Source organism: Anomaloglossus baeobatrachus (genome assembly GCF_048569485.1).
Source record: "Anomaloglossus baeobatrachus isolate aAnoBae1 chromosome 5 unlocalized genomic scaffold, aAnoBae1.hap1 SUPER_5_unloc_1, whole genome shotgun sequence".
Lineage (NCBI taxonomy): Eukaryota > Metazoa > Chordata > Amphibia > Anura > Aromobatidae > Anomaloglossus > Anomaloglossus baeobatrachus.
Window position 1 is genome coordinate 1,050,278 of NW_027441784.1, and position 144,179 is coordinate 1,194,456.

A 144,179-nucleotide genomic window follows, 5' to 3' on the forward strand; every position below is an offset into this window, starting at 1 on the left:
GATGATGGCTGTCTCATTATTAGGCTGCTGTGATGGGATGATAGCAGCCTCACTTTCTGGTTGCTGGGATAAGATGACGGCAGTCTCACTTTCTGGCTGCTGTGATGGAATGACGACAGTCTCTCTTTCTGGCTGCTGTGATGGGATGACGACATCCTCACTTTCTGGTTGCTGTGATGAGATAACGGCAGTATTACTTTCTGGCTGCTGTGATGGGATAATGGCAGTCTCACTTTATGGCTGCTGTGATGGTATGACGGCAATCTGACTTTCTGGCTCCTGTGATGGGATGACAGCAGTCTCACTTTCTGGCTGCTGTGATGGGCTGCCGGCAGTCTCACTTTCTGGCTGCTGTGATGGGATGACGGCAGTATCTTTTTCTGGATGCTGTGATGGGATGACGGCAGTCTCACTTTCTGGCTGCTTTAATGGAATGATGACAGTCTCACTTTCTGGCTGCTGTGATTGAATGACGACAGTCTCATTTTCTGGCTGATTTGATGAGGATAATGGCAGTCTCTATGATGGGATGACGGCAGTTTCACTTTCTGGCTGATGAGATGGGATTACCGCAGTCTCATTTTCTGGATGTTGTGATGGGCTGTTGGCAGTCTCACGTTTTGGCTGCTGTGATGGAATGATGGCTGTCTCATTTTTTGGCTGCTGTGATGGGATGACGGCAGTCTCACTTTCTGGCTGCTGTGATGGAGTGACGACAGTCTCTCTTTCTGGTTGCTGTGATGGGATGACGACAGCTTCACTTTCTGGTTGCTGTGATGGTATAACGGCAGTATTACTTTCTGGCTGCTGTGATGGGATAACGGCAGTCTCACTTTTTGGCTGCTGTGATGGTATGACGGCAATCTGACTTTCTGGCTCCTGTGTTGGGATGACAGCAGTCTCACTTTCTGGCTGCTGTGATGGGCTGACGGCAGTCTCACTTTCTGGCTGCTGTGATGGGATGACGGCAGTCTCATTTTCTTGCTGCTGCGATGGGATGATTGCAGTCTCACTTTCTGCCTGCTGTGATGGGATGACGGCAGTCTCATTTTCTGGCTGCTGTGATAGGATGACGGCAGTCTCACATTCTGGCTGCCGTGATGGGCTGACGGCAGTCTCACTTTCTGGGTGCTGTGATGAGATGTGGGCAGTCTCTGTGATGGGATGACGGCAGTTTCACTTTCTGGCTGATGTCATGGGATAACGGCAGTCTCATTTTCTGGATGCTTTGATGAGATATGGGCAGTCTCTGTGATGGGATGACGGCAGTTTCACTTTCTGGCTAATGTGATGGGATGACTGCAGACTTATTTTCTGGATGCTGTGATGTGCGGTTGGCAGTCTCACTTTCTGGCTGCTGTGATGGGATGATGGCTGCCTCACTTTGTGGCTGCTGTGATGGGAAGACGGCAGTCTCACTTTCTGCTGCTGTGATTAGCTGAAGGCAGTTTCACTTTCTGTCTGCTGTGATGGGATGATGGCTGTCTTACTTTCTGGCTGCTGTGATGAGATGACTGCAGTCTCAATTTCTGGCTGCTGTGATGGGATGAGGGCAGTCTCACTTTCTGGCTGCTGGAATGGAATGATGATATGCTCACTTTCTGGCTGCTGTGATGGGATGACGGCAGTCTCACTTTCTGGCTGCTGTGATGGGATGACTGCAGTCTCACTTTCTGGGTGCTGTGATGAAATGACGGCAGTTTCAGTTTCTGGCTGCTGTGATGGGCTGACGGCAGTCTCACTTTCTGGCTGCTGTGATGGGATGACGGCAGTCTCTTTTTCTGGATGCTGTGATGGGATGACAGCAGTCTCACTTTCTGGCTGCTGTGATGGAATGACGACAGTCTCATTTTCTGGCTGATTTGATGAGGATAATAGAGAACAGTAGAGAAGGGTTTCACACCGCGCCAATGACCGACAACTCCTGAAGTGTCAGATTAATGCTTCTTTATTTCACGCACAGGTCAAGTCAACGTGTTTCAAGAGTCTCAGCTCTCTTCATCAGGACAAGCTGGCAAAGAACATCAAATCTGCTGTAAGGCGCCCTATACAGCATTAAATACCTTAGTGGTGAAGTCCTGATCCACCCCTTTTTGAAAAAAATCGGCGGGAATCTATACATTTAAAAACAACATGACATCAACTGTGATGAGATGACGGCAGTCTCACTTTCTGGCTGCTGTGATAAGATGACGGCAGTCTCCCTTTCTGGCTGCTGTGATGGGATGATGGCTGTCTCACTTTCTGGCTGCTGTGATGGGATGATGGCAGTCTCTTTTTCTGGCTACTGTAATGGGATGACGGCAGTCTCACTTTCTGGCTGCTGTGATGGAATGACGACAGGCTCACTTTCTGGCTGCTGTGATGGAATGATGACAGTCTCATTTTCTGGCTGCTGTGATGGGATGATGGCTGTCTCATTTTTTGGCTGCTGTGATGGGATGACAGCAGCCTCACTTTCTGGCTGCTGTGATAGGATGACGGCAGTCTCACTTTCTGGCTGCTGTGATGGAATGACGACAGTCTCACTTTCTGGCTGCTGTGATGGGATGACTACAGTCTTACTTTCTGGCTGCTGTGATGGGATAATGGCAGTATCACTTTCGGACTGCTGTGATGGGATAACAGAAGTCTTACTTTCTGGCTGCTGTGATGGTATGATGGCAATCTCACTTTCTGGCTCCTGTGATGGGATGACAGCAGTCTCACTCTCTGGCTGCTGTGATGGGATGACGGCAGTCTCCTTTTCTGGCTGCTGCGATGGGATGATTGCAGTCTCACTTTCTGCCTGCTGTGATGGGATGACGGCAGTATCACTTTCTGACTGCTGTGATGAGATGTGGGCAGTCTCTGTGATGGGATGATGGCAGTTTCACTTTCTGGCTGATGTGATGGGATGACGGCAGTCTCATTTTCTGGATGCTGCGATGGGATGATGGGTGTCTCACTTTCTGGCTGCTGTGATGGGATGACTGCAGTCTCAGTTTCTGGCTGCTGTGATGGGATGACTGCAGTCTCAGTTTCTGGCTGCTGTGATGGGATGACGACAGTCTCACTTTCTGGCTGCTGTGATGGGATGACTGCAGTCTCACTTTCTGGCTGCTGTGATCGGCTGTTGGCAGTCTCACGTTCTGGCTGCTGTGATGGGATGAGGGCAGTCTCACTTTCTGGCTGCTGTGATGGAATGACGACAGGCTCACTTTCTGGCTGCTGTGATGGGATGACGGCACTCTCGCTTTCTGGCTGCTGTGATGGGATGACTGCAGTCTCACTTTCTGGGAGCTGTGATGAGATGACGGCAGTTTCACTTTCTGGCTGCTGTGATGGGATGACGGCAGTCTCACTTTCTGGCTGCTGTGATAAGATGACGGCAGTTTCACTTTGTGGCTGCTGTGATGAGATGACGGCAGTTTCACTTTCTGCTGCTGGGATGAGCTGAAGGCAGTCTCACTTTCTGGCTGCTGTGATGGGATGATGGCTGTCTCACTTTCTGGCTGCTTTGATGGGATGACTGCAGTCTCACTTTCTGGCTGCTGTGATGGGATGACGGCAGTCTCTTTTTTGTGGCTGCTGTAATGGGATGATGGCAGTCTCACTTTCTGGCTGCTGTGATGGAATGACGACAGGCTCACTTTCTGGCTGCTGTGATGGAATGATAACAGTCTCATTTTCTGGCTGATTTGATGGGATAATGGCAGTCTCACTTTCTGGCTGCTGTAATGGGCTGACGGCAGTCTCACTTTCTGGCTGCTGTGATGAGATGTGGGCAGTGTCTGTAATGGGATGACGGCAGTTTCACTTTCTGGCTGATGTGATGGGATGATGGCTGCCTCACTTTGTGGCTGCTGTGATGGGAAGACGTCAGTCTCACTTTCTGCTGCTGTGATTAGCTGAAGGCAGTTTCACTTTCTGGCTGCTGTGATGAGATGATGGCTGTCTTACTTTCTGGCTGCTGTGATGAGATGACTGCAGTCTCAATTTCTGGCTGCTGTGATGGGATGAGGGCAGTCTCACTTTCTGGCTGCTGTGATGGAATTACAACAGGCTCACTTTCTGGCTGCTGTGATGGGATGACGGCAGTCTCACTTTCTGGCTGCTGTGATGGGATGACTGCAGTCTCACTTTCTGGGTGCTGTGATGAGATGACGGCAGTTTCAATTTCTGGCTGCAGTGATGGGATGACGGCAGTCTCACTTTCTGGCTGCTGTGATAAGATGACGTCAGTTTCACTTTGTGGCTGCTGTGATGGGATGATGGCAGTCTCACTTTCTGCTGCTGTGATGAGCTGAATTCAGTCTCACTTTCTGGCTGCTGTGATGGGATGATGGCTGTCTCACTTTCTGGCTGCTGTGATGGGATGACTGCAGTCTCACTTTCTGGCTGCTGTGATGGGATAACGGCAGTCTCTTTTTCTGGCTGCTGTAATGGGACGACGGCAGTCTCACTTTCTGGCTGCTGTGATGGAATGACGACAGGCTCACTTTCTGGCTGCTGTGATGGAATGATGACAGTCTCATTTTCTGGCTGCTGTGATGGGATGATGGCTGTCTCATTTTTTGGCTGCTGTGATGGGATGACAGCAGCCTCACTTTCTGGCTGCTGTGATAGGATGACGGCAGTCTCACTTTCTGGCTGCTGTGATGGAATGACGACAGTCTCACTTTCTGGCTGCTGTGATGGGATGACTACAGTCTTACTTTCTGGCTGCTGTGATGGGATAATTGCAGTATCACTTTCGGGCTGCTGTGATGGGATAACGGCAGTCTCACTTTCTGGCTGCTGTGATGGTATGATGGCAATCTCACTTTCTGGCTCCTGTGATGGGATGACAGCAGTCTCACTCTCTGGCTGCTGTGATGGGATGATGGCAGTCTCCTTTTCTGGCTGCTGCGATGGGATGATTGCAGTCTCACTTTCTGCCTGCTGTGATGGAATGACGGCAGTATCACTTTCTGACTGCTGTGATGAGATGTGGGCAGTCTCTGTGATGGGATGATGGCAGTTTCACTTTCTGGCTGATGTGATGGGATGGCGGCAGTCTCATTTTCTGGATGCTGCGATGGGATGATGGCTGTCTCACTTTCTGGCTGCTGTGATGGGATGACTGCAGTCTCAGTTTCTGGCTGCTGTGATGGGATGACTGCAGTCTCAGTTTCTGGCTGCTGTGATGGGATGACGACAGTCTCACTTTCTGGCTGCTGTGATGGGATGACTGCAGTCTCACTTTCTGGCTGCTGTGATCGGCTGTTGGCAGTCTCACGTTCTGGCTGCTGTGATGGGATGAGGGCAGTCTCACTTTCTGGCTGCTGTGATGGAATGACGACAGGCTCACTTTCTGGCTGCTGTGATGGGATGACGGCACTCTCACTTTCTGGCTGCTGTGATGGGATGACTGCAGTCTCACTTTCTGGGTGCTGTGATGAGATGACGGCAGTTTCACTTTCTGGCTGCTGTGATGGGATGACGGCAGTCTCACTTTCTGGCTGCTGTGATAAGATGACGGCAGTTTCACTTTGTGGCTGCTGTGATGGGATGACGGCAGTCTCACTTTCTGCTGCTGTGATGAGCTGAAGGCAGTCTCACTTTCTGGCTGCTGTGATGGGATGATGGCTGTCTCACTTTCTGGCTGCTTTGATGGGATGACTGCAGTCTCACTTTCTGGCTGCTGTGATGGGATGACGGCAGTCTCTTTTTTGTGGCTGCTGTAATGGGATGACGGCAGTCTCACTTTCTGGCTGCTGTGATGGAATGACGACAGGCTCACTTTCTGGCTGCTGTGATGGAATGATAACAGTCTCATTTTCTGGCTGATTTGATGGGATAATGGCAGTCTCACTTTCTGGCTGCTGTAATGGGCTGACGGCAGTCTCACTTTCTGGCTGCTGTGATGAGATGTGGGCAGTGTCTGTAATGGGATGACGGCAGTTTCACTTTCTGGCTGATGTGATGGGATGATGGCTGCCTCACTTTGTGGCTGCTGTGATGGGAAGACGTCAGTCTCACTTTCTGCTGCTGTGATTAGCTGAAGGCAGTTTCACTTTCTGGCTGCTGTGATGAGATGATGGCTGTCTTACTTTCTGGCTGCTGTGATGAGATGACTGCAGTCTCAATTTCTGGCTGCTGTGATGGGATGAGGGCAGTCTCACTTTCTGGCTGCTGTGATGGAATTACGACAGGCTCACTTTCTGGCTGCTGTGATGGGATGACGGCAGTCTCACTTTCTGGCTGCTGTGATGGGATGACTGCAGTCTCACTTTCTGGCTGCTGTGATAAGATGACGTCAGTTTCACTTTGTGGCTGCTGTGATGGGATGATGGCAGTCTCACTTTCTGCTGCTGTGATGAGCTGAATTCAGTCTCACTTTCTGGCTGCTGTGATGGGATGATGGCTGTCTCACTTTCTGGCTGCTGTGATGGGATGACTGCAGTCTCACTTTCTGGCTGCTGTGATGGGATAACGGCAGTCTCTTTTTTTGGCTGCTGTAATGGGATGACGGCAGTCTCACTTTCTGGCTGCTGTGATGGAATGACGACAGGCTCACTTTCTGGCTGCTGTGATGGAATGATGACAGTCTCATTTTCTGGCTGCTGTGATGGGATGATGGCTGTCTCATTTTTTGGCTGCTGTGATGGGATGACAGCAGCCTCACTTTCTGGCTGCTGTGATAGGATGACGGCAGTCTCACTTTCTGGCTGCTGTGATGGAATGACGACAGTCTCACTTTCTGGCTGCTGTGATGGGATGACTACAGTCTTACTTTCTGGCTGCTGTGATGGGATAATTGCAGTATCACTTTCGGGCTGCTGTGATGGGATAACGGCAGTCTCACTTTCTGGCTGCTGTGATGGTATGATGGCAATCTCACTTTCTGGCTCCTGTGATGGGATGACAGCAGTCTCACTCTCTGGCTGCTGTGATGGGATGATGGCAGTCTCCTTTTCTGGCTGCTGCGATGGGATGATTGCAGTCTCACTTTCTGCCTGCTGTGATGGAATGACGGCAGTATCACTTTCTGACTGCTGTGATGAGATGTGGGCAGTCTCTGTGATGGGATGATGGCAGTTTCACTTTCTGGCTGATGTGATGGGATGGCGGCAGTCTCATTTTCTGGATGCTGTGATGGGATGATGGCTGTCTCACTTTCTGGCTGCTGTGATGGGATGACTGCAGTCTCAGTTTCTGGCTGCTGTGATGGGATGACTGCAGTCTCAGTTTCTGGCTGCTGTGATGGGATGACGACAGTCTCACTTTCTGGCTGCTGTGATGGGATGACTGCAGTCTCACTTTCTGGCTGCTGTGATCGGCTGTTGGCAGTCTCACGTTCTGGCTGCTGTGATGGGATGAGGGCAGTCTCACTTTCTGGCTGCTGTGATGGAATGACGACAGGCTCACTTTCTGGCTGCTGTGATGGGATGACGGCACTCTCACTTTCTGGCTGCTGTGATGGGATGACTGCAGTCTCACTTTCTGGGTGCTGTGATGAGATGACGGCAGTTTCACTTTCTGGCTGCTGTGATGGGATGACGGCAGTCTCACTTTCTGGCTGCTGTGATAAGATGACGGCAGTTTCACTTTGTGGCTGCTGTGATGGGATGACGGCAGTCTCACTTTCTGCTGCTGTGATGAGCTGAAGGCAGTCTCACTTTCTGGCTGCTGTGATGGGATGATGGCTGTCTCACTTTCTGGCTGCTTTGATGGGATGACTGCAGTCTCACTTTCTGGCTGCTGTGATGGGATGACGTCAGTCTCTTTTTTGTGGCTGCTGTAATGGGATGACGGCAGTCTCACTTTCTGGCTGCTGTGATGGAATGACGACAGGCTCACTTTCTGGCTGCTGTGATGGAATGACAACAGTCTCATTTTCTGGCTGATTTGATGGGATAATGGCAGTCTCACTTTCTGGCTGCTGTAATGGGCTGACGGCAGTCTCACTTTCTGGCTGCTGTAATGAGATGTGGGCAGTGTCTGTAATGGGATGACGGCAGTTTCACTTTCTGGCTGATGGGATGGGATGACTGCAGACTTATTTTCTGGATGCTGTGATGTGCGGTTGGCAGTCTCACTTTCTGGCTGCTGTGATGGGATGATGGCTGCCTCACTTTGTGGCTGCTGTGATGGGAAGACGTCAGTCTCACTTTCTGCTGCTGTGATTAGCTGAAGGCAGTTTCACTTTCTGGCTGCTGTGATGAGATGATGGCTGTCGTACTTTCTGGCTGCTGTGATGAGATGACTGCAGTCTCAATTTCTGGCTGCTGTGATGGGATGAGGGCAGTCTCACTTTCTGGCTGCTGTGATGGAATGACGACAGGCTCACTTTCTGGCTGCTGTGTTGGGATGACGGCAGTCTCACTTTCTGGCTGCTGTGATGGGATGACTGCAGTCTCACTTTCTGGGTGCTGTGATGAGATGACGGCAGTTTCACTTTCTGGCTGCAGTGATGGGATGACGGCAGTCTCACTTTCTGGCTGCTGTGATAAGATGACGGCAGTTTCACTTTGTGGCTGCTGTGATGGGATGACGGCAGTCTCACTTTCTGCTGCTGTGATGAGCTGAATTCAGTCTCACTTTCTGGCTGCTGTGATGGGATGATGGCTGTCTCACTTTCTGGCTGCTGTGATGGGATGACTGCAGTCTCACTTTCTGGCTGCTGTGATGGGATGACGGCAGTCTCTTTTTCTGGCTGCTGTAATGGGATGACGGCAGTCTCACTTTCTGGCTGCTGTGATGGAATGACGACAGGCTCACTTTCTGGCTGCTGTGATGGAATGATGACAGTCTCATTTTCTGGCTGCTGTGATGGGATGATGGCTGTCTCATTTTTTGGCTGCTGTGATAGGATGACAGCAGCTTCACTTTCTGGCTGCTGTGATAGGATGACGGCAGTCTCACTTTCTGGCTGCTGTGATGGAATGACGACAGTCTCACTTTCTGGCTGCTGTGATGGGATGACTACAGTCTTACTTTCTGGCTGCTGTGATGGGATAATTGCAGTATCACTTTCGGGCTGCTGTGATGGGATAACGGCAGTCTCACTTTCTGGCTGCTGTGATGGTGTGACGGCAATCTCACTTTCTGGCTCCTGTGATGGGATGACAGCAGTCTCACTTTCTGGCTGCTGTGATGGGATGACGGCAGTCTCATTCTCTGGCTGCTGCGATGGGATGATTGCAGTCTCACTTTCTGCCTGCTGTGATGGGATGACGGCAGTATCACTTTCTGACTGCTGTGATGAGATGTGGGCAGTCTCTGTGATGAGATGACGGCAGTTTCACTTTCTGGCTGATGTGATGGGATGACGGCAGTCTCACGTTCTTGCTGCTGTGATGAGATGATGGCTGTCTCATTATTAGGCTGCTGTGATGGGATGATAGCAGTCTCACTTTCTGGCTGCTGTGATAGGATGACCGCAGTCACACTTTCTGGCTGCTGTGATGGAATGACGACAGTCTCACTTTCTGGCTGCTGTGATGGGATGACGACAGTCTCACTTTCTGGCTGCTGTGATGGCATAACGGCAGTATCACTTTCTGGCTGCTGTGATGGGATAACGGCAGTCTCACTTTCTGGCTGCTGTGATGGTATGACGGCAATCTCACTTTCTGGCTCCTCTTATGGGATGACAGCAGTCTCACTTTCTGGCTGCTGTGATGGGATGACGGCAGTCTCATTTTCTGGCTGCTGCGATGGGATGATTGCAGTCTTACTTTCTGCCTGCTGTGATGGGATGACGGCAGTCTCACTTTCAGGCGGCTGTGATTGGATGACGGCAGTCTCACTTTCTGGCTGCTGTTATGGGCTGACTGCAGTCTCACTTTCTGGGTGCTGTGATGAGATGACGGCAGTCTCACTTTCTGGCTGCTGTGATGGGATGACGGCAGTCTCACTTTTTGGCTGCTGTGACGGGATGACGGCAGTCTCACTTTGTGGCTGCTGTGATAAGATGACGGCAGTCTCACTTTGTGACTCCTGTGATGGGATGACGGCAGTCTCACTTTCTGCTGCTGTGATGAGCTGAAGGCAGTCTAACTTTCTGGCTGCTGTGATGGGATGATAGCTGTCTCACTTTCTGGCTGCTGTGATGGGATGACTGCAGTCTCACTTTCTGGCTGCTGTGATGGGATGACGGCAGTCTCACTTTCTGGCTGCTGTGATGGGATGACGGCAGTCTCACTTTCTGGCTGCTGTGATGGAATGACGACAGGCTCACTTTCTGGCTGCTGTGATGGAATGACGGCAGTCTCACTTTCTGGCTGCTGTGATGAGATGTGGGCAATCTCTGTGATCGGATGACAGCAGTTTCACTTTCTGGCTGCTGTGATGGGATGACGGCAGTCTCACTTTCTGGATGCTGTGATGGGCTGTTAGCAGTTTCACTTTCTGGCTGCTGTGATGGGATGACGGCAGTCTCATTTTTTGGCTTCTGTGATAGAATGACGACAGTCTCTCTTTCTGGCTGCTGTGATGGAATGACGACAGTCTCATTATCTGGCTGATTTGATGGGATAACGGCAGTCTCACTTTCTGGCTGCTGTGATGGAATGACGGCAGTCTTTCTTTCTGGCTGCTGTGATGAGATGTGGGCAGTCTCTGTGATGGGATGACGGCAGTTTCACTTTCTGGCTGATGTGATGGGATGATGGCAGTCTCACGTTCTGGCTGCTGTGATGGGATGATGGCTGTCTCATTATTAGGCTGCTGTGATGGGATGATAGCAGCCTCACTTTCTGGCTGCTGTGATAGGATGACCGCAGTCACACTTTCTGGCTGCTGTGATGGAATGACGACAGTCTCACTTTCTGGCTGCTGTAATGGGATGACGACAGTCTCACTTTCTGGCTGCTGTGATGGCATAACGGCAGTATCACTTTCTGGCTGCTGTGATGGGATAACGGCAGTCTCACTTTCTGGCTGCTGTGATGGTATGACGGCAATCTCACTTTCTGGCTCCTCTTATGGGATGACAGCAGTCTCACTTTCTGGCTGCTGTGATGGGATGACGGCAGTCTCATTTTCTGGCTGCTGCGATGGGATGATTGCAGTCTTACTTTCTGCCTGCTGTGATGGGATGACGGCAGTCTCACTTTCAGGCGGCTGTGATTGGATGACGGCAGTCTCACTTTCTGGCTGCTGTTATGGGCTGACTGCAGTCTCACTTTCTGGGTGCTGTGATGAGATGACGGCAGTCTCACTTTCTGGCTGCTGTGATGGGATGACGGCAGTCTCACTTTTTGGCTGCTGTGACGGGATGACGGCAGTCTCACTTTGTGGCTGCTGTGATAAGATGACGGCAGTCTCACTTTGTGGCTCCTGTGATGGGATGACGGCAGTCTCACTTTCTGCTGCTGTGATGAGCTGAAGGCAGTCTCACTTTCTGGCTGCTGTGATGGGATGATGGCTGTCTCACTTTCTGGCTGCTGTGATGGGATGACTGCAGTCTCACTTTCTGGCTGCTGTGATGGGATGACGGCAGTCTCACTTTCTGGCTGCTGTGATGGGATGACGGCAGTCTCACTTTCTGGCTCCTGTGATGGAATGACGGCAGTCTCACTTTCTGGCTGCTGTGATGAGATGTGGGCAATCTCTGTGATCGGATGACGGCAGTTTCACTTTCTGGCTGCTGTGATGGGATAACGGCAGTCTCTCTTTCTGGATGCTGTGATGGGCTGTTAGCAGTTTCACTTTCTGGCTGCTGTGATGGGATGACGGCAGTCTCATTTTTTGGCTTCTGTGATAGAATGACGACAGTCTCTCTTTCTGGCTGCTGTGATGGAATGACGACAGTCTCATTATCTGGCTGATTTGATGGGATAACGGCAGTCTCACTTTCTGGCTGCTGTGATGGAATGACGGCAGTCTCACTTTCTGGCTGCTGTGATGAGATGTGGGCAGTCTCTGTGATGGGATGACGGCAGTTTCACTTTCTGCATGATGAGATGGGATGACCGCAGTCTCATTTTCTGGATGCTGTGATCAGCTGTTGGCAGTCTCACGTTCTGGCTGCTGTGATGGGATGATGGCTGTCTCATTATTAGGCTGCTGTGATGGGATGATAGCAGCCTAACTTTCTGGCTGCTGTGATAGGATGACCGCAGTCTCACTTTCTGGCTGCTGTGATGGGATGACGGCAGTCTCATTTTCTGGCTGCTGCGATGGGATGATTGCAGTCTTACTTTCTGCCTGCTGTGATGGGATGACGGCAGTCTCACTTTGTGGCTGCTGTTATAGGATGACGGCAGTCTCACTTTCTGGCTGCTGTGATGGGATGACTGCAGTTTCACTTTCTGATTGCTGTGATGAGATGACGGCAGTCTTACTTTCTGACTGCTGTGATGGGATGACGGCAGTCTCACTTTCTGGCTGCTGTGATGGAATGACGGCAGTCTCACTTTCTGCTGCTGTAATGAGCTGAAGTTAGTCTCACTTTCTGGCTGCTGTGATGGGATGATGGCTGTCTCACTTTCTGGCTCCTGTGATGGGATGACAGCAGTCTCACTTTCTGGCTGCTGTGATGGGCAGATGGCAGTCTCACTTTCTGGCTGCTGTGATGGGATGACGGCAGTCTCATTTTCTGGCTGCTGCGATGGGATGATTCCAGTCTCACTTTCTGCCTGCTGTGATGGGATGATGGCAGTATCACTTTCTGGCTGCTGTGATAGGATGACGATAGTCTCACTTTCTGGCTGCTGTGATGGGATGACTGCAGTCTCACTTTCTGGCTGCTGTGATAGGATGACGGCAGTCTCACTTTCTGGCTGCTGTGATGTGATGACGGCAGTCTCACTTTCTGCTGCTGTGATGAGCTGAAGGCAGTCTCCCTTTCTGGCTGCTGTGATGGGATGATAGCTGTCTCACTTTTTGGCTGCTGTGATGGGATGACTGCAGTCTCACTTTCTGGCTGCTGTGATGGGATGTCGGCAGTCTCACTTTCTAGCTGCTGTGATGGGATGACTGCAGTCTCACTTTCTGGCTGCTGTGATGGAATGACGGCAGTCTCACTTTCTGGCTGCTGTGATGAGATGTGGGTAGTCTCTGTGATAGGATGACAGCAGTTTCACTTTCTGGCTGCTGTGATGGGATGACGGCAGTCTCACTTTCTGGATGCTGTGATGGGCTGTTAGCAGTCTCACTTTCTGGCTGCTGTAATGGAATGATGGCTGTCTCACTTTCTGACTGCTGTGATGAGTTTACTGCAGTCTCACTTTCTGGCTGCTGTAATGGAATGTCGACAGTCTCATTTTCTGGCTGATTTGATGGGATAACGGCAGTCTCACTTTCTGGCGGCTGTAATGGGCTGACGGCAGTCTCACTATCTGGCTGCTGTGATGAGATGTGGGCAGTCTCTGTGATGGGATGACGGCAGTTTCACTTTCTGGCTGATGTGATGGGATGACGGCAGTCTCATTTTCTGGATGCTGTGATGGGCGGTTGGCAGTCTCACTTTCTGGCTGCTGTAATGGGATGATGGCTGTCTCACTTTCTGGCTGCTGTGATGGGATGACTGCAGTCTCACTTTCTGGCTGCTGTGATGGGATGACGGCAGTCTCACTTTCTGGCTCCTGTGATGGAATGACGGCAGTCTCACTTTCTGGCTGCTGTGATGAGATGTGGGCAATCTCTGTGATCGGATGACGGCAGTTTCACTTTCTGGCTGCTGTGATGGGATAACGGCAGTCTCTCTTTCTGGATGCTGTGATGGGCTGTTAGCAGTTTCACTTTCTGGCTGCTGTGATGGGATGACGGCAGTCTCATTTTTTGGCTTCTGTGATAGAATGACGACAGTCTCTCTTTCTGGCTGCTGTGATGGAATGACGACAGTCTCATTATCTGGCTGATTTGATGGGATAACGGCAGTCTCACTTTCTGGCTGCTGTGATGGAATGACGGCAGTCTCACTTTCTGGCTGCTGTGATGAGATGTGGGCAGTCTCTGTGATGGGATGACGGCAGTTTCACTTTCTGCATGATGAGATGGGATGACCGCAGTCTCATTTTCTGGATGCTGTGATCAGCTGTTGGCAGTCTCACGTTCTGGCTGCTGTGATGGGATGATGGCTGTCTCATTATTAGGCTGCTGTGATGGGATGATAGCAGCCTAACTTTCTGGCTGCTGTGATAGGATGACCGCAGTCTCACTTTCTGGCTGCTGTGATGGGATGACGGCAGTCTCATTTTCTGGCTGCTGCGATGGGATGATTGCAGTCTTACTTTCTGCCTGCTGTGATGGGATGACGGCAGTCTCACTTTGTGGCTGCTGTGATAGGATGACGGCAGTCTCACTTTCTGGCTGCTGTGATGGGATGACTGCAGTTTCACTTTCTGATTGCTGTGATGAGATGACGGCAGTCTTACTTTCTGACTGCTGTGATGGGATGACGGCAGTCTCACTTTCTGGCTGCTGTGATGGAATGACGGCAGTCTCACTTTCTGCTGCTGTAATGAGCTGAAGTTAGTCTCACTTTCTGGCTGCTGTGATGGAATGATGGCTGTCTCACTTTCTGGCTCCTGTGATGGGATGACAGCAGTCTCACTTTCTGGCTGCTGGGATGGGCAGATGGCAGTCTCACTTTCTGGCTGCTGTGATGGGATGACGGCAGTCTCATTTTCTGGCTGCTGCGATGGGATGATTCCAGTCTCACTTTCTGCCTGCTGTGATGGGATGATGGCAGTATCACTTTCTGGCTGCTGTGATAGGATGACGATAGTCTCACTTTCTGGCTGCTGTGATGGGATGACTGCAGTCTCACTTTCTGGCTGCTGTGATAGGATGACGGCAGTCTCACTTTCTGGCTGCTGTGATGTGATGACGGCAGTCTCACTTTCTGCTGCTGTGATGAGCTGAAGGCAGTCTCCCTTTCTGGCTGCTGTGATGGGATGATAGCTGTCTCACTTTTTGGCTGCTGTGATGGGATGACTGCAGTCTCACTTTCTGGCTGCTGTGATGGGATGTCGGCAGTCTCACTTTCTAGCTGCTGTGATGGGATGACTGCAGTCTCACTTTCTGGCTGCTGTGATGGAATGACGGCAGTCTCACTTTCTGGCTGCTGTGATGAGATGTGGGTAGTCTCTGTGATAGGATGACGGCAGTTTCACTTTCTGGCTGCTGTGATGGGATGACGGCAGTCTCACTTTCTGGATGCTGTGATGGGCTGTTAGCAGTCTCACTTTCTGGCTGCTGTAATGGAATGATGGCTGTCTCACTTTCTGACTGCTGTGATGAGTTTACTGCAGTCTCACTTTCTGGCTGCTGTAATGGAATGTCGACAGTCTCATTTTCTGGCTGATTTGATGGGATAACGGCAGTCTCACTTTCTGGCGGCTGTAATGGGCTGACCGCAGTCTCACTATCTGGCTGCTGTGATGAGATGTGGGCAGTCTCTGTGATGGGATGACGGCAGTTTCACTTTCTGGCTGATGTGATGGGATGACGGCAGTCTCATTTTCTGGATGCTGTGATGGGCGGTTGGCAGTCTCACTTTCTGGCTGCTGTAATGGGATGATGGCTGTCTCACTTTCTGGCTGCTGTGATGGGATGACTGCAGTCTCACTTTCTGGCTGCTGTGATGGGATGACGACAGTCTTACTTTCTGGCTGCTGTGGTGGGATGACTGCAGTCTCACTTTCTGGCTTCTGTGATAGGATGACGGCAGTCTCACTTTCTGGCTGCTGTGATAAGATGACGCAGTCTCACTTTCTGCTGCTAATAAGGAATAACGTTTGGAACACCATTCTAAGTCTGAACTGGGTGCAAAAACCTAAAAAAACATCACTATGGGGAGATAAGGTATGCACACCAGTGACTATGTAAGGGGAATACATGGAATAGCAGAAACTGCTGTGTGAATACTGACTTGAAAAATCCAATAGCTATATGTAAGAGTGAAAATGTGAAAAATGGAATCTGCATTACTGCCATGAACATATGAATCAAGAGAAATTTAGCTACTGAATTGATCAATGCAATAGAGCCCCAACACTACGCCAAAGTATTTCTCTACGTTGGGGTCCCTAGCTTGTGTGTGTCCTCTCATGCAGTTAATAAACATACCGTGTATGGGAAGCTGAGACCCAGGCTATATATGCGTATGATATGGATTGGCAATAGGTGTGGTTGGGGAGGGTTCACAAACGAAAAACAACTAACAAATAAGGAATAACGTTTGGAACACCATTCTAAGTCTGAACTGGGTGCAAAAACCTAAAAAAACATCACTATGGGGAGATAAGGTATGCACACCAGTGACTATGTAAGGGGAATACATGAAATAGCAGAAACTGCTGTGTGACTACTGACTTGAAAAATCCAATAGCTATATGTAAGAGTGAAAATGTGAAAAATGGAACCTGCATTACTGCCATGAACATATGAATCAAGAGAAATTTAGCTACTGAATTGATCAATGCAATATAGCCCCAACACTACTCCAAAGTATTTCTCTACGTTGGGGTCCCTAGCTTGTGTGTGTCCTCTCATGCAGTTAAAAAACATACCGTGTATGGGAAGCTGAGACCCAGGCTATATATGCGTATGATATGGATTGGCAATAGGTGTGGTTGGGGAGGGTTCACAAACGAAAAAATACTAACAAATAGGAATAACGTTTGGAACACCATTCTAAGTCCGAACTGGGTGCAAAAACCTAAAAAAACATCACTATGGGGAGATAAGGTATGTTTTTTTTTCGTATTTTCGTATTTTTTCGTTTGTGAACCCCCAACCACACCTATTGCCAATACATATCATACGCATAAATAGCCTGGGTCTCAGCTTCCCATACACGGTAGGTTTTTTAACTGCATGAGAGGACACACACAAGCTAGGGACCCCAACGTAGAGAAATACTTTGGCGTAGTGTTGGGGCTCTATTGCATTGATCAATTCAGTAGCTAAATTTCTCTTGATTCATATGTTCATGGCAGTAATGCAGATTCCATTTTTCACATATTCACTCTTGCATATAGCTATTGGATTTTTCAAGTCAGTATTCACACAGCAGTTTCTGCTATTTCATGTATTCCCCTTACATAGTCACTGGTGTGCATACCTTATCTCCCCATAGTGATGTTTTTTTAGGTTTTTGCACCCAGTTCGGACTTAGAATGGTGTTCCAAACGTTATTCCTATTTTTTAAACTTAATAAAGACCTATTTTTGTATGTGATATAGGTGTATCCCTCTTTTTGCACACCTTCTCGCCCCCTCTCTTAAACATGTATAATTGGGTATGCTGAGGTGATTCCTCCTTTATTTCATTTATGGGTTTATTGGTTCCCATAGGTGGTGCCCTCCTACAGCTTGTTTCTATTTCTTTGGTTCCTGTGAAGCACCTAAAGGGTTAATAAACTTCTTGGATGTGGTTTTGAGCAGCGTGAGGGGTGCAGATTTTATAATGGGGTCACTTTTGGGCATTTTTTGCCACCTCGGCCTCTCAAAGTCACTCCAAATGTGATGTGGTCCCTAAAAAAATGATTTTGTAAATTTTGTTGGAAAAATGAGAAATTGCTGATGAACTTTGACCTCTTCTAACTTCCTAACAAAAAAAAAAAGTTTGTTTCGAAAATTGCGCTGATGTAAAGTAGAGATGTGGGAAATTTTATTTAGTAACTATTTTGTGTGACATATCTCTCAGATTTATAGGCATAAATTTTCAAAATTTGAAAATTGCGAAATTTTCAAAATTTTCGCAAAATTTCTGAAAATTTTTCCAAATAAACGCAAAAAATATCTGCCTAAATTTACCACTGACATGAAGTACAATATGTCACGAAAAAACAATGTCAGAATCGCCAGGATCCATTGAAGCGTTCCAGAGTTATAACCTGTCAAAGTGACGCTGGTCAGACTTTCAAAAAATGGCCCGGTCATTAGGGTGTTTTAGTGGCCGGAGGTGGAGGGGTTATTATGCACAGGCCCGGACTGACAGGCGGGAGGGGCGGGACTTCTCCCGGTGGGCTGGCCGGCGGAGGGGTGGGGGGGGCCGCCCCCCGCCTCTCCCGCACTGCCTGCTGTTTAAAATTATTTTGTGGCTGCCGCCACCCGCCGGCCGCCACTATAGTGGCGGGGTCCGGTGAGCGGCCCCCGCCGCCAATTTTCAATGCTGCTGGCCGCTGTGCCCCGCTGTACCCCGCCCACGACGTGCAGCAACGTGATGACATCAGCACCTTGCTGACGTCATCACAGTGCTGCGGGGCCGGGCGCCACAGTGGATGCATCAGGCAGTGGTAAGTACTCCATGGAGGAGCCGAAGAGACAGGTTTAATTAATGGGGATGAGTGGGGAGGGGCTGAGGACACATAACGGGGAACATATGTGAAGGAACACCGCTTTCTGACAGGCAGGGGTGGTTACTGTATTCCGAGGGGGGGAGGCAGGAGTGTGTAGTGATGGGGTAGTGTAATTTGTGTGTGTAGGGGGTGATGGGGGGGGGAGGTGTGCATTTTATTATGTCTGGGGAGGGGTGATGGAGGGTGTATTGTATTGTGTGTGTGTGGGGAGGGGTAATGGAGGGTGCATTGTATTGCGGGTGTGTGGGGAGGGGTAATGGATGGTGCATTGTGTGTGTGTGTTTGTGGGGGTGATGGAGGGTGCATTGTATTGTGTGTGTGTTTGTGGGGGGAGGGGTAATGGAGGGTACATTGTGTGTGTGTGTGTGTGTGGAGGGGTAATGGGGTGCATTGTATTGTGTGTGTGGGGGGGAGGGGTAATGGAGGGTGCATTATATTGTGTGGAGGGTATTACAAAAGTGCAGTTTGGGGGAATATATAACTAAATAATAATAAAAATGAATGTGCAATATGTGGGGATAGTATGGAGAGAGGCAGCGTGGGGGTATATTATAAAGAGCAGTGTGGAGGGGACATTATGGGGAGAAGCTGTGTATGGCGACATTATGGAAAGAGGCAGTGTGGGGGTATATTAAGGAGAGAGGCAGTGTGGGAGGTATTTTGGATAAGGGCAGTGTGTGGGGGATATTTTGTGAAGGAAGCACAGCAATTATTTATTCAGGGACACAGCATGGGAGATATTTATATTTATGGGGCAGTATATTAATACTTTTATTTTTAAAGGTGCTGTGTGGGGAAGTGCTGCTGAAGAATAAAGAGGGAGGGCTGCAGAGACGAGTAGCGGGCAAGAAACCTCATCACGGCGTCCGTATTGCGTGGAGACAAAAGGGATGGGACCGACTTAGAAGATGTCACCTATAAAGGTACCTGGATGTAAATGATTGTGATATTGCCTGCGTCTTATCAGTAATGTGGTTCCTGTATGGTCCGCAGTCTGATAACAACAACTCCCAGCATCTCCTCACCATTGTTAAGGACAAGCTGGGAGTTGTAGATTCCGGCATCTTCCGAGCCTTCCTATTGATTTGCAATGTAAAATACAGATCGTTTTCCGAGTGGAAAACACCAGAAGAATGGAGCGGTCACTTCTTTTAATCGCTTGGTGGTTTTAGAAACCTGAAGTGGGTAAAAGATGCTCAAAGCCTGAACCTGTGCACAGCGAGGAGATGCATGTGGTCATTCCAGGATTTTTCATAGTAGTTTCCATGGTGGGATCTGCCCCCAAAAAATGTCATTGCACATTCCCTAAGTGGTATGTGTCCAAAATTGTCACCAGTGAAAACGACAGATTCCCTGTTCACCTATCTGTAGAATAGGTCATCAGTGTTTGTTTTAGGGGATCTGATTTTGTATCCCTGCCCATCAGCTATATGACGAGACCGCAGCATTATATGGAGAGCAGCATCCTCTTCATTATCTGCGAGACCCAGCTTTGTAGGGAAAATAGCGGCTTCACCAGGTCCTGCTACTTAGAGCAATAAATAGGCCTGAGCTGTAATACTGGACGCAGCTGTTGCTGCACGTTATATGGTCGTGTTACACAACCTACAAATGCACAAAGATATTACACATTCACCAAGTGGGCCTGTGTACCCCCAAATGCCAGGGCTGAATTTTAGTCCCAGTCCGTCCCTGATTATGCAGCTACCGGTGGACAATCCGGGACAGAGAGTGATAGCTTCGTTAGATGCCCATAAGGCATTTGACAGTGTGGAATGGGGGTATCTGTGGGAAGTGCTGAGACATATGGGATTTGGCCCTAGCTTTATATCTTGGATACAGCTGTTATATGCTAGACCAGTGGCTAAAGTGAGAATTAATAGAATGTTGTCACATACAGTGGACTTACAAAGGGGTACTCGTCAGGGTTGTCCGCTCTCGCCTCTCCTTTTTTGCTTTAGCGGTTGAACCATTGGCGGCCGCTATACGACAGAACAGTAGATGTAAAGAATCCGGCACACTAATAAAATGATTACAAAATTGCTTTTCTGAGAGTGTTTTTATTGTGTTCTTGTGAGAATATCAAGAAATGCGAATAAGACAAGTCCGACGTTTCGACCAACACCTTTGGTCTTTTACAAGGACTGTAAGAATGTAAAACAATATAAAAACAAAGAATTACAGAAAATAAATGAATACAGTGAGCATTGTTCAGTCACAATAAAAAATAACAAAAAATTAGAAAAACCAAAACTAGAACCACTAAATAGTGGAAAGAGAAAACAGGGATTACAATAAGTTTTTTTCTCACAAGAGAACACAGCATGCGTAAAACAATGATAAATGGATGCATTGTTACATTCAAAGGTATACGTGCATCATATTAGGGTAAAGGAGAAGGAAAAGGAGGAAAGAATTAATGGAAGCTACTAAGTGGCAAGGCGAAAAAAACAAACCTCAAGGGGTTGTGGTGTAGTGCGTATCGCATGGAATGGTCAATCGCATATGTCTAGTATTCATCACTCTTACAGAGCCTAAGATCAAAGAGGGAAAGGGTAAGAGAGTGGCATGTAAGGTATAGGTCGAGGAACAGAGATACAACCATATAAATCATTAGGGAAAGGAGGGTAATATCATCCTAGGACATAAATGTAAATACCTTAATACCCTCATATAGATGATAGAATGACAGTCGTCCTCTTATCACCTTTGTTTTGAAAGCTGTATGACAAATGACACACATATTGTACATTTGATATGGTTCAGTGCATGGAGCAAGTAATGATAGAATAAATGTATTGTGGAGATACATACATATATGGCAATGGGCACCTGACCATCCAAGTGGGAAGAGAAAATAACACCTCTTACGTCTCTATAGGACATGGGATTGTAGGCAAAAGGAACGCCAGGCACTGAATAGGTCCATAAGTTTAAATGTATGCGTCTTACGATCTAAAACAAATATGTAAGAAAAAACAAGTGGTGGCTCGGTGTCATATTACCAACTGACATATCTGAATAATTATAAATTGCTATAGATTGTATATAAGGAGAGGATCACCTGTAGGGGAGATAGCCTATTCTGTTGTAGGCAAGGAGCCTAAGATAAGTATAAGATGGCACCTGGATATAAGTAGAATAAAGGACTATGTCATTTAGACAGCCAAGGAAACAATAAACAATGGACTACTCTAAGGTATCGCTTACCCAAAGGGTGAGACTAATAGGGTATGGTCCTGAGATTGGTCAGTGAGGCCTGTATATAAACAAAGGCGATTAGGGGTCAAGGTCTAAATGACATAGTCCTTTATTCTACTTATATCCAGGTGCCATCTTATACTTATCTTAGGCTCCTTGCCTACAACAGAATAGGCTATCTCCCCTACAGGTGATCCTCTCTCCTTATATACAATCTATAGCAATTTATAATTATTCAGATATGTCAGTTGGTAATATGACACCTAGCCACCACTTGTTTTTTCTTACATATTTGTTTTAGATCGTAAGACGCATACATTTAAACTTATGGACCTATTCAGTGCCTGGCGTTCCTTTTGCCTACAATCCCATGTCCTATAGAGACGTAAGAGGTGTTATTTTCTCTTCCCACTTGGATGGTCAGGTGACCATTACCATATATGTATGTATCTCCACAATACATTTATTCTATCACTAGAAGGTGGCCCGATTCTACGCATCGGGTATTCTAGAATTTACGTATTGTGTAGTTCATGTATGATTTTTGTTATATATATATATAGATGTTGTTGTGTGTAGTTACCAAGTGTTTGTGTAGGGCGCTGTACATGTTCTGGGTGTGGCGGGGGGTGAGAGCGGTGTTGTATGTGTGTTGCGTGTGTTGCGTTGTTTGTGGAGCGCTGTGTGTCTGTAGCGTTGTGTGTGTGTGTGTGTTGTGCGGTTTGTGTGTGTGTGGTGTGTTTTGGGGGGAGGTATGTTTTGAGCAATGTGTGTGTTGTGCGGTATGTGCGTATATTTGTGTGTGCTGCGGTGTTTGTGTGTTGGGTGTTGTGTGTGTGCAGCGTTGTCTGTGTGTGTGGGTGTCTGTGTAGGGCGTTGTTTGTGGTTCCCAGTGTGTGTGTGTTGTGCAGTGCGCGTGTGTGTGTGTGTTGGGGGGAGGTGTGCACCTTCCATCGTGCTCCATCCTCCATGCTGCGCACCCCCTATCGTGCTCTATCCCCCATGCAGCGCACTCCCCATCGTGCTGCATCCCCCATGCTGCGCACTCCGAAACGTGCTCCATCTGCCATGCTGCGCACTCCCAAACGTGGTCCATCCGCCATGCTGCGCACTCCCAAACGTGCTCCATCCGCCATACTGCGCACTCCCAAACGTGCTCCATCCGCCATACTGCGCACTCCCCATCGTGCTGCATCCCCCATGCTGCGCACTCCCAAACGTGCTCCATCCGCCATGCTGCGCACTCCCCATCGTGCTCTATCCGCCATGCTGCGCACTCCCAAACGTGCTCCATCCCCCATGCTGCGCACCCTCCATCGTGCTCCATCCCCCATGCAGCGCACTCCCCATCGTGCTGCATCCCCCATGCTGCGCATTCTCAAACGTGCTGCATCCGCCATGCTGCGCACTCCCAAACGTGGTCCATCCGCTATGCTGCGCACTCCCAAACGTGCTCCATCCGCCATACTGCGCACTCCCCATCGTGCTGCATCCCCCATGCTGCGCACTCCCAAACGTGCTCCATCCGCCATGCTGCGCACTCCCCATCGTGCTCTATCCGCCATGCTGCACACTCCCAAACGTGCTCCATCCGCCATGCTGCGCACTCCCAAACGTGCTCCATCCGCCATGCTGCGCACCCCCCATCATGCTCCATCCGCCATGCTGCGCACTCCCAAACGTGCTCCACCCGCCATGCTGCGCACTCCCAAACGTGCTCCTTCCGCCATGCTGCGCACTCCCAAACGTGCTCCATCCGCCATGCTGCGCACTCCCAAACGTGGTCCATCCGTTAAGCTGCACACTCCCAAACGTGCTCCATCCGCCATGCTGCGCACTCCTAAACGTGCTCCATCCGCCATACTGCGCACTCCTAAACGTGCTCCATCCGCTATACTGCGCACTCCCCATCGTGCACCATCCGGCATGCTGCGCATTCCCAAACGTGCTCCATCCGCCATGCTGCGCACTCCCAAACGTGCTCCATCCGTCATGCTGCGCACTCCCAAACGTGGTCCATCCGCTATGCTGCACACTCCCAAACATGGTCCATCCACCATGCTGCGCACTCCCAAACGTGCTCCATCCGCCATGCTGCGCACTCCCAAACGTGCTCCATCCGCCATGCTGCGTACTCCCAAACGTGCTCCATCCGCCATGCTGCTCACTCCCAAACGTGGTCCATCCGCCATGCTGCGCACTGCCAAACGTGCTCCATCCTCCATGCTGCGCACTCCCAAACGTGGTCCATCCGCCATGCTGCGCACTCCCAAACGTGCTCCATCCCCCATGCTGCGCACTCCCCATCGTGCTCCATCCCCCATGCTGCGCACCCCCCATCGTGCTCCATTCCCCATGCTGCACCAGCATCAGCCTCTCTGCCCGCAGCATCAGCCTCTCTGCCCGCAGCATCAGCCTCTCTCCTTCTAGCCTCCCCCAGCATCAGCCTCTCTCCTTCTAGCCTCCCCCAGCATCAGCCTCTCTCCTTCCAGCCTCCTCCAGCATCAGCCTCCCTCTCCCAGCCTTCCCTAGGATCAGCCTCTCTCCTCCCAGCCTCCATCCTCCTAGCCTTCCCCAGCATCAGCCTCCCCCAGCATCAGCCTCTCTCCTTCCAGCCTCTCCCAGCATCACCCTCTGTCCTTCCAGCCTCCCCTAGCATCAGCCTCCCTCTCCCAGCCTTCCCCAGGATCAGCCTCTCTCCTCCCAGCCTCCGTCCTCCCAGCCTTCCCCAGCATCAGCTTTCCCCTCCCAGCCTCCCTCAGCATCAGCCTTCCCCATCATCAGCCTCTCTCCTTCCAGCCTCCCTCAGCATCAGCCTCCCTCTCCCAGCCTTCCCCAGGATCAGCGTCTCTCTTCCCAGCCTCCGTCTTCCCAGCCTTCCCTAGCATCAGCTCAGCCTTCCCCAGGATCAGCCTCTCTCCTCCCAGCCTCCGTCTTCCCAGCCTTCCCCAGCATCAGCTCAGCCTTCCCCAGGTTCAGCCTCTCTCCTCCCAGCCTCCGTCCTCCCAGCCTTCCCCAGCATCAGCTCAGCCTTCCCCAGGTTCAGCCTCTCTCCTCCCAGCCTCCGTCCTCCCAGCCTTCCCCAGCATCAGCTCAGCCTTCCTCTCCCAGTCTCCCCCAGCATCAGCGTCCCCCTCCTAGCCTTCCCCAAGATCAGTCTCTCTGCTCCGTGCCTCCTCCAGCACGCCGTGCTCCTCTGCCGACACTCACACACCCGATCCCGACACTCACACACACCCGACCGATCGCATACACTCACACACACCCGACCGATCGCATACACTCACACACACCCGACCGATCGCATACACTCACACACACAGACACTGACGATAACGCACATACGCGCTCACAGTCACAACATCCGGAGATACCACATGCTTCTGGCCATGTGATCCTCCGTCAGGTCCTGGAAGCTCACAGCACAGTATCGCCGCCGAGAAGCAAGCGATATCACCGGATGCTGTGAGTATGTGGATGCGATGTGTGTGTGAGGTGTGTGTGAGGTGTTTGTGAGAGTGAGTGTGATCTGATGTGTGTGTATGTGTGTGTGTGTGCTGTTATGTGTTTGCGTGAGGATCTCCGGCCGCTGCAGGACCTTGATGTGCTGGTAACTAATAGTTACCAACGTATCCCGTCCCCCGCTCGCACGGGAGCCCACAGCAGCATACGGCGGTGGCGCACGCTGATGTGGGCTCCCGGGGGGGCCCTGGGGGGGGGTGCTTGGGGGGGCTTGGGGGGGGTGTACAGTACTCACCTAGGGTTCGTGGCTCCGTGACCGTGTCAGTGGGGGGGCGCAGCCTGGGCGAGCGGCCAATCCGTGTGGGGGGGCGGGGCCATGGCGAGGCCAGCGGCCAATCAGCTTTGTGTCACTGTAACGACACAATGTCACCGGAAGGACACAATTTTGAAGCATGACAGACAGACAGACAGACAGAATAAGGCAATTATATATATAGATTACTTGCTCCATGCACTGAACCATATCAAATGTACAATATGTGTGTCATTTGTCATACAGCTTTCAAAACAAAGGTGATAAGAGGACGACTGTCATTCTATCATCTATATGAGGGTATTAAGGTATTTACATTTATGTCCTAGGATGATATTACCCTCCTTTCCCTAATGATTTATATGGTTGTATCTCTGTTCATCGACCTATACCTTACATGCCACTCTCTTACCCTTTCCCTCTTTGATCTTAAGGGGGCTTTACACGCTGCAACATCGCTAATGCGGAGTCGTTGGGGTCACGGAATTTGTGACGCACATCCGGCCGCATTAGCGATGTTGCTGCGTGTGACACCAATGAGCGATTTTGCATCGTTGCAAAAACGTGCACAATCCCTCATCGGTGACATGGGGGTCCATTCTCGATTATCGTTACTGCAGCAGTAACGATGTAGTTCGTCGCTCCTGCGGCAGCACACATCGCTATGTGTGACGCCGCAGGAACGAGGAACCTCTCCTTACCTGCCTTACGGCCGCTATGAGGAAGGAAGGAGGTGGGCGGGATGTTACGTCCCGCTCATCTCTGCCCCTCCGCTGCTATTGGTCGGCCGCTCAGTGACGTCGCTGTGACGCCGCACGGACCGTCCCCTTAGAAAGGAGGCGATTCGCTGGTCACAGCGACGTCGCTGGGCAGGTAAGTATGTGTGACGCGTCTGCGCGATGTTGTGCGGCACGGGCAGCGATTTGCCCGTGTTGCATAACAGATGGGGGCGGGTACCCACGCTAGCGATATCGGTACCGATATTGCAGCGTGTAAAGTAGCCTTTAGGCTCTGTAAGAGTGAGGAATACTAGACATATGCGATTGACCATTCCATGCGATACGCACTATACCACAACCCCTTGAGGTTTGTTTTTTTCGCCTTGCCACTTAGTAGCTTCCATTAATTCTTTCCTCCTTTTCCTTCTCCTTTACCCTAATATGATGCACGTATACCTTTGAATGTACCAATGCATCCATTTATCATTGTTTTACGCATGCTGTGTTCTCTTGTGAGAAAAAACTTATTGTAATCCCTGTTTTCTCTTTCCACTATTTAGTGGTTCTAGTTTTGTTTTTTCTAAATTTTTTGTTATTTTTTATTGTGACTGAACAATGCTCACTGTATTCATTTATTTTCTGTAATTCTTTGTTTTTATATTGTTTTACATTCTTACAGTCCTTGTAAAAGACCAAAGGTGTTGGTCGAAACGTCGGATTTGTCTTATTCGCATTTCTTGATATTCTCACAAGAACACAATAAAAACACTCTCAGAAAAGCAATTTTGTAATCATTTTATTAGTGTGCCAGATTCTTTACATCTACTGGACTTATATTTTTCCGAGCACCTTAAAAAAAACCCCTTTATAGTTGAGCCAGGCTTTTCTAATTTATACGACAGAACAGTGACATAAAAGGATTTGTATATGGCCCTCTAGAAGAAAAGATAGCCCTCTATGCAGACAATATTTTGCTATTTTTGGTAGACCCGGGAGCATCATTGAGCCATGCCATGCAGGTGATCAAACTGTTCGGAAAGATCTCTGGACTGTCTATAAATTGGACCAAATCAAACTTATTCCAGGTGGATGCGGGAATAGACTGGTCGGCTTCAGGTGATGAGGTTAACAGACTTGCAGTAGTGGATCGGTTTAGATATCTGGGCATACAGGTATCCCTACCAATTGTTAATTGCTTCACTATTAATCTAGTTCCTTTACTGAAGCAACTGCATAGTAAGATAACTGCATGGAATAAGCTTTATTTATCAGTGATAGGACGGATTAACCTTATTAAAATGGTACTTATGTCCAAGATACTTTATGTGATACACAGTACTCCTATCTGGATCACTCAGAGTCACTTTAAAGAGGTTGTTTTAGAAGGGGGCCACGGGGCTTGGATCCCCTCTGTGTGAACTGAGGTGAAGATGTTAGGAAAGACCATGCTTAGCAAGCACCTATATACCATAGCTGTGGGACACTGTAGTCTCTGGGTAGCCCTCACGGAATATGAAGACATATAATCTTATTAAGAGGGGACTGTGAAGGCCTAGGCTAGGAATCGTTTGTCCACTATAATAATATTATAATATAATAAGATTAACCTGTATTTCGAATGTTTTATGTATTGCTTTCTACATATATCTGACTGAAATGTTGCAAGGATTGTATATGTAAACAAACTACGCTTAGGGCTAACTAATGAGTTTGTAGTCTCATAAATAAGTAAACTGACATTCTTCAATAGAACAGGTTCTTGGAAAACTGCTTAGACTCATGAATAAGCAATATTCTTGAGTAGACTTTCATCTGTTCCCAAACACACCAGAATGACTTAAAGGAATGTTGTTTTACAGGACTGTCCAAAAAGCTGTATAAAATGTTATGCTTTTTGAATACACGGGCAGAAGGCCTCCACTTCTCCCAAATAGAGACACGTTTCTCTGTGTGGTCATTTTCCTGATTCATATACATCTTGTTACGGGGGGTTGTCTGATAATAAAACCCAAAGGAATATCAGACAGTCAGGGTCCACCGTGCAAAGACTCTGCTGCAGACTATGGCAGAGGATAAGAGGTATATAAGTGTGCCACTGTAAATAGTAATAGCACAAGTGCAGAGTGCAATACCTCTGTTAAACTCACAGAGGAATATAATTAGGAAATAAAGCAATTCCTCCCTTACTTGGAGGGTGTGTGGTATGGTCTCTCTTAATGGTCACAGAGTCAAAAGCAGTGAGTGTGAAATGGCACCTACCTAGGTCCGTTCCTCTAGCGGTGCCAGGAGACGGACAGCAGCGTAAGCCGCACAAAGCTCCTACCTGCGTTCGCTCCACTAGTGTGCGAGGACATGAACCACTAGATATGGCACCTGCCTAAGTCTGCTCCACTAGTTGTGCAAAAGAGACGGACAGCAGCATAAGCCACACAAAGCTCCTACCTATCTTCGCTCCCATAGTGTGCGAGGATACGAACAACTGCCAGACGCAGTATAAGGAACGTTACCCTAGCGGCAACGTCCACCTACGAGTAGAATCACAAGGCCCAGCCGGACCATGTGCCTCAGGCACCTGCCTATGTCCGCTCCACTAAGATGTAAGGATGCGGACCGCAGCCGAAGCTGTAAGGTACAAGAACGCTACCCTGCCGGTAGCGCTCACCTAGCATAGACAGAGAGATGCCTAGAAGGACGTGCACAGGGCGTCTACTCTCATGCATGAACCAAGAGAACTGAGCGCCGGGCGGCGTGCGTCAGGGTCTTATATAGACTCTGTGCCTCATCCAAGATGGAGGACACCAGAGCCAATCCGCTGCCAGAACGACAGCAATGACGTCATGCTGGCCTATCACCGAGTAAAGCGTCACAAGCACATGACCAGCGACCAATCGGCATAGAAGGTGTCAGAGACATGTGACCACGTGTCACAAGCACATAACCAGCGGCCAATCAGTTTAGAAGGTGTCAGAGACATGTGACCTCGTGTCAGCGATGATGTCACCCGCACATGTGCAATGGCTCCAAGATTGGACTTAGTCTCCAGCGCTTGCACATGTGCAGTAGCAAGAAATCCGAACATAGTCTCCAGTGCTCGCACATGTGCAGTAGCAAGAAATCAAAGCAAGAAAGAGTTTGTTACTTACTTTGCCCAGGAAGATATGTTGGTTTATTGCATCGATGTCGAAGGTTCGATGGGTCAATTCAAAATCCAATATGATTCAGCGCAATGGCATCTTTTAATAGATTCTTCAAAAAGAAGTGTCAAAGCAGTTTTACTCCACAACGGCGGTTTTCATGCTTCCATCCCTGTAGGTCATTCCGTACACTTCAAGGAAACCTACGAGAACTTGGAATTGGTTCTTCGTAAACTTAAATATGAAGACCACGGTTGGCAAGTGTGTGGGGATTTGAAAGTCTTGTGCATGCTGCTCGGGCAACAAGTTGGGTATACCAAATACCCTTGTTTTCTGAGTCTATGGGACAGTCGAGACCGACAAAATCACTGGACCAAGAAGAATTGGCAGCCGAGGGTGCTCACAGTTGGTGAAAAAAATGTCCTCCGAGAAACTTTGGTTCCTCCCCATAAAGTTCTTCTACCACCTCTCCACACCACCTCTCCAGATCAAATTGGGATTGATGAAGCAATTCTTAAAATCACTTCCAAAAGATGGAGAATGCTTCAAATACTTGTTCGCCAAGTTTCCAGGCCTCTCGAAGGCAAAATTGAAGGAAGGTGTGTTCGTCGGACCAGACATTAGAAGGCTTATAGCTGATCAAGAGTTTATCAATACCATGACGCATCCTCAAAAAGAAGGGTGGATTGCATTTAAAGAGGTCGTAGAGAAATTTTTAGGCAATAACAAAGACCCTGACTACAAACAAATCGTCGGACTAATGCTGAAAGCATTTCAAGTTTTAGGTTGCCTGATGGGTTTGAAAGTGCATTTCCTCCATTCCCACCTTGACAACTTTCCTGAAAATTTGGGAGCTGTGAGTAAAGAGCAAGGTGAACGATTCCACCAAGACATTAAACAGATGGAAAGAAGATACCAGGGAAGATGGAGCATTACAATGATGGCATACTACTTTTGGACGCTTCAGAGAGACATTACAGATGCTACTCACAAGTGTAAATGTACCAAGAGAACCCTCATAGGGAAGAAGAATCGATTTAATGTGTGTTAGTGAGCTCATTGCAGTTAAAAAAATGATTTTCATGAAACATTTGTAATAAAAAATTAATTTTATGAGTCTATTTTCATTTATTTTAAGGTATTGTCTTATTTAACATAGTTACTTAAATTGTCATAAAACATGATGTCCTATAACAAAACGGAGGTCATTTTCGGATTCAGTGCACTCAAAAACAAAGATTACGTGGAATAACCAAAACAGCTCTCGAAAAAAAAATTTTTACAGACCTGTGTAAAGTTCTCAACATGTTGAAGGGAATTAAATTAGGTGATGTCCTCTTGGTGGGAGATTTTAATTTGGTCCCAGATTGTGTTTTAGATTCCACAGCTCAAGCCAGAAATTGTACCTTCTCACTTAAACATTGGTTGTTGAATAATTAATGTTTGGACACTTTTAGAAGCCTGAACTCCCAATCGTACGAATATACCTACTATTCGGATATTTACAACACAATTTCCAGAACTGACTTAATTTTAACCACCTCCCTATCGATTTCTAAATTTAAAAAAGTTACTATTCCACAAAGGACCTTTTCAGATCATTCACCAGTTTTAGGCGAAATCATCTTAAATTCTTAAGCATATAAAGCATATAAGAATTTTTTATGGAAATGTAGTCCCTTACGGATCAGATTCCTCTACCTACAAACCACAATTAGAACAAACGATAAAAAAACGACTTAATTAAAAACAACAGAGATACGATCTGTGCCACCACGGTTTGGAATGCCCATAAGGCAGTGGTGAGTAGAGAGTTAATGGGGATTTCAGCTCATTACATCAAGACAAAAAGAGAAAAAATTGAAAGTATTCAAAATAAAATTAATAGCACTGAGAAAAAACAACAGTCTTCCTATTCCATCAATTGATATTCACAAGGAACTATTAGACCTTAGGGAACAATTGAGATTGATCATACTCAAAGAGATTATGACAGATTTAACTTTTACTGGAAAATAATTTTTTACGCTTCTATTAATAAACCCACTAAGTTAATGGCCCAAAAAGTAAAACATTTAAGAATTCGAAAAAGAATTATCTCAATTAAAACTGCAATTGGCAATATTGCATATCACCCTAAAGACATATTTGATACTTTTGCCAAATATTATGAAAACTCTATAATCTTAAAAATGACCCACTTATTCCCCAGCCAACCTTGATTAATGAATTTTTGTCCAGTTTAAATCTACCAATTATTTTCAGACAATTTAACTAATTTCAATGCTCCTTTTACTGAAGAAGAAGTTAGCAAAACAATTAACTCTATTAAATTAGGTAAATCCCCGGGTCCAGTTGGGTATACAAATGAATATTATAAATTATTTAGTCCTCTTCTTGTCCCTCATTTAACTAAAACACTTAATGAAAACTCCTCCAAAGGTTCCTTCTCCCCGGAGATGCTTCAAGCTGCGATATCCCTAATCCCAAAATCTGGTGGAGATAATGAATTAGTTGAGAACTACAGACCCATTTCCTTGATCAATACGGACACAAAAATTTATTCCAAATTAATAGCCAACAGATTGAAAAAGATTATCTCACATATTATAAATGAAGGTCAACTTGGTTTTGTTGAAGGGGCGTCAAACATCTGATGGAACAAGGAGGACAATCAACCTTGTCCATCAGATGGGTAAAAGTAGAACACCATCTATATTGCTAGCACTGGATGCCGAAAAGGCTTTTGATCGCGTAAACTGGCAATATCTGAGGGCGACTGTCGAAATTCAGCTATGACGGCAGTTTTATTAAGACGATTATGGCATTATACTTTATGCCAACGGCGAGAGTGTATGCTAATAATCATTTATCATCTCCCTTCAGCATAACCAACGGTACAAGACAGGGTTGACCTCTTTTTAATCTAACCATTGAGCCTTTAGAAGAATATATCAGAACTAATATTAATATTAAAGGAATCCCCACAAAAACAATACAACATAAAATAAGTTTGTATGCTGATGACATACTACTCTCCCTTCAGATGCCTTGTCCTCTATCCCTGAATTAATTATGACCCTTGAGAAATTTACTAACATATATTATAAACTAAATTCCTGCAAATCTACGTTTTTGCATTTCCATCTCGACAATGATTCTATAAGAAAAATTAAAGTCATTACATCCTTTACAGAGGAAACAAATAATATATCCTATCTGGGTATCTCGCTAACAAAAAAATCTTCACAAAATGTTAGAGTTCAATATAGAGCAACTAATTAATAAAATTAAAAAATATATACTACAATACTCCAAAATAGAGATATCTTGGCTGGGGAGGATAACAATCTTTAACATGATGATTTTACCTAAGATCATTTATCTTTTTAGAACTATACCATTATTTATTCCATTATACCATTTGTTAAAGCTTCAAATATTAATGAATGAATATATCTGGGACAACAAGCGAGGTAGAATTTCTAAATCTATATTAATAAAACACAAGAAAAAGGGAGGATTGGGAGTTCCAGACTTTGTCAAATATTACATGACCTTTCTCGATCAAAAACAGCCAAAAGTGGATACAAAATTCTCATCATTTCCCTTGGATGGATTTAGAACTTTTTTCCAATAATTTTAGACCCCTCAAAAGTCTCCTTCTTTCACATTTTAATAATCCTTCCCTTCCTCTTCCAGAATGTCCCACATTACTAGCCACCATTAACGCTTGGAAATTTTTGTTAAAACAAACCCCCCAAAGTAAGTAAATATTTGCAAATTAAAAATTTCTCACTCAACTTTTTGGCATTAATGGTAAACATAGAAATTTCCAGCACATGGCATTCCCTGAATTGAAAAAGGTAAGTTACATTCATGATGGTAAGGATTTTATTTCTTATTTTGACATCAGAATAAAGCATATGATTTCTGACTCTGAATTCAAGATTCTCATGTCCTTAAGAGTCATCGTTAGGAAAATCCTTTTAAATAGAAGTCCTCTTCATGAATCTTCTGACCCATTACTCTGCAATTCTGGTAACGCATTGATTTGGAGCACAAGAAATATTTATCATTATTTAGTAAGAGACATACATTTTGTAAAACTAAAATATATGACAGATTGGAAGAAAGGTTATTCAGCAACAATTTCCACAGGATAATTGGCAATTTTCACTGCAGGCAACTAATTTCTCTTCTATTTGCGCTTCTCTTCTGGAAACCCATTATAAATCACTCTCTCGTTGGTATTATACCACATTAAGATTACATCAATTCAATACTACCAACTCTTCATTATGCTGGAGGAATTGCGGAGGGGTCGGAAATTTATTTAAGATTTTTTGGGAATGTCCAATATTAAAAATCTTATGGAAGGAAGTTTCTAGTCTAATAAATAGAATTATGAATTTCAATATAGTTTTGACTCCACAATTGGCTCTCCTTTCATTAGATTTAGACCTATTAGATCTATCCTTTTATTCATTTTTTCCTTACCACTAAATCATTAATTGCAGGCCAATGGAAGAATCCCCTCCCTCCAAACATTTCCCAAATAATTAATTTGATGGCCCAACATAATGAGTTTGAAAAATATCACGCAACTCTAAACAATTTTTTCCCCAAGTATTATAGGCAATAGAATCTCTGGAACGATTTTCACCAAAGTACAACATAATACATCAAATACTTATTTGCTCTCTAGTTTGAATTGAATCTCCTCCAATTACTTTCTTTTAAAAATATAATTTCCTCATCTTTCATGGTCTTCTTTATATCAAATATAATTATCGGTTTGTTATTCATAGTATTATATGTATTAGTCTAGAGTTGTTTTAGGCTTAGAAGTTTATTTATTAAGGTTCTTCTATACCCTATACCCTCCCTATTCCCTTTCCCCACCTTCCAGACACCCCTAATAAATTCATTCAACTCTCCCACACACCTACTTTTCTTATATTTTCCTACCCCCTTATCCTTCGACACTTGTTTGATACCGAATCTAGATCGCAAATGAAATATTTCTATAATACTTTGTTCTACTTGTTTGACATCTTACTTTTATTCCCTTCCCTCATATATTATATAACCCTGTGAATAAAAATATTTTAATCATAACAGTGCATCATAACCACATTTTTTGCTTCAATCTTTTTCCTTATTTTCCTCCTACAAAACCTAGGTGTGTCTTATGGTCCGAAAAATACGATAGGTTTAAAAAGAAAGAAAAAGGGGGCTTTACACGCTGCGATCTCGCTAGCGAGATTGTAAGCGATTGTATCCGCCACCGTCGGTTGAGCGACACAGGCATATCGCTGCCTGTGTCGCACAAACTCGCTTGCCCCCGTCACACGTACTTACCTGCCCTGCGACGTCACACGGCAGGCGGCCAATAGAAGCGGAGGGGCGGAGATGAGCGGGACGTAAACATCCCGCCCACCTCCTTCCTTCCGCATAGCTGGTGGAGGCAGGTAAGGGATGTTCCTCACTCCTGCGGTGTCACACATAGCGATATGTGCTGCCACAGGAACGAGGAACAACATCGCTAAGGAGAGGTAAACGATTTTTTTGTTTTAGGACGACCTCTCCGCGGCAAACAATTTTTGCTGCTTTTGCGATCGTTTTAGGTCGCACATAACTATTACACGCTACGATATCGTTAATGACGCCGGATGTGCGTCACAAACAACGTGACCCCGACGATAAAACATTAACGATATCGTAGCGTGTAAAGCCCCCTTCACTTGAGCATTTTCTGATGGGTGGCAAGACTTGATTTACCAGTTAAACATTTCACTTATTCATAATATGAATAAGGTTCCTTCCCCGTGTGGCTTCTTCACATGTTTAATAAGATCTGATTTATGAGAATAACATTTTCCACATTCAGAACATAAAAATGGTTTATCCCCTGTGTGAATTTTTCCATGGTCAATAAGAGTTGATTTCCTAGTAAAACATGAGAATGGCTTCTCCCCTGTGTGAGATCTTTGATGCCTAACAAGATGTGATTTCTGAATAAAACACTTACCACATTCTGAACATGAAAATGGCCTCTCCCCTGTGTGAATTCTTTGATGCTCAACAAGATCTGATTTCCGAATAAAACATTTCCCACACTCTGAACATGAGAATGGCTTCTCCCCTGTGTGAATTTTCTGATGATTAACAAAAAGTGATCTATGAGTAAAACATTTCCCACACTCTGAACATGAGAATGGCTTCTCCCCTGTGTGAATTTTCTGATGTCTAACAAGGTTTGATTTCTGAATAAAACATTTTCCACACTCTGAACATGAAAATGGCTTCTCCCCTGTGTGAATTTTCAGATGTCTAACAAGTTCTGATTTCCGAATAAAAAATTTCCCACACTGAACACAAATATGGCTTCTCCCTTTTGTGAATTTTGTTATGTATAACAAGATCTGATTTCTGAGTAAAACATTTACTGCATTCTGAGCATGTAAATGGCTTCTCCCTGATGTGAGTTTTTTGATGATCGGAATTTTGGACTAGTTTGAAAAGATGAGACGATAGAGCTTTCCGAGGAAGGACTGGAGGTATATCTGGGACAACAGCATGCTCTTCATATGTATCATGTGTGATACTTTGATCATCTGTTTTAAATTCTGAAGATATTAGAGGTTCATCCGAACTCCTGATACAGTCATCTGCTAAAAATAAACACAATGTTATTATTTTATAATGATATTATCTTGAAAGTACATTTATTTTTTTAAACCATAACATCAGAAATTAAATTAGGAAAAAATGTATTCTGAATCTGTTTTCCAATTTCGACATCTAAAGGCCCCGTTACACGCAACGACGTATCTAACGATATATCGCCGGGGTCACGGATTCTGTGACGCACATCTGGCATCGTTAGTGAAGTGGTTGCGTGTGACACCAACGAGCGGCCATTAACGATGGAATATACTCACCAAATCGTCCATCGTTGACACGTAGTTCATTTTCAAGAAATCGTTGATTGTTGAGGACACAGGTTGTTCGTCGGTCCCGAGGCAGCACACATCGCTATGTGTGACACCTCGGAAAAGACGTACTACAGCTGACCTGCGGCCGCTGGCAATGAGGAAGGAAGTAGGTGGGCGGGATGTTACGGCCGCTCATCTCCGCCCCTCCGCTTCTATTGGGTGGTCGCTTAGTGACGCTGCATGAACCGCCCCCTTAGAAAGGAGGCGGTTCGCCAACCACAGCGACGTCGCTCGGCAGGTAAGTCCGTGTGACGGCTCCTAACGATATTGTGCGGCCATGGGCAGCAATTTGCCCGTGACGCACAAACGACAGGGGCGGGTACGCTCGCTAGCGATATCTCTAGCGATATCGCTGCGTGTAAAGCCCCCTTTAGAGTTACATCTTCGTTAATTCGCATCTCCCATTCCTAGCACCAGTTCTCTGGAATGTGCTGCAGTAAATAATCTGATTGAGTTTCACAATGTGACTGCAGGATAGTGAGGGACAGGGGGCTCCTATACTGTCCCTGATGCTAGGGGACCCTAAGCTATTCCTAACCTCTAGATTACCCCTAAAGGAGGAGATGCCAGAGTCCTGTGCCTTACTATTCTCCTGACCAAATCTAATCTGTTATCCCTTTGGAAAGGAAGGGACAGGAATATGATGGAAACACAGATTAAGCCAGACGGGAAACAGAAATTAAGACAGACAGGACACATTGCAAGTCACAAAATAAACAGTGAGAGACTAAAGAGAAAAGAAAGAGCAGAAAGGTAGCAACAAAAAGACAACAAGGGTTTACACTACAACAGCTCATAGTAATAATGCACAACCACTGGTAAGTCTGGATTACAACACCTCACTAGAAAAGTATAGGTAAACTATAGCTGGCATTAATGAGATAGTGCAGCCAGCATATACAGAAGGGGAGCGAACAATACTTTCCTCTCTACAGCATGTGATCAAAAACATTAACAAACAGCCCTGCAGAGAATAACTCTTGCTAGCCTGCCCAAGCCTGTGGTTCAGTGCCTGCGTCTCCTTGCGCTGCTCACAAACATCAGAGAAGTTAACATGCACGCTATGCCGAAGTCTTGCGCATGCGCAGTTATCATAGGCCACTATCGCGGGCCTGTGCAGAAACTATCCCTCGTGCGCGCCGGGAATGTATTTGCTCAGGCATGAGATTATGGGCGGCACTGTGCTTGACACATGACACAGTGTGGAGGATGACGGGACCGTTGTCATCATGTCAAATCAGCACAGGGGACGGCGTACAGCGGCAGGAGGGGGGGGGAACGAAAGAGAAATAGAGCCCACCCACCGAAAAAAATTACATACGAAAAGGTGATATCTTATAAAGTTGTTTTGGCGGTCTGAAAAGGGGGCCAGAAACAAGGCGCACATTCATAGAATGCAGCCAAGGAGCTACAGAAGGTGGTATTTTTAGTTGCATAGGGAAAAATCTGGTGACAGGTATTCTTTAATTACATCATGTCACATGACTCTGAAGTCATCAAAGGTCCTTAAACAATCAACCTCAGAATACAACTGATGAGGACCCTAAGAGAGTGGGGATCCTGAGAAATTGGCAGTTTGACTCCTTCCAACAGTGGCCCTGACTGTAACTAGGGCTTATTTTTGGAGTAGGGCTTATATTTCAAGCATTCTCCAAAAATCTCATAAAATCATGCTAGGGCTTATTTTTGGAGTAGGTTGTCTATTTGGGGAAACAGGGTATTCACGAACCCTCTGCAGGTCTTTGAGTTGCCTTCATAATGACATAGAGAATGCACTAGAAACATACAGCAGAAGAAGCAAAGAAAATACAGCTGAAAAAAAACAAAGCAGAAAACCTGAAAATGTAAACACAAAATTAGTTCAGAAAGTACATGAGTAGATATCTCTTACAGGATAAAGATGGAGAAAACACATCCTGAGGAACATCAGGATCTTCTTGTTTACAGTCCTGTGGGAGAAGAGGACAGGGACATCTCTCTGGTGTTGTCCTCTTACGGGATAGAACTGGAGGAGACACATACAGGGACTGAATTCATTCCTTACATACAGGTAATTATAGGCCGTGTGTATTTAGTCCTGTCTATTACCTGGTGATGTGAGGGGCTGGGGATCCTCCATCATGACATCCTTGTACAGATCTTTGTGTCCTTCTAAATACTCCCACTCCTCCATGGACAAATAGACGGTGACGTCCTGACACCTTATAGAAACCTGACACATACAATGATACCGTCACCCCCGATCCCTTCATAGCGTTACTGTATAATGTCCCAGCATTCCCAGCAGTGTCACCTCTCCAGTCAGCAGCTCAATCATCTTGTAGGTGAGTTGTAGGATCTTCTGGTCATTGATGTCCTCATGTATCGGGGGGTGAGGTGGAGGCCCCGTGATTGGGCTCAGGGGTCTTCCCCATCCCTCAGACACAGGGGCCTGACAGCGCTCACTAGAGGTCTTCTTCACTACTGTGTAATCCTGGTTATGGAGAGACACAGTAATAAATCTCACTCCAGACATTTCCAGAGTCCTCACCTCTCCAGTTCTGTCCATCTGTTATTCCCATAGATAAGAATGATATAATGTGATGTCATCAGAATCTCTCACCTCTCCAGTAAGCCGGAAGAGTATCTCTAGGGTGAGGTGTAATGTCCTCTCCGCCATCTTGTCCCTGTCCATATTCATCCTTCACAGGGCAATCAGGAGAATTCTCTTCTATAGAAGATCTCCACTGAGAGGATCCGATATTGTAGGGACCTGAATGGGGAGAAGATGACGATGGAACATCATAAAGAATCCACTGTAATAATACAATCACTGGATATACAAGAAATCTCCTTTACTATAGGGAAAATCCTGAGAATATAACAAGATGGAGACGACATTTCCCAGTCCAGAGGCCGGAATATCAGCAGAATGTATGTGACCGAGACAGATAGAGCCGCGCTATTATATCTGAGGAGCAGGGAGCGAAACCTCCCCCGCCCCAAATAGTCTCAGAGCTGAAGGGGTTAATGCCGCCTGCCCCAGTAATGGGGAATCTCCACACACCTCCACCTGCAGAGCTGCACACTAGATATATGGCTGCTCTGTGCTTACAGGACCTGTGATGATGTCACATGGAGGGGAGGAGTCAGGGGTCACATGATCAGCTCCTCAGTGTATGTTAGTCGTCTTTTCACAGTTGGCAGCGTTGTGATGTAACGCTCTGAATTGATTGTTTCTCCACGTTGTAGGAAATCCCCATGGATAACGCCATCTGCGCCCCAAACACTGAGGCCAGGATTTCCCGGCTGAGGACAGAGTCTTGAATGTCTTTTTCTGGGGCGAGCCTTTGTGCTGATATTCCATGGACGGACGTTTCGGCTCCGGTCCGTAGTGGTGTACACAAGTTTCGTCTCCTGTCACTATTGAAAGCAGAAAGGCGTCACCTTCATTCTCGTAACGTGAGAGGATTTCCTGGTAAATGTCCATTCTGTGGCTTTCATGTCAGACGTCAGCATCCGGGGCAGCCATCGTGCACAGATCTTCCCATAACCAAGCAGAGCAATAATGTGACTACACGTTCCTGTGAAATGCCGATTATGTTTACAATTTCTCTCTGAGTGATACGCCCATCATCCTGAGTCTACGTTTTCCTCCTGTGTAACTCCGTGGTTGCTGTCACAGGACGTCCAACTCTTTCTTTGTCACACAAGTGAGACGTTCCCGCCTCACCATCTTTAATCTTACCACTGGCCCAACGACGCACAGTGCACATCAGCACAATCACCATACACGGCTTGTATTCTCTGATGAATCTCCATTGGGGTGACACATTTTGCTCTCAGGAATTCAATGACCGCACGTTGCCTAAATCACATTGACTGATCGTCTGCGCAGGATCCATTCTTTACACTGTAACAACACAACCGTTCATTGTAAGGTTTCCCGCCAACTGGAGCTGTAGAGGAGAGTCTACTGAACAGTCCAGTACCAGCCCCATACCAGCGCTGCCATCTGTGAGGAGTTATGGAGGTGGAGGCATTACTTTTCATTCAACTCTCATATTATTATGTTTTTGGCCTTACAGCCCCATTTCCCTGACCTGCGCTCAGTCCCGGGGGTCCGGCGCTCTCTGTGTTATAGATTTAGGGCGTCTCGGTAGACGTTTCTCCAGGCCTCTCCCTTAGACCTCGCTCACAGTGTTGTATATTCTCTCATGCATCAGACTCGAGTGTGGAGCCGAGTGTCATTCACTATAATTAGATTCCGTCATAATCAAGAATTGGATGACAGGTGCGGAGAAGATGGAGAGATTAAAGGGTTTATCCTGCGCTTTTTTTTTTTTTAACTATTAGGCTACAGAGATACATGTAGGTGGACACCAACTATTTACCTGCTCTGCTGTGAGCTCCTCTCTCTTTGCACAAAGGTCATGTTACATAATTACATAGGTTGAAAAAAGACCTAGGTCCATCTAGATCAACCTTTCTCCACCAATTATACATTTTGTCATTAAGTCATTTATAACCGACAATGTTGTGTTTACTGAGGAAATCATCCAGCCCCTTTTTAAAAGCTTTTATAGTATCTGCCATTACTACCTCTTGTGGTAGGGCATTCCACAGTCTGACTGCTCTAACTGTAAAGAACCCTTTCCTATTTAGCTGCCGGAATCACTATCTTCCACTCGCAGCGAATGCCCCCTGGTCCTTAGTATTATCTTTGGAAGGAATAAGTAATGTGCCAGTCCTTTATATTGACCACACATGTATTTATACATATAAGGTCTGTTTCACACGTCAGTGAAAAACACAGACGTTTTCCACTGTTAAAAACGCCTATGTCCCTCCGTGTGATTCACAGCACACATGGGTTGTCCATGTGCAATCCGTGATACGTACTCCGTGGTTTCATATGGACATAAACTCACCTGTCCCGTTCCTGCTGGCCATGGTGCTGAACTCTCCAGCTCTGCGGCATCTGGCCCCCGCTGTCTCTCACCTCTGCAGCTACTTGCGGGTTGGCTCTGGCCAATTCATAAATATGCATGCCATAATGAGCCGGCCAGGAAGCTGCAGAGAGCAGAGGCTGAACAGAGCATCGCTGGAGCCGGGTGAGTTGAAAATGCTTTTTATTTTCAATGTCCGTATTTTTCTGGTACGTGTTTCACAGATCACACCATAGTGTGGTCCGTGGGATATCAGTGATGCCAGAAAAAAACAAACTTGTCTCCGTGCGGCAATCACGGACACGCATGTACGCTTCACGGAGACACGGTCAGTGAAAAGTCACTGATGTGTGCGCAGACCCACTGATTATAATGGGTCTGCGTATGTCCATGATTCTGGTATATATATAAAAAAAAAGCACATACATACCAGAATCACTAACATCTGAAACAGGCCTTAATGAGATCTCCTCTGAGACGTCTTTTTTTCTACGTTAAACAGATCTAATTTTTTCAACCTCTCATCATATGGGAGGCCTTCCATTCTTTGTAGTCTAGTTACCTGCCTTTGAACTGACTCTAACTTCTGAATGTTCTTTTCAAAATGTGAAGCCAAAAACTGGATCCATATTCTAGATGTGGCCTTACAAGAGATTTATAGACAGGTAACAATATGTTGGGATCACGGGATCTAATCTTTCTTTTTATACACCCTAAAATCTTGCTTGCTTTAGCAGCTGCTGCCTGACATTGAGTGCTGCTGCTCATTGTATCCTGATTACCCAAGTCCTTCTCCTGCTCTGTTGTCTTGAGTTTACTTCCATTTAATATATGTGCAGCTATAGGATTACTCTGTCCTAGGTTTATTACTTTACATTTATCAACATTAAATCTCATTTGACAAGTGTCTGCCCATTCCAATATCTTATCCAGATTGTTTTGTAATATTGTACTATCAAGGTCATTTTTTAATATCCTACATAGTTTGGTGTTATCAGCAAAGATTGAAACTTTACTATCAATCCCATCCACAAGATCATTAATAAAAAGATTAAAAAGGAGCGGTCCTAGCACAGATCCCTGCGGTAACCCACTACTTACTATAGCCTATGTAGAGAATATACCATTTATGCCTACTCTTTGTTTCCTATCTTTTAGCCAATTCCTTACCCAGTTGTATTTAGTTTCCCCTAGTCCTTGCTTCTGCAGCTTCGGTCTAAGGCTATTATGTGGTACAGTATCAAATGCCTTTGCAAAGTCCAAATAAATCACATCAGCTGCATTACCAATATCCAGATTTGCACTTACCTCCTCATAGAACCCCAAAATATTACTTAGACATGACTTATCTTTCATGAATCCATGCTGTCTGTCAGTTACTACATTATTTTCTGCAATATATTTTTGCATGTCATCCCATAAAAGGCACTCAAAAACTTTGCATACTACTGATGTCAGGCTTACTGGACGGTGGATGCCTGGATTCTCCCTCTTACCTTTCTTAAATATCGGTACCACATTAGTAATCCTCCAATCCTGAGGAACCAATCTTGGTACAAGTGAGTCTAAGAAGATGCGATACAGTGGTCTGTCAATTACTGAGCTCAATTCCCTCAATATTCTGGCCCAGAGGATTTGTCAATATTTAATTTACTCAGACGCAGGCGTACTTCTTCTTGTGTTAAATTAATATCAGGTGGTGAACTTTGATTTTTGACTTGTTGAATGTTCCCTGGAACAGTCTGTTCCTTGGTTAACACAGATGAAAAGTTACTGTTTAATATCTCAGTCTTTTCTTTGTCTTCTATAATTAACTGGTTATTGTATTTTAAGGAGCACATACCATCCTTTGTTTTCCTTTTGGCATTAATGTATTTATAGAAAATGTAGGATTTATTTTAATGCCCTTGTCGATTTTTGTTTCACTAGCTAATTTTGCTTGCTTGATTTCTTTTTTACATTTCCTATTGAAATCCTTATACTCCTAAAAATTATATTTCTGTATTCGCAGCCTTCAAGATTTTGAATGCTATTTGGTTTTGTTTTATTATACTTTGTACTGTCTTATTTATCCATAGTGGTTTCTTTTTATTCCTGGACATTTTATTACCACACTTAAGCTTTTCCTTTAATTTGTTGAAATCAGCTTTCCTAAAATTTTAGGTTTTAGCATTTCCCCTTTCAAATGCTCTATTGAATATTACCATATTATGATTGCTGGTGCCCAAGTGCTCCCAGACCTGTAGATCTGAAATTATATCTGGTCTATTTGACAGGACCAGATCTAGCAAATTATCTCCCTTTGTCGGTTCATCTACCATCTAAGAGAGGAAATTGTCTTGAATTGTTGATAAGAACTTACAACTTTTAGCACAACCAGAAGATTCTATGTCCCACTGAATGTCTGCAGAGTTGAAATCCCGCCTAATAATAAGGACTCGATTATTATTATTATTATTATTATTATTTGATGCCTTTTCAATTTGTTGCAGCATTTCACCCACTACCTGTTCAGGTATGTTAGGTGGCTTATAGCAAACTCCAATTAGTGTTGTGAATGTTAGTTATGTCTTGGCTGCTGGGAGGCTCCCTCTGGTGGCCAGGAAGGGTTTGGACAGAGACCAGGTGGGTTGTGCAGTGGGTGTTTCCTTTCCTAACTCTCTGCTTATTTAAGTCCTGGTCTGATTGCAGGCTGTTGCCGGATGTCAGTTGTTCTTTGTATCTCCAGCCTGCTTAATCCTGCTCTACATCACATCCACTCCAGATAAGTTCTTGCTCTTTATTTATTGCCTGGTTCTTTTGCTTATCTGGGTTTGTCATTTGTTGTGGTTGGTTTCAGTTTATTTCCTTCCAGGGATTTCCCCCCTCAGTAGATTGTTGAGGAACTCCCTGCAGTTCCGTGTGGAGTATTGCTCCTTTGGGTTCATGTGTTTGTGGCTTGTTGAATTACTTATAATTCTTGTTTTCTGTTCATTGGTATGACAAGGGCACCTGGTATAGGACGGAGTTCAGATCGAGCGATCTGAGGGCCTTTTTGTACTATCAGGAGGTTGGTATTTTGCAGGGTTTTTCTCTGGCTACCATCAGTCCCTTTCCTGTCCTTTCCTATTTTAGTCAGCGGGGGCCTCACCTTTTGCTAATCCTGTCATCTACCTGTGTATTGTGTTTTTCCTATATCACCGCAGTCTTTGAATGTGGGGGGCTTGCTATTCTTGTCTATTTTCTGAGGCAGAGAGTTATTCATCTTTCCTACCTTTAGGATAGTTAGTTCTCCGGCTGGGTTCGCGGTGCACAGGATGTTAGTTCACCCCTCAGCTACTTCTAGTTGTGTTGGTTAGTAAGGGGATGGTGGCCAGATTAGTTGCCAAGGCTCTTGTCACCTTTTTGCCAATGATTTGTGGGGATCTTCCATGGTTCCGGATCATAACAAATTAGTAGCTTTCCGTTATTCCCCTCCCCATGTACATTTACCCATAATGACTCTACATTGTTGCAGCTCCCCCCAATGTCGTTATTGAGCTCAGGTCTTAGGTTAGATTCGATAAATATACACACTCCTCCACCTTTTTTGTCTTTCCTGTCTTTCATGAATGTAGTATAACCCTCTATGTTTGTCACCCAGTCATGGCTCTCATCCAGTTTCCGTTATGCACACCACATCATAATCCTTGCTTGACATCAGTCTCCAATTGATTCATTTTCTTTGCAAGACTTCTTGCATTTGCCAGTAGACATTTAATAGTATTAACACATTACTTCCTCCTTGCCTCCCTACTTTCCTTGCATGTCCCAGCCTCCCAACCTTCATTGACCCCTACTGTCTCACTGTCTCTATCTGCTCTATCCCCTTATTTGCTCCACTACTCTCCCTACCCTTCCTCCCCCAAATCCTAGTTTAAAAGCTCCTGCATTCCTCTGACCAATTTCTCCCCCAGCACAGCTGCACCCTCCCCATTGAGGTGCAGCCCGTCCCTACCGTAGAACCTGTAGCTGACTAAGAAGTCGGCCCAGTTTTCCATGAACCCAAACCCTTCCTTCCTGCACCAATTTCTAAGCCACATATTTATCTCCCTAAGCTCCCGTTGTCTGTCTAGTGACGCTCATAGCACTGGTAGTATTTCTGAAAACACCACCTTGGAGGTCCTGGACTTCAGCTTCTCTCTTAGTTCCCTCTAATCATTTTTAAGGACCTTCCACCTGCCTCTAACTTTGTCATTAGTACCAATGTGCACCATGACCGCTGGGTTTTCCCCAGCCCCACCCAGCAATCTGTCTATCCGATCCACAATATGCCAAACCCGAGCACCCGGCAGAAAACACACTGTTCGGCATTCACGGTCTCGACGACAAAAGACCTTGTCTGTCCGCCTAGTTATAGAGTCCTCTACCACCACCATCCATCTGGCTTTTGCTGTACTCCTATTTCCCTCCATCCTACAGCATTCGTTTTCCTGGTTACTAGTAGCAACGTCCTGCTGTAGTGATCCTAGTCCTGGCCCTTCATTCATAATATCAGCCACACAGGCATATTTACTAGGCTGTGCCAGATCAGGACTAGGCTCCCTGACACTTTTCCCCCTACCTCTCCTTCTGTTACCCAGCTACCTACCTCTGGGTCCTGACCTTCCTCACCACCACCCTCCTCCATAGCACTGGCCCCAGCCAGAGCCGCTCAGTGAGCTCTAAACTCCTCTCCAGGTTTTGCAATGCTCCTGAGTGTTGTGAGCTGCATATTTAGATCAGTTACCTGGGCTTCCAAATATGTAACACGCTGACATCGAGTGCAGACATATTCACAATCGCACGGCTGCTCAAGGCAGGCATACATCTGACAAGACACACACCTGGTAGCATTGTCCATGGAGCCGCTATTAATGGGGATGAACAGGACAGATAAAAGCAAAAAACAATGGAAAACTTGTAAGGAAAACTCCAAACTATAATATTGTGTTTAAACTATGCACTTCCCGGCCCCCTCAGACTTTACTGCCCCTCACAAGCTCAGTGACCCTCGCTTAGGCTAGTTTCACACTACGTCTTTTTAACATCCGCTGAAAACGTTTTTTTAGCGGAAGTACGGATCCTGCTTTTACAGCAAATAACGTATGCAAACGCATATGTTATTTTGCAGGATCCTGCACTGGATGTTTAGGGGCGGGCATTGGAGTCATGTGATCGGGAGTGAGGGGAACTAGACTGGGAGGAGGCTTCTGACAGCTGCAGACGCTGGTAACCAAGGTAAACATCGGCCTTGGATACCCGATATTTATCTTGGTTACGAGTGTCTGCAGCTGCTAGGAGCAGGGCTGCCTGCACGCGTAACCAACGTAAACATCGGGTAACTAAGAGAAGTGGTTACGCGATATTTACCTTGGTTACGAGTGTCCGCAGCTCTCAGGTGGGAGAGAGAGGAAGGGGGAAAGACAGAGATAGAGAGAGAGAGGGTGAGGGAGGGAGTAGAGAGATAGACAGATCACGCGAGACTGGTTCTGGGCATGCTCAGTACTTTCTGGGCATGCTCAGTACAAAAGCAGGATCCTGTCTATCAGCACGCCAGCGTTCACCTGCGTTTGCGTGCGTTATAGTCAGGATCCAGCAATTTGCAGTATTTGGACGGAGCTCAAAAACGCTACAAGTAGCGTTTTTGAAACATGTTAAAAAACTGCAAGTCACTGGATCCTCACTATAACGCAGGCAAACGCAGGTGAACGGATGTTAACGCGAGTCCATTGCAAATGCATTCAAATGAAAACGCATTTGCACTGGATCCGCTTGTCCGCTAAAATAACGTTAAGGACGGATGTTAAAAAGACGTAGTGTGAAACCAGCCTTACTGTGGCCGGGGTAAATAGTTCTGGAACAATCTAGAAACAGCTGTGGCCACTGCCCCCTCAGACTTCACTGCTCATCCCTGGATTTCCAGGATATCTGCTCCATGTCCGTCCACGGCTTCCAGGATGTGTCCTGTCTACATACAGCCTCCATTACCTCACTGTGACCCCCTGACATAACCTCCCCTCACCCAGCACCATGACACCCAGCACAGCAGAGTCCTGCATACACTGAGGAGCTGACCATGTGACCCTGACTCCTCCCCTCCATGTGACATCATCACAGGTCCTGTAAGCACAGAGCAGCCATATATCTAGTGTGCGGCTCTGCAGGTGGAGGTAGGTGCAGGGTATTATATATCTAGTGTGCGGCTCTGCAGGTGGAGGTAGGTGCAGGGTATTATATATCTAGTGTGCGGCTCTGCAGGTGGAGGTAGGTGCAGGGTATTATATATCTAGTGTGCGGCTCTGCAGGTGGAGGTAGGTGCAGGGTATTATATATCTAGTGTGCGGCTCTGCAGGTGGAGGTAGGTGCAGGGTATTATATATCTAGTGTGCGGCTCTGCAGGTGGAGGTAGGTGCAGGGTATTATATATCTAGTGTGCGGCTCTGCAGGTGGAGGTAGGTGCAGGGTATTATATATCTAGTGTGCGGCTCTGCAGGAGGAGGTAGGTGCAGGGTATTATATATCTAGTGTGCGGCTCTGCAGGTGGAGGTAGGTGCAGGGTATTATATATCTAGTGTGCGGCTCTGCAGGTGGAGGTAGGTGCAGGGTATTATATATCTAGTGTGCGGCTCTGCAGGTGGAGGTAGGTGCAGGGTATTATATATCTAGTGTGCGGCTCTGCAGGTGGAGGTAGGTGCAGGGTATTATATATCTAGTGTGCGGCTCTGCAGGTGGAGGTAGGTGCAGGGTATTATATATCTAGTGTGCGGCTCTGCAGGTGGAGGTAGGTGCAGGGTATTATATATCTAGTGTGCGGCTCTGCAGGTGGAGGTAGGTGCAGGGTATTATATATCTAGTGTACGGCTCTGCAGGAGGAGGTAGGTGCAGGGTATTATATATCTAGTGTGCGGCTCTGCAGGTGGAGGTAGGTGCAGGGTATTATATATCTAGTGTGCGGCTCTGCAGGTGGAGGTAGGTGCAGGGTATTATATATCTAGTGTGCGGCTCTGCAGGTGGAGGTAGGTGCAGGGTATTATATATCTAGTGTGCGGCTCTGCAGGTGGAGGTAGGTGCAGGGTATTATATATCTAGTGTGCGGCTCTGCAGGTGGAGGTAGGTGCAGGGTATTATATATCTAGTGTGCGGCTCTGCAGGTGGAGGTAGGTGCAGGGTATTATATATCTAGTGTGCGGCTCTGCAGGTGGAGGTAGGTGCAGGGTATTATATATCTAGTGTGCGGCTCTGCAGGTGGAGGTAGGTGCAGGGTATTATATATCTAGTGTGCGGCTCTGCAGGTGGAGGTAGGTGCAGGGTATTATATATCTAGTGTGCGGCTCTGCAGGTGGAGGTAGGTGCAGGGTATTATATATCTAGTGTGCGGCTCTGCAGGTGGAGGTAGGTGCAGGGTATTATATATCTAGTGTGCGGCTCTGCAGGTGGAGGTAGGTGCAGGGTATTATATATCTAGTGTGCGGCTCTGCAGGTGGAGGTAGGTGCAGGGTATTATATATCTAGTGTGCGGCTCTGCAGGTGGAGGTGTGTGGAGATTCCCCATTTCTGGGCACAGGCGGCATTAACCCCTTCAGCTATGAGACTTTCTTGGTGTTTTTCTTTTTTGATTTTGTTTTTTCAGACGCCCCAACTATGAGAGGCCGGAAGTGAGGAAACCTGTCTGCCCTCAGTCCTCGGCCCCTTTCTGCCCTCAGTCCTCGGCCCCTTTCTGCCCTCAGTCCTCGGCCCCTTTCTGCCCTCAGTGCTCGGCCCCTTTCTGCCCTCAGTCCTCGGCCCCTTTCTGCCCTCAGTCCTCAGCCCCTTTCTGCTCTCGGTCCTCGGCCCCTTTCTGCTCTCGGTCCTCGGCCCCTTTCTGCCCTCAGTGCTCGGCCCCTTTCTGCCCTCAGTGCTCGGCCCCTTTCTGCCCTCAGTGCTCGGCCCCTTTCTGCCCTCAGTCCTCGGCCCCTTTCTGCCCTCGGTCCTCGGCCCCTTTCTGCTCTCGGTCCTCGGCCCCTTTTTGCCCTCGGTCCCGGCCCCTTTCTGCCCTCAGTCCTCGGCCCCTTTCTACCCTCGGTCCCCGGCCCCTTTCTGCCCTCGGTCCTCGGCCCCTTTCTGCCCTCAGTCCTCAGGCCCTTTCTGCCCTCAGTCCTCAGGCCCTTTCTGCCCTCAGTCCTCGGCCCCTTTCTGCCCTCAGTCCTCGGCTCCTTTCTGCCCCTACACAGTATAATGCTCCCCCAGAATGTTCTCATTCTATGTTTCCCCTTATTATCTCCAATAATTGTATTATTACAGCGGATTCTTTATGATGTTACATCGTCATCTTCTCCCCATTCAGGTCCCTACAATATCGGATCCTCTCAGTGGAGATCTTCTATATAAGAGAATTCTCCTGATTGCCCCGTGAAGGATGGATATGGACAGGGACAAGATGGCGGAGAGGATATTACACCTCACCCTAGAGATCCTCTTCCGGCTTACTGGAGAGGTGAGAGATTCTGATGACGTCACATTACATCATTCTTATCTATGGGAATAACAGATGGACAGAACTGGAGAGGTGAGGACTCTGGAAATGTCTGGAGTGAGATTTATTACTGTGTCTCTCCATAACCAGGATTACACAGTAGTGAAGAAGACCTCTAGTGAGCGCTGTCAGGCCCCTGTGTCTGAGGGATGGCGAAGACCCCTGAGCCCAATCACGGGGCCTCCACCTCACCCCCCGATACATGAGGACATCAATGACCAGAAGATCCTAGAACTCACCTACAAGATGATTGAGCTGCTGACTGGAGAGGTGACACTGCTGGGAATGCTGGGACATTATACAGTAACGCTATGAAGGGATCGGGGGTGACGGTATCATTGTATGTGTCAGGTTCCTATAAGGTGTCAGGACGTCACCGTCTATTTCTCCATGGAGGAGTGGGAGTATTTAGAAGGACACAAAGATCTGTACAAGGACGTCATGATGAAGGTTCCCCAGCCCCTCACATCACCAGGTAATAGACAGGACTAAATACACACGGCCTATAATTACCTGTATGTAAGGAATGAATTCAGTCCCTGTATATGTCTCCTCCAGGTCTATCCAGTAAGAGGACAACACCAGAGAGATGTCCCCGTCCTCTTCTCCCACAGGACTGTAAACAAGAAGATCCCGATGTTCCTCAGGATGTGTTTCCTCCAGCTCTATCCAGTAAGAGATATCTACTCATGTACTTTCTGCACTAATTTTGTGTTACATTTTTAGGTTTTATGCTGTTTTTTTCAGCTGTATTTTCTTTGCTTCTGCTTCTTCTGCTGTTTGTTTCTAGTGCCTTCTCTATGTCGTTATGATGAAACTCAAAGATTTACAGAGGGTTCATGAATACCCTGTTTTCCTGAAAATAAGATGTACCCCAAAAATAAGCAGTAGCACAATTTTATGGGATTAAAAATAAGCCCTAGTTACATTCAGGGCCAGCTTTGGGAGGAGTCAAACTGCGCAATTTCTCAGGATCCCCACTTTCTTTAGAGTCCCCATCAGTTGTATTCTAAGATTGATTAAAGGGAAGGTGTCATCCAAAAAAAAAAATTTCAATAGCTGAAAAAATGTAAAGTATTAATGTTTTAATGTTTTTTGTAGATATTATTATTTGTTTTTAATTGAGCACAATATAAAAAAAGATATAAAAAGTTTGATATTTTCCACTCTTAAACACTAGGGGGAGCAGCTTCTGAAGTCTTACAAAAATCCTACTGTAGAAATAGCCTGGATTACAGCTGCAGTAAAAGTGGGCGGAGTCTGCTCTCCTGTGTGTGATGTCACAGCTCCCCTCCCAATCTGGGTGTTTCCAACAGATAATAGAGAATGAAGTGTAGGGACACAGTCCAGAGCCATTTTACTGGTGACCAGAAATGTCTAAAGTGTCACCAAGGACAGCAGGAGTATCACACAGGATAGGATTAGATACCCAGTTCAGCACACAGTATCATACAGGAGAGGATTAGATACACGGTTCAACAGACAGTATCACACGAGAGGATTAGATACACGGTTCAGCAGACAGTATCACACAGGATAGGATTAGATACACAGCTCAGCAGACAGTATCACACAGGATAGGATTAGATACACAGCTCAACAGACAGTATCACACAGGATTAGATACATGGCTTAGCAGACAGTATCACACAGGAGAGGATTAGATACACGGCTCAGCAGACAGTATCACACAGGAGAGGATTAGATACACAGCTCAGCAGACAGTATCACACAGGAGAGGATTAGATACACGGCTCAGCAGACAGTATCACACAGGATAGGATTAGATACACAGCTCAACAGACAGTATCACACAGGATTAGATACATGGCTCAGCAGACAGTATCACACAGGAGAGGATTAGATACACGGCTCAGCAGACAGTATCACACAGGATTAGATACATGGCTCAGCAGACAGTATCACACAGGAGAAGATTAGATACACGGCTCAGCAGACAGTATCACACAGGAGAGGATTAGATACACGGCTCAGCAGACAGTGTCACACAGGATAGGATTAGATACACGGCTCAGCAGAGAGTATCACACAGGATAGGATTAGCTACAAGGCTCAGCAGACGGTACCACACAGGATAGGATTAGATACACGGCTCAGCACACAGTAAGTATCACACAGGATAGGATTAGATACACAGCTCAGCAGACTGTATCACACAAGATAGGATTAGATACAAGGCTCAGCAGACAGTATCACACAGGATAGGATTAGATACACAGCTCAGCAGACAGTATCACACAGGATAGGATTAGATACATGGCTCAGCAGACAGTAAGCATTACACAGGATAGGATTAGATACACAGCTCAGCAGACAGGATCACACAGGAGAGGATTAGATACACGGCTCAGCAGAGAGTATCACATAGGAGAGGATTAGATACACGGCTCAGACAGTATCACACAGGATAGGATTAGATACACAGCTTAGCAGGCAGCATCACACGGGAGAGGATTAGATACACAGCTCAGCAGACAGTATCATACAGGATAGGATTAGATACTGGCTGCTGAGCTGTGTATCTAATCCTATCCTGTATGAAACTGTGTGCTGAAGCTGTGTATCACACAGCAGAGGATTAGATACACAACTCAGCAGAGAGTATCACACAGGAGAGGATTAGATACAAGGCACATCAGGCAGTATCACACAGGAGAGGATTAGATACATGGCACGGGGGGGGGGAGGGAAGCGAGGGGTGTCATTGGAGACGGTAGCAGCGGCGGTGGGGGAGGGGCGCCGGTACTCACGCACTGCTCTGCATGCACGCAATGGCTGCAGCAAGGAGAGTGGAGGGGGAGTCATTGCAGCATTGGAGACGGTAGCAGAGGCTGTGGTTAGGGGAGGGGGTTTCATTGAAGACAGTAACGGCGGGGTGAGGGGAGGGGAGGGGAGGGGGCCCGGCGCCCCGTACTCACACATCCTGGTGGTTGACAGGGGTAAAGTGGAGCAAATGTGACGCCCTGGCACAGCCAGGTTGTCACAGAAAGAGTTAATCTTCCTTGGTAATCTGATCTCACACCGGTGCAGCCAGACAAAGCACAGCCCCCAGGGTAAGAGAAAAGCAGAGGAGAGGGGAGGGGCTGGGGCAGAGAGTGTGTGGAGAGCAGACAGGACAGAAGTCTGAAGCTGTAGCTCCCAGGCTGGGAGTGAAGGTGCTCTGAAAGGGCCGGGACAGGCCGTAGTGAGGAAGGGGCCAGAACAGGTAGCCGGAGCAGGGCGGTGGCCCCTCGGTGCCTGGGTACCCGGATCACTACAGGGGAGTGGATTCCCCGTTCCCGGCTGAGGAGCAGAGGAAGAGAGTGGAGAGAAAGACACTTGGCTGCAGGGGAAGAACAACAAGGGCTGCTGCACCGTGTGTGGGACACTAACACCCCCGTACCAAAGGCTGCGGACACCGGCAATTCCTAGTTTACCAGTGACTCCGTGTGACTTTCTTGTGAGTACACCCGTGCCCTCGGGCACCGCACTGCAGCACTGCGCCCTGCTCCCTGCTTACCCCATCGCCGGGCCCCGGGACTACCAACCCCCCTACCCACGGAGGGGAGAAATAACATCTAGCTGCTCCATACCATAGCTCCCGGGATCCCCGTCCAAAGCAGCGGTGGTGTTCCAACTTCACCACAACCGTGGGTGGCGTCACGGACAATCTCCCTTACCCAAATCCCCTTTTACTGTGGAGCCTGGGATCACAGACCGGGTCACGCCATCGTGATACCCGCAGAAGTGACTCTGTGGCCCGGATCTGAGTACCCCTGGTCCCCGGGCGACACATTTGGCGTCACGAACAGGATCGAGCCCATCCAGTCACCTGGAGGAAGTGCGCCTTGCCCCGTCCGTCAGCGGCGTCCCGCTGAGGAAAAATCTAGAAGTCCGCCATTTTAGCCGCCATTTTAGGCGCCAAAAACAACAGCTTGGCGCCTTCTTCTCCGAGCGGCGGGCGCGAAAAAGAGGCTCCGCCCCCTGAGAACACGGGCGGAAGTGAAGCTCCGGAGGACCGGAAGCGAAAGGGAAACTTTAAAAGCTGCTGGAAGGACTGCTCCCGAGTACCAAGGGGGAGCAGGAAGAAGGAACCGCAGTTTATGTGACTAAGACTGTAAAGGCAGGGACACCAGGACTCTGCCAGCATTTGGTTCCTGGAGAGGCCGCCGCAGCGATGCACCGACCTGTTACCCCTGTTACCGGTAGCGGAGCCCGCAGCGCCTGTTGGGGAGGACCCAGACCTGGGGTCCCCAGGCCTCACCTTTGTCACCACCCTGCCACCGGCCCCGGCAGTCCGCCCGGCCGCGACGGAGATGACGACGGCTCCGGCAGTCCGCCCGGCCGCAACGGCAGCAAAGTACCGGTCCCGTTGACCAATCTGGAGCCGTTCCTGGACTGGGGTCAAGGGGTGCTGCCTGGGTTTTAGGGGCAGCACCAAGGCTAGGTTGTTTGGGTGGGTGACTAAAGGACCCGTCACGTTGACATTATTAAAAGTGTTATTTGTTGTTGCAACGTTGAAGCAATGTGCATCCCGCTGTGGGAAGATTGAAAATGTTAAAATGTTTTATCCTTTTTCCAGTTTTAATAAATGTTGGTGCCTCGACGGCCCGAGGACGGGCCGTGTTTTACCAAGGGGGTGTGTGACGCCCTGGCACAGCCAGGTTGTCACAGAAAGAGTTAATCCTCCTTGGTAATCTGATCTCACACCGGGCAGCCAGACAAAGCACAGCCCCCAGGGTAAGAGAAAAGCAGAGGAGAGGGGAGGGGCTGGGGCAGAGAGTGTGTGGAGAGCAGACAGGACAGAAGTCTGAAGCTGTAGCTCCCAGGCTGGGAGTGAAGGTGCTCTGAAAGGGCCGGGACAGGCCGTAGTGAGGAAGGGGCCAGAACAGGTAGCCGGAGCAGGGCGGTGGCCCCTCGGTGCCTGGGTACCCGGATCACTACAGGGGAGTGGATTCCCCGTTCCCGGCTGAGGAGCAGAGGAAGAGAGTGGAGAGAAAGACACTTGGCTGCAGGGGAAGAACAACAAGGGCTGCTGCACCGTGTGTGGGACACTAACACCCCCGTACCAAAGGCTGCGGACACCGGCAATTCCTAGTTTACCAGTGACTCCGTGTGACTTTCTTGTGAGTACACCCGTGCCCTCGGGCACCGCACTGCAGCACTGCGCCCTGCTCCCTGCTTACCCCATCGCCGGGCCCCGGGACTACCAACCCCCCTACCCACGGAGGGGAGAAATAACATCTAGCTGCTCCATACCATAGCTCCCGGGATCCCCGTCCAAAGCAGCGGTGGTGTTCCAACTTCACCACAACCGTGGGTGGCGTCACGGACAATCTCCCTTACCCAAATCCTCTTTTACTGTGGAGCCTGGGATCACAGACCGGGTCACGCCATCGTGATACCCGCAGAAGTGACTCTGTGGCCCGGATCTGAGTACCCCTGGTCCCCGGGCAACACACAAACAGCATTTGCTGTGAGCTCCACATTGATGGCGTTGATCTCCTCCCTCTGCTGTGATCTGGACAGCCAGGGGGCGTGTCCATTTCACAGCTGACGCCTTCTCTAATGTTTCTAAATGGGGGTCGGAGCCCGACTATCAGAGTCTATGCACAGAGGGCTGCCATAAAGGTGAGTATCTGTCGTTACAAAAAACAAATTCAATATGGCAACCCCCAGTGCCTTCAGTAAAATTAGAATGAAATAAAAACAAAATAACCAGTGATTTTAATTTTGTATTACAAATACTTGATTTCATAATCACTATTATTAATACAAAAATAAAAAAACGCAATACTTTCCTTTAAGGATCTTTGATGACTATAAAGTCATGTGACATGATGTAACCAAAGGTCTTTTAATTTTAGGGGTCTAAAGAACTGAAAAGAAGACAGGTTGGCATGCAGGACTGGCATTAGGGGAAAGGGAGAGCAAACTGGGCAATTTCACAGGGCCCCATTCGCCTAGGGGCCGTAGTGTTTATATACCAATTATAGGTCTGCTTAAGGATCTTTTTGAAATCATGTCATGTAACTAAAGGTCTCAATTGTAGGAGTCTAAAGCTGAAGAGGAGACAGGCTGGTGAGTGTGTGTGTGTGTGTGTGTGTGTGTGTGTGTGTTTTTTTTTGTGGTCACACCAATTTTAACCAGCCTTGCCGAAATGGGCAAAGCTTGGGCTAAACAAGGGTGTGATGCCGCCGCTTCTCTAATGTGTAGCAAACTGTGGCGTTCCCTATGCCATAAATCTCTCTCCAGTCCCTGATGTAATTTTTCAGTGTACATAGCCGGTCTTGATGAATTGGAGCGCTAATGTTTACCTTCACAGACAGCAAGACCCTGCTACCTGCTTTGGTTACAAAGCCTAAGGATAGGCCATCATCGTCATAGTCCCGGACATCCCCGTTAAATTTCCAGCATCTGACTTTACCTATTTTATTGTTATCTTGGAAAAAAATCTCTTTGAAATCGTCTATCTTGTGGATCAATGTCACAGAGATGTTTGCAGGTTTTTCAACTGTCAAGGCAGTGTCAAGATCTGTGGAAACTACACTCTGCCTGCTAACTTCTCTGATGTCTGTGAGCAGTGCATGGAGACACAGGCATCGAACTACAGACTTAGGCAGGCTAGCAAGAGTTAGTCTCTGCTGGGCTACTGGTTAGTGTCTTTCATAACATACTGCGTGAAGCCAGTATCATTCTCTCCCATCCTGTTTATGCTGGCTGGGCTATTCCATTAATGCCAGCTATAGTTTACCTATACTGGTCTGGTGAGGTGTTATGATACAGACTAACGGGTGGTTGTTGTGCATTATTGCTGTGAACGGCTGTGGTGTTAACCCCTTTTTTCTGCCTTCCTGCTCTTATTTTTCTCCTGTTTCTCACTGTTTATTTCTGTGAGTTTGCAGTGTGTCTAAGTTTTAGTTTTCCCATCTGTCTTAATCTGTATTTCCATCATACTCTTTCCCCTTCCTTCCTTCAGGGATCATTAGATTAGATCTAGTCAGGAAAATAGTAAGGTACAGGACCAGGGCATCTTCACCTTCAAGGGTAATCCAGAGATTAGGGATAGCCTAGGGTCTCCTAGCGTGAGGGACAGTATAGGACAATCAATCAGATTATTTACTGAAGCACATTCCAGAGAACTGATGTTACTGGAGAGATGTCTTGGAGACAGGAATAAGAGGTCTGAATTAACAAAGATGTAACTCTTAGAAAATTGGAAAATAGATTCAGAATACAATTTTTCCTAATTTAATTTCTGATGTTATGGTTTAAAAAAATAAATGTACTTTCAAGATAATATCATTAAAAACTAATAACATTGTGTTTATTTTTAGCAGATGACTGTATTGGCTGGTCAGATGGACGTCTAATATCTTTAGAAGTTAAAACAGATGATGAAAGTATCACACATGATGCATATGAAGAGCATGCTGGTATCCCAGATATACTTCCAGTCCTTCCTCGGAAAGCTTTCTCATCTGATCTTTTCAAACAAGTCCAAAATTCAGATTTATTACAGAATTTTAAGCCAAATAAAAGTTACAGAAGGGATGTGGAACATGAAACTGCTCCTACAAGGGAGAAACCATTTTCATGTTCAAAATGTGGGAAATGTTTTACCAGGAAATCAAATCTTGTTGCCCATCAAAAAACTCACACAAATGAAAAGCCATTTTCATGCCCCCAATGTGAGAAATGTTTTGCTGTAAAATCATATCTTTTTGACCATCAAAAATGCCACACTGGGAAGAAGCAATTTTCATGTCAGGAATGTGGGAAATGTTTTATTCAGAAATCATATCTTGTTAGGCATCAGAAAAATCACTCAGGGGAGAAGCCATTTTCATGTTCAGAGTGTGGAAAATGTTTTATCTGGAAATCAGAACTTGTTGTACATCAAAGAATTCACACAGGGGAGAAGCCATTTTCATGTTCAGAATGTGGGAAATATTTTAGTTGGAAATCACACCTTGTTAGACATCAGAAAATTCATGCAGGGGTGAAGCCGTTTTCATGTTCAGAATGTGGGAAATGTTTTTTTCAGAAATTAAACCTTGTTAGACATCAGAAAAATCACCACACAGGGGTAAAGCCATTTTCATGTTCAGAGTGCGGGAAATGTTTTATTGAGAATTCAGACCTTGTTAGACATCAGAAATATCACACAAAAGAGAAGCCATTTTCATGTTCAGAATGTGAGAAATGTTTTATTGAGAAATCATACCTTGTTATACATCAGAAAATTCACACAGGGGAGAAGCCATTTTTATGTTCAGAGTGTGGGAAATGTTTTATTCGGAAATCAGGTCTTGTTTCGCATCAAAGATCTCATACAGGGGAGAAGCCATTTTCATGTTCAGAATGTGGGAAATGTTTTATTCAGAAATCAGATCTTGTTGTGCATCAAAGATCTCACACAGGGGAGAAGCCATTTTCATGCCCAGAATGTGGTAAATGTTTTACTAGGAAATCAGGTCTTGTTCACCATCAAAAAAATCACACAAAATAAACCATTCCTATGTTCTTAATGTGGAAAGTGTTTTTTTTAGAAATCAGTTCTTGTTAAACATCTGAAGAAGCCACAGGATACTTTCACACTTGCGTTTTTTTCCTTCCGTCACAATCCGCCATTTTGTAAAACAGCGGAATCCGTTAACGGATTCCGCTGCTTCCCATAGACTTGTATGGATGACGGATTGTGCCAAAAGTACCTGCGTTCCTTCCGCTGGGCGGCGCTGCGTTGCATGTAACGTTTTTTTGAGCAGCGGAATCCTTAGGATTTCACTGCGCATGCTCTCTCTGGCTCCCTGCACCTGTAACCAGGTAACATCGGGTAACCAAGCAAAGTTCTTTGCCTAGTTACCTGATATTTACCCTAGCTACGTGTGCAGGGAGCCCGACACTTCCCCACTTGGCTCCGCCCCCTCCCGCACTCCACTCCGCATGTACACACACACACACACACACACACACACGTACACACGCACACACACTCACCTGTCCTCAGCGCGCCATGGCCCCGCTCGGTTCCACCCACCCCGCACTCCGCCCCACACCCCCCGCACACATACTCGGCGGCCGAACTATCAGCTGATCACCCGGCGACCGGCTGCTGTGAACGATCAGGTGATCGTTCACAATAGTCTGCCACCGGTGAAATTGTAAAAAAAAAAAAAAAAGCTGATTCCATTGTTTTGTATGATCCGTTGCATCCGTTGTGCCACTAAATGCAACGCATCCGTTGCATCTGTCACACAACGCAATACAATGGATGCCGTTCAACGCAAGTGTGAAACTAGCCACATAGGGAAGGAAACTTTTTTTCATGTTGTGAATAATTGAAATGTTTAACTGGTAAATTAAGTCTTGCCGACAATCAGAAAACCAACAGAGCAGAGCAGCCATTCTCGCTTTCAGAATTGCCAAATGATTTTATGATTTAATCAGGTCCTGTTGTCAGATAAGTCACACAGGAGAAGCCATCATGATGTACCATAATTCAAAGAGTTTTATCCAAAAATCAGCTACAATTTCTCAAGTAAGAATTGGTGAGGGAAAGAACTATATTCTCTATTTTAAACTTATCGTATTTTTCGGACCATAAGACACAATCTAGGTTCTGAAGAAGGAAAATAGGGAAAAAGATTGAAGCAAAAAAATGTGGTTATGACGCACTGATATGGGGGAATCTGCTACTGACACTGTTACAGGGGTAATATCCCCCAATCTCTAGCGCAATGTGTTTGATGACTTTCGCTTTAAAAAGTGCTTATCACAAATCTGTGGCTGCCTTTTTTATTTACTAAAACAGTGGAGAACCACAGATTAGTGAATTTTCTAAATATAATCCACTACCAAAACTTTTGGAGTGTCCCTAATGTCCCCCAAAACTAACTTCCAGGTTGTGAGATCCCACAACCCTCAGTGATCACTCTCACAGTGAAAGAGTGAGCTCTATGACCCCAGCGCTGCAGCATCCTTCTTAAGCAGTTCAGTAAAATATTAAAGTTTGTAACCGCGCTGGATTAGTTGAGAAAGAAATTTCTCGCGCTTGGAACAGCTGCAGAGATTTGTGGGATCCCGCTCTGCATACTGAAACCGGCCAGAGAGAGAGATTTCTGTACTGACCATGCCAGGCTGCTTTCTGGGCATGCTCAGTACAGAAAACAGGATCCTGTCTATCAGGATCCGGCGACTTCCGATATAGCAGGATCCGGCGCACATTGAAATACATTGTAGGTACCGCCGCAATCTAATGTATCCATTGACATGTGGTATTTTGCCCGAGGACTAAAACACTCCAAGTAGCGTTTTTGAAAAAAGGTAAAATACCGCAAAGCAGCGGATCCAGTGTATGCCGCACACAACCGCATGTGACCGCATTTGTCGTGATTCCATTGCAAATGCATTGAAATGTCAATACATTTGTAATGGATCCGGCTTTGCAGTAAAAAATCCATTCGTGACGCAGTTTAAAAAAAAACGCTGATGTGAAAGCACCCTAAATTGGGTGTTTCGAGAGCCTTTGGGAATATTTGTAAAATGTTTTGATACTGGATTATATTTACATAATTGACTAATCTCAGGTTGTCCACTGCTTTATTTACTAAAAAGCAGAGCCCCAGATTGCAGATAGGAACTTTGAAGTATATCACATTGTATATAATTGCATTTCAAAACTTGTTTTGTTAATAAATGCTTGTAAATGTATATTCTTCATGCCTTTCTTTCTCTATTGTTTAGATGTGATGATTTTGTCTCAGAACCTCTGGACTTGAGGCAGAGCTGTAGACATTTTGCACAAAAATAGTGAGGGGGTGTCCTGGAGATGTCACGACAAGCGGACAATCCAGTGGAAGAAGTGTTGGAAAATCCCAGAAATTTGCAGAACGTATTGTTATCTGACAGTTCTCGGCTTCTGCAGCAGTGGACTCCATGACCCTGGGAAACGGTCAGTTTTTCCTCTGTTGTCAGCCTGTGACTTCCTTTATAAACCTCACCCTGGGGTGCTTTGGGTGCAGTTCAGAGTTGTTCCTGGGTGTGGTTTGCAGCGGTCGTCTCCTCTTGTTGTTCCAGAGACGTCTGTGGTAGCTACTCCTAAGATAAGTGTTTGACTTTTGCTATGTAACTGTAATTCCTCTGTATTGTTTCCTATTGTCTCCCTTAACGTTAGTGATGTTGACTAAGGGCTCATACCCACCATCCTTACTTAGGCCCAGATCAGGGTTTACCTAGTGTGAGGTATTCCTGCTCAGTGACAGGTGTGGAACCTGTATAGTGTTAGTGAGAGCAGTGAGGGTGAGCTGTATTGTCAGGAGTCACCACTTCCCCCTTCCCCTAGTGATAGGGCATTCTTTTCCCGATCCCTTTGTATTGTACTATACAGCTGGTATAGCTTCTATCCCCAGCAGGGACAGGGGAGAATTAAATCACACTCTACATCCTAGATATGTGGAAGTTGTTAAAACACACTGGTCCAAATTTATCAAAGCTTTTATGTCAAAACAATGGCTCAAAAGCCTTGAAAAGTCACAAAAATTTGGATCAATTCATAGTTGTGCCAAATTTTGGTGGCTTTTGCCATTTTCACTCCAAAAATTGGCAGGGTTTGGGTGGGACGAGGGCGTGACACCACAGCTCCTTAAATTCATGACTAGCTGTGATGTTTCCTATGCCAGAAATCTCACTCCAGTCCCTGATGGGAGTAATATTGCTAGCATGACACTAGGAGGCACATGCCACATGCCACTCGTCAAACGCTCCGGATTCATGAAGAGGCATGCATCACTTCATGAATCAGGAGTGGCCCCTGCAAAAATTGGGCTCTTTATGTTATAAAAATGATCCCTTTACACAGAATAATTGTTGTAATTAAAAACTAAAGGATTTTATCTGTCTGATATCCAAAGGATTATTTTTCTGTGGGGCTACCCACAAATAGAGATGAGTGCACCCGTTGAATTTTGGGTTCAGTTCTTCAGTTGGACTTTGAATAAAATTCAGTTTGGGAACTGGACTGGTCCTGAAGTTACTGATTGGGCAGTTCGGGTCTCCACCCACATAGAACTAGCCCTAAACAGAGTATTTAGTATCTTAGGAGGGAGGACAGAGTTTTTTTCCTTGTACACAATCTATATATATAATTGCCTTATTCTGTCTGTCTGTCTGTCTTGCTCCAAAATTGTGTCCTTACGGTGACAAACAGCGGATTGGCCGCTGGGCTCGCCATGGCCCCGCCCCCCGCATGGATTGGCCGCTCGGCTCGCCTCGGCTCCGCCCCCTCACACGGATTGGCCTCTCGCCCCGGCCCCCTGCACGCGTTGGCAACTCGGCCACGCCCCGCCCCCCTCACGCATTGCACGCTCGCTCTGGCCCTGCCCCCCGCACGCATTCCCCGAACCGACACACACACACACACAACGCTACAGACACACAGCGCTCCACAAATAATGCAACACACAAACAACACCGCTCTCACCCCCCGCCACACCCAGACAACACCCAGAACATGTACAGCGCCCTACACGAACACTTGGTAACTACACACAACAACATCTATATATATATATATATATATATATAACAAAAATCATACATTAACTACACAATACGTAAATTCTAGAATACCCGATGCGTAGAATCGGGCCACCTTCTAGTACATCCTATAACGATGTTTTTATCTCCCCGTGAAAGCCATTCAAACACTGCAAGTGGCTCGCAATGGGCCGAGCACTGTGTGTACCCGAGCACACCGATGCTAGATCGAGTGGTTAGGATACATAAATCACTCGATCTCTGAACTCTAACACTGATTTTTTTGATGAAGTCTGTATTTGGTACAAACACCGAATTTTATTATTTAGATTCGCTCATCTCTGCCCACAAACCTTTATTACAGTTTAGATTATGGGTGTAGAAGAGACCAGAACTGAAAGGGTCTATATCTTTGTGAAAAGCAAGTAACATTTATGATACCTATGCTGGGGTTTTGTGAATTTTATGGGATTCTGTCACTAAGTGTTTACTACTTAATTAAAAATCAGAATAATATAAAGACAGTGTCACATAGGTACGGAGAAGTACCAAGTGAACGGCGAAAGGGAAACCCTGTGTGTAGCAAAGGGGGAGATGGTGACTTCTGACCAAGGCTTCCGGTGGGCCCTGGGTTCCTTCACCGCCTTAGATAGGTTCCACATCTATGAGCCGATCCGGATACCTGACCTTAGGCTGCCCATGATCTGGGCCCTAGGTAGGGAGTGGATGGGATGAGGTCTTCGTCAACCCCACTAAGCACTAAAGGGCACACAGGGATAACAAACAAGGGGAACCAATATACAACTTATCTCTAGACGACTCAGTAAGAAGTTCGGCAAAGAGCAACAACGATCCTACTGGTGTGTGCAAGCCACCTGCTTGTATCCAGAGCTTGTGAAAAAACTGAATATCACCAGCACAAGTCCATGGAAATTGAGAGTATTTAAACCCAATGGGAAATAAAGATTATTAGCAGCTGACGTAAAGAGGAGCTCCCCTGGGTCCTAAAGAAAAAAAGATGGAAAAACCAGCAGAGGAGATACCAGTACACTGAATACTAACAGCAGAAATAATAGAAAGTCAGGGAGTATTTTGCGGAACCAAATGCTGTGACCTTCTATTGTCGGACACCACAGGACTGTCTGTTACCAGTGACAGACATTGACTCTGATTCTAATGATGTGTCATTTACTGCTTGCTATAGTTTTGATAAAATCACTGTTTTCATCTCTCACCAATATCCATTTGGTGGGACCCTGGCCATCACCCAATGATGCAGAACAATTTATATTCTCCATTTTATCACAAATTTGAAAATATCACTTTTCTGTTATATCAATGCAGTTCATAAAACCTCAATTCATATTTTCTATAAGGGGAAACAAAGGATTTGAATCTATCTGCTGTTTTTCCGTTCTACTGCTGCTCTTATCTCTACCATTCATAAATCTGTCCTTTTCTGCATTCTTGTGCATTCAAGCTGAGATTGGCCTCATATCTGCTAGAGGATTCTCTTTAGTTACTTGTTTCCAAAGGAGGGAGTCAGCTTCATAGCTGACCCCCTTTATAGGAGTCTTTATGAATTTTATAATTTCTATATGACACAGGACTACATATTAATACATCTTTTTCCAAAATTGAGCTTTTAACTTTTTGAAAGCCATGGTCTTTTTTTGGACACTTTCCTGTACTTAGTGCTTGAAGAGTTCAATAAAATCAGAAATATTACTGTCATGATTCTCATATGACTTTGCTTGTGGAGAGCCATTGTATGTGTTTGGTTTCCTGCTGTCTGCATTCTCCAGGGTTAGGTCCAATGGGAGGACCCTATTCTGTCGTGCCTCGTTCCGGGGGGTCACACTGCTTTATCTTGGAACTGTTTTCCTTGGTACGCCACGAGTGAATAGTTCCTGTTCTGCAGTGTGCGCTTCGGGTTCTTGTGAGTCTGTTCTGATGCTGCCCGCTACCTAGTACTCCTTTCCCTGACCACCATCCTTCCTGTCTTGTCTTACCTCTCTGTCTCCCCAACCCGTTCTCTGCTTTGTTATCCCGTGTCCACTCCCTCTATACTTACTTGTCCTCTCGGTTTACTACCCCAGCTTTCTATCTGACAAAGGCTCTGCTCCCCTCCGGCTCCTGACGATACCCCCTGGCTTTCTGACCCTTGGCTCTCACTTGAACTCCAGCTCCACTTATCCCTCTGTACTATGTGACTTCCCGATACTGACTTAGGGCTTGGTTGACCATTCTATTGCATCCTTCTGCGGATGCTAGTTACCTCTAGTGGGCTTCAAATATAAAAAATAAATTGATCCTGCACCACCAGGGTTTACCTTCACAGTTTAGTGGCTGAAGGAAAGCTGCTCCAGTCCTTGTAACAAAATGAGCCAGGAGGAGCACACTCAGATGAGAAATAAAATGTCCGAAGGATTATTCACAGAAGAAGAGAAAGTGGCTCCACTCCAAGGTCCATAAAAATGGATTTATTAATACAAAAAGATGTACATAGAAAAAGCAGTGGCGGAGCTGGGTGGTCTTGGCTTTGAGCAGTTTGTGACTTTCTGGATCTCGCTATGTTCGGGGCCTACCTTGATTTAGGATAAATCGCAGCCTGGATTTTCCTTTCCACAGAGAGTTTCCTTCTCCTTACCAGACACTGTTACTAGAGGATAGCAGTGACTGGAAGTAGCCCCACCGCCTCCAGCGTTCATACACCTCTCCACCAATACTCAGTCTCACCTCCTGAGTCCTCAGACGCAGACATCTTTCTCTATTTTTCCTGTCAGAAAAGGACCCGGAAATTTCCTCACTGCTGTGTCACTTCCTTTTACCATATAAGGCAAAGGTAGTTTTGAGAACGGCCAGCAGAGGTCAGTGTAGACGCTACAACTCTCAGAGCAAGGCTTCAGAAGGCACAGATAAAGCAAAACATTATAGAGAGGCACACGGCCATCAGGGGACATTCTAGTAGTGTATACTCTGGGTCACTGCACACTCACAGCCCCACTCACCACACATCATAAACACGCAGCTCCACTCACTACACGTCATACACACGCTGCTCCACTCAGTACACATCATATAAACGGCTCTACTCACTACACGTCATACACACACGGCTCTGCTCCATACACATCATACACACACAGCTCTGCTCCGTACACCTCGTACACACACGGCTCTGGTCCGTACACCTCATACACACACGGCTCTACTCCGTACACGTTGTACACACATGGCTCCGCTCCATACACCTCGTACACACACGGTTCTGCTCCATACACGTTGTACACACACGGCTCTGCTCTGTACACCTCGTACACACACGGCTCCGCTCCGTACACCTCGTACACACACGGCTCTGGTCCGTACACCTCGTACACACACGACTCCGCTCCGTACACCTCGTACACACACGGCTCTGCTCCGTACACCTCGTACACACACGGCTCCGCTCCATACACCTCGTACACACACGGCTCTGCTCCGTACACCTCGTACACACACGGCTCCGCTCCATACACCTCGTACACACACGGCTGTGCTCCATACACATCATACACACACAGCTCTGCTCCGTACACCTCGTACACACACGGCTCTGGTCCGTACACCTCATACACACACGGCTCTACTCCGTACACGTTGTACACACATGGCTCCGCTCCATACACCTCGTACACACACGGTTCTGCTCCATACACGTTGTACACACACGGCTCTGCTCTGTACACCTCGTACACACACGGCTCCGCTCCGTACACCTCGTACACACACGGCTCTGGTCCGTACACCTCGTACACACACGACTCCGCTCCGTACACCTCGTACACACACGGCTCTGCTCCGTACACCTCGTACACACACGGCTCCGCTCCATACACCTCGTACACACACGGCTCTGCTCCGTACACCTCGTACACACACGGCTCCGCTCCATACACCTCGTACACACACGGCTGTGCTCCGTACACCTCGTACACACACGGCTCCGCTCCGTACACCTCGTACACACACGGCTCCGCTCCGTACACCTCGTACACACACGGCTCCGCTCCATACACCTCGTACACACACGGCTCTGCTCCGTACACCTCGTACACACACGGCTCCGCTCCATACACCTCGTACACACACGGCTGTGCTCCGTACACCTCGTACACACACGGCTCCGCTCCGTACACCTCGTACACACATGACTCCGCTCCGTACACCTCGTACACACACAGCTCTGCTACATCCACACTGTAAACCCCTCCTGACCCCACACATAAACTTCCCCTCATCCAGCGCCATGACACCCAGCACAGCAGAGTCCTGCATACACTGAGGAGCTGATCATGTGACCCCTGACTCCTCCCCTCCATGTGACATCATCACAGGTCCTGTAAGCACAGAGCAGCCATATATCTAGTGTGCGGCTCTGCAGGTGGAGGTAGGTGCAGGGTCTCTATTATTTTCCTCTCCTTCATTTTCCTGTTCCTGTCGTCATCTTTATTGTTTCTTTGCTCTTTTTATGAGGCTGAAGTCGGTTTCTTTTTTGGGTTTTTACGAGGGGCTGCTGATAAGTCTTTGGCTTTACCCAGAAAGAAACGAGATAGACTGATGAAACTTTCCATTTATTCCACATACTCTCCATTGATGTCACTTCTTACGTCAGTATTCCAAGTTCTGTAAGCCTAGCAAAAAGAAGGATTTCGGTTGTGTCTCAAACCAGGCATCCGTAGCAGCCATGGCATCAGAAATGGTGTGAGATTTGGTGCCTTGAGGTGTTTCTTCAGGTTTGGAAACAGATGATAGTCGGAGGGAGCTTGATCTGGTGAATAAGGTGGGTGGTCACCAGCTGGAAGCCCGGCTCTGCCAGTTTTGCCATGGCTGCTTGTGCAGTGTGAGCGGAGGCGTTGTCTTGCAGGAACAAGATTTCTTTGGACAGCTTGCCACGCCTTTTGGCCTTCAGAGCTGCCTTCAATTGGTCCAAAAGTTCAATGTAATACCATTGATGGAGGAACCCTTTTGAAGGTAGTCCACTAACAGCACACCCTCCTTATCCCAGAACACAGACACCATCACCTAAAGGGTACTTTACATGCTATGACTTCGCTAGCGATCTCATTAGCGATGTGAAATTCCAGATCGCAAATGCGATCTTTCGAGAGCGCACATAGGTTATTTTACGCATGTGCGATCTCGAAAGATCGCACTTGCGATCTAAAATTTCACATCGCTAATGAGATCGCTAGCGATGTCGCAGCATGTAAAGTAGCCTTTAGTGGCGGATTTTTGCATACTGAACTTCTTTGGGTGAGGAGAACCACTGTGCTTCCACTCTTTTGACTGCTCCTTGTTTTCAGGGTCATACAAATAAATCCAGGTCTCATCCATAGTGACCAGTCGATCCAGGAAGTTGTTATCAGTGCGGAAATGCTGACAAATGGACCGGGAAGTTTTCACTCGCATGCTTCTCTGATCTGTTGTCAAACATTTGGAGACCCACTTTGCAGATCGTTCCTCATGTCAAAATGTTCATGGATAATGACACAAACACGTTCACGGGAAATCCCCATGATGTCTGCTATTGCTTTAGCTGAAATTCGTGGATTCTCCAGTATGAGATTATGCAAAGCATCGATGATCTCCGGAACAACAACCACTCTCGGTCGTCCAGGACGTTCCTCATCATTGGTGCTGAAGTGGCCCATTTTACATTTGGCAACTGTAGTGTTAACATGTTAGTGGCCATCAGGAATCCATATTGGAAGTCTGTCTTTAAGAAACCCTTTAAGATATTAGACTGCAACAGTTATGCAGTAGTTTCTATTAGCTGGTTTTCTCTGTAATTTTCCCAGACACCTGGAATTATAGTTCCAGTGAGAAAATACCTGTGTATAGTATCACTCAGTACCACATAGTTTTCTTATCATTGTTTACTGAGAATGTGCGTGTTTATAGTATGGTAAAACATCTAAAAGAAGGAGCCTTTGGCATGTCTCATCCGGTGACGTATTTGTCCGGTGTAAGTTGACTTCTGAAGAGTTGGCCACTCAGAAGAAGGATACTTTATTGGACAAATGGAACCTATTAGAGTTTGTGTAACATTTAGTTATGCAAGCAATTTGTTCTCAAGTGAGATATAGACTGGTGATGATTACAGCAAAGTCGGAAGCCTGTTTACCTGTGGAGGGGACGCCCATTACACCACAGTGTGGATCCCAGGAGTTTCCCTGTCTCCGCTGTTTTCACAGCTGATGTTTTCGGGCAGATGATGCGTGTAGTTTTTCTGATGTAGCGTGCAATGTAAGTACTTTACCTTTGTGATTTATGTTATGCAAAAGTGTGCGCAATATCACACTATTTCCTATTTTCTGTAATCATTTAATCATTACAAAATGAATCGCCTTGTTTAAAGCTGTATCCGATCCCTTTAAATACTTGGTAAAACAGCAACCCAGTTCTTAACTGTGGAATACGAAGGGCATTGATCCCCCAGTGTCTGCGACATATCACCATGAATATCCTTCGCTGACTTTTCTTGCAGAAACAAGAATTTTATCACTTCTCTGTTCTCAGTTGCTGTGAATATCCTATTAGACTCCTCCATTTTGTTTTCCCGCGTGCGTAGAACACTGTTGCCTTAAGCAACTGTGCCGCCCCTGCAGCAGTCGAACTGCTCGGATCCAGGGTTGCTGTGGCTCGAGGGTCTCCAGACCCGGGGACTTGCGGCCACTTCAAAATGTAAAGGGGTTATTTACAAGGGAGAGTTCGTGACACCACCCGTGGTTCGTGGTAAGGGGAGTACCGCCGCTGCCGATGGCAGTACTCGGGGGGAGATGGAGTGGGGTAGCCAGATGGTGATCCCTCCACGGGTACGGGAGACCCCGGGACTCTGGAAGGTAGGTTGAGGATAGCATTGTGCAGGCTAAGCGGGCAGGCAGGACACAGGGTGTGCAGTGTACTCACTCAGGTGGTGTAGACGTTGGTGCAACCATTAAGCAGACTCTGACACAGAAGTAAGCCAAGTCTCTGGGTGCTGCTGCCACTCGGGGGAACTCGTCCAAGTATCTGTTTCCGCTGGTATTGCTTAGTGGTCCGGAGCCTACCTCCATGCACAATTTTGTAGATTTTCCTAAGTGACCCTTCGGCCTAAAGCTGTCAGGGTCCCGCTCCCCATAACGTTATAGTGGAGCTGTGCTCTCGATGGCTGACACTAGAGATTTCTGTAGGCCGCATAAGCTGGAAAGCCCTATCCCCCTCGTTGTGTTGGTGCCTTCAATCTCTGAGCTCTTGGGGAAAGTTGAAGCTACTCCCTGATCTAGGGCCCTGTACCCCACCGTGCTCGGTACCAGTCTGGTTACTGGATTTTCCGGTGCCGACCGTTCTCCAAAACTAAGTCAGTACACCCTTCTCCAATACCTTGCGACCGGGTCTCCCACTCCTCTGGTCCCAGACCACCATCTGCGACCCAACCAAGGTCACACAGGGAGCTACAACTCCCTCAGCTCCTCACTCTCTGAGGGCTACTACTCGACTGACTTCCTCCCTCCCACCAGTCTGTCTGACCCCTAGGCGGGTGGCCCTTTTCCAGCTAGACCACCCACTGGTGTGCCTGACAGGGTGTGGTGTGAGGTGTGGTTAGGATTTGAGTACTGATGGAAGCAATACCAGTGTGTAGGAACCCAGAACCATGGAGGGTGAGTTTTACACCATAACAGAAAGGGGTGCAGTTCCCTGTGACATCCTGATAAATTTAGAGGCGTCACACAACAAACACCAAATTTTGAAATCATATACTGTATTACAGTGCTGTCCAAAAGTATTGACACCCCTGCAATTCTGTCAGATAATACTCAGTTTCTTCTTGAAAATGATTGCAATCACAAATTCTTTGGTATTATTATCTTCATTTATTTTGCTTGCAATGAAAAAACACAAAAGAGAATGAAACAAAAATTAAATCATTGATCATTTCACACAAAACTACAAAAATGGGCCAGACAAAAGTATTGGCACCCTTAGCCTAATACTTGGTTGCACAACCTTTAGCCAAAATAACTGCGAACAACCGCTTCCGGTAACCATCAATGAGTTTCTTACAATGCTCTGCTGGAATTTTAGACCATTCTTCTTTGGCAAACTGCTCCAGGTCCCTGAGATTTGAAGGGGGCCTTCTCCAAACTGCCATTTTGAGATCTCTCCACAGGTGTTCTATGGGATTCAGGTCTGGACTCATTGCTGGCCACTTTAGTAGTCTCCAGTGCTTTCTCTCAAACCATTTTCTAGTGCTTTTTGAAGTGTGTTTTGGGTCATTGTCCTGCTGGAAGACCCATGACCTCTGAGGGAGACCCAGCTTTCTCACACTGGGCCCTATTATGCTGCAAAATTTGTTGGTAGTCTTCAGACTTCATAATGCCATGCACACGGTCAAGCAGTCCAGTGCCAGAGGCAGCGAAGCAACCCCAAATCATCAGGGAACCTCCGCCATGTTTGACTGTAGGGACCGTGTTCTTTTCTTTGAATGCCTTTTTTTTTCCCCTGTAAACTCTATGTTGATGGCTTTTCCTAAAAAGCTCTACTTTTCTCTCATCTGACCAGAGAACATTCTTCCAAAACGTTTTAGGCTTTCTCAGGTAAGTTTTGGCAAACTCCAGCCTGGTTTTTTTATGTCTCGGGGTAAGACGTGGGGTCTTCCTGGGTATCCTACCATACAGTCACTTTTCATTCAGACGCCGACGGATAGTACGGGTTGACACTGTTGTACCCTCGGACTGCAGGGCAGCTTGAACTTGTTTGGATGTTAGTCGAGGTTCTTTATCCACCATCCACACAATCTTGCGTTCAAATCTCTCATCAATTTTTCTTTTCCTTCCACATCTAGGGAGGTTAGCCACAGTGCCATGGGCTTTACACTTCTTGATGACACTGCGCACCGTAGACACAGGAACTTTCAGGTCTTTGGAGATGGACTTGTAGCCTTGAGATTGCTCATGCTTCCTCACAATTTGGATTCTCAAGTCCTCAGACAGTTCTTTGGTCTTCTTTCTTTTCTCCATGCTCAATGTGGTACACACAAGGACACAGGACAGAGGTTGAGTCAACTTTAATCTATGTCAACTTGCTGAAAGTGTGATTTATTATTGCCAGCACCTGTTAGGTGCCACAGGTAAGTTACAGGTGCTGTTAATTACACAAATTAGAGAAGCATCACATGATTTTTCAAACAGTGCCAATACTTTTGTCCAACCCCTTTTTTATGTTTGGTGTGGAATTATATCCAATTTGGCTTTATGACAATTTTTTTTATTTTTTTTCATTGAAGACAAATTAAATGAAGATAATAATACCAAAGAATTTGTGATTGCAATCATTTTCAAGAAGAAACTGAGTATTATCTGACAGAATTGCAGGGGTGCCAATACTTTTGGCCATCACTGTAGACACATAAGGCTTTCATGTGATGTAACATTCGTTACCATAGAAACAAAAAAAGATCACAAAGCCAAAAACTTATCAGCAGCCCTCAGGTTTTTTTTTTACAGGTTTTTATCAACAAAGTAACGTGAACTTTAAAAACACCAGTTACTTATTAAAATCTGGGTGAATTGCCTATTTTGCCCTGTTTGATGCCAGTTCTGATGCCCAGAACCCATTTGGGCCCGGCTGGAGTGACCAGACTTTGATGTGAGACATCACTATATAATGTCATTTAAGGCTATATGCGCACGCTGTAGTTTTTTCAGCACAGAAACTTTCAGCACAGAAACTGCAACCATAACTGCAACTTTTCCCAGAGAGCCTGGAAATGTAATAAAACGCTTGTAATGATGCTGCGATTCTGCTGCGTTTTTACTGCATTTTTGTTAATGTGTTTTTTAAAGATATAAAATATGATAGGGATAGGATAATTGATAGAATAGATAGAAAAAATTAGAACATATATAATAGATTGAAAGAAATAACAGAATAGCTCGATAGAGGGATAGCTCGCTTGGATAGCTGTTTTTAAAATTTTGGGGGTAAAAAACAAATTGGGGTCCTTCCATTTTTCATATCCAGCACAGGAACAGCAGCAGCTGTGGGCTGCAGCCTTAGCTGTCTGCTGTACCTTGGCTGGTTATGAAAAATGGAGGGGATCCCACACTTATTTTTCTTTTAATAAATCAAATAATTTAAAAAATCCGTGGGGTCCCCCCAGTTTTCTAAAACCAGCCAAGGTACAGCCGACAACTGAGGCCTGATATTATTAGGGTGGGAAGGGCCATCATTATTTGGCCCTTTCTATCCTAACAATAGCAGCCCACAGCCGCCCCAGTAGTGGCACATCCATAAGATGCTCCAATTCTTTCGCTGGCCACGGCTCTTCCCCTTGCCCTGGTGCAGTGGCAATCAGGGTAATAAGGAGTTGATGGCAGCCCACAGCTGCCACTGAGCCCTAGATTAGTGATGGCAGAAGTCTATGAGTCACACTAATCAGTAATCTGTAAGTGAAACTAAATAAACACAGACACCCAAAAAATCCTTTATTTGAAATAAAAGAAAATAAAGCTTCCATGTTTAAAAAAAAAAAAAAAAACAAGAAAAAAACAAATCCAAATAAGAAACCAACCTCAGCCCCAAATAAGAAACTGGACCAATAAGAAACCAACTTCAGTATCAAGTTTTTTATTCCTGATGTCGAGTGATACTGGTGGGAAAATAAAGGAAATGTCTGTTATTACCACATATATTATACCCTGCCCCCGCAGCGACTGACAGCCGCTCAGCATTAGAACCTGCTGTCAGTCAGTGCCGAGAGCGCGGATACAACCACTGGTCACTGTATACTGAGCAATGACTAAAACCTCATCGGGGCCATCCCTATGACTGAAAGCCGGACATTTATATTATGTTTATAATAACATGTAAATATTTCTTACCTATTTTGTAACACTTCTTATTTTGTATATATGGCAGTTTTTATCTGGTCGGGGTTAATAACAGATTTGGATTGACAGTGGTATTTTCCTATATTTCACACATTGGGGGCGGGGGGGGGGTTAGTTTCGTATTTAAGCATTTTTATTTTCATCTTCCTTCCCTTGTAACTGGGGCTGATATAATGACTCCACAGTGACCACATGGCCTCTGTGTATGGGGGAGTGTTATGATCCAGAACCATGGAAGACCACCACATATCATTGGCAAAAGGTGACAAGAGCATTGGCAACTAATCTGGCCGCCATCCCCTTACTAACCATCACAACTAGAAGTAGCCGAGGGGTGAACTAACATCCTGTGCACCGCGAACCCAGCCGGAGAACTAACTATCCTAAAGGTAGAAAAGATGAATAACTCTCTGCCTCAGAAAATAGACAAGAATAGCAAGCCCCCCACATTCAAAGACTGCGGTGATATAGGAAAAACACAGGTAGATGACAGGATTAGCAAAAGGTGAGGCCCCCGCTGACTAAAATAGGAAAGGACAGGAAAGGGACTGATCGTGACCAGAGAAAAACCCTGCAAAATACCAACTTCCTGATAGTACAAAAAGGCCCTCAGATCGCTCGATCTGAACTCCGTCCTATACCAGGTGCCCTTGTCATACCAATGAACAGAAAACAAGAATTATAACAAATTCAACAAGCCACAAACACATGGACCCAAAGGAGCTATACTCCACACAGAACTGCAGGGAGTTCCTCAACAATCCACTGAGGAGAAAATCCCTGGAAGGAAATAAACTGAAACCAACCACAACAAATGACAAACCCAGATAAGCAAATGAACCAGACAATAAATAAAGAGCAAGCACTTATCTGGAGTAGATGTGGTGTAAAGCAGGATTAAGCAGGCTGGAGATACAAAGAACAACTGACATCCGGCAACAGCCTGCAATCAGACCAGGACTTAAATAAGCAGAGAGTTAGCAAAGGAAACACCCACTGCACAACACACCTGGTCCAAGTCCAAACCATTCCTGGCCACGAGAGGGAGCCTCCCAGCAGCTAAAACATAACTAACATTCACAACAGTACCCCCCCCTTGAGGAGGGGTCACCGAACCCTCACCCACGCAACGGGGTCGCTCGAGATGGGCATGATGGAAGGCGCGAACCAACTTGTCCGCATGAATGTCAGAAGCCACAACCCAAGAGTTATCTTCCTGCCCATAACCCTTCCATTTCACAAGGTACTGAAGCTGACGCCTACTGCGACGGGAATCCAGAATTTTTTCAACCTCATACTCCAGATCCCCTTGTACCAAAACAAAGTCAGGAGGCGCTGCTGCAGGAACTGCTGGCTTCACATGTTTCTTCAACAAGGACTTATGGAAGACATTGTGAATCTTAAACGACGCAGGCAGAGTCAAACGGAAAGATACAGGGTTAATAATCTCCGAAATCTTATAAGGTTTCAATAAATATCATTCATGAAGGCCTGGAAGACGGAGGGTGCATTAGTGAGCCCAAAAGGCATCACTAGGTACTCAAAATGCCCCTCAGAGTATTAAAAGCCGTCTTCCATTCATCACCCTCCTTAATACGGATGAGATTATACGCACCCTTGAGATCCAGTTTCGTAAACCATTTGGCACTCTGCACTCTAGAGAACAGATCAGACATCAGAGGCAAAGGGTACTGATATTTAACCGTAATTTTATTAAAAAGACGGTAATCAATACTATGCCTCAACGAACCATCTTTCTTAGCAACAAAGAAGAAGCCGGCACCCAAAGGAGAAGAGGAGGGCCGAATGTGCCCCTTCTCCAATGATTCCCGGATGTATGACCGCATGGCATCATGTTCGGGCACAGGCAAGTTGAAAATCCGCCCCTTGGGAAATTTACAACCAGGCACCAACTCAATGGCACAGTCACAGTCCCGGTGTGGGGGCAGAGAATCAGATTCCTGGTCATTAAAAACATCTCGGAAATCAGACAAGAAGGCCGGAACATCAACTGCCTGAGCAGACGTGGATGACACGGAAAGGTCCTGATGCACACCTTGACAACCCCAACTAGCTACCGACAAGGATCTCCAGTCAAGAACCGGATTATGGGTCTGCAACCACGGAAATCCCAGTACCAAGGTATCCTGTAGATTATGCAATACTAAAAATGTACAAGTTTCCTGATGCGCTGGTGCAACTCTCATAGGCACCTGGGTCCAAAATTGGGGTTTATGTTCTGCCAAAGGGGTAGCATCAATGCCCCTTAAAGGAATAGGAGTTTGCAAAGGAACCATGGGGAAACCACAATCCCTAGCAAACCCAAAATCCATCAAATTGAGCGCTGCCCCTGAGTCCACAAAGGCAAATGCAGAAAAAGAAGACAATGAGCAAATCAATGTGACAGACAAAAGAAACTTTGGTTGCAAAGAACCCACAGTAACAGAAGTAGCCAATCTCCTTTCACGTTTAGGGCAGACAGAGATGTTATGAGAAGCGTCTCCACAATAGAAGCACAGTCTATTCTTCCGTCTGAACCCCTGCCGACTAGCATTAGAAAGGACCCTATCACACTCCATAGGCTCCAAAGGCTGTTCCCCAGGCACAAAACTAGCAGGTATCTTACTGCGCTAACGTAAACGCCTATCAATCTGAATGGCCAAGGTCATAGAGGCATCAAGACCAGAAGGGACGGGAAATCCTACCATTACATCCTTCACAGCATCAGCAATACCCGTGCGAAAAAGAGCCGCAAGCGCATCATCATTCCATTTGGTAAGGTCTGCCCACTTTCGAAATTTCTGCCAAAACGTTTCTGCAGAATCCAAACCCTGAGTTAAGGACAACAAGACCTTTTCTGCTTGGTTCACAATATTGGGTTCGTCATATAATAATCCCAAGGCCTGAAAAAAGGAGTCCACATCATTGAGAATCTGATCATCAGACGCTAAAGAGAAGGCCCAGTCCTGAGGGTCACCACGCAGCAAGGAGATGACAATCTTAACCTGTTGTACGGGATTCCCTGAGGACTTAGGGCGCAGGTCAAAAAATAATTTACAATTATTTTTGAAGCTCAAAAATCTCGCCCTATCTCCCGAAAAAAAATCAGGAACAGGAATCTTAGGCTCTGCAAGGGGAGTCTGTGCAAGATAAGACTCTATATGACGAACCTTAGCATCAAGATGAGCAACACGCTCACCTAATTCATCCATGCTAGAAAAGAAATCTTCCACAGAACCCAAAGAAGAAGAGGAAAAACACAAAAAAAAAAAAATATATATATATATATATATATATATATTCTCAGCAGCTTTTTTTTCTTTTTTTTTCCTTCTTAAGAGTACCCTTTAAATTTGTTGGCCGGATGTACTGTTATGATCCGGAACCATGGAAGACCACCACAAATCATTGGCAAAAGGTGACAAGAGCATTGGCAACTAATCTGGCCGCCATCCCCTTACTAACCAACACAACTAGAAGTAGCCGAGGGGTGAACTAACATCCTGTGCACCGCGAACCCAGCCGGAGAACTAGCTATCCTAAAGGTAAGAAAGATGAATAACTCTCTGCCTCAGAAAATAGACAAGAATAGCAAGTTCCCCACATTCAAAGACTGCGGTGATATAGGAAAAACACAATACACAGGTAGATGACAGGATTAGCAAAAGGTGAGGCCCCCGCTGACTAAAATAGGAAAGGACAGGAAAGGGACTGATCGTGACCAGAGAAAAACCCTGCAAAATACCAACTTCCTGATAGTACAAAAAGGCCTTCAGATCGCTCGATCTGAACTCCGTCCTATACCAGGTGCCCTTGTCATACCAATGAACAGAAAACAGGAATTATAACAAATTCAACAAGCCACAAACACATGGACCCAAAGGAGCTATACTCTACACAGAACTGCAGGGAGTTCCTCAACAATCCACAGAGGGGGAAAATCCCTGGAAGGAAATAAACTGAAACCAACCACAACAAATGACAAACCCAGATAAACAAAAGAACCAGACAATAAATAAAGAGCAAGCACTTATCTGGAGTGGATGTGGTGTAGAGCAGGATTAAGCAGGCTGGAGATACAAAGTACAACTGACATCCGGCAACAGCCTGCAATCAGACCAGGACTTAAATAAGCAGAGAGTTAGCAAAGGAAACACTCACTGCACAACACACCTGATCCAAGTCCAAACCATTCCTGGCCACCAGAGGGAGCCTCCCAGCAGCCAAAACATAACTAACATTCACAACAGGGGAGAAGGCACCATCTGCTCTTACTACCCTGTTTCCTTGAAACCCTGAAAATAAGCCTTAGTAGGATATTTAGGGCTTTTTTGACTAGACTAAAATTATAAGCCCTACTCCAAAAATAATCCCTAGTTAAAGTTCCATAGGGAAGTGTCCAAGCAGCTAAAACGTTTAAGAATACAGCAGGACTCGTCATCAAAGAAAGCAGACACCCCCAAAAGATAGCAGACGTCCCCCCAAAAAAAAATCGCACTTACTAGACCCCAAACAATTACAATTGGTAAGTACCAGGGGCGGGCTGGCCCGGGGGGCGGGGGGTCAGTTGCCCCCCGGGCCGCCCTCCCAACCGTTTAAGGGCCGACCGCCTGCTGCATGATGTCATTATAACATATACATGGCCGCGCTCAGTGAACTGCGCCCGGCCGTTTCTCCTGTACTGTGATGCCGCGGGCCGGCACTGACACTTTTACAGGTGCAGATAGTGTCAGCCGGCAGCATTATTGTACAGGAGACATGGCCGTGCGCAGTTCACTGTGCGCGGCCATGTGTGTTACATACCTCACAACTTTTAAAGAAGGAAAAGAGGGAAAAAGTTTGCGGCGCGCTTGCCGCGGCAAATTTTTAGGCCACGCCCCCTAAAAACACCCATTTCACAGTCACGCCCATATCCACTCCCCATCCACACCCATTCAGCATGGACACGCAGGCAGCCGGCGGGCCTCCAGCATGGACACGCAGGCAGCCGGCGGGCCTCCAGCATGGACACGCAGGCAGCCGGCGGGCCTCCAGCATGGACACGCAGGCAGCCGGCGGGCCTCCAGCATGGACACGCAGGCAGCCGGCGGGCCTCCAGCATGGACACGCAGGCAGCCGGCGGGCCTCCAGCATGGACACGCAGGCAGCCGGCGGGCCTCCAGCATGGACACGCAGGCAGCCGGCGGGCCTCCAGCATGGACACGCAGGCAGCCGGCGGGCCTCCAGCATGGACACGCAGGCAGCCGGTGGGCCTCCAGCATGGACACGCAGGCAGCCGGCGGGCTTCCAGCATGGACACGCAGGCAGCCGGCGGGCCTCCAGCACGGAGACGCAGGCAGCCACAGTGAGGCGGCGGGGGGCGCCCGCACAGACAGGCACCGGGGGCGCTCGCACAGACAGGCGGCGGGGGCGCCCGCACAGACAGGCGGCCGGCCGCACGCACAGACAGGCGGCCGGCCGCACGCACAGACAGGCGGCGGGGGGCGCACGCACAGACAGGCGGCAGGCCGCCCGCACAGACAGGCGGCCGGCCGCACGCACAGAGAAGCGGCCGGCCGCACGCACAGACAGGCGGCCGGCCGCACGCACAGACAGGCGGCCGGCCGCACACACAGTCAGGCGGCCGTCCGCCCGCAGAGACAGGCGGCCGGCCGACTGCACAGAGAGGCGGCCGTCCGCCCGCAGAGACAGGCGGCCGGCCGACTGCACAGAGAGGCGGCCGTCCGCCCGCAGAGAGAGGAGGCCGGCCGACTGCACAGAGAGCCTCCGGCTGGGGGTGGGGGGGAGGGAGGGAAATCAGCGCTGGGGAGATTCAGTTTACATACCAGCAGCAGCACAGCGCTCCTCTCTGTTATGCCACGTCTACTAGGATGGTAGGAGGGAAAAGCAGTGAGGCGGGGAGAGAGTGAGTGGGCGGAGCCCGGGAGACGGCCGTCCCGCCCGTGGCAACGGGACAAACAATGTAAAGCGTGAAAGTCCCGCTGTATCCGGGACGGTAGGGAGGTATGTTATGACGTCATGCCAGGGCCGCCATCAGCGGTTTACTGCCCTGGTGTAGGGGTCCGGTGAGCAGAAGCAAAGAACCCCGCCGCTCATAGAAAGCTGCCCTCCCCCTGCAGCTCTGCACTAACCTATGTGATCGGTGCAAAGCCGGGGAGGAAGCTACCGGGAGATGAACGGAGGCTGCTGGACTGGAGTAGGTGAAGTAATTTCAGGACCTATCAGGTCATGTGCCTGATCACATGACAGGTGACCCGGCAGGTCCTGTTCTTCGGCTGCTGCAGCCTCCGTGCAGCTCTCAGCGGCTCATCTCCTGCCTGCACCGATCAGAAACTGCAAGATGAGGTAATGCATAGTGTGTACAAGGAAATGTGCCTGTTGTAGGGCTGTGTGTATATATGTGCAGAATTTAACAGAGTTGTGTTTGTTAATAGATACATGTATTAGAGTTGTGTATGTAGTTGGTCTATGTGTTTGTACATATGCATGTAGTAGAGCTGTGTGTGTTTATATTTAAATGAAGCAGAGCCATGTTTGTATTTCCCTGTGGCAGAGCCATGTGTGTATGTGTATATGCCTGTGGCAGAGCCGTGTGTGTATGTGTATATCCCTGTGGCAGAGCCGTGTGTGTATATCCCTGTGGCAGAGCCGTGTGTGTGTATATCCCTGTGGCAGAGCCGTGTGTGTATATCCCTGTGGCAGAGCCGTGTGTGTGTGTATATCCCTGTGGCAGAGCCGTGTGTGTGTGTATCCCTGTGGCAGAGCCGTGTGTGTGTATATCCCTGTGGTAGAGCCGTGTGTGTGTGTATGCGCGTGTGTAGGCCTGTGGCAGAGCCGTGTGTGTGTATGTGTGTATAGGCCTGTGGCAGAGCCATGTGTGTGTATATCCCTGTGGCACAGTCGTGTGTGTGTTTATCCCTGTGGCAGAGCCGTGTGTGTATATCCCTGTAGCAGAGCCGTGTGTGTGTATATCCCTGTGGCAGAGCCGTGTGTATAGGCCTGTGGCAGAGCCGTGTGTGTGTATATACCTGTGGCAGAGCCGTGTGTGTGTATATACCTGTGGCAGAGCCGTGTGTGTGTATGGGTGTGTATAGGCCTGTGGCAGAGCCGTGTGTGTGTATGTGTGTGTATAGGCCTGTGGCAGAGCCATGTGTTTGTATAGACCTGTGGCAGAGCCGTGTGTGTGTATAGGCCTGTGGCAGAGCCGTGTGTGTGTATAGGCCTGTGGCAGAGCCGTGTGTGTGTATAGGCCTGTGGCAGAGCCGTGTGTGTGTATAGGCCTGTGGCAGAGCCATGTGTGTATAGGCCTGTGGCAGAGCCATGTGTGTATAGGCCTGTGGCAGAGCCGTGTGTGTATAGGCCTGTGGCAGAGCCGTGTGTGTGTATATCCCTGTGGCAGAGCCGTGTGTGTGTATATCCCTGTGGCAGAGCCGTGTGTGTGTATATCCCTGTGGCAGAGCCGTGTGTGTGTATATCCCTGTGGCAGAGCCGTGTGTGTGTATATCCCTGTGGCAGAGCCGTGTGTGTGTATATCCCTGTGGCAGAGCCGTGTGTGTGTATATCCCTGTGGCAGAGCCGTGTGTTTGTATATCCCTGTGGCAGAGCCGTGTGTGTGTATATCCCTGTGGCAGAGCCGTGTGTGTGTATATCCCTGTGGCAGAGCCGTGTGTGTGTATATCCCTGTGGCAGAGCTGTGTGTGTGTGTGTATGCGTGTGTATAGGCCTGTGGCAGAGCCGTGTGTGTGTATGTGTGTGTATAGGCCTGTGGCAGAGCGTGTGTGTGTGTATATCCCTGTGGCAGAGCCGTGTGTGTGTGTGTATAGGCCTGTGGCAGAGCCGTGTGTGTGTGTATATCCCTGTGGCAGAGCCGTGTGTGTGTATATCCCTGTGGCAGAGCCGTGTGTGTGTATATCCCTTTAGCAGAGCCGTGTGTGTGTATATCCCTGTAGCAGAGCCGTGTGTGTGTATATCCCTGTGGCAGAGCCGTGTGTGTATAGGCCTGTGGCAGAGTCGTGTGTGTGTGTGTATGCGCGTGTATAGGCCTGTGGCAGAGCCGTGTGTGTGTATAGGCCTGTGGCAGAGCCGTGTGTGTGTATATCCCTGTAGCAGAGCCGTGTGTGTGTATATCCCTGTGGCAGAGCCGTGTGTGTATAGGCCTGTGGCAGAGCCGTGTGTGTGTGTGTATCCCTGTGGCAGAGCCGTGTGTGTGTGTGTGTGTGTGTGTGTGTGTGTATAAGCCTGTGGCAGAGCCGTGTATGTGTGTGTATAGGCCTGTGGCAGAGCTGTGTGTGTGTGTGTGTGTGTGTGTATGTGTGTGTGTATAAGCCTGTGGCAGAGCCGTGTATGTGTGTGTATAGGCCTGTGGCAGAGCCGTGTGTCTGTGTATATCCCTGTGGCAGAGCAGTGTGTGTGTATATCCCTGTGGCAGAGCCGTGTGTGTGTATATCCCTGTAGCAGAGCCGTGTGTGTGTATATCCCTGTGGCAGAGCCGTGTGTGTGTGTATCCCTGTGGCAGAGCCATGTGTGTGTATATCCCTGTGGCAGAGCCGTGTGTGTGTGTATATCCCTGTGGCAAAGCCGTGTGTGTGTGTATATCCCTGTGGCAGAGCCGTGTGTGTGTATATCCCTGTGGCAGAGCAGTGTGTGTGTATATCCCTGTGGCAGAGCCGTGTGTGTGTGTATATCCCTGTGGCAGAGCCGTGTGTGTGTGTATATCCCTGTGGCAGAGCCGTGTGTGTGTATATCCCTGTGGCAGAGCAGTGTGTGTGTATATCCCTGTGGCAGAGCCGTGTGTGTGTATATCCCTGTGGCAGAGCCGTGTGTGTGTATAGGCCTCTGGCAGAGCCGTGTGTGTGTATATCCCTGTGGCAGAGCCGTGTGTGTGTATATCCCTGTGGCAGAGCCGTGTGTGTGTGTATGTGTGTGTAGGCCTGTGGCAGAGCCGTGTGTGTGTATGTGTGTATAGGCCTGTGGCAGAGCCATGTGTGTGTATATCCCTGTGGCAGAGTCGTGTGTGTGTTTATCCCTGTGGCAGAGTCGTGTGTGTGTTTATCCCTGTGGCAGAGCCGTGTGTGTGTATATCCCTGTAGCAGAGCCGTGTGTGTGTATATCCCTGTGGCAGAGCCGTGTGTGTGTATATCCCTGTGGCAGAGCCGTGTGTGTGTGTATGCGTGTGTATAGGCCTGTGGCAGAGCCGTGTGTGTGTATATACCTGTGGCAGAGCCGTGTGTGTGTGTGTGTATGGGTGTGTATAGGCCTGTGGCAGAGCCATGTGTGTGTATAGGCCTGTGGCAGAGCCGTGTGTGTGTATAGGCCTGTGGCAGAGCCGTGTGTGTGTATAGGCCTGTGGCAGAGCCGTGTGTGTGTATAGGCCTGTGGCAGAGCCGTGTGTGTGTATAGCCCTGTGGCAGAGCCGTGTGTGTGTATGTGTGTGTGTATAGGCCTGTGGCAGAGCCGTGTGTGTATAGGCCTGTGGCAGAGCCGTGCGTGTGTATATCCCTGTGGCAGAGCCGTGTGTATGTGTGTGTATAGGCCTGTGGCAGTGCTGTGTGTGTCTATAGGCCTGTAGCAGAGCCGTGTGTGTATATCCCTGTGGCAGAGCCATTTGTGTGTGTGTATATCCCTGTGGCAGAGCAGTGTGTGTGTATATCCCTGTGGCAGAGCAGTGTGTGTGTATATCCCTGTGGCAGAGCCGTGGGTGTGTGTATATCCCTGTAGCAGAGCCGTGTTTGTGTATATCCCTGTGGCAGAGCCGTGTGTGTGTGTATGCGTGTGTATAGGCCTGTGGCAGAGCCGTGTGTGTGTGTGTATGGGTGTGTATAGGCCTGTGGCAGAGCCGTGTGTGTATAGGCCTGTGGCAGAGCCGTGTGTGTGTATATCCCTGTGGCAGAGCCGTGTGTGTGTATATCCCTGTGGCAGAGCCGTGTGTGTTTATCCCTGTGGCAGAGCCGTGTGTGCGTATATCCCTGTGGCAGAGCCGTGTGTGTGTATATCCCTGTGGCAGAGCCGTGTGTGTGTGTATGCGTGTGTATAGGCCTGTGGCAGAGCCATGTGTGTGTATGTGTGTGTGTATAGGCCTGTGGCAGAGCCGTGTGTGTGTGTATATCCCTGTGGCAGAGCCGTGTGTGTGTATATCCCTGTGGCAGAGCCGTGTGTGTATGTATAGGCCTGTGGCAGAGCCGTGTGTGTGTATATCCGTGTGGCAGAGCCGTGTGTGTGTATATCCCTTTAGCAGAGCCGTGTGTGTATATCCCTGTAGCAGAGCCGTGTGTGTGTATATCCCTGTGGCAGAGTCGTGTGTGTGTTTATCCCTGTGGCAGAGTCGTGTGTGTGTTTATCCCTGTGGCAGAGCCGTGTGTGTGTATATCCCTGTAGCAGAGCCGTGTGTGTGTATATCCCTGTGGCAGAGCCGTGTGTGTGTGTATGCGTGTGTATAGGCCTGTGGCAGAGCCGTGTGTGTGTATATACCTGTGGCAGAGCCGTGTGTGTGTGTGTGTATGGGTGTGTATAGGCCTGTGGCAGAGCCGTGTGTGTGTATAGGCCTGTGGCAGAGCCGTGTGTGTGTATAGGCCTGTGGCAGAGCCGTGTGTGTGTATAGGCCTGTGGCAGAGCCGTGTGTGTGTATAGCCCTGTGGCAGAGCCGTGTGTGTGTATGTGTGTGTGTATAGGCCTGTGGCAGAGCCGTGTGTGTATAGGCCTGTGGCAGAGCCGTGCGTGTGTATATCCCTGTGGCAGAGCCGTGTGTGTGTATATCCCTGTGGCAGAGCCGTGTGTGTGTATATCCCTGTGGCAGAGCCGTGTGTGTGTATATCCCTGTGGCAGAGCCGTGTGTGTGTATATCCCTGTGGCAGAGCCGTGTGTGTGTATATCCCTGTGGCAGAGCCGTGTGTGTGTATATCCCTGTGGCAGAGCCGTGTGTGTGTATATCCCTGTGGCAGAGCCGTGTGTGTGTATATCCCTGTGGCAGAGCCGTGTGTGTGTATAGGCCTGTGGCAGAGCCGTGTGTGTGTATATCCCTGTGGCAGAGCCGTGTGTGTGTATATCCCTTTAGCAGAGCCGTGTGTGTATATATCCCTTTAGCAGAGCCGTGTGTGTATATATCCCTTTAGCAGAGCCGTGTGTGTTTATATCCCTGTAGCAGAGCCGTGTGTGTGTATATCCCTGTGGCAGAGCCGTGTGTGTATAGGCCTGTGGCAGAGTCGTGTGTGTATGCGCGTGTATAGGCCTGTGGCAGAGCCGTGTGTGTGTATAGGCCTGTGGCAGAGCCGTGTGTGTGTATATCCCTGTAGCAGAGCCGTGTGTGTGTATATCCCTGTGGCAGAGCCGTGTGTGTATAGGCCTGTGGCAGAGCCGTGTGTGTGTGTGTGTATGCGTGTGTATAGGCCTGTGGCAGAGCCGTGTGTGTGTGTGTGTGTGTGTGTGTGTGTATGTGTGTGTGTGTATAAGCCTGTGGCAGAGCCGTGTGTGTGTGTATGTGTGTGTATAGGCCTGTGGCAGAGCCGTGTGTGTGTGTATATCCCTGTGGCAGAGCAGTGTGTGTATATCCCTGTGGCAGAGCCGTGTGTGTATAGGCCTGTAGCAGAGCCGTGTGTGTGTATATCCCTGTGGCAGAGCCGTGTGTGTATAGGCCTGTAGCAGAGCCGTGTGTGTGTATATCCCTGTGGCAGAGCCGTGTGTATGTGTGTGTATAGGCCTGTGGCAGTGCTGTGTGTGTCTATAGGCCTGTAGCAGAGCCGTGTGTGTATATCCCTGTGGCAGAGCCATTTGTGTGTGTGTATATCCCTGTGGCAGAGCAGTGTGTGTGTATATCCCTGTGGCAGAGCAGTGTGTGTGTATATCCCTGTGGCAGAGCAGTGCGTGTGTATATCCCTGTGGCAGAGCCGTGTGTGTGTATATCCCTGTGGCAGAGCCGTGTGTATGTGTGTGTATAGGCCTGTGGCAGTGCTGTGTGTGTCTATAGGCCTGTAGCAGAGCCGTGTGTGTATATCCCTGTGGCAGAGCCATTTGTGTGTGTGTATATCCCTGTGGCAGAGCAGTGTGTGTGTATATCCCTGTGGCAGAGCAGTGTGTGTGTATATCCCTGTGGCAGAGCAGTGTGTGTGTATATCCCTGTGGCAGAGCCGTGGGTGTGTGTATATCCCTGTAGCAGAGCCGTGTTTGTGTATATCCCTGTGGCAGAGCCGTGTGTGTGTGTATGCGTGTGTATAGGCCTGTGGCAGAGCCGTGTGTGTGTGTGTATGGGTGTGTATAGGCCTGTGGCAGAGCCGTGTGTGTATAGGCCTGTGGCAGAGCCGTGTGTGTGTATATCCCTGTGGCAGAGCCGTGTGTGTGTATATCCCTGTGGCAGAGCCGTGTGTGTTTATCCCTGTGGCAGAGCCGTGTGTGTGTATATCCCTGTGGCAGAGCCGTGTGTGTGTATATCCCTGTGGCAGAGCCGTGTGTGTGTATATCCCTGTGGCAGAGCCGTGTGTGTGTGTATAGGCCTGTGGCAGAGCCATGTGTGTGTATGTGTGTGTGTATAGGCCTGTGGCAGAGCCGTGTGTGTGTGTATATCCCTGTGGCAGAGCCGTGTGTGTGTATATCCCTGTGGCAGAGCCGTGTGTGTGTGTATAGGCCTGTGGCAGAGCCGTGTGTGTGTATATCCGTGTGGCAGAGCCGTGTGTGTGTATATCCCTTTAGCAGAGCCGTGTGTGTATATCCCTGTAGCAGAGCCGTGTGTGTGTATATCCCTGTGGCAGAGCCGTGTGTGTGTGTGTGTATGCGCGTGTATAGGCCTGTGGCAGAGCCGTGTGTGTGTATAGGCCTGTGGCAGAGCCGTGTGTGTGTATATCCCTGTGGCAGAGCCGTGTGTGTGTATATCCCTGTGGCAGAGCCGTGTGTGTATAGGCCTGTGGTAGAGCCGTGTGTCTGTGTATATCCCTGTGGCAGAGCCGTGTGTGTGTGTGTATGCGTGTGTATAGGCCTGTGGCAGAGCCGTGTGTGTGTATAGGCCTGTGGCAGAGCCGTATGCGTGTGTATAGGCCTGTGGCAGAGCCGTGTGTGTGTATAGGCCTGTGGCAGAGCCGTGTGTGTGTGTATAAGCCTGTGGCAGAGCCGTGTGTGTATGTGTGTGTATAGGCCTGTGGCAGAGCCGTGTGTGTGTGTATATCCCTGTGGCAGAGCCGTGTGTGTATAGGCCTGTAGCAGAGCTGTGTGTGTGTATATCCCTGTGGCAGAGCCGTGTGTATGTGTGTGTATAGGCCTGTGGCAGAGCTGTGTGTGTCTATAGGCCTGTAGCAGAGCCGTGTGTGTATATCCCTGTGGCAGAGCCATTTGTGTGTGTGTATATCCCTGTGGCAGAGCAGTGTGTGTGTATATCCCTGTGGCAGAGCAGTGTGTGTGTATATCCCTGTGGCAGAGCAGTGTGTGTGTATATCCCTGTAGCAGAGCCGTGTGTGTGTATATCCCTGTGGCAGAGCCGAGTGTGTGTGTATAGGCCTGTGGCAGAGCCGTGTGTGTGTATAGGCCTGTGGCAGAGCCGTGTGTGTATATCCCCGTGGCAGAGCCGTGTGTGTGTATATCCCTGTGGCAGAGCCGTGTGTGTGTATATCCTTGTGGCAGAGCCGTGTGTGTGTATATCCCTGTGGCAGAGCCGTGTGTGTGTGTATGCGTGTGTATAGGCCTGTGGCAGAGTCGTGTGTATGTGTGTGTGTGTATAGGCCTGTGGCAGAGCCGTGTGTGTGTGTGTATGTGTGTGTATAGGCCTGTGGCAGAGCCGTGTGTGTGTATATCCCTCCAGCAGAGCCGTGTGTGTGTATAACTGTCACGCTCCCCAGGTCCCCTGTGCTGCCCTCCGGCTCACCTGTCCCGCTCCCCGCTCTCCAGCACCCTTTGCCGGCGCGTCCCCAGCGTCCTGGTCCCCGCACCCGGCGTCCGTCGGCTTCACAGCCCCAGCCTGGCCCTGCTGCTTCCTCCTCGCAGCTTCCTGCTCTGGCTTCTGGCACTCGGGCCACGCGCATGCGCATTAGGGCGCGCGCGCGGTCACTGACCCTTTCTTAAAGGGCCAGCGTCCATTAACAGGAAATGATGCAAACAGGTACAGGGTATAAAGGGGTTTAATGTCCAAGGGGGCGGGGCCTGATCTTCGTGTTTCTTAAGCTAGGAGTCAGGTCTCCTGGTGTCTCTGTGTATATACTCACCTATCTCTCTTGTAGAGCCGTGCCTGTCTCGCCATCCGGTCCTGACCGAATCCCGAACGCTGTCCATCTGCCATCCTGACAGTCCGTACCATCTCGGATCCCTGCGGTGACCCGTCATCTCGCTCCAAAGGTTCCGGACCCCGCCTGACATCTTCTCGGCTTCCGAACCTGAGCTGCGTCACCCGGACTACCACCAGTGACTCCGTGGTCCCAGGGACTTCTCCGTTATACTCGTGTGCACGGACTGTTCTGCTGCCTATAGTGCTCCAGCTACCGGACCCCTTACCACCATCTAGGAGTTCGGCCCAGTGGATCCACCTCCTGGGTCTGCCCGTCCACCTGGTCCTGACAGTAAGATCAGGCCATGGATCCCGCTGCAGCACTAGCAGCCGTACAGGAGGAACTCACACGCCAGCGTGAGACTCAGACCCGCATGCTGCAATTTATGTCTTCTGTGGACGCCCGCCTGAACACGCTACAAGCGGCAGTTACGTCTTCAGCATCCCGGGCCTCCACTAGTCAAGCCACGGCTCCAGCTCCCGTGGCGACGTCTTCAGATACTTCCAGACTTCGTTTGGCCTCACCACCCCGGTACGCCGGAGACCCCAAGACCTGCAGGGGATTCTTAAACCAATGCTCCCTCCATTTCACGCAGCTGCCGCATTTGTTTGCCTCTGACCAAGCCAAGGTCGCCTTCATCATGTCCCATCTAGAGGGTGAGGCACTGGCGTGGATGAACCCCTTGTGGGAGAAGGGGGATCCTGTGACCACGAACATCCAGGACTTCCTGCAGGCATTCCGTGGCACCTTTGATGAGCCCGGACGCGCCTCCGCGTCTGCTTTGTCTCTTCTCCGGCTACGTCAGGGGACTCTGACGGTGGGCCAATACGCAATCCGGTTTCGCACCTTGGCTTCGGAACTTGGGTGGAACAACGAGGCCTTAACCGCCGCCTTCTGGGAAGGACTCTCGGGGCGAATTAAAGATGAGCTGGCTGGTCGTGACGTACCGACCACCCTGGATGCCCTGATTACCCTAGCGACTCGAGTGGACATTCGCTTTCAGGAGCGATCCAAGGAAGTGTCCCGTGAGAGACGTCCGGTACGGCATTCCTCTCCTCCGCAGAAGCCCGCCGTACTTCAGTCTTCGACAGCTGGGGTCCCCGTCCACGAGCCCATGCAGATCGACAGAGTGCGGCAGTCTGAACAACGTCGAGCTGAGCGGCTCGCCAAGGGCCTCTGCTTTTACTGCGGAGAGGGCACACACCTGCTACGCTCCTGTCCAGAGAGGCCGGGAAACTCCAAAGCCTAGGGTTGGTAGGAGAGGCCACCCTAGGTGCTGGGACTCTCTCAGACCCGGTTACGTGGACTGTGCAAGTGACAACGGGAGAGACGCGGTTCACGGCTGAGGCATACCTCGATTCCGGGGCAGCAGGCAATTTCATCCAGCAGGCCACGGTGGAGAAGTACCAGGTGCCTGTTACTCCACTCGACAAGCCCCTCGTGATTGCCTCTGTGGATGGGAGACCCCTCTCTGACACCATCTCCTGGATCACCAAGCCGGTGGAACTGCGTATCGGTGCCCTGCACACCGAGAACATCGCTCTCTACGTCCTCCCACACATGTCCCATCAAATCCTGCTGGGACTTCCCTGGTTGCGGACACACGAACCATCAGTCAGCTGGGGCAATGGCGAAATCACCCGATGGGGCTCTTCGTGCCATGAGAAGTGCCTGAAGACCATACAACCCATCCGGCGACCTCCGGTTCCAGAGAACCTACCGGGGCTGCCCTCGGCCTATTGGTCCTTTGCAGACGTCTTTGATAAAAAGGAATCCGAGGTACTTCCGCCACATCGTCCTTACGATTGTGCCATCGACCTGCTCCCTGGAACAACACCACCTCGAGGACGGATATATCCATTGTCTCCAGCCGAAACAAGGGCCATGTCTACTTACATCACAGAGAGCCTGGCAAGGGGATTCATTCGGAGATCCTCCTCTCCGGCTGGAGCAGGTTTCTTCTTCGTCAAGAAGAAAGAGGGCGACTTACGCCCATGCATAGACTACCGGGGTTTGAATCAAATCACCGAAAAAAACAAGTACCCTCTGCCGCTCATCCCCGAATTGTTTGACCGGCTCAGAGGAGCTCGTGTGTTCACCAAGCTGGATCTTCGGGGTGCTTACAATCTGGTACGCATCCGCTCTGGGGACGAATGGAAGACCGCGTTCAATACGCGCGATGGGCACTATGAATACTGCGTAATGCCCTTCGGCCTGTGTAACGCCCCAGCCGTCTTTCAAGAACTGGTGAACGACGTTTTCCGGGACCTTCTTTACGTCTGTGTGGTAGTGTATCTGGATGACATCCTTGTCTTCTCTCCGGACCTCCAGACCCACAGAGAGAACGTACAGCTGGTTCTACAAAGACTGAGAGAATCGTCTGTACGCGAAGTATGAGAAGTGTGTCTTTGAGCAGTCTTCTCTCCCCTTCCTGGGGTACATCATCTCTGAGACCGGACTGCAGATGGATCCAAAGAAGGTCTCCTCCATTCTCAACTGGCCTCCTCCTTCTGGACTGAAGGCAATCCAACGCTTCCTGGGATTCGCCAACTACTACCGCCAGTTTATTCCTCACTTCTCGGCTCTGACTTCTCCTCTCTCCGCTTTGACCAAGAAGGAGGCTAATCCAAAGGACTGGTCACCTGCGGCCGACGCCGCGTTTGGTTCTCTGAAGCGGGCATTTGCCTCCTCTCCTGTACTCCACCGTCCGGAGTTAAACCGCCAGTTCACCTTGGAGGTGGATGCCTCCTCCTCAGGAGCCGGAGCAGTGCTCATGCAGAAGTCCTCCTCCGGGAAGATGGTGACTTGCGGATTCTTCTCCAAGAGCTTCTCAGCGCCTGAACGCAACTACACCATCGGTGACCGAGAGCTCTTGGCAGTCAAACTGGCTCTGGAGGAATGGCGCTACCTTCTGGAAGGAGCAGTGTACCCCGTGATTATTTACACGGACCACAAGAACCTGGAATACCTACGGTCCGCTCAGCGACTGAACCCACGGCAAGCCAGGTGGTCCTTATTCTTTGCCAGGTTTGATTTCCAGCTCCATTTCCGACCCGCGGACAAGAATGTACGCGCTGATGCCTTGTCCAGGTCTTTCGTGCCCATGGAGCAGGAGGAGGAGACTACCCAACCCATCATCTGTCCTAGCAAAATCATTCCGGTGGCCCCTGTCACCCTGGCCCAGATACCGCCCGGGAAGACCTATGTCTCTGAGACAGACAGGCAAAAAGTGTTACACTGGGGTCATGCCTCGAAAACAGCCGGTCATGCTGGCCAGAAGAGAACATGGGGTGCGATTGTACGTCATTACTGGTGGCCATCTCTTCGCACGGACGTCGCTGCTTTTGTCTCTGCCTGCTCCTTCTGTGCCAGGAACAAGACGCCCAAACACCTGCCATATGGCCGTCTTCTGCCTCTGCCGATACCCTCAGTTCCGTGGCAACACATAGCGATGGACTTTATTACGGACTTGCCATTGTCCTCCGGACACACAGTCATATGGGTCGTGGTGGATCGGTTCTCTAAAATGGCTCATTTCGTCCCTATGGCTGGATTGCCCTCTGCTCAGGAACTCGCGGACGCCTATATACATCACATCTTCCGCTTGCATGGCTTTCCTTCACACATCGTATCCGACAGAGGAACTCAGTTCACCTCCCGCTTCTGGAGGGCGCTCTGCAAACATCTGGGAGTGACTCTGGACTTTTCATCTGCATACCATCCTCAGTCTAATGGCCAAGTGGAGAGGGTCAATCAAATCTTGACCTCTTTCTTACGTCACTATGTCAACGCCCATTACGACGACTGGTCCACGCTTCTTCCCTGGGCTGAATTCTCCCATAACCACCACATCAGTGAGTCGTCCTCCAGCTCTCCCTTCCATGTCGTTTACGGACTTCAGCCCTCCGTCCCATTGCCTGTATCCGCTTCCTCGGATGTCCCTGCTGCTGATACTGTAGCCCGTGACTTTGCAACCATTTGGGACTCTGTCAAGGCGTCCCTTGGGCGGGCTTCACTGCGGATGAAAAGACACGCAGACAAGAGACGTCTGGACCCTCCGTGTTTCTCTCCTGGAGATCTAGTCTGGCTTGCATCCAAGTACGTCCGATTGAAGATACCATCCTACAAGCTGGGTCCTCGCTACATCGGGCCGTTTAAAGTCCTCAACAAGATCAATGAGGTCTCCTACAAGCTACAGCTCCCGGCCACGATGAGGATACCCAACTCATTCCACGTCTCCCTGCTCAAGCCGGTTGTCCTGGGTCCCTTCTCCGCTGCTGCCAGTTCGGCTCCTCCACCTATTGCCGATGACGACATCTATGCGGTAAGGGATATCGTGGCCATGAAGACCGTACGGGGTCGACAGTTCTTCCTGGTGGACTGGGCTGGGTATGGTCCTGAGGATAGGTCCTGGGAGCCCCGGGAGAATGTGGGTACTCCGCTGATCCGTGCCTTCCTGTCCCGGTTGCGGGGAGGGTGGCGTGGGGGGGGGGTACTGTCACGCTCCCCAGGTCCCCTGTGCTGCCCTCCGGCTCACCTGTCCCGCTCCCCGCTCTCCAGCACCCTTTGCCGGCGCGTCCCCAGCGTCCTGGTCCCCGCACCCGGCGTCCGTCGGCTTCACAGCCCCAGCCTGGCCCTGCTGCTTCCTCCTCGCAGCTTCCTGCTCTGGCTTCTGGCACTCGGGCCACGCGCATGCGCATTAGGGCGCGCGCGCGGTCACTGACCCTTTCTTAAAGGGCCAGCGTCCATTAAATGATGCAAACAGGTACAGGGTATAAAGGGGTTTAATGTCCAAGGGGGCGGGGCCTGATCTTCGTGTTTCTTAAGCTAGGAGTCAGGTCTCCTGGTGTCTCTGTGTATATACTCACCTATCTCTCTTGTAGAGCCGTGCCTGTCTCGCCATCCGGTCCTGACCGAATCCCGAACGCTGTCCATCTGCCATCCTGACAGTCCGTACCATCTCGGATCCCTGCGGTGACCCGTCATCTCGCTCCAAAGGTTCCGGACCCCGCCTGACATCTTCTCGGCTTCCGAACCTGAGCTGCGTCACCCGGACTACCACCAGTGACTCCGTGGTCCCAGGGACTTCTCCGTTATACTCGTGTGCACGGACTGTTCTGCTGCCTATAGTGCTCCAGCTACCGGACCCCTTACCACCATCTAGGAGTTCGGCCCAGTGGATCCACCTCCTGGGTCTGCCCGTCCACCTGGTCCTGACAATATCCCTGTGGCAGAGCCGTGTGTGTATAGGCCTGTGGCAAAGCTGTGTGTGTGTATATCCCTGTGGCAGAGCCGTGTGTATGTGTGTGTATAGGCCTGTGGCAGAGCTATGTGTGTGTATAGGCCTGTAGCAGAGCTGTGTGTGTATATCCCTGTGGCAGAGCCATTTGAATGTGTGTATATCCCTGTGGAGAGCCATTTGTATGTGTGTATATCCCTGTGGCAGAGCCGTGTGTGTATATCCCTGTGGCAGAGCCGTGTGTGTGTATATTCCTGTGGCAGAGCCGTGTGTGTGTGTATAGGCCTGTGGCAGCGCCGTGTGTGTGTGTGTATGTGTGTGTATAGGCCCGTGGCAGAGCCGTGTGTGCGTATATCCCTGTGGCAGAGCCGTGTGTGTGTATATCCCTGTGGCAGAGCCGTGTGTGTGTATATCCCTGTGGCAGAGCCGTGTGTGTGTAGATCCCTGTGGCAGAGCCGTATGTGTGTATATCCCTGTGGCAGAGCCGTGTGTGTGTATATCTTTGTGGCAGAGCTGTGTGTGTATAGGCCTGTGGCAGAGCTGTGTGTGTGTATATCCCTGTCGCAGAGCTGTGTGTGTGTATATCCCTGTAGCAGAGCCGTGTGTGTGTATATCCCTGTGGCAGAGCCGTGTGTGTATAGGCCTGTGGCAGAGCCGTGTGTGTATATCCCTGTGGCAGAGCAGTGTGTGTGTGTAAGCGTGTGTATAGGCCTGTGGCAGAGCCGTGTGTGTGTGTATAGGCCTGTGGCAGAGCCGTTTGTGTGTGTATAGGCCTGCAGCAGAGCCGTGTGTGTATAGGCCTGTGGCAGAGCCGTGTGTGTGTATATCCCTGTGGCAGAGCCGTGTGTGTGTGTATGCGTGTGTATAGGCCTGCAGCAGAGCCGTGTGTGTGTATATCCCTGTGGCAGAGCCGTGTGTGTGTATATCTTTGTGGCAGAGCCGTGTGTGTGTATATCCCTGTGGCAGAGCAGTGTGTGTGTGTAAGCGTGTGTATAGGCCTGTGGCAGAGCCTTGTGTGTGTGTATAGGCCTGTGGCAGAGCCGTTTGTGTGTGTATAGGCCTGCAGCATAGCCGTGTGTGTATAGGCCTGTGGCAGAGCTGTGTGTGTGTATATCCCTGTCGCAGAGCTGTGTGTGTGTATATCTCTGTAGCAGAGCCGTGTGTGTGTATATCCCTGTGGCAGAGCCGTGTGTGTATAGGCCTGTGGCAGAGCCGTGTGTGTGTATATCCCTGTGGCAGAGCAGTGTGTGTGTGTAAGCGTGTGTATAGGCCTGTGGCAGAGCCGTGTGTGTGTGTATAGGCCTGTGGCAGTGCCGTGTGTGTGTATATCCCTGTGGCAGAGCCGTGTGTGTGTGTATGCGTGTGTATAGGCCTGCAGCAGAGCCGTGTGTGTGTATATCCCTGTGGCAGAGCCGCGTGTGTATAGGCCTGTGGCAGAGCTGTGTGTGTGTATATCCCTGTGGCAGAGCCGCGTGTATGTGTGTGTATAGGCCTGTGGCAGAGCTGTGTGTGTCTATAGGCCTGTAGCAGAGCTCTGTGTGTGTGTATAGGCCTGTAGCAGAGCCGTGTGTGTATATCCCTGTGGCAGAGCCGTGTGCGTATATCCCTGTGGCAGAGCCATTTGTATGTGTGTATATCCCTGTGGCGAGCCGTGTGTGTGTGTTTATAAACCTGTGGCAGAGCCGTGTGTGTGTGTATAAACCTGTGGCAGAGCCGTGTGTGTGTATAGGCCTGCAGCTGAGCCGTGTGTGTATAATATATACACTGCAGAAAGACACTAACAATAGAGTTATTACCTCCCTATTCTACCCTAGTACATTTATTAGTAATAATAATTACACCGCCAGGGATGTTTCAATAGGAAAAATGTTTTTTTTCTGTATTCTTCTGTGTAAACCTGGGTGTGTCTTATGGTAAAGAGCGTCTTATAGTCCAAAAAATATGGCACCTAGCTTTATTAAGCCCCGAGGCCCCAGTCAGAGTCACAGCTACTTAAAAGTATGGCCACGGAAGAGGGGACCGGCCGTGTATGACCTCATCAGTGATGTCTGACGCTACCGCCCTCTGTTCCTCTGTTCATTATTGTGACGTTTGTACTGTCCATGCGCTAAAGAGGCTACGAACCGTCCCGGAAGACGAAGGATGTCACCGCGAGGAGAGAGGATCCTCCAATCACCGCCGAGCTCCAGGACTCCATCTCAACCTTGTGTCTTCAGCGTTGGAGACGGTCGTGGCTCATGAGTATAATCTGTGTGTCTGTATCTCGGCTCATACACAGCACCATACTGTGTATACAGCCAGGAACACACTACAGTCTACATTATGTCTACAGTTAGGTCCAGAAATATTTGGACAGTGACACAATTTTCGCGAGTTGGGCTCTGCATGCTACCACATTGGATTTGAAATGAAACCTCTACAACAGAATTCAAGTGCAGATTGTAACGTTTAATTTGAAGGTTTGAACAAAAATATCTGATAGAAATTGTAGGAATTGTACACATTTCTTTACAAACACTCCACATTTTAGGAGGTCAAAAGTAATTGGACAAATAAACCAAACCCAAACAAAATATTTTTATTTTCAATATTTTGTTGCAAATCCTTTGGAGGCAATCACTGCCTTAAGTCTGGAACCCATAGACATCACCAAACGCTGGGTTTCCTCCTTCTTAATGCTTTGCCAGGCCTTTACAGCCGCAGCCTTCAGGTCTTGCTTGTTTGTGGGTCTTTCTGTCTTAAGTCTGGATTTGAGCAAGTGAAATGCATGCTCAATTGGGTTAAGATCTGGTGATTGACTTGGCCATTGCAGAATGTTCCACTTTTTTGCACTCATGAACTCCTGGGTAGCTTTGGCTGTATGCTTGGGGTCATTGTCCATCTGTACTATGAAGCGCCGTCCGATCAACTTTGCGGCATTTGGCTGAATCTGGGCTGAAAGTATATCCCGGTACACTTCAGAATTCATCCGGCTACTCTTGTCTGCTGTTATGTTATCAATAAACACAAGTGACCCAGTGCCATTGAAAGCCATGCATGCCCATGCCATCACGTTGCCTCCACCATGTTTTACAGAGGATGTGGTGTGCCTTGGATCATGTGCCGTTCCCTTTCTTCTCCAAACTTTTTTCTTCCCATCATTCTGGTACAGGTTGATGTTGGTCTCATCTGTCCATAGAATACTTTTCCAGAACTGAGCTGGCTTCATGAGGTGTTTTTCAGCAAATTTAACTCTGGCCTGTCTATTTTTGGAATTGATGAATGGTTTGCATCTAGATGTGAACCCTTTGTATTTACTTTCATGGAGTCTTCTCTTTACTGTTGACTTAGAGACAGATACACCTACTTCACTGAGAGTGTTCTGGACTTCAGTTGATGTTGTGAACGGGTTCTTCTTCACCAAAGAAAGTATGCGGCGATCATCCACCACTGTTGTCATCCGTGGACGCCCAGGCCTTTTTGAGTTCCCAAGCTCACCAGTCAATTCCTTTTTTCTCAGAATGTACCCGACTGTGGATTTTGCTACTCCAAGCATGTCTGCTATCTCTCTGATGGATTTTTTCTTTTTTTTCAGCCTCAGGATGTTCTGCTTCACCTCAATTGAGAGTTCCTTAGACCGCATGTTGTCTGGTCACAGCAACAGCTTCCAAATGCAAAACCACACACCTGTAATCAACCCCAGACCTTTTAACTACTTCATTGATTACAGGTTAACGAGGGAGACGCCTTCAGAGTTAATTGCAGCCCTTAGAGTCCCTTGTCCAATTACTTTTGGTCCCTTGAAAAAGAGGAGGCTATGCATTACAGAGCTATGATTCCTAAACCCTTTCTCCGATTTGGATGTGAAAACTCTCATATTGCAGCTGGGAGTGTGCACTTTCAGCCCATATTATATATATAATTGTATTTCTGAACATGTTTTTGTAAACAGCTAAAATAACAAAACTTGTGTCACTGTCCAAATATTTCTGGACCTAACTGTATATGTACTATATATAGTGTGGATGTGTGTGTACAGTATAGTGCGGTGTATACACTATATTCAGCCCCCATATTATATACAGTGGGTATGGAAAGTATTCAGACCCCTTTACATTTTTCACTCTTTGTTTCATTGCAGCCTTTTGGTAAATTCAAAAAAAGTTAATATCTTTTCTCATTGATGTACACTCTGCTCCCATCCCCCATCCTTCTTGACAGAAAAACATCAGAAAAGTAGACCTTTTTGCAAATTTATGAAACAAGAATACTTTCCGTACCCACTGTATATGCAGCCAGCAGCGTCTATATTATATACAGTATATATAGCCTGTATACTCTTTATTATATATAAATACGCATATGGCTGATGATTCCATCAGGGTTTGTCATTTTAATAACCCAAAAACACGGTGCATGCAGCTTTTTCAGGCTGTCAAAATGACAACTGCGCTGCATAGCTGAGCTGAACAGCCGTTAAAGGAAACCTGTCACCAGATGTGGTCACTGTAAGCTGCGGCCACCACCAGTGGGCTCTTATATACAGCATTCTAACATGCTGTATATCAGAGACCAGGCCGCTGTGTAGAACGTAATAATCACTTTATAATACTCACCTAATCGGTGCGGTGCAGACTGGTCAAAGGAGTGTCTCTGTTGTCCGGGTGCGACGCCTCCTCTTTCGGCCATATTTGTACTCTTCCTTCTGAAATCAGGGTGCATGACGTGTCCTACCTCATCCACTCTAGCCGGCATTGAGGTCCTACGCAGGCGCATTACAATTCTTTGATCTGATCAGGGCAAGGCAGATCAAAGTGCGCCTGCGCAGGACTTCAATGTCGGCACGTATGCATGACGTAGGATGTTTCATGCACCCCGACTTCAGAAGAAGGAGGACAAAAATGGAAGTGGAGTTTTTCCAAGAATGGCAGTGAGACTGTGGTAGGTTTGCGGGGTGAAGGTGGAGCTGGGGTGGAACCTTGGCGGAGTCTCAAGGGGCCTGAAAATATTGCCAGTATGGGGCCCTGAAATTCCTGGTGTCAGCGCACGCTGCCTCCCCACCGAAGAGGAGAATCAAACAAGTCTGTGGGCCACACAGGAGGCAAGAGAAGTGTTGTCGTCTATCATCAAAAGTAAAAGCCCCCCAGTATGTGTGCATGTCTGTGTGTATAGGATTGTGATGTCTGTTTATGCATGTGTATATTTATATGTTTGTGATTGTCTTCAAATATGTATCTGCTTAATGTGAATAAATCTGTGTACGTGTCTGTACGTTGTGTGGGTGTACGTGTCTGTACGTTGTGTGGGTGTACGTGTCTGTACGTTGTGTGGGTGTACGTGTCTGTACTGTATGTTTACATGTCCATGTTTTTGGGGTTCTATGTATGTGTGTATGATGCGTGTATGTGACCATGATCAGGGTTTACAGTATTTTGGATGCAGAGTGTTTTCGCTGTATCCATAACGCTGCATTGTACAGTACAAACACAGTCGATGGATTTCTAAAAATCCCATGCACACTGCGTGTACTGCCCGGCCTGCAGCGAAAACTGACCTGGCGTGGATCCCCGAGCAGCAGCATGTCAATTTATCAGGCAGCTGCAGTCCCTTTGGAGAGCACTCGCGACCCCTTAGGAGAGGACACGCTGCCTCCAGGACGCAGCATGTCTGGACCGTGGTCACATACCCTTATAGAGTTGTGGTGTATGTGTAAAACATTTGTATCTTATATCTTATCTTTAAGGGTGAGTGCCCACCGTCAGATGCCCTCACGGTCTGGACGCAGGGTACTTTCTCTAGCGGAGACGCGCTGTCCGTGTACACGATCGATCAGGACGACTGACAGTGGATTTTCACTGTATTCTCCCACTCAAAGCACTAGTATCTCTTAGAAAAAAGTCACAAGCTGCAGCTCAGTAACTTGCGCTACAGGTCAATTTATGGAGAGTCTAAAAAAAAGCCCAGGGGGACAGAGATTTCTATAAATCCATCCACTGTGCCTGTACTGTACAATGCAGCATTTTGGACGCAGCGAAAACACTCTGCATCCAAAACGCTGCTGACACTGATTGTGGGCACGAGCCCGTTCATATATGTGTTAGAGAATTTAATTTATCTTTCTGTGTTAATGAAAAGACAAGTGAAATTAACCTCTTCCTGCCCTGTGACGTAGCTATGTCACCTTAGGCCTCCTTCACATGTCCGTGTTTCTGATATCTGTTTTTTTTCCACATATATACCCATTATAACCCATTGTGCTACGTACTTACATGTCTTTGTATTTACACAGACCGTATGTCCATGTGGTCCACATGGAGATGTCAGTTTTTTTTCCTGCAGCACAGATGACAATGGTCAATAGAAGACTATGGGGCCGTGAAAAATACATACAGCACATAGATGGCATTAGTGTATAGTCCGTATACCATCAGTTTGCTGTACGTGTTTAACATTGAAAATATAGAAGCTTTGCATTTGTCGTATATGTAGTTAGCTGGGTAGTGGTACTGTATCTATGTAGTAAGCATGGTTTTGCTCCCATATCTATATAGTAAGCTCAGTTATGGTACCATATTTGAGTAGTAAGCTTAGATATGGTACTATGTGTATGCAGTAAGATTGTTCAGTTCACGTATGTATGTAGAAGGCTTGGTTCTGTTGCTGTTTCTATGTAGATGACTGAGTAAGTATGATTGTGTTCCTGTAGTGATACACTAAGCTCAGTTCTGTTCCTATATCTATGTAGTAAGCTCTGTTCTGCTCTCATACCTCCATATTAAGCTCTGTTCTGCTCCCATATCTCTGTAGTAAGCTTGGTTCTGCTCCCATATCTCTGTAGTAAGCTTGGTTCTGCTCCCATATCTCTGTAGTAAGCTTGGTTCTGCTCCCATATCTCTGTAGTAAGCTTGGTTCTGCTCCCTTATCCCTATAGTAAGCTCGGTTCTGCTTCCTTATCTCTGTAGTAAGCTTGGTCCTGCTCCCATATCTCTATAGTAAGCTCGGTTCTGCTCCCACATCTCTATAGTAAGCTCGGTTCTGCTCCCATATCTCTGTAGTAAGCTCAGTTCTGATCTTGAATCTCTGTAGTAAGCTCAGTTCTGCTCCCTTATCTCTGTAGTAAGCTCAGTTCTGATCTTGAATCTCTGTAGTAAGCTCAGTTCTGCTTTCATATCTCAATAGTAAGCTCGGTTCTGCTCCCTTATCTCTATAGTAAGCTCAGTTCTGCTCCCTTATCTCTGTAGTAAGCTCAGTTCTGCTCCCTTATCTCTGTAGTAAGCTCAGTTCTGCTCCCTTATCTCTGTAGTAAGCTCAGTTCTGCTCCCATATCGCTGTAGTAAGCTGGGTTCTGCTCCCTTATCTCTGTAGTAAGCTCAGTTCTGCTCCTTTATCTCTGTAGTAAGCTCAGTTTTGATCTTGAATCTCTGTAGTAAGCTCGGTTCTGCTTTCGTATTTCTGTAGTAAGCTCAGTTCTGCTCCCATATCTCGGTTCTGCTCCCATAAGCTCGCTTCCGTTCTCATATCTATGTAGTCATCTTGGTTCTGTTGCGGTATCTAGGTACACAATAATCTAGGCTCTGTTCCCATATATAAGCTAGGCTCTGTTTCCATATACTGTATATGCACCAGCCTGTTCATAAAGCCTGTTACCACTGCCGCTTTAATGCAGCGGACAGAGATAAACAGTCCAATAGTGGGCTGCCACAACTTGAGGGCCACTGGTTTGTGATTGCCCCCCAGGCTAAATTGTGCCAGCCAGCCCCTGGTAAGTACCAATGGTAGATGGGCTCTCACACAGAGATCTGTGTCGCTGTCAGGTCCCTCGCTGTTCCAGCTGCATTGCACCGCAGAGCTGTGTATACAGTGACAAAGAAAGCAGAGGCAGTAATAAACCGTCTTTGCCTTATGTAGAGATGGACGGATTTCCTCTCCGTTGCACATGTTTGTGTATAGATGCACTGCTATGTAATGACATTGTAGAGTAGACTATATACGGATAAGGCTGCACATCAAACTTAGATAATAGTATAATGCCTCAAGCATATGGACAAATATTGGAATATACAATGAAAAATGCTACTTGCTAATTTGAACATGTGAATAATGAATTGCATACCTGCCATGAATATTAGGAAAAAGGAGATATTTAGCAATCGCATTGATCAATGTAACTGAGCCCCAAGGCCTCGTCAAGACATATCTCTATATTGGGGTCCCTAGCTCTGTGACCCTAACTGTGTGTCATCTCATTGCAATTAAAAACTGCTATGGGTGGAGAGGGGTAACTAAGGACTTTCTTATATAGGAGATGGAAAAAACATGGCCGAAAGGGGCGGAGCTGTGTTCACATTCAGAAAAAAACTACATATAACTGAATAGGATAACTGAAGTGAGCACTAATATATATATTATGAGTGCAAGCCAAAAATTACATACTATATACGGATAAGGCTGCACATCAAACTTAGATAATAGTATAATGCCTCAAGCATATGGACAAATATTGGAATATACAATGAAAAATGCTACTTGCTAATTTGAACATGTGAATAATGAATTGCATACCTGCCATGAATATTAGGAAAAAGGAGATATTTAGCAATCGCATTGATCAATGTAACTGAGCCCCAAGGCCTCGTCAAGGCATATCTCTATATTGGGGTCCCTAGCTCTGTGACCCTAACTGTGTGTCATCTCATTGCAATTAAAAACTGCTATGGGTGGAGAGGGGTAACTAAGGACTTTCTTATATAGGAGATGGAAAAAACATGGCCGAAAGGGGCGGAGCTGTGTTCACATTCAGAAAAAAACTACATATAACTGAATAGGATAACTGAAGTGAGCACTAATATATATATTATGAGTGCAAGCCAAAAATTACATACTATATACGGATAAGGCTGCACATCAAACTTAGATAATAGTATAATGCCTCAAGCATATGGACAAATATTGGAATATACAATGAAAAATGCTACTTGCTAATTTGAACATGTGAATAATGAATTGCATACCTGCCATGAATATTAGGAAAAAGGAGATATTTAGCAATCGCATTGATCAATGTAACTGAGCCCCAAGGCCTCGTCAAGGCATATCTCTATATTGGGGTCCCTAGCTCTGTGACCCTAACTGTGTGTCATCTCATTGCAATTAAAAACTGCTATGGGTGGAGAGGGGTAACTAAGGACTTTCTTATATAGGAGATGGAAAAAACATGGCCGAAAGGGGCGGAGCTGTGTTCACATTCAGAAAAAAACTACATATAACTGAATAGGATAACTGAAGTGAGCACTAATATATATATTATGAGTGCAAGCCAAAAATTACATACTATATACGGATAAGGCTGCACATCAAACTTAGATAATAGTATAATGCCTCAAGCATATGGACAAATATTGGAATATACAATGAAAAATGCTACTTGCTAATTTGAACATGTGAATAATGAATTGCATACCTGCCATGAATATTAGGAAAAAGGAGATATTTAGCAATCGCATTGATCAATGTAACTGAGCCCCAAGGCCTCGTCAAGGCATATCTCTATATTGGGGTCCCTAGCTCTGTGACCCTAACTGTGTGTCATCTCATTGCAATTAAAAACTGCTATGGGTGGAGAGGGGTAACTAAGGACTTTCTTATATAGGAGATGGAAAAAACATGGCCGAAAGGGGCGGAGCTGTGTTCACATTCAGAAAAAAACTACATATAACTGAATAGGATAACTGAAGTGAGCACTAATATAAATATTATGAGTGCAAGCCAAAAATTACATACTATATACGGATAAGGCTGCACATCAAACTTAGATAATAGTATAATGCCTCAAGCATATGGACAAATATTGGAATATACAATGAAAAATGCTACTTGCTAATTTGAACATGTGAATAATGAATTGCATACCTGCCATGAATATTAGGAAAAAGGAGATATTTAGCAATCGCATTGATCAATGTAACTGAGCCCCAAGGCCTCGTCAAGGCATATCTCTATATTGGGGTCCCTAGCTCTGTGACCCTAACTGTGTGTCATCTCATTGCAATTAAAAACTGCTATGGGTGGAGAGGGGTAACTAAGGACTTTCTTATATAGGAGATGGAAAAAACATGGCCGAAAGGGGCGGAGCTGTGTTCACATTCAGAAAAAAACTACATATAACTGAATAGGATAACTGAAGTGAGCACTAATATATATATTATGAGTGCAAGCCAAAAATTACATACTATATACGGATAAGGCTGCACATCAAACTTAGATAATAGTATAATGCCTCAAGCATATGGACAAATATTGGAATATACAATGAAAAATGCTACTTGCTAATTTGAACATGTGAATAATGAATTGCATACCTGCCATGAATATTAGGAAAAAGGAGATATTTAGCAATCGCATTGATCAATGTAACTGAGCCCCAAGGCCTCGTCAAGGCATATCTCTATATTGGGGTCCCTAGCTCTGTGACCCTAACTGTGTGTCATCTCATTGCAATTAAAAACTGCTATGGGTGGAGAGGGGTAACTAAGGACTTTCTTATATAGGAGATGGAAAAAACATGGCCGAAAGGGGCGGAGCTGTGTTCACATTCAGAAAAAAACTACATATAACTGAATAGGATAACTGAAGTGAGCACTAATATATATATTATGAGTGCAAGCCAAAAATTACATACTATATACGGATAAGGCTGCACATCAAACTTAGATAATAGTATAATGCCTCAAGCATATGGACAAATATTGGAATATACAATGAAAAATGCTACTTGCTAATTTGAACATGTGAATAATGAATTGCATACCTGCCATGAATATTAGGAAAAAGGAGATATTTAGCAATCGCATTGATCAATGTAACTGAGCCCCAAGGCCTCGTCAAGGCATATCTCTATATTGGGGTCCCTAGCTCTGTGACCCTAACTGTGTGTCATCTCATTGCAATTAAAAACTGCTATGGGTGGAGAGGGGTAACTAAGGACTTTCTTATATAGGAGATGGAAAAAACATGGCCGAAAGGGGCGGAGCTGTGTTCACATTCAGAAAAAAACTACATATAACTGAATAGGATAACTGAAGTGAGCACTAATATATATATTATGAGTGCAAGCCAAAAATTACATACTATATACGGATAAGGCTGCACATCAAACTTAGATAATAGTATAATGCCTCAAGCATATGGACAAATATTGGAATATACAATGAAAAATGCTACTTGCTAATTTGAACATGTGAATAATGAATTGCATACCTGCCATGAATATTAGGAAAAAGGAGATATTTAGCAATCGCATTGATCAATGTAACTGAGCCCCAAGGCTGTAATTTTTGGCTTGCACTCATAATATATATATTAGTGCTCACTTCAGTTATCCTATTCAGTTATATGTAGTTTTTTTCTGAATGTGAACACAGCTCCGCCCCTTTCGGCCATGTTTTTTCCATCTCCTATATAAGAAAGTCCTTAGTTACCCCTCTCCACCCATAGCAGTTTTTAATTGCAATGAGATGACACACAGTTAGGGTCACAGAGCTAGGGACCCCAATATAGAGATATGCCTTGACGAGGCCTTGGGGCTCAGTTACATTGATCAATGTGATTGCTAAATATCTCCTTTTTCCTAATATTCATGGCAGGTATGCAATTCATTATTCACATGTTCAAATTAGCAAGTAGCATTTTTCATTGTATATTCCAATATTTGTCCATATGCTTGAGGCATTATACTATTATCTAAGTTTGATGTGCAGCCTTATCCGTATATAGTATGTAATTTTTGGCTTGCACTCATAATATATATATTAGTGCTCACTTCAGTTATCCTATTCAGTTATATGTAGTTTTTTTCTGAATGTGAACACAGCTCCGCCCCTTTCGGCCATGTTTTTTCCATCTCCTATATAAGAAAGTCCTTAGTTACCCCTCTCCACCCATAGCAGTTTTTAATTGCAATGAGATGACACACAGTTAGGGTCACAGAGCTAGGGACCCCAATATAGAGATATGCCTTGACGAGGCCTTGGGGCTCAGTTACATTGATCAATGCGATTGCTAAATATCTCCTTTTTCCCTAATATTCATGGCAGGTATGCAATTCATTATTCACATGTTCAAATTAGCAAGTAGCATTTTTCATTGTATATTCCAATATTTGTCCATATGCTTGAGGCATTATACTATTATCTAAGTTTGATGTGCAGCCTTATCCGTATATAGTATGTAATTTTTGGCTTGCACTCATAATATATATATTAGTGCTCACTTCAGTTATCCTATTCAGTTATTGTAGAGTAGACGTCCGATGGCCTGGACGTGTAAAGTCTACGAGCTCCAAAACCAGTTTAGAATATCTAAACTTTTTTATTTACATAATTTAATTTTTCTAATTTAGGAGTGAAATATAATGTGGGCACATTTTGTAATTGGGTTAATTTTCACTATTTTGCTGCCTTCATACAAGAAATGGGTGGTAAATTGTGCGCGTCAGCGAGTGCACAGATCTGTACGCCATGTGTGGGCCCCTCTTCTTCCGTTAGAAACAAGAAAACATCGAATCCTAATTCCATTGCCCTTTTCTTAACTGACAAACTGGGAAATTTATATTATTTATAATATCGGATCCTTTTATTCTGTTTAAGAAAACTTCTTATCCAGGATGGATATTAACAGGGAGAAGATGGCGGAGAGGATTTTACACCTCACCCTAGAGATCCTCTTCCGGCTTACTGGAGAGGTGAGAGATTCTGATGACGTCACATTACATCATTCTTATCTATGGTATCTATGGGAATAATAGATGGACAGAACTGGAGAGGTGAGGACTCTGGAAATGTCTGGAGTGAGATTTATTACTGTGTCTCTCCATAACCAGGATTACACAGTAGTGAAGAAGACCTCTAGTGAGCGCTGTCAGGCCCCTGTGTCTGAGGGATGGAGAAGACCCCTGAGCCCAATCACGGGGCCTCCACCTCACCCCCCGATACATGAGGACATCAATGACCAGAAGATCCTAGAACTCACCTACAAGATGATTGAGCTGCTGACTGGAGAGGTGACACTGCTGGGAATGCTGGGACATTATACAGTAACGCTATGAAGGGATCGGGGGTGACGGTATCATTGTATGTGTCAGGTTCCTATAAGGTGTCAGGACGTCACCGTCTATTTCTCCATGGAGGAGTGGGAGTATTTAGAAGGACACAAAGATCTGTACATGGATGTCATGATGGAGGTTCCCCAGACCCTCACATCACCAGGTAATAGACAGGACTAATACACACAGCCTATAATTATCTGTATGTAAGGAATTAATTCAGTCCCTGTATGTGTTTCCTCCAGTTCTATCCAGTAAGAGGACAACACCAGAGAGATGTCCCCGTCCTCTTCTCCCACAGGACTGTAAACAAGAAGATCCCGATGTTCCTCAGGATGTGTTTCCTCCAGCTCTATCCAGTAAGAGATATCTACTCATGTACTTTCTGCACTAATTTTGTGTTACATTTTTAGGCTTTCTGCTTTGGGTTTTTTTCAGCTGTATTTTCTTTGCTTCTGCTTCTTCTGCTGTTGTTTCTAGTGCCTTCTCTATATCGTTATGAAGGCAACTCAAAGACCTGCAGAGGGTTCATGATTACTGTGTTTCCCAGTAAATAAGACCTACTCCAAAATTAAGCCCTAGTTACAGTCATGGCCAGCGTTGGGAGGAGTCAAACTGCGCATATTCTTAAGAACCCCACTCTCTTGGGGTCCTCATCAGTTGTATTCTAAGGTTAATTGTTTAACAACCTTTGATGGCTTCAAAGTCATGTGACATGATGTAACCAAAGGTCTTTTAACTTCAGGAAGAACTGAACAGAAGACAGGTTGGCATGCAGGACTGGCATTAGGGTAGAGTGCGAGGAAACTGGGCAATTTCACAGGTCTCCCATTCTCTTTGGGGCCCTAGTGTTTATATGCCGATTATAGGACTGCTTAAAGACCTTTCTGACATCACAACCAAAGGTCTCATTTGCAGGAGTCTAAAGCAGAAGAGGAGACAGGCTGGTGTGTGTGTGTGTGTGTGGTCACGCCAGTTTTAACCAGCTTTACCAAAATTGGTAAAGCTTGGCCAGAACAAGGGTGTGATGCCACCTCTTCTGTAATTTGTAACAAACTGCAGCGTTCCCTATGCCAGAAATGTCACTTCCGTCCCTGATGTCACTTTTCAGCGTCCATCGCCAGTCTTGATGAATTGGAGCCCAAATGTTTATCTGCACAGACAGCAAGACCCTGCTACCTGCTTTGGTTACAAAGCCTTTGGATAGACCATCAACGTCATAGTCCCGGACATCCCCATTAAATTTCCAGCATTTGTCCTTAACTATTTTATTTTCGTCTTGGAAAAAAATCTCTTTGAAATTGTCTATGTTGTGGACCAATGTCACAGAGATGTTTGCAGGTTATTCAACTGTCAAGGCGGTGTCAGGATCTGTGGAAACTACATTCTGCCTGCTAACTTCTCTGATGTCCGTGAGCAGTGTAGGGAGACACAGGCATCAAACCACAGATAGGCAGGCTAGCAAGAGTTAATCTCTGCTGGGCTGCTAGTTAGTGTCTTTGATCACATGCTGCAGGAAGCCAGTATCATTCTCTGCCCTTCTGTATATGCTGGTTGGACTATTCCATTAATGCCAGATATAGTTTACCTATACTGGTCTGGTGAGGGAGGTGTTGTGATACAGACTAACAGGTGGTTGTTGTGCATTACTGCTGTGAACTGTTGTGGTGTTAACCCTTGATGTCCTTTTGTTACTGCCTTCCTGCTCTTGCTTTTCTCCTTAGTCTCTCACTGTTTGTTTCTGTGAGTTTGCAGTGTGCCTAAAGCTGGGTTCACACTAAGCGACAGCGACAACGACGTCGCTGTTACGTCACCATTTTCTGTGACGTAACAGCGACCTTGTAAGTCGCTGTTATGATCGCTGCTTAGCTGTCAAACACAGCAGAAGCAGCGATCATAACGTCGCTGTGCTACATGTGCAGAGAGCAGGGAGCCGCGCTTAGCGCTGGCTCCTTGCTCTCCTAGGTACAGTACACATCGGGTTAATTAACCCGATGTGTACTGCAGCTACATGTCACAGTGCAGAGAGCAGGGAGCCGCGCACACTGCTTAGCGCTGGCTCCTTGCTCTCCTTGCTACAGTATACATCGGGTTAATTAACCCGATGTGTACTGCAGCTACATGTGCACAGAGCAGGAGCCGGCACTGGCAGCAAGGGCGGAGGCTGGTAACGAAGGTAAATATCGGGTAACCAGGGAAAGGCCTTCCCTTGGTTACCCGATGTTTACGCTGGTTACAGCTTACCGCAGCTGCCAGACGCCGGCTCCTGCTCCTGCTCGCTTCATTTCGTCGCTCTCTCGCTGTCACACACAGCGATGTGTGCTTCACAGCGGGAGAGCGACGACCAAACAATGAAGCTGGACATTCAGCAACGACCGGCGACCTCACAGCAGGGGCCAGGTCGTTGCTGGATGTCACACAGAGCGACAGCGACGGGACGTCGCTGCAACGTCACAGAAAATGGTGACGTAGCAGCGACGTCGTTGTCGTTGTCGCTGTGTGTGACACCAGCTTTAGTTTTAGTTTTCCCATCTGTCTTAATCTTTATTTCCATCATACTCCTTCACTTTCCTTCCCTGGGAAATCACACATTAGATAGGAGAATAGTGAGGTACAGTACAATGGCATCTCCACCTTCAGGGGTAATCCAGAGATTAGGGACAGCTTAGGGTCTCCTAGCCTGAGGAACAGTATAGGAGCCCACTGTCCTTTGATATCTTCACATTGTGACAATCAGTCAGATTATTTACTGTAGCACATTCCAGAGAACTGGTGCTACTGGAGAGATATCCTGGAGACAGAAATGGGAGGTCTGAATTAACGAAAATGTATCTGTTAGATCTCAAAATTGGAAAACAGATTCAGAATGATTTTTTCCCAGATTTAATTTCTGATGTTATGGTATAAAAAAAATTAATGTACTTTCAAGATAACATCATTAAAAACTAGTAACATTGTGTTTATTTTTAGCAGATGACTGTATTGGGAGTTCAGATGGAAATCTAATATCTTCAGAATTTATAACAGATGATGAAAGTATCACACATGATACATATGAAGAGCATGCTGGTATCCCAGATATACTTCCAGTCCTTACTCGGAAAGCACTATCATCTGATCTTTTCAAACAAGTCCAAAATTCCAATTTATCACAGAATTTTAAGCAAAATAACAGTTACAGAAGGGACGTGGAACAAGAAACGGCTCCTACAAGGGAGAAACCATTTTTATGTTCAAAATGTGGGAAATGTTTTACCAGGAAATCACATCTTGTTAACCATCAAAGATCTCATACAGGGGAAAAGCCATTTTCATGTTCCGAATGTGGGAAATGTTTTAGTCAGAAATCAAATCTTGTAACGCATCAAAAATATCACACTGGGAAGAAGCAGTTTTCATGTTCAGAATGTGGGAAATGTTTTATCCGAAAATCACACCTTGTTAGACATCACAAAAATCACACGGGGGAAAAGCCATTTTCATGTTCAGAGTGTGGGAAATGTTTTATTGAGAAATCAAAACTTGTTGTGCATCAAAGATCTCACACAGGGGAAAAGCCATTTTCATGTACAGAGTGTGGGAAATGTTTTAATGAGAAATCAAAACTTGTTGTGCATCAAAGATTTCACACCAGGGAGAAGCCATTTTCATGTTCAAAGTGTGAGAAATGTTTTATTCAGAAATCAGTTCTTGTTAGGCATCAAAGATCTCACACAGGGGAGAAGATGTTTTCATGCTCAGAATGTGGTAAATGTTTTACTAGGAAATCAGTTCTTGTTAGGCATCAAAGATCTCACACAGGGGAGAAGCCATTTTCATGTTCAGAATGTGGGAAATGTTTTATTCAGAAATCAGATCATGTTAGGCATCAAAGATCTCACACATAGGAGAAGCCATATTCATGTTCAGAGTGTGGGAAATGTTTTATTCAGAAATCAGTTCTTGTTAGGCATCAAAGATCTCAAACAGGGGAGAAGATGTTCTCATGCTCAGAATGTGGTAAATGTTTTACTAGGAAATCAGGTCTTGTTTACCATCAAAACAATCACACAAAATAAACCATTTTTATGTTCTAAATCTGGAAAATGTAGTTTTCAGAAATCAGATCTTGTCAAACATGTGAAGAAGCCGCACAGGGAAGGAACTTTTTTCATGTTGTGAATAATTGAAGCATTTTCTTTCTTTTTAAACTTATTGTATTTTTCAGACCATAAGACACACCTAGGCTTTAAAGAAGGAAAGTAGGGAAAAAGATTGAAGCAAAAAATGTGGTTATGCTGCACTGATAGGAGGGATCTGCAGCTGACACTGTTACGGGGGGTGCCATCCTCCAATTTCTAGCGCAATGATGACTTTCCCTTTAAATAGTTCTTATCACAAATCTGTGGCTGCCTTTTTTATTTACTAATACAGTGGAGAGACACAGATTAGTGAATTTTCTAAATATAATATAGTACCAAAACTTTTGAATTGTCCCTAATGTCCCCCGAAAGGAACTTCCAGGTTGTGAGATCCCACAACCCTTAGCAGTGTGAGCTCTACGAACCTAGAGAGAGCCTTTATGAACATTTGTAAAATGTTTTGATACTGGATTATATTAAGATACTTCACTAATCTCAGATTACCCACTGCTTTTACTAAAAAGCGCAGCCCCAGATTGGAGATATATTTCAGAATTCCTATCACATTGTATATAATTGCATTTCCAAACTTGTTGTTTTGTTAATAAATGCTTGTAAAATATATATTCTTCCTGCCTAGATTTCTCTGTTGTTTAGATGTGATGATTTTGCCTCACCTCTGGAGTAGACATTTCACACAAAAATAGTGAGGGGTTGTCACATAGGTGTCACAGTTGGCTGACAATCCATTGGCAGCAAGTGTTGGAAAATCCCAGAGATTGACAGCACGAGTTGTTATCTGACAGTTGTGTGTTTCTGCAGCAGTGGACTCTATGACCCTGGGAACCTGTTAGGTTTTTCCTCTGTTGCCAGCCTCTGACTTTCTTTATAAACCTCTCCCTGGGATGCTTTGGGTGTGGTTTATAGTTGTTCCTGGCTGTGGTCTGCAGTGGTTGTCTCTTCTTGTTTTTCCAGATATTTCTGTGGTAGCTGCTCCTAAGAAAAGTATAAAAGTGAAATAAAATAATAATTTTATAGTATTCTATGCCACTTCAAGTTATTCAAAAAGGATATAGATAAGGTAAAATAGGGTAAATAGACCGAAAGGAAATATTTAAATTTGAAATTTTTTGTTAATAACTATTTTTGGTGGAAAAATAAAAGACACTCAAAAAAAAATTAAAATCAATTGTTTGATAAAGATCAATAATTAAATGATGCGCATATAAAATATTTGGGGCACAGCTACAAATAAAATAGTGCACACAAATAAAAGCCCCGGCCGGCGGCTGATATCTGGAATATGCAGTATGATATTACATATATTTCAATGGTCGCAGGAAATAATCCTTGAATAAAAATAAATTAACCCTTTCACCCCCGGGTGTTTTACTGGGGGTTTTTTTCCCCCTCTTCCGAGAGCCGTAACTTTATTTTTCCATCAGTCTTATCATATGAGGGCTTGTTTTTTGCGGGACGAGATATACTTTTAAATGAAACCATAAGTTTTACCATATAGTGTACTGAAAAACTGCAAAAAAAAGTGCGATCATACAATAGTTTTTGGGATATTTTATTCACCATGTTCACTATATGGTAAAACTGATGTGTTGCTGTCATGCCTGAGGTCGGTGCGACTTTGTAGAAACCAAACATAGTCATATGAAAAAGTTTGGGCACCCCTATTAATGTTAACCTTTTTTCTTTATAACAATTTGGGTTTTTGCAACAGCTATTTCAGTTTCATATATCTAATAACTGATGGACTGAGTAATATTTCTAGATTGAAATGAGGTTTATTGTACTAACAGAAAATGTGCAATCCACATTTAAACAAAATTTGACCGGTGCAAAAGTATGGGCACCTCAACATAAAAGTGACATTAATATTTTGTAGATCCTCCTTTTGCAAAAATAACAGCCTCTAGTCGCTTCCTGTAGCTTTTAATGAGTTCCTGGATCCTGGATGAAGGTATATTTGACCATTCCTGTTTACAAAACAATTCCAGTTCAGTTAAGTTTGGTTGCCGAGCATGGACAGCACGCTTCAAATCATCCCACAGATGTTCAATGATATTCAGGTCTGGGGACTGGGATGGCCATTCCAGAACATTGTAATTGTTCCTCTGCATGAATGCCTGAGTAGATTTGGAGCGGTGTTTTGGATCATTGTCTTGCTGAAATATCCATCCCCTGCGTAACTTCAACTTCGTCACTGATTCTTGCACATTAATGTCAAGAATCTGCTGATACTGAGTTGAATCCATGCGACCCTCAACTTTAACAAGATTCCCGGTGCCGGCATTGGCCACACAGCCCCAAAGCATGATGGAACCTTCACCAAATTTTACTGTGGGTAGTAAGTGCTTTTCTTGGAATGGCGTTTTTTTTTTTTCCTCCATGCATAATGCCTTTTTGTATGACCAAACAACTCAATCTTTGTTTCATCAGTCCACAGGACCTTTTTCCAAAATGTAACTGGTTTGTCCAAATGTGCTTTTGCATACCTCAGGCGACTCTGTTTGTGGCGTGCTTGCAGAAACTGCTTCTTTTGCATCACTCTCACCTACAGCTTCTCCTTGTGCAACGTGCGCTGTATTGTTGACCGTTGCACATTGACACCATCTGCAGCAAGATGCTGCTGCAGGTCTTTGGAGGTGGTCTGTGGATTGTCCTTGACTGTTCTCACCATTTTTCTTCTCTGCCTTTCTGATATTTTTCTAGGCCTGCCACTTCTGGGCTTAACAAGAACTGTACCTGTGTTCTTCCTTTTCCTTACTATGTTCCTCACAGTAGAAACTGACAGTTTAAATCTCTGAGACAACTTTTTGTATCCTTCCCCTGAGCAACTATGTTGAATAATCTTTGTTTTCAGATCATTTGAGAGTTGTTTTGAGGAGCCCATGATGCCACTCTTCATAGGAGATTCAAATACGAGAACAACTTGCAAGTGGCCACCTTAAATACCTTTTCTCATGATTGGATACACCTGCCTATGAAGTTCAAAGCTCAATGAGGTTACAAAACCAATTTAGTGCTTTAGTAAGTCAGTAAAAAGTAGTTAGGAGTGTTCAAATCAAGAAATTGATAAGGGTACCCATACTTTTGCACCGGTCAAATTTTGTTTAAATGCGGATTACACAATTTCTGTTAGTACAATAAACCTCATTTCAATCCAGAAATATTACTCAGTCCATCAGTTATTACATATATGAAACTGAAATAGCTGTTGCAAAAACCCAAATTGTTATAAAGAAAAAAGGTTAACATTAATAGGGGTGCCCAAACTTTTTCATATGACTGTATATAGGGTTACTTGTATCTAAGTGGTTAAAAAAATTCACAACTCTGTCCAAAAAAAGTGGTGCACATTTTGCGCTATTTTCTGAAACCCGTAGAGTTCTCATTTTTCTGGATCTATGGCTCAGTGACGGCTTATTTTTTTCCGTCTTGAGCTGACGTTTTTAACGGTACCATTTTTGCACAGATACTATGTTTTGATTGCCTGTTATTGCATTTTGCGCAAAATTTGCGGCCACCAAAAAACGTAATTTTGGCGTTTGGAATTTTCTTGCCATTACGCCGTTTACTAATCAGATTACATGATTTTATATTTTGATAGATCGGGCATTTCTAAACGCGGTGATACCAAATATATGTGTGTGTTTTTTTTAACCCTTTAATTTTCAATGGGGCGAATGGGGGTGATTTGAACTTTTTTTGGGGTTTTTTTTAGTATTTTAAATTTTTAAAACTTCTTTTTTTCTTCATTTTACTAGTCCCTTTAGGGGATTATAACAATCAGCAATCTGATCACTCTTCCATTTCTCCATATCACAGCTACACAGCTGAGATCTGCAGAAAAGGAGCTCTCCTGTTACCGCAGTCTGCCGGGTGTAAGAGGAAGTGACTCATAATAGCTACAGGTGGCATCACATGACCCTGTGCTACCATGGCAATCACCGTAAGTCACGTAATCACGTCACGTGACTTCCGATGGGGGCAGGGTAAGTGATCTTAATGGCGACGCGCATATACATCACGCTGCCAGATTTTGGCAGCGAGATGTAAGGGGTTAATAGTCGCGGGTGGAACGCGATTCTACTGGCGACTAGCAGGCACACGTCAGCTGTTGAAATCAGCTATGTGTGTGGATCGCCGCGGGGATTAACCTCACACGATCCATGACGTACCCAGTACTTCATGTGTTGTGAAGAGGTTAAAAAATCATTAGAATTTTTGAAAAAAAAAAACTAACTAACTCTGTGAGTAAAGAAGTTGAACTGCACTCCCTGTGTCGTCCATTTACTACCGGCGCCCACAACACTGCCCATTGAGTGTCCATGGATATTTAGTGAACAAATAATTCTCTACCTACAATAATTGGTGATAAATAGTATATACAAAACTGTGGCTGTTTAGCCTAATGGTTAAATTTGTATATATCCTCAATTTTCATCTGTCTTTTTATTCTTTTTATTCTTCCCTTGGTCCATATACCTTTCAAATAGGGTGCTTTGTATTAATTATGATATTGCTTAATGTTTAATTGAAGGAGCGGTGGTTAGTTTTGTAAATATTGCTGTATCTGTCAGTCTCTGTTAGTCACATGACAATGAGCGGTCACTTGATGCCTTTCCATCTCCAGTGAAGCCCCCGTGATGACGCTGAGGCATTTCCGGGTGACGTGGCCAACCATGATTGGACTGGTGAGACGGCCCATGTGATTGGTTAATCCGGAATGTGCGCCAGAAAGGAAGGGTGCGGGCACTTCCCTATTTCAGCAGCGCTGTCGGGCGTGGCGCGCGCTACTGAGATAGGGGTCACACTGAGGCACATCTGGGCCATACTGTGATGTGCCCTGAATAACAATGTATCGGGCAGGGCGTTAAACACTGAACTGATGAGTTGCTGACACTCTATTCAATAGATTGATGCCTGTGGTTATGCACCTATGATATCTGTCAGTCATATGGTGCTTGAATATCAATAAGCAGTGACTGGAATTGTGCCAGATCCGGAGCATATACTATACCTATTAGGCTGATGCCTTTTATAAACATCATAAGACCCGCAACACACATCCGTGTAATTTGTACGTGTGCGGTACGTATTTGCACGTACCGACACGTACACACGGAGACCCATGTTAATCAATGGAAGATGGCACACGTACGTAAAATCACACGGAACGTGTGTCCGTGTCGTAAGTACGTGTGTGCGCTTTTCAACACGGACGACATGTCCGTTTTTGGCCGGCAACACGCAGGCACGGACCCGCTTTAGTCTATCGGTCCGTGCCTTTACGGACTGCACACGGAGTATGTCCGTGTTCAGCACGTATCGTCCGTGTCCGTATTTCATCACAAAATCTGAAACCCTTGTTACCAATCTATTAGGTCAATAGGAGGCCCTTAATTCTGGCGCCAAACATACATTTCCTGTCTCATTTGCACGCCAGACAGCAGCTGGGCACCTGTCCTCTCATTGAAGGGGAACTTTGAGCACAGAGAACACCACAGGTACTGAGCATGGCGCCCAGAATCGATACAGAGAGGCTGATTGGAGAAGTGGAGAGGCATCGAGAGCTGTGGGACACTCGTGTTGATGGCTATCATGACAGGTTAATGGTGGAACGAGCATGGATGGCTGTGGCAGAGATAGTCTACCCTAGGAATGGATGGTCTCAATGCACCCCTGGAAAGAAAAATAGATATGGTGAGTACAGATATTTGCATTGCTTCTGTCTTTACCTACATGTGCACATTCTGTAGGCCGACTATAAACATATTTGTATAGTTTGTTGGGCCTGTATTACTGGGCCTGACTCATTTTGAGATACACTGGAGACTCACAAACAGGAGAGTGTAGTTTTCAGCACTTTTGAAGTATTCATTGCAGTTTACTAGTAATGTCAGCATGTGTATATATGGGCTGCAAAGTATTTTATGCATGTACAAATGGCATTCCAGGCTGTGGAAGCCACTATTAAACATGTTTGGGGGTTTGTTTGGTTACCATTTCTGTGCATTTTCTATTGCAAATGTGCTGTGATTTGTCTATCTTTTTGAATTTGTATTTCTATGTTTGGGTTATTATGCAAGTTCCTTGGTGTCACCATGTCTGGAATGGTAACAGTAATTTGTAGTGTGTAATGGAAAATATATGTGGAACATATGGAACTTCATGGGTTTGTAGATAATTTATTACATGGCTTTCTGTAGGTTTTTTATTTTGTGAACAATTATAAGGAGATGAATGATTAATAAGTGGTTGCAGATGTTTACTGCTGAACTTGTTTTTTAACCAATCAGTTTTTATTAAAGATTTCCATAACAGAAACAGATTAAACATAACAAGCATACAGAGAGAAAAATAAGAGAATATTAGCCACTTCAAGTTCCGTAGGTGGGCCGCTACCCTTGGTGTTTATACAATCTACATAATACATTACTGACAAGAATGTATTTCCACCCGTGTTTTGATAGGTTACTGTTTGTCACCTTTTACTTCCAAAGGGCTAGACCCGTCTGTCTATATGAAGAACCTTACTAGAAAAGTGGTCAAGATATAGTGAGTAGATAGCAGAATAGAAAAAGAGGGGAGAAGGAAAAGGAAGGGACTTATACAAGGGGTTGCGGGAGGGAGGTAAGACGGGGGTTGTTTATGCACTGTCACTAGAACAGGCTCCTGAATGCAGGGGACTCCTTGAACAGTATCCACGGCTGCCATAGTTTGGTAAACTTCTCATTTGTGCCCGATACCCAAGAGGAGAGTTCCTCCATGTGACAAAGATGCGTTAACTCTGTCAGCCATTCCCCTATTCCGGGGGTCACTGTGGTCCTCCAGTGTCGTGGAATGACTGCTCTGGCCGCAATCAAAAAGAACCGCAACAGGCGCTTCTTTTGGCATCCCAGTGAACCGGGTAAAATAGACAGAAGGGCGATCTTAATGGAAGGAGTTACGCTTTCTCCTGCCATTTGGTTGTAGGTCGCAAACACCTGAGTCCAAAAGTTGGATAGTTTGTTACAACCCCACCAAATGTGTGGCAGCGTATCTTTGTCTGAGCCACAGCGCCAACACTCCTCCGGGACCATAGGGAAGGCTCTACGGAGGTTGACCGGGCATTGATACCATCTTGCCAGTAGCTTAAAGCTCTTTTCCTGGGCATTGCATGCTTCTGAGATCTTGTGGGAGAACACATACGCCTTTCGTTTTTCGTCCTCAGTAAGGCTGAAACCTAATTCCGATTCCCATCTTCCAATGTAACTGGGGTCCTCAGAATAGAGGTTCCTGTTCATCATATTGCAAATGAGGGAGATCTGGTGCGTCAGAGGCAAACTCTGCAGGAATAAGTGTTCAAATGGGGTGGACGTATCCGGGGAGGGGGGCCTCTTCCCACCCAGCCAGGATCGCACAAAGGAGTGAAGTTGTATGTATTCGAGCCACCTCAATCTCAATCCGGGGAACGCGGCCTGAAAGTCTTCAAAAGGGGGCAAGTCTCTGCCCTGTAATATCTGCCCCAGTCTGATATCCAAACTTCGTTGCCAGCCCAGAAATCTCTCCACCGTACACCCTGGAGGGAAGCCCGGATTGCCGAACAAAGGCATCAGAGGAGTGGGCGAGCCAATCAGGCCGCTTTTCAGCTTTGTGGCCTCCCATACCTCCAGTGTCGCCCTGAGCAAAATCCCACCAGGCTCCACCTGTCTCCTTACATCCTCCAACTCTTTTGGTAATAGCCAGGGAAGTGCCCCAAGCGGAACTAGGGAATAAAGCTGCTCTAGCGCCACCCACTGCTTGGTCTGCCGGTGAAAATGCCAGTCTAACAACCTAGCCACCAGGACAGCATGGTGATAGGTACGTAAATCAGGCAATCCGGCTCCCCCCCTCTGTTTGGGTCGTATCAAAGTCTGATATTTGATCCTTGGTTTTCCCCCTTTCCACACAAAGCGAACCAGTGCGGACCTCAATGTCTTAAAGAAGGCCGGAGGGGGATTTATAGGTATCGCCTGAAAGATGTAAAGGAATCGTGGTAGTATGTCCATTTTGAATGTGTTTACGCGGCCGAACCACGAAAGGGGTCGTTTGTTGTACTCTTCCATATCTTTTAGGGTTCTGTTTAATAAGACTTGGTAATTCAGGGAATAAAGTGTCCCCAAATTAGATGGGATCGTTACCCCTAAATATTTTATTGAGGATGCCTGCCATCGAAACGGGAATTTTTCTTTTAGTAGGGCGACTTCCTCTATTTTAAGGGAGATGTTTAGCGCTTCTGTTTTGGAATAGTTTATTTTAAAATTGCTCAAATTTCCAAATCGTTCGAATTCTTTTAGTAGTGAAGGGAATGTGATCAGAGGTTGGGACGTATAGAGCAGGAGGTCATCTGCGTATATAGCCGTCTTAAATTCCCTGTCTCCAATGCTCAGACCGTGTACATTGGGGTTCTGTCTAATGGCCACTGCAAGGTGCTCCATAACAATGACATATAGAAGGGGGGATAAAGGGCACCCCTGACGGGTACCGTTTCTGATTTCCACCGGATCCGAGAGGGCCCCGTTAACCCGAACTCGGGCCGACGGTCTAGAGTACAAGGCCATTATCTTACTCACAAAGTTCGGGCCTAAACCAATTTGTCTTAATGCTGAGTTCATGAATCCCCAATGCACACGGTCAAATGCTTTTTCTGCATCTATTGAGAGCAGCCCTAGGGGCTCCCTTCTCGACGTGGCTCTGGCTATTAGGTGAATTGTTTTGTTCACATTGTCACGGGCCTCCCTACCCTGCACGAACCCAACCTGATCTGTGTGTATAATGGAGGGCAACAGAGGTGCCAATCGGCTAGCCAGTACTTTTGCGAAGATTTTTACGTCAATATTTATTAGTGAGATCGGGCGGTAGTTGGCTACCATTGTTTGGTCTTTACCATGTTTAGGTAGAACTGTGATGTGAGCTTCTAAGGATTGTGGGGTGAAAGGGGACGATTCCGATACCGAGTTATATACTTTTGTGAGGAATGGAGTGATTTGGGCTTTAAAAAGTTTATAAAAAGCAGGAGAGAACCCATCAGGTCCCGGGCTTTTACCGCTTGGGGAGATCTCTATCGCTGTGGCCACCTCCCCCTCCTCGATTATCCTGTCCAGTCCCCTGGCATCTTCCCCATCTAATGCAGGGAGAGCTGTCTCTGTAATGTATGACTCAATTTGGGCCTGTAATTCACCCGGGGCCATATCTGAGAATTTACCCCGTATATTGTATAGTTCTGCATAGTATTCTTTAAAGTGATTTAAAATGTTTGCGGGGTCTTGCGTGTCTGAGTTTCCCCGAGTCTTTATTTTAGTAACGTGCGAAGCTTGATTTCGTGGGTGTAATAGCCGCGCAAGTTGTCGCCCGCTTTTGTCCGAGTGATTATATATATAATAGCCTTTTGAATTGATTTTGAAACCTAAGAAGTCTACACTCCAGTAGCTTTCTTAATTTGTCCCTTGTTGTTGTCAGATTGGCTAGAATATCCGAAGAGGGATTATTTTTGTGTGTTGTCTCTAGTGAATTAATCGTTCGGAGAAGTTGGGCCACCTCCTGTGTTCTCTCTTTTTTGATCCTTGTCCCGTGTTTTATTAGGATTCCTCTTATTACACATTTAAATGCCTCCCACTGAAACGGTAGGGGTGTAGAGTCCATCGCGTGGGTGGACATGAAGACGTCCATTGTCTCCCTTAGGTCTGTTATGCATGTTTCATCTCTTAATAAGGAATCGTTGAGCCGCCACGTCCACACCCTGTTTGGGTAGTCCGGTGGGGAGATCTCCAGGAACACTGGAGCATGATCAGACCAGACCGCACTCCCTATAGCCGCGACCGGGTGCCACGAAATAACTCTTTGGCTGACCAGAATAAAGTCAATGCGACTGTAAGTCTGGTGGGGATTAGAGAAAAATGTATAATCTTTATCTGTGGGGTGCATGATTCTCCACACATCAACCATGTGGAGATCTGCTAACTTACGTTTTAGGGCGCTCAAGCGTCTCTGAGGTATGGCACTCCTCCTCGTTGACACATCCATTGTGGGATTCAGTGCAAAGTTAAAGTCTCCTCCCACCAGCACCTCCCCCTCCGCGAATTCTGATAAATCCTTTAAAAAAGAGCAGCATGCATTAGTTTGGTTAATATTTGGTCCGTACCACCCCGCGATCGTGTAGACCACCGAGCCTATTTTAACTTTTAGCAAAGCATATCTGCCTGTCTCGTCTGTCTTAGAGTCTAAAACCGTGTGGACCAGGTTTTTGTGTATTGCGATGGAGACCCCTTTCGATCTTGATTCATTGTTCGTGCTGTGGAGCCAATGTGCAAAGTATCTGTTATGTAGATTTGGTATGTGGCCAGTTTTAAAGTGCGTTTCCTGAATGATGAAAATTTGAACTCTTTGTTTGTGCATCTCATATAGGATATGTGATCTCTTTTGGGGCACGTTGAACCCCCTAACATTCAGTGAGCCTATTTTTAACCCCGGCATTCTATCCCAGCGCAGCACTATCTCCTAAGGTAAAGAACACTCCGGGTATTAGGGGATTAACACAGGGAAGAGGGAAAGGAGGGGGAAGAAAAGGTTATGGTTATAAGTGGGGAGAAGACTAGAGTTCCTTTAGGAGGAAGATGAAAGTAAAAAAGAAGGAAAAAGAATACAAGAAAGTCAAGAAGTCAGCACTTCGAGTCCACCTCTATCTCCCTGACTTTCCTCTAAGGGTGGGTCAGAGGAGAATAAAAAAAAACCCTTCAAATTCTCGTCTTTGTCACCCCCAGCCACAAGAAAGGAGGGTGATGCTTTTAACTAATCCTCGCAACGTGAGGAATAGAACCCTCTATAGGGGTTGTGCTTTCCAAGGGGAGAATCTCCCCCCGAGCCAAGAACTTTCAATATATGTAAGCTTAACAAAATATTATTGCGAGCATTTAAACCGATGCCCCCTACAGGTGTCAAAACTATAATGGTACCAGTATTTTCTGTTGGTCTTCCTTTGCGGATCATGTTATCAATGCATATATTTATACCCTTTCTTTATTATGAGGGAGCGACGGTCCCTCTCCACTTGCTCCTCCGCTCTTCTGTGTTACTCCTAGGTTTGTGCTCACATTGGCCGGTCACAGTGGGGCCCTTAATGAGAGGCAACTGCCTCTAATCCTTAGAAAATAAGCATAACTGGGTTGTGTTGGGACGCGTGTGACCGGCCTCTGCAGCCCGACCATCAACAATAAATTTTATCAGTATAACCGTGATAAAGACCACTCGCTCAGAGCCTCATTCACTACTGCTCCATTTCCTCTCGTCTCATCCTTCTCCTCGGGTCTCTGCGCCGTTGTGGCTGCGGGTGATTCGGACCATATGCCTGCAGACCCGATGGTAGCTCCGGCCACTCTGTTATCTGGACCCGCGGTAGATTCAATGCTGCCGTAAAGTCCTGAAGACCTCTGGGATGGGTAAGCATATGCATCCGGCCCTCTCGGTGTACTCTCAGACGAAATGGGAAGCCCCATGAGTATGGTATATTGCGTTCCCTGAGGACGTCTAGCAATGGCCTTAGAGCTTTCCTTTTCTGTAGGGTCCATCTCGATAAGTCCGGAAAGATCTGCAGGCGGGTTCCCTGGAAACGAACATCTCCCACTGCCCGAGCTTGGGTCATTATAGAGTCTTTCACTTGGTATCTGTGGACTCTGCAGATTACATCCCGTGGGAAGTTTGGATCCACGGGTTTAGGGCCCAGGGCTCTATGGGCTCTATCCAGCTACAGACGTGCCTCCCCGGGGGAACCGAGTAGGGGGTTAAAGATTTCTTTGAGTGTTGCATGCAGCTCTCCCGCGGGTACCGATTCTGGGAGCCCTCTGACCCTTATGTTGTTTCTTCGTCCCCTGTTTTCAGCATCGTCTATCATATCCGCCAGGTAGTGGAGTTGAAAAGAGTGAATAGACGTATCCTCTTTTTGTGTTGTAATTTGGGCAGACAATGTGGATGCAGCAGCCTCAATTGCTGTGACTCTTTCACCCCAGTGCTGGACCTCATCTTTCAGCATTGTCAATTCAGCTTTATAAGAACTTTCCATTCTTTCAACATATTTCTCCATGTCATGTTTGGTTGGGATGTTTCTGATATGAGCAGCCAGGCTTTGAATATCCATGGCCAGTGTATGGCCCCCTAGAGCGGCTCTGTTGTCTGTTTCAGCTTCTGTGTTTTGGAGCTGTGGAGGGAGCTCCCAGCTTGTTATTATATTGGTATGTGGCATTATGATGGTATCTGCTTTCTGCCCCGGTTCCTGGCGTGCATTCATGTGGGGTAGATTAGAGTGAGAGGGGGGGCTTTGTTGGGGAGAGCTATGTGGTCTGCTGTCTGCTCCTTCATTCCCCTCCCCCCTCACCACATTCCTGTTCTCAGCAGTTATCTCACTCTGTGTGCCAGCTCCTGTCATCCAGGCTTCTGTCTTATCACTGTTTAATGTCAGTGTGTGTGGCTGCTCTGCTTGTCTCCTGCCGCCGCCGCTGCATGAAACAATTAACTCCTTCTCCCTCCCAGACAGAGACTCACGTTCAAGTGGTGACCTTTGTGTTATCAGCAGCGTCTCCTCTGCACTCTCGGCGCCATCTTCCCTCCACGTGGGCACTGACTGACTGCTCATCGGAGGTCCCTGCAGCTCCTGATTCACTCCACCGGAGGCCCGTGGGGCTGTGCTGAGCATCGCTTCTGTCCCCTGCCTGTCTGCAGCACTCCTCAGGGACATGCGTGGGTGGATGGCCTCTGAAGCTGCTGCACGGTCTGTCATGACTGCCTGACTGGGGCCTGTCAGGTATCTGGTTATGTCTCCCGTTGTCGCTGCGGGTGGTCTAACGGGTGCTGCTTTTGATCTCTGCCTCTTCCTGACTCCCATGGACTGGTTTTGATTGTGTTTACTGCTCTGTTTCTCCGTTTATTCTTGGCTCGGGTCAGGAGCGGTGCTCACATGCGTCTTGTCTCCACCATGGCCAGGCCACGCCCCCGCTGAACTTGTTTGTATGTCACTAGATGAGTGTAATGGGTTGTTGTTGTCATACACATGGATGTGTGTTCCTATTTCATACAATTGATGCAATCCAAAACTAATGTATAATTTTTTAACATCTACAATTGTTTGAATTAGTGACCTTATTTTTCATTTTTTAATGTTTTTTTAACAGTGGATCTTGTCAAACGGCGATGGCGCTCAGCCCGTGACCAGTTCCGCAGAGAGTATAACCCTGTGGCCACCACAGCTGCCGCTGCAAAGAAGAAAAAATATGTCCATTATGAAAAACTGACCTTCCTTATGCCCATTATGGAAGTACCAAAGTAAGTTTCAAGCATTACATCACATGGTGGTTTTATTTTAAAGGCACACAGTAATGGGTTTTTTTTTTCATCAAAGTACAGAGGATAACCTGGAAGATAGTGAGGAAGCCCAGTCAGCCTTATTTACAGCGACCTCTGCTTCTGAGATGGAGCCAACCTCATATCCACCTCCACCAAACCCCAACACCAGCCAGCCAGACGAAGAAGAAATGTCCTCTGATTTGGGTTTGGGCACAAGTCAATCCACTAATGTAATTGCAGGCCAGTCTACAGGGCAACAAAGTGGCCCTTCACCAGTTCTTGCAGAGAGTAGTCCACAGCAACATGCAGGCACACAGCCAAGAATATCAACTAATACCATGCACACAGTAGCACAATCTATCCGTGTTCGCAGACATAGGCGTTATGAAGATTTACGTTCCCTGCCTGAGATCATTGATACCAGAATTATACACATGATGAATTCACTGATACCAGAGAGTGATGGAGAGATTTTGCCGCTCCTTTTCTCCCTCTCTTGCATTGGTTCATGCTGATAGGCAGGACAGATTGAGGGCGTCCTTAATAGCACTAATATCTGCTACCCAACGTGAGCCAGAACCCATTTATTGTTTTGAAGTGATAGAACAATGGAGAGCCAATCCACGTGGCCCACACACAAACACTACTCAACAAACTGTGGAAACCCAAACTGATGAACATTTCTCTAATTTTCAACTTAATCCTGTAGTGCAGCCAACACATATATAGTGTCCATCTTTTTCTATGGTAACTGATGTACAAATTAGGCCAACAGTTGTCCCACAACAAACAAGTACATTAATGACACAAAGGCCATCTCAACAGCCAACATTTGTCCCACAAGTACTCCAACAAACACCAATGCAAACCACTTTTAACTATCCTAGTATTGTTAGCAATGTTCATAGAGTACCTCAAATGTTTCAACAACCAACAGCCTACCATGTTCCTAATCTACAACAACAGTACTTTCAACAACAGACTTACCCAACTAACTTCACATACACACATACTCAGCCTCTTTCAACACATCAATATGTACCACCTACACTTGGTCTTCCATCTGCTCAAACAACTGCCTCCTTATTTTTCCAAGTACAACAACTGTTACTAGTGGAAACACTGATCAGACACTCACTACAACATCTACTGTTGTGCAGCAAACATATTCTGTAGATGTCAATGCAATGGAGCCTACACAGGAAAACATCAGTAGCCTAGAGGATTTAGTTGAATCATAATGTGATATTGTATGTATTTTTTTACATTTTGGTATGTTTTCTAGGGTATTGCTGGTGGGAAAACATATCATAATGTTACACATTACTAACTCTATATGCATGTGGTCATATTTTTGTTTTCATTTACCCAAAAAAAAAAAAATACTCTATCACTTCATAAACAATACCTGCCTGTTAGAATGATGCCTTGCTCTGGACATGTTGTTTGGACCATCCATTTGAAAAAACTGGGTTTAGGGATAAGATGCACGCACATAAACTACTACACTAACATGCAGACACCTTTATTATTAAAAATCCCGACACTATGCAGTATCTGTATATGGCCTGGTCCCATACTTGTATTCCAATAGTGTCCAGCAAATTATGTTTGCATGACATTATTGCATAATAAAGTATGGTGTTTTGTATGGGCTAAAGTCCCTGACAAAATTGTATATACAAAAAAAAAAATACAGGGTGTTTTGCAAAAGAGAACATACATACATAGGTAAAATAATTCTGGACTAAGATTTTCATAACAAATGTGCCATAATTTTATTAGTCATGTACATTCAGTAGTTTTTTTTCAGAATAACAAAAAATCCTGATGTCATAACAATATAGTTATATTACTAAAGCTTATGGGGACCACAAACACAACCAACCAACAAAAAACCCTCAAATTTTACCTATGTATGGTCATTTTCTCTTTTGTATTACATATGTGTTTGTGCTCATGTAACCAAGTGTCGACAAACTTTATTAATGTCAAAATTATACATGACTATGGCTATTTAAACTAAAAAAATCTTTAAACTGATTCCTCACTTGTAGACCAGAAGTGGACACAGTGGTTCTGACACTACCATTGTCTACAAATGGTGCATTTAAAGCTGGCAACTCCTCAATGTCTTCGTCATTGCTTTCATGTAATCTACAGTAATTATGTAACACTACTGTAGCTTTAATGACAGCCTTGACGGTGATTGGTTGGAGCTGAATGGTGGTTTGATAAATGCGCCATCTTGAGGCCAAAATGCCAAAGGCACGTTCAACATAGCAACGTGCTCTGGCCAATTTGCTATTAAATAGGGCTTTTGATCTGTCCAGCCCCCTTCTGGGATATGGACGCATCAAATGCCTAGACAATGCAAACCCCTGATCTGCAACCATGACAAAGGGAACAATAGGGCCTTTATTACCAGGCAATGGTCTTGGTGCAGGCAAACTTAAACTATCAGACATTAATCGTCTTGCTAAACGTGAGCTTCTGAAAATGCGTGCATCTGATGCACTGCCATAGGCCCCAATATCAGCAAATAAAAAGCAGTAGTTTGTACCTAACATGGCCAAAATAACTACAGAAAAAAACTTATGATAATTGAAATATCTTGATGCAGAGTTCGGTGGTTTCTTCACTCTAATGTGCTTTCCGTCAATGGCGCCAATAAATTAGGGAAAGCTGTTTTCTCCAAAAATTCATCAGAAATGTGCATCCATTCCTGTGTTGAAGGCAGCTGCATGACATGATGCCTAAGGGTCTCCCATAGCACAGTGCAGGTATGCAGGATAAGCTTGCCAATTGTGGACCTTCCCAATAAGAATTCGAAATGTAGACTGCTGATGGATTGCCCAGTTGCAAGGTAACTGAAATAAAAAAAAAACATGACATTACTTTGACTATTCATGAAAGTTGTTTTTCTAAACCAATATTTGTGTCATCCAGTGACTGGCGAGATACTGTGTATGACTATTATTTTATTGCTTTTTTTGGAAAAACATATGTGTTGATATTTACTTTCCATATTGGAAAAAAATTACTTTTCTGTTTAATAAACAAGTTTGTTTGATTTATGACTCTTGTTTCTTTAATTTTGGTAGAGATAGAATGGTAGATGTGAGCACTCAGATCATATTTTAAGATTACAATGAGGTTATGTGATCTATATAAGTTTTCAACCAATACCTACATTTAAAATTACATAATTTCTACAAAATGATGCCTTTGAAATTTAACATGTATTTCAAAATAACAGATAAAGCATGAGTATACATGACAACACCTACCGTAAAGTCACCAACAGTCGTTCCTCAGGGGAGATGCTGAGGGGCATACAGGTGTCCTGATGCTTCAAACGTTGGTACACAAGGCCAAGGATGTTGTCAAATGAATTAATGGTGAGATGGCAGTAGGCTTGGAATTTTGGTGGAAATTTCCGCATTTCGCCATAGAGAATATTAAAATGCCCATGTGTTTTCCTGAGCTTCACAAGGGGGTGAATCCACATCCTTCTCTCCAGTGGTGGCTCTTCTTCAATCATATGTCGCCTAACCCCAAATCTCCTAGATATCAACCAGAGCAAATACATGGTTACTTCATTGGAGAGAGACATTTTGGAGTGTGTATAATGTGAGAATGAGCTCAGAAGCCATGTTTTTAAAGGTTTTTTAAGCAAACTAACCAAATTGGGTAGTTAATTGACCAATTTAACACACCAGGAGCACATTATGGTGGGCTAACAAGGTTATTTGTGTGAAAATATGGATCTGACAAAACGGACGGCACACGGACTGCACACGTACGTATTTTTATGTCAATACGGACATTCCACACGCACACACGGCTCGCATACGCCATCACACGGATGCCATACGTACCGGAGAAACGCCCCTAAAAAACGGAACACGGACCCGAAAAACGGACCGTAAGACACGTACGGTTTTTTTTGCGGAAGTGTGTTTTAGGCCTAATAGACTATACTAAGATTATGCACTGGAGAAGCTTATCATCTCAGATTGTGTGTACATGTATATATGAATACTTGCATTATGTGTGTATATATATATCACCATTGCTGTTCTGCATAGGCTTGAACCCCCTCAGTCAGATAATAACAGAGTCTGGCTATAGATACAAGTTCAAGAGTGGAAGCATCATCAGCCACCTACTCTACATGGATGACATCAAGCTGTATGCAAAAAATGAACGAGACATCAGTTTACTGATCCACCTGACCAGGATATAATGATATACAGCGAAGACATCGAGATGTCCTTCGGACTGGAGAAGTGTGGCCGGCTAGTCATAAAGAGAGGCAAGGTAGTAAAGACTGATGGAGTAGAACTACCGGCAGGGCACATAGCAGATGTACAAACCTGCTACAAGTACCTTGGCATCCCACAGGGATACGGTAACCATGATGAGGAGGCAAGGAAAGCAGCAACATCCAAATATCATCAAAGGGCAAGACAGGTCCTAAAGAGCCAGCTCAATGGGAAGAATAAGATCCGTGCCATCAATACATACGCTCTGCCAGTTATCAGATACCCTGCTGGCATAGTGTGGTAGCCAAAATAAGGAATGGAAGCTGCAAATGTGAAGACCCAAAAGCTCCTCACAATGCATGGTGGTCTCCACCCCAAGTCAAACACCCAAAGATTGTGTACCAACAGAAAGGAGGGTGGTCTAGCCTTGATAGATGTCCAAGCCACCATCATGGATGAAACAAAAAGTATCCAGGAATACTTCAGAAAAATGGCACCAAAAGATGAGATGCTGAGGGGGAACCTAAGACAGCAACAACAACAGTCCAGGAAGGAAGAACAAGAACATGAAGTGCCATGGCAAGACAAGCCGCTGCATAGGATGTACTACAGACAGATAATGGAGGTGGCTGACATGAAGAAATCCTACCAATGGCTGGAGAAAGCTGGACTCCAGGAAAGCACAGAGGCACTAATCATAGCAGCACAAGAGCAGGCGCTAAGTACCAGATCCATAGAAGCAGGGATCTACCACACAAGACAAGACCCAAGGTGTAGACTATGTAAAGAAACCACGGAAACAATCCAACATATAGTGGCAGTATGCAAAATGCAAGCAGGAACAGCGTACACCGAACGCCACAACCAAGTAGCGGGAATTGTATACAGGAATATCTGTACAGTGTATGGGCTAAGTCCCCCTACGTCCAGGTGGGAGACCCCAGAAAAAGTGGTGGAGAATGAAAGGGCTAAAATCCTGTGGGACTTCAAGATCCAGACGGATAAGCAAGTGGTAGCTAACCAACCAGATATCGTGATAGTAGACAAGGATCAGAAGGCAGCAATGATAATAGATGTGGCAGTGCCTAATGACAGTAACATCAGAAAGAAGAAATATGAGAAGCTGGAGAAATACCAGGGCCTTAAAGAACAACTGGAGAAGATGTGGAAGGTGAAGGTAACAGTGATTCCAGTGGTGATAGGAGCACTTGGAGCAGTAACCCCCTAAGTTGGAAAAATGGCTGCAACAGATTCCAGGAGCCACATCTGAGCTCTCTGTCCAGAAAAGCGCAGTGCTGGGAACAACTAAGATCCTGTGCAGAACCCTCAAACTCCCAGGCCTCTGGTAGAGGACCCGAGAATAAGGAAGGACAAATAACCACCCACAGGGGGTGAGAAGGTAGTTTTTTTATACTGTATCTCCCACACACAATTCTACAGGCTCAGGAGCAAAGCGTCTGGGTTCAGACAGGAGCATCCATCCACACACGACACCAGCAAGGGCTTTAGAAGGCGTCAGATGGGAATCTGGTAACATTCGACCCACAGCTCACTGAACAAAATTCCCAATGAAAATGGAGTCCAGATGAGCTGTCTAAAGGAGCTGAAGTTCTCCAAACAATGCAGACATGGACTGGAATGAGGAAAAGGAAGAAGGCTTGTTTCTACTCAGGGTAATCCCTCCTACAAAGCCCAGGCAAGAGGGTTTTGGTGTCAAAGGACAGGTTTGGATAAGGTTCTCTGCTCCTTCACCCAAGACCTTGAGTTAAAGATTTTCACATTGTAGGTGAGATGGTTTTACACTCATTACTTATGAAGGCTCAGGAACAGGAGTGGAAACAGGAACCTGGGAAGCAAATGGCCTCTGGTAGGATGGAGCCAGGAGGATAGGTTTCTTCACATGGGAGACTTCCTTGGCATATTCCTGGAATTTATGATCAACCTATACGGCAAAGGAGATAAGATCATCCAGGATAGTGGGTATATCAAGACCAGCCTATACGTCCTTGGTTCTCTTGGATAAACCTTCCCAAAAAGTAGCCGCTAGTGCCTTCTAAAGCCCGCTTTACACGCTGCAATGTATATTATGATGTGTCGGCGGGGTCACGTCGTGACGCACATCCGGCATCGTAAGGTACATTGAAGTGTGTGACAGGTACGTGCAATTGCGATTGAACGTTAAAACGTTCATCGCACGCACATCGTTCATTTCTCTAATATTGAACGTTAGATTGTTCATCGTACCCGGGGTAGCGCACATCGCAGCGTGTGACACCCCGGGAATGATGAACAGATCTTACCTGCATCCTGCGGCTCCCGGCCAGCAATGCGGAAGGAAGGAGGTGGGCTGGCTGTTTACGTCCCGCTCAGCTCCGCCCCTCCGCATCTATTGGCTGGCTGCCGCGTGACGTCGATGTGACGCCGAACGTCCCTCCCACTCCAGGAAGTGGACGTTCGCCGCCCACATCGAGGTCGTATGGAAAGTAAGTACAGTTAGGTCCAGAAATATTTGGACAGTGACACAATTTTCGCGAGTTGGGCTCTGCATGCCACCACATTGGATTTGAAATGAAACCTCTACAACAGAATTCAAGTGCAGATTGTAACGTTTAATTTGAAGGTTTGAACAAAAATATCTGCTAGAAATTGTAGGAATTGTACACATTTCTTTACAAACACTCCACATTTTAGGAGGTCAAAAGTAATTGGACAAATAAACCAAACCCAAACAAAATATTTTTATTTTCAATATTTTGTTGCGAATCCTTTGGAGGCAATCACTGCCTTAAGTCTGGAACCCAAGGACATCACCAAACGCTGGGTTTCCTCCTTCTTAATGCTTTGCCAGGCCTTTACAGCCGCAGCCTTCAGGTCTTGCTTGTTTGTGGGTCTTTCCGTCTTAAGTCTGGATTTGAGCAAGTGAAATGCATGCTCAATTGGGTTAAGATCTGGTGGTTGACTTGGCCATTGCAGAATGTTCCACTTTTTTGCACTCATGAACTCCTGGGTAGCTTTGGCTGTATGCTTGGGGTCATTGTCCATCTGTACTATGAAGCGCCGTCCGATCAACTTTGCGGCATTTGGCTGAATCTGGGCTGAAAGTATATCCCGGTACACTTCAGAATTCATCCGGCTACTCTTGTCTGCTGTTATGTCATCAATAAACACAAGTGACCCAGTGCCATTGAAAGCCATGTATGCCCATGCCATCACGTTGCCTCCACCATGTTTTACAGAGGATGTGGTGTGCCTTGGATCATGTGCCGTTCCCTTTCTTCTCCAAACTTTTTTCTTACCATCATTCTGGTACAGGTTGATCTTGGTCTCATCTGTCCATAGAATACTTTTCCAGAACTGAGCTGGCTTCATGAGGTGTTTTTCAGCAAATTTAACTCTGGCCTGTCTATTTTTGGAATTGATGAATGGTTTGCATCTAGATGTGAACCCTTTGTATTTACTTTCATGGAGTCTTCTCTTTACTGTTGACTTAGAGACAGATACACCTACTTCACTGAGAGTGTTCTGGACTTCAGTTGATGTTGTGAACGGGTTCTTCTTCACCAAAGAAAGTATGCGGCGATCATCCACCACTGTTGTCATCCGTGGACGCCCAGGCCTTTTTGAGTTCCCAAGCTCACCAGTCAATTCCTTTTTTCTCAGAATGTACCCGACTGTTGATTTGGCTACTCTAAGCATGTCTGCTATCTCTCTGATGGATTTTTTCTTTTTTTTCAGCCTCAGGATGTTCTGCTTCACCTCAATTGAGAGTTCCTTAGACCGCATGTTGTCTGGTCACAGCAACAGCTTCCAAATGCAAAACCACACACCTGTAATCAACCCCAGACCTTTTAACTATTTCATTGATTACAGGTTAACGAGGGAGACACCTTCAGAGTTAATTGCAGCCCTTAGAGTCCCTTGTCCATTTACTTTTGGTCCCTTGAAAAAGAGGAGGCTATGCATTACAGAGCTATGATTCCTAAACCCTTTCTCCGATTTGGATGTGAAAACTCTCATATTGCAGCTGGGAGTGTGCACTTTCAGCCCATATTATATATATAATTGTATTTCTGAACATGTTTTTGTAAACAGCTAAAATAACAAAACTTGTGTCACTGTCCAAATATTTCTGGACCTAACTGTATGTGTGACGGGGGTTAATCGTTTGTGCGGCACGTTCAACAAATTGACCGTGCCACACATACGATGGGGGCGTTGCAAATCGCATACGATATCGTATGCGAAATTGCAGTGTGTAAAGCAGGCTTTATTCCATCTTAATTCAGAAGTGAGGGCGTGGAACTGAGCCTCAGTTAGAACTCATGAACACAAGTGCAGAGGAGAGGACGCAGCTGAGATGACTCGAGCCGGTTCCTCAAAAACTCTCCAGAAGGACTGCAGAAATTCCAAGAGGTCAGCAGGAAATAGGTCATTTCTTTCCCACAGGGGACAGACCCAGGCAAGAGCCTCTCTGAGGTGCGACATCAGAAATGCCACTTTGGACTGGTCTGAAAAAAACTCTGATGAGCCATCAGCTTAACCCTTTAACGACTGTGGCCTATAATCTTACGTCCTAGTGGTCATAGTGTTACTGCCCGTGGTCTCCTGCAAGCAGCTTGCAACGATCGGCGCACATCTCAGTTGATTTTTACAGCTGACGTGTGCCTGCCAGGTACAAGCGGAATCATTATCAGCCCATAACTTTTAACCCCTTAAATAGTGATCACATGACTTCCAATAGTTGTCATGGTAGCGAGAGTCATGTGATGACTCTTGTAGCTCACATGACTCACTTTCTGCCTCACACAGCCCAGAGCAGGGTGAGACAGATTAGCAGTATATCTGCTGTTCACAGCTGTGTAGCTATGATCAGCAGATATGGCAGAGCGATCAGACTGCTGATCCATAAAGTCGCCTAGGGGGACTAGTAAAATAAAAAAAAGTAAAAAAAAGTTTTAAAAAATTTAAAAAAAAATAAAAAAAACCCTAAAAGTTTAAATTACCCCCTTTCACCCCATTGAAACTTAAGGGGTAAAAAAAATAAAAAATATACACACATTTGGTATCGCCACGTTCAGAAATGCCTGATCTATCAAAATCTAAAATCAATTAATCTGATCAGTAAATGGCGTAGCGGCAAAATAATTCCAAACGACAAAATTACGTTTTTTGGTCACCATACATTTTGTGCTAAATGCAATAACAGGTGATCAAAATGTAGCATCTGCGCAAAAATGGCATCATTAAAAACGTCAGCCCGAGATGCAAAAAATAAGCCATCACTGAGCCATAGATCCCAAAAAATGTGAACCCTACGGTTCATGGAATATGGCGTAAAACGAACGCCACTTTTTTCGGACAAACGTCTGATTTTTTTTTTTAACCCCTTAGCTAAAAATAAACCTATTCATGTTTGCTGTCTACGAACTTGCACCGCCCTCAGGCATCACACCCACATATTAGTTTTATCATATAGTTAACACAGTGAATAAAGTATATCAAAAACTATAGTGTTATCACACGTTTTTTGCAATTTTTCCACATTTGGAATTTTGTTTGCCATTTTCCAGTACACTATATGGTAAAACTTATTGTTTCATTTAAAACTACAGCTTGTTCCGCAAAAAAGGAGCCCTCACATGACCATTTTGATTGAAAAATAAAAAAGTTACATCTCTCGGAAGAAGAATGGCGAAAAAAAAAATGGAAAGAGAAAAATCGTCCGGTCGTGAAAGAGTTAAAGTGCAGGGTGCACTGGTTGATGAAAACTTGGCATTGTTTGGGATCGCCGTCAAAGCAGGATGGAGGACTGGATTCAGACAGGGCCAGAGCTGTTCAGGCAGAGATTCATTGACTGAAGATGGACCAGAAGTTGTTATACTTGGTCCTGCATCTGTAACATCTCACGGTACATTTCAGACTGAGGCAGAAAACCGGAGTCAGCTGAGTCCTGACCTTTCTCCCCCGCCCCTCCCGCCTAGGAAAGCAGACAGAGCCGGGTGAACAGAGCAGCACCCGACCTACAAAGACCGTGATTCTGGGACGTTTGTGCTTTTTTTTTTAAACGTACCAGAATCACTGACATATGCAGACCCATTATAATGAATGGGTCTGCTCACACATCAGTGATTTTTCACTGCACGTGTCTCCGTGCGGCGTACCCGCGTGTGCCTGATTGCCGCACGGAGACATGTCCATTTTTTCTGGCATCACTGATGTTCCATGGACCACGCAGTGGTGTGGTCCGTGAAACACGTGCCAGAAAAAAACGTGCTTTTAAAATAAAAAACATTTTTACTCACCCGGCGTCCAGCGATGTCCTCTGCAGCCCGTGCAGCTTGTTGCTCCTGAGCCGGCTCATTATTGTCGCGCATATTCATTATGCGCGACACAGCTGACCCGGAAGCAGCTGCTGCGGGGGTCACCGCCGGCCGGATGCTGCACCGCGGGAGCGATCAGCACCATGGATAGCGGGAGCGGGGGCAGGTGAGTTGTTTTCTAAGTGCAATCACGGGCCATGGAGAACGGAGCCCGGATTGCACTTAGACAACCCACGTGTGCCGTGAATCACGGCACACGCAGGGACATGTGCGTGTTTTACACGCCAGTGAAAAACGTCACTGTTTTTCACTGACGTGTGAAACGGGCCTTAGGCTAAGTTCACATTTCCGTTGTTTTGCATCAGTCACATGCGTCGCTTGACGCATGTGACTGATGCGCTGTACAACGGATGACAAAGAACAGAATTCTTTGTCGGATTCCGTTGTGTGCGGGGGGGGCGGAGTTCGGGGGGGAGCCGAGCGGGGCCGCGGCACTGAGGACGTCAGTGCCACAGGGACTGCAGGACAGGTGAGTGTGTGTGTGTGTGTGAGTGTGTGTATACACATGTTGAATGCGGGAGGGGGCGGAGCCGAGCGGGGGGCGGGGCCAGGCGCTGAGGATGTCAGTGGCAGTGCTGCGGTCTGCATGGCTGGGGACAGGTGAGTGTATGTGTGAGTGTGTGTACATGCGGAGAGCGGGAGGGGGCGGAGCCGAGCGGGGGGCGGGGCCAGACGAGGGTGTCAGTGGCAGTGCTTGTCTGCATGGCTGGGGACAGGTGTGTGTGTGTGTACATACATCATACATGTGCGGAGTGCGGGAGGGGGCAGGGCCGAGCGGGGAAGTGTCGGCTCCCTGCACATGTAACCAGCCTAAATATCGGGTAACAGCAAAGCACCCGATGTTTACTTTGGTTACCCGATATTTACCTTGGTTACGGGCCTACACCGCTTAGCGCTGGCTCCTTGCACCGTAACCAGGGTAAATATCGGGTAACCAACCAAAGCTGGTGACGTGTGCAGGGAGCCAGAGAGCATGCGCAGCGAAATCCGATGGATCTCGCTGCTCAAAAAACGTTACATGCTGCGTTCCTCCCGCCCAGCGGTCAGTCGTTCCACGACTGATCAGTCGGGCGGAGGGTGCAACGCAGCATCATCAGTCACAATCCGCTGCTCATACAAGTCTATGGGAGCAACGGAATCCGCTAAACGGATTCCGTTGTTTACAAGAGCAGCGGATTGTGACTGATACATTTTAGCGGAAATGTGAACTTAGCCTTAATCAAAGTGCAGTGCATTTCTGCAACTTTGCTTAGATATTTCTGCCACCAAACAACCCCTGTTTCTATAACAGATATGCTTGGATTCAGCATCCTTGTGCCTGTATGACACTGCCTTTACTGCATATAGCAAAAGCCTGGAGGTTGGTTCTCCTTTAAGATTTCTTTCTCAAAAGCTTTTGTTATGGGGAGAGCATATTTTGTTCTAAATGTAGAAAAAGCACCCATAGTTGTAATCCCTTAAGTGTATGGGGTTGGAGAGAATATTCTGAGCTTCCTTATATTCATCCCTGTTTTGGATAACTATTCCATCCCCCTTGTCTGCTGATAGTATATCTGAATCATTGCATAATGATTTTAGCGTAACTTTTTCTTTTTTCTTTAGGTTATTTTGGGCAGATGGGAGATTTTATTGAACTATTCAAGCAGCAAGTAGTGGAAAGTGTTAAAAAAGTGACCTTGGTTTTCACAGGGATAAAAGCTTGATTTTGGAAAAACATCAATAAGTAGTGGTGTGTCATATAGAAATTAAAAAATTCATAAAGACCCAACAACACCCCTATGAAGCTGACCCCCTCCATTGGAAACATGTAACTAAAGAGAATCCTCTAGCAGATGTAAGGCCAATCTCAGCTTAAATGCACAAGAAGGCAGGAAAGGACAGATTTATGACCGGTAGAAATAAAGCCTGCTTTACACCTTACAATTAGTTGTGCAATCTCGTATGCGATGTGACACGCCCAGGTTGCATATGGGATCTTATGAGATCACACGTAGGTCGTTCATTTGCTGTCACACGAGCGTTAGTAGTCTATGTTAAATTGATCAATTTTGTGTGCGATCCTTTAGATCATGTGTTCTGTGACGTATGCATTGGACACCCTTTTTTTTTTTTATTTATTGACTTGCCAAGCGTGTGTAATGTGTAGGGATGCGTTTTTACTATGTCATCTGCCATTCAGCTCTGCTACATGGCCGCTGACAGCAGACACAGACAGCCATGTAGCAGAGCTGAATGGCAGATGACAGCAGACACAGAAAGAGCCGCACGATCAGAATGAACTCGGGTTAACTTCACCCGACTTCATTGTCATGCTGCGGCTCTGTCTGTGTCGCGCCCTGATTAGCGGTCACCAGTGAAGACTCACCGGTGACCGCTAATCTCCTGAGTAACTGAAGTTATGGAGGGCTTTTTCGGGCTTATTAAAGTGGTGAACCAGGGTATATGTTTGTGTTTTTTATTTCTAATAAAGGATTTTTCGTGTGTGTGTGTTTATTTACTGTCACTTACAGATTAATCAAGGAAGGTATCTCGGGGAGACGCCTCACATGATTAATCTAGGAGTTATTGTCAGCTATGGGCTGCCATTAACTCCTTATTACCCCGATTTGCCAACGCACCAGGGCAAATCGGGAAGAGCTGGGTACAGTCCCAGAACTGTCGCATCTAATGTATGCGGCAATTCTGGGCGGCTGCTGACTGATATTGTTAGGCTGGGGGGCTCCCCATAACGTGGAGCTCCCCATCCTGAGAATACCAGCCTTCAGCCGTATGGCTTTATCTGGCTGGTTTTAAAATTGGGGGGGACCGCACGCCGTTTTTTTAATTATTTAATTATTTATTTCACTGCACAGTATAGACACGCCCACCAGCTGCTGTGATTGGGTGCAGTGAGACACTTGTCACTCAGCGTGGAGGCGTGTCTCACTGCAACCAATCATAGGCGCCGGTGGGCGTGGAAAGCAGGGAATACAAGATTGTTTAATGGCGGCCGGCTTTTTCAAAATAGTAAAAGCCGCCGGAGCAGTGTGAATGCCGTGCAGCGCCGCGCAGGGGATCGGGGATCGGTGAGTATGAGAGAGGGGGTAAGAGGGATAGACTGACATGGACAGAGAGAGAGAGAGAGGGACAGAGATAGTGACCGACTGACAGAGATTAGTGAATGACAGACATTGTGAGGCGCTTCAGAATGCAGCTTTTCAGCTGCGCTCTGAAGCGGACCTTTTTTAAGCTGCGGTGCAGAGCGCACACCTGCGCACATAGCCTCAGACATCACAATTGTATGAGGGATGTCACACGTTTCAATTGACTAGGTTCGTACAACAAAACGTCCAATGTATGAGGAATAAACGACGTGTATGCTATCACCGTATTTACGTTCAATCTTGATCGCACGTAGGTGTCACACGCAAATACGTCACGAACGATGCCGGATGTGCGTCACTTACAACTTGACCCCGACGACGGATTGAAAGATTTATTGAAGCGTGTAAAGCAGGCATAAGAGCAGCAGTTGAACAGAAAAATAACAGAGAAATTCAAATTCTTTGTTTCCCCTTATAGAAAGTATAAATTGCATTGATATAATAGATACAGTAGGAAAGTCACATTTTTTAATTTGTGCTAAAGGGGAGAATGCAAAGCATTGTTCTTCATTATTGGTAGACTGCTGGGCTCCCGCCAGATGGATATGTGCCAGAAAATGAAAATGTCTATGCAATGTCTCCTATCTATGTAAACATAAAATTGTGATAGGAAAGATGACTGTAATATCTTCCACCTAGGACCTCCAGGGGTAAAATTATCAAAAAGCTTGTGAATCCCATAATTTTCTAAGACTTAAGCGGGCTTTACACGCTGCGACATCGTTAGCCGATGCTAGCGATGTCGAGCATGATAGGATCCGCCTCCATCGTATGGCCGATATGTGGTGATCGCTGCCGTAGCGAACATTATCGCTACGGCAGCGTCACACGCACATACCTGCCTAGCGACATTGCTGTGACCGGCGAACCGCCTCCTTTCTAAGGGGGCAGTTTGTTCGGAGTCACAGCGACTTCACTAAGCGGCCGCCCAATCAAAGCGTAGGGGCGGAAATGAGCGGGACGAACATCCCGCCCACCTCCTTCCTCATTGCTGGCGGGACGCAGGTAATGAGAAGTTCCTCGTTTTTGCGGTGTCACTTGTAGCGATGTGTGCTGCCGCAGGAACGAGGAACAACATCGCTACTGCAGCAACAACGATAATTGGGAATAGGGGGGCATGTCACTGATGAGCGACAATTCAAAATTGCTCATAGGTGTCACACACAACGACATCGCTAAAGCGGCCGGATGTGCGTCACAAATTCCGTGACCCCAACAAGATCGCTTTAGCGATATCGTAGCGTGTAAAGCCACCCTAAGACTCATTCTATCTTTCACTGAAGTCCAGCCGTGTTATGAGTCACCAGAGGGGAAGTATGTGGGTGTAACTTGTGTTAATAAAAAACTAATTCCAATTATGATCTTCATTCAATGAAAGGAACATTGCTGTGTAGGATTGTTCTACGTTCCATTGGAGTCCTTGTCTCCAGAAATCTGAAGCCATTAGGCCCGTTTCACACGTCAGTGAAAAACACGCATATGTCCCTCCGTGTGCCATGAATCACGGCACACGTGGGTTGTCTAAGTGCAGTCCGGGCTCCGTTCTCCGTGGCCCGTGATTGCACTTAGAGATTAACTCACCTGTGCGTGCTCCCGCTCTCCATGGTGCTGATCGCTCCCGCGGTGCAGCATCCGGTCGGCGCTGACCCCCGCAGCAGCTGCTTCCGGGTCGGCTGTGTCGTGCATCATGAATATGCGCGACAGTAATGAGCCGGCTCAGAAGCAGCAGGCTGCACGGGCTGCAGAGGACATCGCTGGAGCCAGGTGAGTAAAAATGATTTTTATTTTAAAAGCACGTTTTTTTCTGGCACGTGTTTCACGGACCACACCACTGCGTGGTCCATGGGACATCAGTGATTCCAGAAAAAAATGGACATGTCTCCGTGCGGCAATCACGGACACGCCGCACGGAGACACGTGCAGTGAAAAATCACTGATGTGTGAGCAGACCCATTCATTATAATGGATCTGCGTATGTCAGCGATTCTGGTACGTTTAAAAAAAAGCACAAATGTACCAGAATCACTGACGTGTGAAACAGGCCTTACTGTGACCCAGGTTCATATGCTGCATTATTTTGTTCCCCTTTATAATATATTTTGTGTATTTTTATAAACACTGCCTACTTTTCAGATTAAATATATAACATTTAATAGCGTATGTCTTTGGGACGTGATTTATAGATTAAGAGGATAAAGTTACTTGTAACATGTGTCCAATCAACCTGTATAAGCAGAGACCCTGATTACAGTGAAGTGTCACTTACTTGGCTATTTGCTGAAGTTTTGAAATTCAGTTTTCTCTGTTTAAAATCTACCAGTTCTCGAAATACTGCTCTGTGTATAACCTCACCCACATCACTGATTGGCAGCTGTGTACAATGAGCTTAGGCAGAAAGCTGCTAATCAGGGGTGGAGTTATACAATGCTTATGGAGATAGAGGATACATAGCAGCAGGTTACTAGTTCTCTAGTGATAATCCCCTAATGATAATACAGTGATTTTATCAAAACTACAGCAAACAGCCCAGTAAATGACACATCATTGGAATCAGAGTCCCTCTCTCTCACAGGTGTGTCACTGGTGACAGACAGTCATGTGGTGTCTGGCAATAGAAGGTCACAGTGTTCGGCTGTGCAAAATGTTCCCTGACTTTCTATTTTTCTTGCTGTTAGTATTCTGTGTACTAGGTATCTCCTCTCTGCTGGGTTTTCATCCTTTTACTTTAGGACACTGGGGAGATCCTTTTCCGTTCTGCTACTAATTATCTGTATTTCCTCTTGGGTTAAAATATTCTCATTTTTCCTGGACTTATGGTGGAGATATACAGTTCCTTCACAAGCTCTGGATGCAAGCAGGGGGCTTGCACACACCAGAAGGATCGTTGTTGCTCTTTACTGAACTTCTTACTGAGTCATCTAGCGGTACGTTTTTTGTTGTTTGCCTTGTTTGTTACCCGTGTGTATCCTTTAGTACCTGGCGAAGTTGATGAAGAGCTCATCCCATCCGTTCCCTATTTAGGACTCAGATCAGCGTCAGCCTAGAGTCAGGTATCCGGCTCGGCGTATAGGTGTGGAATCTATATAGGGTGGTGAGGGAACCCAGGGGCCCAGCAGTAGGCTTGGTCAAGGCTCTCATCTCCTTTCCCTAGGCACGGGGTTTCCTTTCTCTTTCGCCATTCGCTTAGTACTTCACCGTTCCTAGCGTGACACTGTCTCTATATTATTCTGATTTTTAATCAAGTTTAAGCCTTGTTTGTTACCCGTGTGTATCCTTTAGTACCTGGCGAAGTTGATGAAGAGCTCATCCCATCCGTTCCCTATTTAGGACTCAGATCAGCGTCAGCCTAGAGTCAGGTATCCGGCTCGGCGTATAGGTGTGGAATTATTATTATTATTATTATTATTATTTATTTATAGAGCACCATTAATTCCATGGTGCTGTACATGAGAAGGGGGTTACATACAAAATACGTATACAAGTTACAGTAGACAGACTAGTACAGAGGGAAGAGGGCCCTACCCTTGCGGGCTTACATTCTATAGGATTATGGGGAGGAGACAATAGGTGGGGTGTAGGTCAGGCGGCAGCTCCGCACGGTGGTCGGGCGGCAGCTCCGCACGGTGGTCGGGCGGCAGCTCCGCACGGTGGTCGGGCGGCAGCTCCGCACGGTGGTCGGGCGGCAGCTCCGCACGGTGGTCGGGCGGCAGCGAGTTCATTGTAGATTGTAGGCATTTCTGAACAGGTGCGTTTTCAGGTTCCGTTTGAAGTTTGCAAGGGTAGGGGATAGTCTGTCGTGTTGAGGCAGCGAGTTCCAGGAGACTGGGGATGCTCGGGAGAAGTCTTGGAGTCGGTTGTGTGAGGAGCGAATGAGAGAGGAGGAGAGGAGGAGATCTTGGGAGGACCGGAGGTGACGTGTTGGAGTGTAGTGGGAGAGTAGTTCGGAGATGTACGGAGGGGAAAGATTATGCACAGCTTTGTAGGTCAGTGTTAGAAGTTTGAATTGGATACGGTGGAAGATTGGAAGCCAGTGGAGGGACATGCAGAGAGGAGAAGCGGGGTGGTATTGAGGAGAGAGGTGGATAAGTCGGGCAGCAGAGTTAAGGATGGACTGGAGAGGGGCAAGCGTGTTGGCAGGGAGGCCACAGAGGAGGATGTTACAGTAGTCGAGGCGGGAGATTATGAGGGCATGCACTAGCATTTTAGTAGATTGCAAATTGAGGAAAGGGCGGATTCTGGAAATATTTTTGAGTTGAAGACGGCAGGAGGTGGTGAGGGATTGGATGTGTGGTATGAAGGATAAGGCAGAGTCAAAGGTCACTCCGAGGCAGCGAACTTTGGGTACTGGCGAGAGCGTGGTGTTATTTATTGTAATAGATAGATCAGGTGGAGAGTGTAGGTGAGACGGAGGAAAGATGATTAGTTCAGTTTTGGCCACATTGAGCTTTAGGAAGCGAGAGGAGAAGAAGGAGGATATAGCAGATAGACATTTCGGGATTTTGGACAGCAGAGATGTGGCATCTGGGCCAGAGAGGTAGATCTGGGTGTCGTCGGCATATAGGTGGTATTGGAAGCCATGGGACTTTATGAGTTGTCCCAGGCCAAATGTGTAGATAGAGAAAAGTAGGGGTCCTAGGACAGAGCCTTGAGGGACGCCAACAGAGAGATGGTGGGATGAAGAGGTTGTGTGGGAGTGGGAGACACTAAAAGTGCGATTTGAGAGGTATGAAGAGATCCAAGAGAGGGCAAGATCTCTGACACCAAGGGAAGAGAGGGTCTGTAATAGGAGGGAGTGGTCAACGGTATCGAAGGCTGAGGACAGGTCTAGGAGTAGGAGTATAGAGAAGTGCTTGTTCGCTTTGGCAGTAAGCAAGTCATTTGTGATTTTAGTCAGGGCAGTTTCGGTGGAGTGATGTGGACGGAAGCCGGACTGTAGGTTAGGAATCTATATAGGGTGGTGAGGGAACCCAGGGGCCCAGCAGTAGGCTTGGTCAAGGCTCTCATCTCCTTTCCCTAGGCACGGGGTTTCCTTTCTCTTTCGCCATTCGCTTAGTACTTCACCGTTCCTAGCGTGACACTGTCTCTATATTATTCTGATTTTTAATTAAGAGGTAAACACTGAATGACCGAATCCCATTGATTTCACAAAACCCCAGCATAGGTATCATAAATGTTACTTGCTCTCCACCAAGAGATAGGCCCCTTTCAGTTCTGGCCTCTTCTACACCCATAATCTAAACTGTAATAAAGGTTTGTGGACAGAGATGAGTGAACCAAAATAGTAAAGTTCAGTGTTTGTACCAAATACAGACTTTATACAAAAAAATCAGTGTTCGAGTTGGGAGTTCGGGTGCTTTATGTATCCTAACCACTCGATCTAGCATCGCTGTGCTCGGGTACACTCAGTGCTCGGCCCAGTGCGAGCCGCTTGCAGTGTGTGAATGGCTTTCACTGGGAAGTAAAAACATTGTTATAGGTGTATTGTGTACAAGGAAAAAACTCAGTCATCCTTCCCCCGGTAATAAATACTCAGTTAATGGCTGGATGCATGTGGGCGGAGACCCGAACTGCCCAATCAGTGACTTCAAATGGGGTTCAGGACCAGTCCGGTTCCCGAACTGAACTTGACCTAAATTATAACAGAAAAAGCTGAACCGAAACTTCAACAGGTCCACTTATCTCTATTGGTGGGTAGCCCCACAAAAAAATAATCCATTGGATATCAGACAGATAAAATCGTTTAGTTTTTTAATTACAATAATTATCCTTTGTAAAGGGATCATTTTTATAACATAAAGGGTTCAATTTACGCGGGGGCCGCTCCTGATTCATGAAGTGGTGCATGAATCTGGAGCGTTTGATGAGTGGCATGTGCCTCTTCGTGTCATGCAAGAAATATTACTCCCATCTGGGGTGAGATTTGTGGAATAGGGAACACCACAGCTCGTCATGAATTTAAGGAGTTGTGGTGTCACGCCCCCGTCCTACCCAAACACTGCCAATTCTGGAGTGAAAATGCCAAAAGCCGCCAAATTTTGGCACAACTTTCTAAATTTGAGACTTTTCAGAACTTTAGTGACAATTTTTTTGCCACAAAAGATTTGATAAATTGGGACCAGAGAGTCTTAACAACTTCCACATTTCTAGGATGCAGTGAGATTCATTTCTCCCCTCAATATTTTTGTGTGAAATGCCTACAGGTCTGCCTCAACTCCAGAGGTTCTGAGATAAAAACATCACATCTAGACAATAGAGAAAGCTAGGCATGAAGAATATATACAGTGTGTCCACCCATATCCTGTCCACCGCCATTAACTTGAGAACGGCGGCAGCTACAATCATATGAAAAAGTTTGGGCACCCCTATTAATGTTAACCTTTTTTCTTTATAACAATTTGTGTTTTTTCAACAGCTATTTCAGTTTCATATATCTAATAACTGATGGACTGAGTAATATTTCTGGATTGAAATGAGGCTTATTGTACTAACAGAAAATGTGCAATCCGCATTTAAACAAAATTTGACCGGTGCAAAAGTATGGGCACCCTTATCAATTTCTTGATTTGAACACTCCTAAGTACTTTTTACTGACTTACTAAAGCACTAAATTGGTTTTGTAACCTCATTGAGCTTTGAACTTCATAGGCAGGTGTATCCAATCATGAGAAAAGGTATTTAAGGTGGCCACTTGCAAGTTGTTCTCCTATTGAATCTCCTATGAAGAGTGGCATCATGGGCTCCTCAAAACAATTCTCAAATGATCTGAAAACAAAGATTATTCAACATAGTTGTTCAGGGGAAGGATACAAAAAGTTGTCTCAGAGATTTAAACTGTCAGTTTCCACTGTGAGGAACATATTAAGGAAATGGAAGAACACAGTTACAGTTCTTGTTAAGCCCAGAAGTGGCAGGCCAAGAAAAATATCAGAAAGGCATAGAAGAAGAATGGTGAGAACAGTCAAGGACAATCCACAGACCACCTCCAAAGACCTGCAGCATCATCTTGCTGCAGATGGTGTCAATGTGCATCGGTCAACAATACAGCGCACATTGCACAAGGAGAAGCTGTATGGGAGAGTGATGCGAAAGAAGCCGTTTCTGCAAGCACGTCACAAACAGAGTCGTCTGAGGCATGCAAAAGCACATTTGGACAAGCCAGTTACATTTTGGAAGAAGGTCCTGTAGACTGATGAAACAAAGATTGAGTTGGTTGGTCATACAAAAAGGCGTTATGCATGGAGGCAAAAAAACACGGCATTCCAAAAAAAGCACTTGCTACCCACAGTAAAATTTGGTGGAGGTTCCATCATGCTTTGGGGCTGTATGGCCAATGCCGACA

The 144,179-nt window shown here is 46.6% G+C and overlaps 1 protein-coding gene across 1 annotated transcript; it reads left to right on the forward strand.

Annotated features, from left to right (window-relative positions):
- Positions 1-50,095: 50,095 nt before the first annotated feature.
- LOC142258765 (uncharacterized) lies at positions 50,096-110,389 on the forward strand. The gene is made up of 3 exons (XM_075331366.1): positions 50,096-50,222; positions 56,888-58,059; positions 108,536-110,389. The coding sequence occupies exons 1-3, from the start codon at positions 50,096-50,098 to the stop codon at positions 109,445-109,447; spliced, it is 2,211 nt and encodes a 736-aa protein (XP_075187481.1). The 3' UTR covers positions 109,448-110,389.
- The last annotated feature ends 33,790 nt before the right edge of the window (positions 110,390-144,179 follow it).

Excerpts from the sequence above, each read along its gene's own strand:
- LOC142258765 (XM_075331366.1), top strand. The coding sequence starts at position 50,096 with ATGTCTCCTCCAGGTCTATCCAGTAAGAGGACAACACCAGAGAGATGT. Across the intron at positions 50,223-56,887 it reads GTTTCCTCCAGCTCTATCCA|CAGATGACTGTATTGGCTGG; the intron begins GTAAGAGATATC and ends GTTTATTTTTAG. Across the intron at positions 58,060-108,535 it reads ATCAAAAAAATCACACAAAA|GACTGTATTGGGAGTTCAGA; the intron begins TAAACCATTCCT and ends TTTTTAGCAGAT.